This window comes from Manis javanica, chromosome 3 (genome assembly GCF_040802235.1).
Source record: "Manis javanica isolate MJ-LG chromosome 3, MJ_LKY, whole genome shotgun sequence".
Classification (NCBI taxonomy): Eukaryota; Metazoa; Chordata; class Mammalia; order Pholidota; family Manidae; genus Manis; species Manis javanica.
In genome coordinates, this window is record NC_133158.1 from 114378269 (window position 1) to 114507495 (window position 129227).

At 44.8% G+C, this 129227-nt stretch overlaps 2 long non-coding RNA genes across 2 annotated transcripts; both read right to left on the minus strand.

The window, feature by feature from the left end:
• Positions 1-493: 493 nt before the first annotated feature.
• Positions 494-67006, minus strand: LOC108405442 (uncharacterized). Its single transcript, XR_005062911.2, has 4 exons — positions 66903-67006; positions 3594-3745; positions 929-1085; positions 494-658 (listed from the first exon to the last, which is right to left on the minus strand). It is a non-coding gene; the product is annotated as an uncharacterized lncRNA (long non-coding RNA).
• Positions 67007-109948: 42942 nt separating this feature from the next.
• LOC118973502 (uncharacterized) lies at positions 109949-115043 on the minus strand. The gene is made up of 3 exons (XR_005062879.2): positions 114792-115043; positions 110449-110601; positions 109949-110205 (listed from the first exon to the last, which is right to left on the minus strand). It is a non-coding gene; the product is annotated as an uncharacterized lncRNA (long non-coding RNA).
• Between the last annotated feature and the right edge of the window lie 14184 nt (positions 115044-129227).

The window sequence follows — 129227 nt, forward strand, 5'->3', positions numbered from 1 at the left end:
CATCCAAGCTTCTTGTTTCCCCCTCCCTACTGTGTTTAAGGAAATTAAGGCTTTGATATGAAACTCTCTCTCTGGGTTCATATAGCCCATGTATGGCAGAAATTGGACAAAAGCATGCATTATGAAGAAAGGGCGCTGGGACCTCCTGATCATAGAGATCGGCTGTCAACAAAAGGATCGACGAGAAGCTGAGCCATCCAGATTCCAATCTTGACTGCCACTGGCTCAGATGACCTGGGATAATGAACTTCCCTCTCTGGCCTTGGCCTCCCCATTTGTGCAGGCCCAGAGGAGTTAGCTTCCTATATGGGATGGTTAGGGGAGGCCTGGGTCAAGGGCATGGGCGAAGTGCCCACGATCACCTCCACCATGAGGCACCAAGCCAGAGACACCTGGAAAGAGACATAGGGTGGTGGTGCGGTCTGGGAAGAATGAGCTGGACTTTATCAAGATGGTGGGCAGAGGGAGCATCAGCTTTGTGGAGGAAACAGTGTCAACAAAGATACGCGTGAGAAAAACAAAGGCGGTGTTCATGGAGTCAGTGCGTGAGGTGCTTGGGAGCTAGGGCTTCGGGCCGTGCCCGTAGAGGAGTTACTCACCTTGCCGACCTTCAGAGTCCTGAAATGGGGGTGGAATCGTCGTCTTCCTCAGAGAGGCACTGCAGTGAGATGGTGCTTGTGGGTGCTTTGGAGGCACACAGTAGATGGCAGCTCTCATTAACATGAATGCAATTTTATTAAATGCTAGAGAGCTGGATGAGGCCGAGGCATAAGAATGTGATGGGCAGAAACCTAGAAAATCAGTCTGGGAAGGTGGCTGAGGCCTGGCAGTGAAAAGCCTTGAATGCCAGGCTGTGGAGACCCAGCAGAAGCCCCACCACCCCCTTTTGAGGGAGGGCTGCCCAGAACGAGCTGGTCGTAAGACTCACCAAAGACGAGAGAGGTTCCCACGCTCCTCCCTGGGATGGGGTCCAGGCAAGAGGTTTAGCAGGAGTCCCCGGTGATTCTTATGCTGCTCAAGAAACTTTTCTTAACTTAGGGTTGGAATGGGGATGTTGTCAACTGCCAAGGACTTGACTGACTGACCTGTTAAAAGCGACAGTATGCTTTCCTGCTCTCGGTTCTCATGCAAAGTCAGCAAGATGGGGCTGACAGTCATGGCGGGAGGAAGAGTAGGGCCTGGGGTTGAGGGAGAGTTCTGGGTGTTTGAGAAGCAGCTGTTCCCAGGTGAGGCTATGCATGGCGGGGGCCAGAGCCTGCATCCTCATCCTGGTTCCTGGGAAGGTACTGTGTGCATTTGGGTGGTGCTTGCCTCCTCTCAGGGAGGCAGCTCCTTCTCTGTTTAAAAATGAGTCTAAAGGGGCTGAGCTGGGCAAACTCTAAAGTCCCTCCAGATCCAAGTTTATCTGTTTATCAAACAGCCTAATCTTTACAAAAGCTCTTGCAAGGGCTACAGCCTGGAGACAGTCTTTGCAAACTTTGCCGGCAGACTCAAGGCTTTTGGGGTTACACAAAGGGCACTGAATACTCCTGCCATCAAGATAAGAGAAGGAGCAGTCCAGTCCGAAGGGCCGGTCTCCCTGGCTGCCACGTGCAGCTCTGCACGCATCTGAGCACTCAGGGATTTGTCTGATTTAACCCTTAATGCACTGCAACATTTGGTGGGGCAGACAAGGAAGCAGTTCCATCAGTCCTTTGACTTCCTGGCTCTAGGATAGTATTCAGCCCTTTCTCTGCCTGAAACGAACTGGGTTTTAGTGCCATCCGGTTGGATGCCTGCTGATCCTGTGGTGTGAAATGAAAAGGAAATAATAAATAAGTGCCTTTGATTTTGGATAAACCACTTACGCATTCCAGGCCTCACTTTCTTCATCTCATAGATTTTCATTTCCCTGGAGGACACTTCTTTCTTAATAGTGGTCAAAAGGTGTTTTTAGATTGGATAATTCAGCATTTTGGTGGCATAAACTAAGTCCCTTTCTTTCCTCCACCCTATTGTGGGACATTTTAGGGTTATTTCTTAAAATTACAGTTTTATCTGAAGTGAAAAGCTGCTTTGGTGCCCACCTTATCTCTGCTAAATACATCTTGCCATTTTGAGGCAAGTACTGGTAACAGTGACCTCGCTGAGGTCCCCCCACCCGCTGCCCCCACCGTGGTTCACAAGTAGCTCTGCGCACACAGAGCTCCCAGACTTGTCTGAGCTCATCCTGATCAGGCTCATCAAGTTTAAGTGCTTGTATTCATTGTAATTTCCATCTAAAGATTCACAAGAATTTCTTGATATAGTTTCTAATGGTAGAGGGGGAGTTGTTCACTGTGTAATCACTTGCTAATTTATTTTCTCATTTCCTGACCCAAGGGTGTGAAGATACACATTTGTGAGGGGAAAAATTGCAAAATCATGCACCCCTAAGAGTGTCAGGGGGAGGAGGAAGTATGTGGAAAGTAGCTTGTGATGTCATGATTGATAAACCAAGGAAAGTCAAGGCATAACATTTTCATGAAAAAGCCTGAAGGAAGTAAGCATGTGGGAGTTAGTTGTAGGACTCAGATTGCTGCTGTCCGGCTGGTCCCTTCACCCCTGTAGAGTCAGCTCAGGCACCCGATTCCTTACACTGTCCTGTCTTCTCCAAGGCCTCCTTGTGGAAGGAAGGCCTTGAACTACTAGCAGAGCAGCAGGATTTACCTTCTTTCTCCACAGCTTTCTGCCTTCGGGGTTTCTGAGCCTGGGGTCTGGTCTGGGCTTTGGGATCCTGAGCAGGGCCTCCAGGGCGGGAGGGAGAGCCTGCTTCTGGAGCCATGTCCTGAACACACTTCCATTTCCTCCACTTATGACATGCTGTGGGGCGGCTGAGGAGCATCTTGAAGTAATCTCATCCAAGACTCAATGTGCAGTTTCTGTTTGACTGCAGCAACGTTTTCATGGCAAATATTTATTGAGGGCTCCTAGAAGCCCTGTGCTCAAGTATGCTTCACAGCATGAAAAGAAGAAGGAAATGTGGTTCGATCCCAGGGTCCTGAGGGTTGCTGGGGTAGCCCATGGATTCACCTCGCTCCGTGAGAGCCTAGGGCCAACCACCATGCTTCCTTATCTACTGGGACACTCGAGGCCTGCTTGCCAGTGGCCCAGGACACCCATGACAAGACAGTGGGGAGGGAGAAAGGGTGGCAGAGACCATCCTGAGGATATTGTAAAGCAGGTGGCCTCTCCTGCCTTGCCCAGGGCCCAGCTCCTCCAAGGCACAGAAATCACAGGTGGTGTCTGTCTGATGAGCCCCGGCCTTCACTCCCAGCCAGTGCACCCTTGACCTTCAAGTAGCAGCTGGTGAGCACCAGTTCTGCCCTTCTTGCTAGCCTCATTTCTCCTAAACCAAGACCAAAGTCTGGGCCTTTTTACCTATTTCTTCCATTTAGCACATACCCTGCTGATCTGGTTTCTGACCAATATCTCCCATCTTCCCCTAACCCCCTTTTCCCCCCCACCCACCACAGAACTAGCTCATAGGCCCCGAGCCCTACCGCTCAGATACCCTGCCACCCTCTCTAAACAGCTTCCAGCAGCTCAGCAAACTGTCTTCACCAGAAACCCACCTGTGTACTGAGCAGGCTGGCTGGTGCTTCCACTGTGGCCAGCTCCTGCCTGGGGGTGTTCTGGCCATTGCCCCAGGGTTTCAGGATGCCCTCATGGCATCATTTGGTCACGGAAATGTCCTCCTAACTGGCTTGGCGCACTGTCCTCCATCCTATCAGCAGCAGAAAAGATTGTTTAGCCTGGAAAAGGATATCCTTTTGTGGATAGATGAGAGTGACCAGATAGTGGAAGTGATTGAGTTACTGGGGTTAACATAATTCCCTAGAACTCCAGGGAGCAGGGGAGCTAGCACTGAGGTGAGAGGTGGAAGCGCCAGGAGGCTGAGTCTGCCTCCACAGTAGGAAACCATCCTCTTAGAGCTCTCAAAACATGTGGGCACGGGGCTGCCTTGTACTTCGGAAAGAAGTGGACGTACCTATTGGGCTCAGGAGACAACCACCTGACTCAGTTACCTATTGTTGTATAATAACTCACCCCAAACTTAGTGGCTTAAAGCAATGGTTCATTATTTCTCATGAGTCTATTGGTTGGCTGAGCTCAGCCAGGCCATTTTTCTACAGCTCTTGCCGAGTCACTCACGGGACTGCAGTCATTCGACAGCTTGACTGGAACTGGAGGACATAAAATGGCTCGCTCATGTATCTGGGGTCTCAGTGTTGGCAATCAGCTGGGCCTCCTCTCTGTATGGTCCCTCACCTGTCAGTCATCTAGCCCACATTTTCTTACATGGTGTTAGGAGTGTTGCGAGAGAATAGAAGAAGCTGCCAGCACGGGTGATAGTGCACACACGACATTGCTTATGCCACCTTCTATTGGCCAAAGCAAGACAAGCTCACGTTCAAGGGATGGGGAAATTGACTTGCTGTTTGACAGGGGGCACCATAAAATATGTGTGATCAGATTTAATCTACTTCCTTCCTGAATTGCCTCTGATTCTGGGTCTTCTGTGTGATCCCTTTTAAGATTCCATTAGCCCTGGGTAAGGGCCATGTGGTACATTCTATACCCGTGAAGGAGGGCTTTATGTGGACACTGGCTCCCTACCAAATATCTATTCTCCCTCTTTTATTTGGGCTACCTATTCCTTCTCCACACCATTTCATGCTTTAGGGGAAACTGGCCTCATGCTCATGTGTGCACATGAGTGTGTTCTTTGTTAGTCGGTCTGATAAGTCTAATGCATCACAGACTGGCCCAGAAATCCAGGCCTAGACAAATAAACTCACGGCATTATCCTGCCCACAGAGATGGAGGGGAAGAGGCATATAGTCTAGTGCAGGCCAGTGAGACATGAGGAGAAGTTTTCTAGAAACTTCTGAGAAAGAAATATCCTCATTCTTAAGAAAGGACTATTAGGAAGAAGAGTTTCCCTTCTGTATGGAGAAGTGAGGCCTGGAACTGCTGCCATCTTGTTACCAAACTACAGGAGGGGACCACAGAGAAGAGGAGCAGATCCCTGACCTCTTCCTCTGGGCTTGTTTCAGGTCCATGAGCCAATAACTCCTCTTTATTGGCTAAGCCAGTTTGAATGGATTTTCTGTTATTTGCAGTGGGAAGTACCATAAGAAACTCAGGGCTTGAAGTTCTTAGGTGACAAATCCATTCACCCTATTAGTAGGTTACTAATCAGGTATTGTCTTTGAAAGAGAATAGTAATGAATGCATTTTTGTTTTACTTTCCTAGAAAGTGATGAAATATATGATTCATGATGTCAGCATGGAACTAGATTACCCCTGGACATCATCTGTTCACCCACTTCACTCAACAGATAAGGAAACTGAGACCCAGACACTTCAGCGGTGTTAGGTAAATGGAAGTTTTCACCCAGAATTTCCAGAATTTCCTACCTGGCCTTAGGCCATTTATGTACCAGTGCATGTTTACCATGGCAGAACCTCCGGTCTATCCAGGGCAAGGGGTGGAGAGAAAACGGCTATCGTCTCCTCCCCTCTGCTCCTAATACCTGAATTGTTTGGTGCCCAGCAGTCACCAAGGACCTGCCCATGGAGTTCCTCCTGGAAGGGGAGGGCGGTAGAGGAGAGCATGTGCCTTGGCCAGAGGGTACAGGCAGTGCAGGGCCTGGCTAGGGAGCCCATGAGCTGTGAGAAACCCCTTTTACCCAACCTGCCCCCTCCTTGTCCTCCTTCAGTTTCATCGGATTCATAGGGAACTTGCCTGGGTCCAGGGAACCCCCTTACTCCCAGAGCCACAAGCAGAAACTCCCAGAGTAGCTTGCTTCCCCAACACAGCAGCACTGCCCTTCACACACCTTGAAACATGGCAGCACCACGATAGTCAAAACTCTAAATGTGAATTTCCAAACAATCACTTTGGAAATCTTTCTGGCAGCTCCTTAGAAAAATTAAATACGCATCTACCCTACAGCCCATTACTTCCACTCCTAAGTCTTTCCTCTAGGGAAATGAAATAATATGTCCGCACAATGACTTGTACAGGATGGCCCATAGGTAGACATTTTTGTTCATAAATACTAAATGCTGGATACATCCCACATGTCCAACAACAAATTATGGTATTTCTAGCATATCCATACATTGGAATACCACTCAGAAAGAAAAGAAAGGAATGAGATACTGATACACACAACAATAGGCATGAATTTCAAAAACATAATGAAGGAAGTCAGATACAAAATGGAATGTGGTGTGATTCCATTTATATAAAGTTCTAGAATAGCAACACTAATATGCAGAGACAAAAATCAAGTCCATGGTTGCTTCTTACTGTGTGTATATGGAGGGACATTGACTAGGAAGGGGCAGGAAGGAAATTTCCAGGGTGATATGGGGCATATGTGTGTGTTCATTTGTCAAACCTGATCAAGCACTTAAGATCTGAGTATTTCACTGCATATAAGTCATACCTTAAAAAAAATTTTTTTTAAATGACTTTCTAGCCATTGATAGAAATGTACAATATCAATACTCTGGATGGGAAGAGAGTGTGTGAGGTGAGGACTCTGCTAGAGTGAGTTTGCAGTGGTATGTTCTGGAATCCAGAGCTTGGAAGCACTGCTGTTTGTTCCCATTTGTGCAAATGGCTGCATCAGCCAGCTTCCTGTGTCCTCTGCCAGTGCCTAGCTGTCAGGCTGGGTCCAGCCACAGCTGCTGTAATAGCAGGTTGGGAGAGTCGTTTCCTCTCAGCCCTGCAGCCACATCACAGGGACTAGCCACACCCTCTGGCCTGCTTCCCCCACCACTGGCTGCCTCATGGAGTTCACCAGGGGACCTTCCCTCCTCACCCTGAGATACCCTTCCAGAGCCTTCCTGGGCCCAGGCTGCACTTGACATCACTAGAGTTTCACGGGTGGTAAACCCTGCTTCTGACGTTCCAGGACTGCTCTGCTGGGCCATTGCAGCAATCTGTTCTTTAACATTTTTTTTTTAACTGCCATTTGTGTTTTCTTCATATTTCCTGCCAAATTATTCAGTCAGGTTCTCTCCAGATGCCAACATCTGGTATTAAACTGCAAGCCTATATAATCTTCCAAAAATGTTATCTAAGAGCCAGGGCACTTCTTTTACTCACATTGTTCATCTGTTCAAATTGTATTATGTTCTTTCATTGATTTTCCTACTGAAATATACCTTTCAACAAGTCGAGGCTATCCTCTTTAAGACAGCCTTAATGCTGGCATCAGGCCATAAAGGACTTAGAGAATATGTGATCTGTTATTTTGTTGTTCTTTTACTTTTCTATTTAAAAAAAATTAATAAATCACAAGTAAACCCTTCACTGAATAAACATTGAATGAATTCAGCTTTTCCCTTATTATGATACTTATATTTTCAATGTAAAATGAAATCTCTAAGACGCTAGACATATGGCACCCAGCTGAAGTCTGGTTGTCTGAATCTGGGGCTAGAGGTGCTTTTAGAATGTTTCAGCTGCATGCAGAGTGTGTCTGCCAGCTGGGAATATGTGCCAGGGTGGGGAGGACCTGCAGTCCTCGACTGGCTTCCTTTTGCTTCTCCTGTAACTGTACAAACTTCCATTCCTCTTGTGCAGAATTGGGAAATGGAGATACCCAGGCCCACACCTGGCCTGGCTGTTGGTGGGGAAGGTGGAAGAAGTGCCTCAGGCAGTGGCTCCTGGTCATCTCCTACTCCTACTTCAGTCAGAGCCAGTTCACTTTGATCTATTTTATATGTGGGCTTCCGTGCAAACGCAGGGAGAACAACAGTGGCCGCCTCTGTGGGCTATGTCTGGTATAGATGACCCCTCAGGGGCCCTTCCAGGTGACACATGAGGATTTGCTGTTCCTTCTTGAGCCTCGGAGGTTAACTTGCCTCAGATGGGGCTCCTGTCCCCAACACCCAGGAGACCAGACAAGCGTGGGGTAATGGGGTGCTCTGGACTAATTTGGCAGGGGCACTTTCTGCTAAGTGCTCCTTCCTTCCTTGCCTCGCTCCTTCCCTCCTTCCTTCCCATCTTCCTTTCTGAGCACTTCCTGGTGTATAGCCTGCGTGCTACAGACCTTTCAGTGGCAATAAATTTCTTTCACACTTCGAGCTGTTTAAGAGTGAATTTGGAAGGCAAGTGTGCCTAGCCTCCTGTCTAGACACAATTTCAATGTTCAGATGGAGTTGGGCCTGCCTGGGAGTCTCACATAAGCCCACCTGGGCCCATCTGTGGCTTCGTAAATCTACAGAGAGCCAGATTCAACTGCCCACGGGAGGGTTTGCAAGACTCCATGGCTGCCAGCTGTTCACAACGGCCTTCTGCCAGGCACGTGAAGTGCTGAATCAGCAGAAGTGGGTGCCTTTCAGAGACTGGGAGAAATGTGAATTTAAAAACACAGCACCACACCACCACAAAACAAATGTCGAACCAAAGGTTGATTCCACAGATAGACAGTTCTCTGTGGCGCTTGACTGAGCTTCTGGTTCCCATTTCATATGCCATTCTGCCAGATGTTCACCCCTATTAATATATATTCTGCTATAGCTGAGATGAAACACAAAACTAGAAAGCTGCGAGCATTGCTGGCAGCATGATGTGGCAATGCACAGGAACAGAGAAACCTCTAAGTGTCCTACATGGGGCTGCACGTTCCCAGAAAGAGCTGCATGACAGGGGCCCCGTGTGAGCTGTTTGCCTCATGAGATCTTGATCTGAGATGTTTTAACATACATGTGAGAAGGGAGAGGGTCACCTGATTTTCTATCCTTTACATGTATAGGCATAATTTAAGATACGGATGTGAAGATCATTCTCTGAGTTTCCTCCATCTGGGAATTCCAGACTCTGTCTCACAGGGTCTTTGTACAAAGCGCTCTCAGAGATCACTCAATCATTCATCATGTGAATCAGCATCAAGAACCTCCCATCCGTTAGGCATTGACTGTATCCTATTTTGGTTCGTGATACCGTCTCCTGTGTGCCCTTAGGGCAAGGACCAAGACTTATTCATCTTGGTATATTCTGTAAGTTATTAAATATAGTTCATGTGATGAGTCATAGACAGAGCTTTCTAGTTTTAGTCTCCTTCCTCCCTGTCGCAGGGATACAAGCCCTTGTCTAGTCCTATGTGAACATTGGAAGGTAAAGATGTTGGCCTGGATGCTGTCCACTGCGTAGGCAGAAAGAACAAAGGCCGCTTGCTCTAGAGGTGTTCTCCATCATGTTGAAAACTGTGTCCAATCGCATTGTAGGAAGCAGCAGGTAGCTGTGAAAGGCAGCTCCGGCCCCCATTGTGACCGCCTTGGCTGCAGGTGAAAGGTCACTTTGCAGGCAAGACTCTGACCCTTAACTTTTTTGTTCAGAGTGTCACAAGGTAAATTAATCAGATTTATGGCATTAAACTCTGCCAATATCTTTATCCTCTCAGTTCTTTTTCTCCAGCAAAACTCTCTCTCCTAGGAAAAAGAAAAAATCTCCTTTCTAGTGAAGGGGGAAAAGTGTTTTTTGTTTCTCTTGCAGTTACAGTTTTTAGTAAAAAGTGAAAATGGTTGTACACCTTATAGATAAAGCCTGGGGGCCAGGCAGCCCTTCCTTCTTGGAAGCACTGAACGAAGGTTCTTGTAAGTTAAAGTGAGCTTTCCTGGCACTTAATCAAATGCCCCTTAGCATGGGAACAATGAGGAGGGCAGGTTTTGCTGGTAGTGATAGGCATCCTGACTTCTGGGCAGAGCCCTGTGCTTTGACCAGAGCAATCCAGGAAAGCCTGTTAGGGAGACATTACCAGCCTGGACATGGGCTCATGTCTCATCTGGACCTGTCTCAGGGCACTCTTGGCCCCATAGCAGTATTTCAGAGGGCCAGGTAGGTTGGAAGTGAACAAGCAGAGCACCCGGGAGTCCTGGAGCCAGAGGCGCGAAGCTGTCTCCCAGCAGGAGTGGGAGGAAGGCCGCTGAGGCTGCAGGCCTTTTCAGGCAGCCTCGCAGGAGAGCACCAATTTCCTGCTGCTAGAAATTTGTCTGCAAATTTTTCTCATTCAGAAGTGACGGGATCCAGGAGACACTGGGTAGATATGATAACTTGATTAAGGCTTGCCCAGGCGACAGGGATGCCTGGGAATTGCCTGGAAGAGCATGCGCTGACTCTAACCTTTCACCAGAAGGAAACTGACAGGTTGCAACTGGTAAATTTCCTCACTCTAAGCTTGAAGGGGCCAATGTTTTAGACTCAGAGCCCTCTTAACACTGCAGTTGTTTTTATGGCTCCTTTGTACAAAAAGTCAAATAACAGAGGATTGTTTCCCCACGCCAAATTGTAGCATAAAATAAAGATTGGATCACATTGACTTAGCAAGAATTTACTGAGTACCTACTATGTGCTAGCCCTGTTGTAGGAATTGGAGATACAGCCCTGGATGCTTCAAGCAAAGTCCCTGCTTTCATGGAGCTTACAGACTAATTAAGGGAGACTGACAAATAAATAACTATATAAATAATTTTATGTAGTTACTTATATAATTAAACAAAATTATATTTACATATTTTTTATACATTTGTGTCTTTATAATTTATATATAATTATATAAAATATATTTTTGAAGTACAGTTGATTTATTAGTTTCAGGTGTACAACACAGTAATTCAATATTTATTATATATTACAAAATTAGTGTAAATTGCCATCTGTCAGCATATAAAGTTATTATAATATTATTGACTATATTCCCCATGCGGTACCTTTCATCCCTGTACATTTTATTTTATTTATTTTATTTTTATTTTTAATTTTGGTATCATTAATCTACAATTACAGAAAGAACATTATGTTTACTAGGTTCCCCCCTTCACCAAGTCCCCCCCACGTACCCGTTCACAGTCACTGTCCATCTGCGTAGTAAGATGCTGTAAAATCATTACTTGTCTTCTCTGTGTTGCGCAGCCCTCCCCGTGCCCCCCATGCACTATACATGCTGATTCTAATGCCCTCTTTCTTTTTCCCCGCCCTTATCCCTCCCTTCCTGCCCATCGTCCCCAGTCCCTTTCCCTTTGGTAACTATTAGTCCATTCTTGGGTTCTGTGATTCTGCTGCTGTTTTGTTCCTTCAGTTTTCCTTTGTTCTTATACTCCACAGATGAGTGAAATCATTTGGTACTTGTCCTTCTCCGCTTGGCTTATTTCACTGAGCATAATACCCTCTAGCTCTATCCATGCTGTTGCGAATGGTAGGATCTGTTTTTTTCTTATGGCTGTGTAATATTCCATTGTGTATATGTACCACATCTTCTTTATCCATTCATCTACTGATGGACATTTAGGTTGCTTCCATATCTTGGCTATTGTAAACAGTGCAGCAATAAACATAGGGGTGCATCTGTCTTTTTCAAACTGGAGTGCTGCATTCTTAGGGTAAATTCCTAGAAGTGAAATTCCTGGGTCAATGTGACGTTTTATTTTATAACTAAGTTTGTACCTCTTTATTTCGTTTACCTATTTCACTATCTCTCCTTTTCTCCCCTCTTGGATAACCACCAGTTGGTTCTCTGTATTCATGAAGTTTTTATTTCTGGATTTGTGTATTTTTTTCATTAGTTTGTCTTGTATTTTGTTTTAAATTATTTATATAGTTATTCTATAAAATTATTTTTAATTTGTTGACAAGGAAATAATTATACGTATAAATTCCCCCTATGTCAGGGGGTTAAAATGCTATAACGAACACTCAGACAGGGTCAGAGGATAAAGCAGGATGATGGGGTAGGGGTGATACTTTGGATAGATAAGTGGATAGGAACATCCTCTCTGATAAGGACCTGAGGCTAGAGACTTGAATGGAGAGCATAAGCCATGCTGATAAAGGGCAGAGCAGTCCTAAAAGAGGGATTAGCAAGTGTAAGGCCTGGAGGTGAGAATGTGCTTGATATGTTTGAGGAATATTTTTTACAGTTCTGTTTCATTTATGAATGTAAAACAACCCATTTAACACTACAAAAATAGTGGTAAGACTGCTGTGACAGTGCTATTATGAGGATTAAGTAAAACCTAGCACAGTGTCTTTGCATAGTAAGAACTGAATAAATGTTAACCAGTTTTATAATTATAATTATTGTTTACTAAGTGTTTGCCAGTCACAATATTCCTATAAGGTAGGTGGGCTATGCCTAGTAGCACCACTTTGTAAATGAATCTGAAGTCCACAGAAGGGAAGTGATTTGCCTGAAGTCACATAGCAGGTGAGTGACAGATGGAAGCAATCTGAGTCCCTAAGCAGCCTGAGTCACCCAGAAGAGTTGCTGATCTGCACTGGACTTTTCCTGGGCAGGAAATAAACTTTTTTTGTAGTAAGCAACTGTGATTTGAGGGTTATTTATTGTAGCAGCCAGCACTACTTGACCTGACTAATACAATGGGCTATGAGAGGGGCAGAGAGACCAGGACAACGCCCTTCAAACAGCAGAGCTCATGGGTTTTGGAGGAGAAACTGTATTCCCCACCGAGGAGGTAGTAGGAGAAGAGACTATGAAGTCTCACCTTTTGGGGCTCATTTAGGCTTGGTGCTTCACAGGTTTTGTTATTTCATCACTGAATATTGCTCTTCTCAAGCTGCATCATTTATAACAGAGGACCTTAGCATGCTACTGAGTCTTATGGTTTGGAAAACAGAAGGACAAAACCAGAGGTGGATGGGACAGGGAGTAACTGGGACTACAAGGGAAGATGAGGTTAAGGGTAAATAAATATAACATCAGCATGTACAGTATCCTTGATCTCCCATCCCAACATCAGAATTTTCACTGGTTTCCATGGTCTTTCCAGAATCCCAGCCCCTGCACCCCAGTTACACTGGATCCTGAACGTGACAGTATTTTCCAGCACCACTTTGCTATTAGTCCTTCAGCTTGGGGCATGCTCTGTCTGCTTCTCTAGCAAAACTTCATGCAAACTTCAGAGCACTGTTTGCATACCACCTCCTCCAGCAAGCCACCTCCATTCCCTAGTCATAATCCAGTGTTTCTTGCCCTGCACTTCCACAAAATATCCCTGTTGACTGTAGGCCACATTTTGCCCTCTGTTCCACTTGCATATGTATATATCTCACTCCTGCATGAGACTGCATGCTTCCCAAGGCCAGGCCTCTGACCTCGCTGCTCTCAAAACCAGCCAGGGGCAGGATTCCATTGGAAAGACAGGGAATAAAATGCTATCTTCCAATTTTAAATAAAGATAGTTTTAAATGGTGGGGCAAGCAGTCTAAGAAAATCCTCTTTGGAACAGGTTGATATATTACCTCCTACAAATATTTGCATCTTCAAATACACACATTTTGCACCGGGCCCCTCATTTCCATGGGCAGAAGGCGTGTGATGGTGTACTTTGCCATTGCCTTTATGTTGATGCTCACTCCTCTTCTCCCCTCACCCGCATCAATTATTGAATGCCTTCCAAAAAAAAAAACCTTCCCCAGCAGATGTGTGTGAGCTGTTTGATCTTGAGACTGAATAGGAACGAAAGTATCCAAGACTCAGATTATGGTATAGAAGAGGAAAAAAATCTTAACAGGAGCTCTGTGAAGGAGAAAGTTTAGCTTTGATCTTACTATTGAATTTTGCTGGTGGGGTATGGGTATACCTATTTCCACTTATCTTTTTAGCTCCAAAATTCTGTGTGGCTGTGTCCATCTCTGTAACACTACAAAAGGGAGGTCTGTCTGGTTCTGTGCAGTGTGGTTTAAGTCATTTAAGGTAAGAATTTAATTTCTCGGGGAAATAAGGAGAGGACTGTAGCTTAATTTATGGATATCTTTTCCTCTAAAGGATTCTAAAATAATTGGGGCCACTTTATCTCAAACCAAATGGAAAACAGTCCTATTAAAAATCAGAGAGGCCGTGCTTCCAGAAGAGGAGGTCTGACTTGATCGTTTAATTCCTAATTTGCACATCTTCCTCACTAAAGAAAACCCAGACCTTAGAAAGTTGTCTGACCTTTGCAATCTAGAAGGGAGTTGAAGTACATTTGTTTATAGCTAAATTGTATTTCAAAGTTTCCCATGAACAGGAATTCTTCTTTTAAAAATATGGTAATTTTAATTAAGATAACTTGAGAAATTTTAAAAACCACATCATCCCCCTGATATGTTGATAATATAGCACAATGATACTGGAGTGATACATAGAAGGTTTTTAGTTTTTCACACAACTTGTGGAATTCTGAATTTTTAACAAATTTCAGTGGACATGGAGTCTGTCCACGGTCTTACTACTGACTTTTCTTGATTTGAAGACTGCTGAAATGCTTATAATAACCTTCCTTTCTTTGCATGCCTTCTTCAGTTAATTAATTCAGTCAATATTCATTGAAACGACTATGTGCTGGACACTCTGCTTACACACTTCTAATCTGCAGCAGGCATTAAAAAACATGTTTATTTGTCCCCCAAAGCATAAGCCAGGAAGAGTTCCTAAATTAGGTATACAGAATCTTCCTATACAGCTATTCTCATAATTTGTTTTATTTAGCATTTTCCCAGGTATTTATCAAGCACTAACCAAAAATACAGCACAATGCTAAGCACTGGTATGAGCAGGGAGATGAATCATGTACTGACCGCTTTCTAAGGGGATCGGGAAAGGGGGGGACACTCAGAAGCTTCCCTAGGGAGTGAGCATGTCTGGGTGGGCAGAGTGCAGGAAATGCTCAGGGAAAGGGGATCCCCTGGGCATTGGGCTGAAGGGTGAACTTGTCAACTTCCAAATACCAAATCAGAATATCAGCATTCTGATGTGGAAGGAGGTGCTATTAAAACGCTGTCCAAGGGTAGTGGTATTATTAGGGAACCCTTCCGGAGTACCAAGAGAGGAGACCACACTCTGGAGAGCAGCCTCTGCCTAGTACTTAGGCTGCAGGCCTCTGGGTGGTGGGTTACAACATTCTTGAAGATTTCAAAGAGACTATTTCAACTCCCTGCCTCATAATTTGTTCTATTCAGCATTTTCCTGGATATTTATCAAGCACTAGACAAAAATACAGCACAATGCTAATTGTTATTGATATCTCCCCACCCAACACCAAAAGGACTTCTCAAAGTCTTGTGTCAGTTGTTGCTCCATTGCCCCCACCCAATCCCCGGTCACGCCACACACGCTGGATGGCTTCACGACCTCAGTATGGCTTGCCATTGACTTTGTGACGGGGGTATGGTGGCCTCAGGAATAAATGGTCGGCGAACTACAGGCCTTGGTCTCATGATTTAAATCAGTCTGGTGCCATCATCGGTTGACCGGCTCTCACAGACCCCTTCCTCACTTCACTTCATTGGGGCCAATGTGTAACAAACACTAAACCACAGTGCCTGCCTTATTTGGTGTTGAAACGGTTCAAGATTTTCCTTAGAGAAGTTTTAGATTTTCATGTTTAATGCTACAGTTGGCCAAATGTATTTTAGTTACATAACTTCTGGTGCATTCTCTTTAGACTTAGCCAGATAAAAATAAATTAGAATATAAAACGTATTTTGTATCTTTAACCATACACATATCTATGGATGCTTAGGCATTAAACAACTATATTTAAAATGCCTACTATGTAAAAAGCAAACAAATACCACAGAAAAATGCAGTATTTTCCTCCAATATTTATTTGTACAAAAATATATATACTTTGGTGAGCAAAAAAAGCCTTATTTCTAATGCCACCTTGATGAAAGTTTTACAATTCAAATTGCTAGTGAATTAAATAATAATGACTGTGCTAATGTAATATGTATTATAGACTTTGTAGTTAAACACACCTGGTTGAAACTTTGGCTTTGCTACATATTATTTGCATGACCACGAGCAAGTGAAACAGAGATCTCGGGGTTGTTTGGTGAATTAAATGAGATAACATTAAGTATTTAGCATTAAGCCTGTCATGTAGTAGGTACTCATTAAATGCTATGACTTTTTCCACTTTTTACATATTTTTCTAGTACCTTTAATTTGAATTTAATAGCTGTGATCAGCTTTTTCTATCTTATATAGAAATTGGTATTTTCAACATTTCTCTTAAAAAATATCAAGGTCTGTAAGCCCTTACCCACTGGCAGTGTTGGGGACAGTCTCTGGAACATCTGGCAATGTTGCCTCTTGTGGATCCTGGTTGTCACATTGCACCCTCCCACAGCCCAAATGTAGCTGACAGGTCCTTCTGTGGCCCCTGCCACCGCCCCCCAGCACCACCCCACTGTTGTCCTGAGGGAGCGAGGTCCCCTCTTCCTGGGTGCTCAGATTACTGGGCATGAGCTGGAGAGGCCAGGAACCCAGACATGCTCTGTGGTGGTGGCTCTCAGACACTTCTTTGAGCCTGTCTCTCCCTCCCTTCCTGCCAGGAGTGTGCAGTGCATCTGCCCCTGCTGGCTTCCAGGAACTGAGCTTCTTGAAGCCATTACCTCAGGTCACTCTCTTTGGCCTTCACAATGACACCCAATCATGCTGTTGTCTCCACTCTGCTTTTCTGAGCTTTTGAACTCCCCCAGCTGCCCTAAGAAAATTTTCCCATTTCCTTTCATCTCTCTTAAGGCTTACACATCTGGATGGCTCCTGCTGATGTCCAGTCAAACCCAGCCAGCCTGGGGAGGCAGGGCGCATCTGCTGTTTTGCCTGTTGGCTCTGTCCACACATGTCTGGGAGCCACACCCAATTCTGTGTTGAGCAACCATCCAGGACCCACTGCATGCAGTCTTGGAGGAAATCTGGGACCATCAGTCAAGGGGTCCTGCCTTCCACCGGCCAGGATTTGGCACTTGACTCTGCCTTGACCAGTCCGATTCTCTCCTGGGAATCTGTGTCTTGGGCCCAGAAAGCCAGGACGTCACTGATCCCTGCAGCACTTCCCTACCCTGACTGCCTGTTAGGCTCTGCTACCTGCAGCCTGCCTTGGCTCCTGACTGTCTGAGACTGATTCTTCTGATTCTGACTCTGAAAGAGGTCCTGGATCTATTACATCCTCTCTGTGTTTAAGCTAGTGGGATTCCATTTCTCTTGCCTGCTATCAAAGAATTTTAACTGGTTTAGTAGGTCAGGCCAAATATCTATATTTCTAAAGCTTAACTTATATTGTGATTATTCTTGGCTGATCCACAGTGGAACTCTCTAAAAATCTTCTCTATTTTGAAATGAAGGCTTTGGCAACTGTGTCTTTGAGTGAACTTCCTGTTGCCTTGAATAGAAATGGAGTTTTCCTGAATCACATGGTGAAAGGTAGCTCCAGTGCTGTGAGTCAGCTCAAGAGAGGCTGCTGTATTGGCACTGTGCTTTAAAGCAACGCTTCTCAAACTTTGGGTGCCTAAGAATCACTTGGAGAGCTTGTTCGAACACCAGTTCTTGGGAGCCACCCCCAGACACTCTCATTCAGTTGTTCTGGAGTAGGACCCTGGAATCAGCATTTTGAGTAAGTTCCCAGGTGACACTGTTAACCTAAATAAGGACCACATTTGGAATAGCAAGCCCTTAAATATTATCTTTTCCCTAAGCAAGAGAGACTTTGGAACACAAAAAGATTTCCTCCAGCTCGTTAAAATTAAAAGACAAGACACAAGATGAGGATTGCCTTTCCAAGTGAGCTTTGGAGATAATTGCCGCTCACTAACCTCACTAATAAGCTTTGTCCCATTGAGCCCTGAGCAGGATGAGATGATGGCTGGATTGGAGGGTGTGTTCAAGGGCAGGGTATCTCATGAGTTACCCTGGCACACCCGCCAGAGCTTCACAGGCTGCTGGGCAGAAGGCTACTTCAGTGGAAAGTTAAAAAAAAAAAAAAAAAGGCAAGTAATTGCATAAGATCCGGAGGAAATACAAGACTGCCCCCTGGGACTATTCAGCAGTGACCACAGCTAGAACTGGGGCCTGGAGCTGAACCTTCTCCTCACTGTGTCCTCAGGGGCCCTTATTTCCACCTCACACAGCCTCTTCACCTCTCTCTTCCAAACCTTTTTCTTCTCCTTCCCCCAAATCTAGCTCTGAGCTGACCTCTCCCCAGATCTCTTCCCTGCCATCTTTATTCTGCATTATCTCAATATCTACATGTTCAGCTTTGAAATGTTAAAAATCCTGTTCTGATGCTAATAACAACCACTATTTCTCTGCCCCTTACTGCATTCCAAGAAGCTTTATCTCATTTAATTCTTGCAACAGCATTATAAGGTAAGTATTATTACTTCAGTTTATAGATGAGAAAACAATGCCAGAGAAGTAATTTGCCTTAGATAAACCACTTAGGAAGAATTGGAGACAGAATTTGAACCCTGTTGTCAGACTTCAAATCTATGTCCCAAACCACTTTGCCATTCTGAATCAGTTCTGTATGTGTGCACATGTGACTGTGTGTGTGTGTCTCCCTGTATGTTTTAGTATTTGGTTCACCTGAAAATGGGAAGTGCACCTAGACAGGCCTGGGTTCCTGGAAAAATATTTTAGTGGTTCTCTTGCCCAGGCTCACATCCTATAGAGTGCTTAGAGCCATATTTCTTTCCAGAGTAATTGTTCAATAGATATTGTTTACTGCTGATATGTTGTTTTCTGATGGCTGAAATTTCTGAACATGGAGGGGGTAGGCACATTACTGGAAGTGGGAAGCATTTTTTCCTATTTACCAATCAGCTGTGTTTTCCATTCGTATCTATGAGACAGATTTTAAAAATCTGATTTCCAAGAGGAATAAAGAGCTCATTATTCATCATCATCTATTGAGAGTCTGTTTTGTACGACCATGGCTGGGCTCTTGAAGGAGCCACAGAGGACCTTGGTTTGAAAGGCCTTGACCATGGGGGTGTGCTGGGATGCACAGCTGGGGAGACAGTGCCAGCAGGGGAGTGAGGCAGGCTCCAGACTGGAGGAATGTCCTGGTGGTAGCACTGGATGGACTTCACGATGAACCCGAAAGTGTATGGGGTATATTGGAAGGGGTGTACTGGAGAAAGGGTCTTGGGTGGTAGAGGGGCTTGAAGTAGGTTGGGTGTCAGCACTGCTAATATAGTAGCTTGGTTCATTCAGCCTAGAAGCCCAGGTAGTGGCTGAGAAGGTGTGGAAACATACACTCACCCATTCATTCATACATTCACTCATGCATTCAATGTTTATTTGAGTACAGAATATTTATTGAATACAGATTTATTTTTGTAATATTTAAAAATTTTTTGATTTATAACTTTATATATAAAAATCTTATATCTTAAAAAATATTTATTGAGTCAGAACTTGGCACTGAGAATGCAGTTATAAACAAGACAGATAGGGTCACTGCTCTCACAGAACTTGTGGGGAAGGCAGGTGTTAAATATTAATGGCACTGGGATGATTTGATTATAGTCATGATCAATGCTATGACAAGGATAAACACAGTATTACAAAAGTCACTCTGTGGCTAGCATAGTGTAAGTGCTTCAAGCAAAAGGGCAGGAGTTCAGGGCCAGGCTCCAAGTGCCTCTGTGCCTTCAGTTCATTGGAATCAGTTGAAGCCAGTGCTTTCTGGAGGTTCAAACTCCGCCTTGCCCTTGAGGAACAATCCATCTAATTGTAGAGCCAGACCCTGTACCCATGCTAAGAGTGTGGTATGTTGAGTAAGTATTGGACTTAAAACCAGAAGATCTGGAGTCTAGTCCCAGCCATTCCTTGTTCCTGCAGCAGGTCTTAGTCAAACTGACTAAATTTTAAGAGATTAAAATTTAATCTCAGTTTCCTCATTTGTAAATGGGACAGCATTTAGTGTTCTGCCCGCTTTATAGGATTCATGAACAAGAATGTGAAAGGCTTTTATAAACTATGATCACACACACACATATTTATGCACCCACACACACGCACACACTCTGAGCTTACTGAGTCCAGGATATTTAGGACCAGGCTCAGACTTCAGTGCTAATGAAGCATTAAAAGGGTTGGGTTTGGAGAGATTCCCATGGGCAGTCTTCGGAGAGGTGAGTGTGGCATAGGGAAGAAGGAAGTGGCCTGGCATAGACATTCTGCAGGAGTGGCATGTGTGAAGGCAGGTCATCTGGAGGGAGGAACCCTGAGGGATGGTCAAAGGTGTGTTTGACAAGAGTCAAGAGCTTCAGTGTGGTGAAATCAGAGATTGGGTAGTTGCACCGGCTGGAAGGAACTAGTTGGTAATGGATCTTGAAGCACATGATCATCTCCTCATCTTTATTTTATCATCCCAGTTTAGTCAAACCTCACTTAAAACATTTAGATAAATGATAAGTTTAAGTTGTTTAACATAGATTAAACTAGATAATAATTCTACCACAAAGAGGAGGGCCTGACTTTTCTACATATAGAATGGAAAAGGAGCAGGTAGAGTTGGGAATATGGGCTATTCTTTGAAGAAAAATAAGGTTAGAATTATTCCCTTATACTATGTAAAAGGTGAATTTTAGAGTAAAGACCTACATGGAAAGGTAAAATTAAAAGCTATAAAAAAGCTATAAAATTAAAAACTATAAAGGAAGCTATAGAAAAAAAGATGAGAGAATATATTTGTGACTTTGGGTGTAGAAGGGAAGGACTCCTTAAGAAGAATCTAAAAGCATAAACCTTAAGGCAAAATATTGATGGATTTGGTTACAATATTAAATTTTGTGTTCACAAAAGGATACATTAGATGAATATCAAAGAAGGGCAATAGATGAAGAGATGTTTGCAATGTCTTACATTAATGGGAGTAAATAAAATAGACAAGGAACTCCTGAAGACCAACAAGAAAAGTATATGAAATCCAAAAGAAAAATGGTTGAAGACTATGTGTAAGCAAGTCATCACACATGGGAAATTTTGAGGTTAACAAGTACACAAAGAGGTGTCCTACCTTAGTAATAATCAAAGAAGAGTACAAAGTAAAATTACAAAATTGTATTTAAACTCACTAAATTTGCAAAAACTTAGAGGATCAGATCATAGCTATCAGGGAAGATGTGAAGCAATAGGTACCCGCAAGCTTTTCAAGGATAGTCATTCTTGAAAATGACCTTCATGTACAGTGTGTACTTAATTGACAAAAGGCTGCGATATCTGGCCAGATCTCACTCCATGGGTAAATACCATAGGAACACTCACATAAGCCAGAGTTATGTTGTTTGCAGTGGCAGGGAGTTGGTGATGATCTCAGAGATCATTTCTAGGGGAATGGATAAATGAAGTGAGGTGGACACATACCATGGAATATTATGCAGAAATCAGAAACAGTGAACTGGAAGTAAAACACCAACATGAATAGATCTTAGGAAAATGGTTTTGAGTGCAAGAAAACAAATAGGATGAGATATATAGCACAATAGCATTTATATAAATTAAAATCACAATGGAAAAAATATATATATTTTGCAAGGATTCATTCATATCCAAAGATATATACCAAACATACTAGATTAAGTGGCTAAGTAGGAGCAAGAAATGAGGATAATATATATTTATTGTCCAATGAAGAAAACAGAAAGCACTCCAGGTATTTTAAACAGAGGGGATTTAATACAGGGAAATGATTACAAGGGGAATGGAAGGTGAGAAAAGGGTCACTGAAAGAATTAAATATTATTGACTGCAGAGAAAGTCTAACATCTAAGGCTGGTAGAACAAAAGGGAAGAGATGGTGTTATCAGACATCATCAGATAGAGTTCAAAGGAAGGAATGTCAAATTAGTGTGCTGGCATGGTGCTCAGAGCTCTGGGTAGGGGTACCACAGAGGCTGATGGCTGACAGCTGGTGCTGGGAGCACTGAAGGATGCTGGGGACTACAGCTGGAGGAGGCTGAGACTGGAGTTAAGGCTCTCTCTCCTCTGCTGCTGGAGGGATGCTGACAAGAGCCGGAAAACTGAAAGAGAGCTCTTTTTAGCCTCTTGCTTTCCCATCTCCCACCAATGTGTCCCATTGGTAGAAACTGCGAGAAGCCAATTGGCAAAGAAATTGGGAAGTGAATTTAGAGGCTAAGCCCCAGTATTATAGAGCAAAATACAAAAATATGGGCTTGGGCTCAGAGATAATAAGAAATACCCAATGCTATAAAAATAATAAAACATAATTAAAAATAGGAGCTTTGTCTTGTACTGCTAGTGATAGTGCACTTATGAATTAAGGAATATGATAAATTTAATTCTATAACTAAGTCCAAAATATAAATACAAAGTGCTCAGGACAAGGAGTCACGTGATATGGGGCCAGCTTGGGGTCTAATTTACCATGTAACCTTGGCCAAGCCACTCGAACACATGAGTCTCAGGTTTTTCATGTAGGCCAAATTATAGACCTAAATATAAGACATAAACCTATAAAACTTTTAGAAGAAATCATAGGAGAGGATCTTAGGGATCTTGAATTTGGAAAGATTTCCTAAATCTGATACATAAAGCATCAATTATAAAAATTTAAAGACAAACAATAAATCGGACCTCATTAAAAGGAAGCCTTTTTGCTATTCAAAAAAATAGCTACAAAATAAAAAATGCAAGTTGCAAAAGAATATTTTTGCAGAATATATATCTGATAAACGACATGTCTTGAATATAATAAAAAACTCTTACAACACAATGATAAGAAGGCAAGCCCAATGCAGAAATGGTCCAAGATTCGAACAGACATTTCACCACAGAAGATTATGGATGGCAAAGAAGCAAATGGAAAATATGCTCAACATCACTAGTTATTAGGGAAATGCAAGATAAAACCATAGAGAAGTACCCTTAACTGCCCACTAGAATGGCAAAAATTAATAAGATTGGCCAAACCATGGGTTGGCAAGGATATGAAGCAATTAATTAGAATTCTCAAATACTGCTGGTATTTGAATGCAAATGGTACAACTACTTTGGAAAACAGTTGGGCAGTTTATTTTTAAAAAGTAAACACATACCTCTCATACAATCCAGTCATTTTCATCCTAGATATGAGAAATGAAAGTGTATGTTCAGACAAACACTTGTGCAAAATGTTTGCAGCCTAATTTGTAATAGCCAAGAATTGGAAACTGTTCAAGTGTCCATCAACAGGATGACTGACTAAAAAATTGTGGTTTGGTTATACAACAAAATACTATATAGAAATAAAAATGAATGAGCTGTTGATATATATAACAACATGGACGAATCTCAAAACAATTATGCTGATAAGGAAGCCAGACAAAAAGACTACATACTGTATGATTCCACTTACATAAAATTCTAGAATATGCAAGCTAATCTCTGGTGACAGAAAGCAGATCAGCGATTGCCTAAAGACTGTGGGCTGGGTAGACGGGGTGTGGGCAGGGAGGAGAGGGAGGCAATGATTGTAAAAGGGCACAGGGAAACTTGTGGGAGTAATGGATATGCTAATGATCTTTATTTTGGTGAAGGTTTCAATATGTATACCTAAGCCACAGCTCATCAAATTGTATAGTCTATGTGCGATTTATGCAATTTATCATATGTCAATTACACCTCAATAAAGTTGAAAACAAAAAGCACTCAGGGTAAGGAATCATGCCACATGGGTTCTACTTCTAGTTCTGAGCCACTAAAGTTCACTTAGCTTGCATCCAGTTGGAGGAGTGGGTCTCAGCCCTGGCTGCACTTTGAGAGCTTTGAAAAATACTGATGCTTGGGCCCCACCGGGGGAGAACCGAGTTCAGCTGGTTGGTGGTGGCACTCTGCATTTATTAAGTGCAAAACCACTCCACTAAAGTTCAGTTTATTTAATCCAGTGACCTTCTTGAGTAAGTTTTTTTTGGGGGGGGGATTATGGATAAAAATTGAAAAAGAAAATGCTGTACTAGCATAAAATTAGACCCCTCCAACTTCATCGTCTTAAATCTTTCATGAAGCAAAGGGGGAGAATCAATCAATTGGTCAGTCTGTTGCCCTTTCCCTAAAAAACACTTTCTCCAAATCATTTCATGGAATTGGTAGCAATTCAGATCACACAAATCATCAAAACCCACCAGAACAAAATTTTAAAAATCAGGGAATGATAAAGAGGTTCTGGAGGGAACATGAGTCTTTATTCCGTATTCCATGGAAAGAATTATGTGGTGCTAAGAAGTTGATCAAGGCTCCTGGAGTCTCACTGCCAGGGAGCATGTTACTACCTTTGGAGATCTCACTTGCTCATGAGAGGGGAGAACTGAGATTAATAACATCAGTAACACTAGCTAACCTATACCAAGTGCTTAATATATTCCAGACCCTCTTCTATGGACTTCATATCTATCAAGATTTTTAATCCTTACAACAACTCTATGAGGTAGTTCTTATTTCACCATCCGCAATCTAAGCATGAGGAAAGTGAGATGAAGAAAAGTCGGTAATTTATTCAAGGTTACGTGACCACTCAGTGTCTGTGCTGGATTTAGAACTGTTTGGTTCTGAGCCTGAGCTCTTCACATTCCACTTCCATCCTGGAAGAAGGAAACAACAAACAGTGTTTATTAAGCGCCGGCTACTTTACACATTGATTATTTCATTTAACTCCCAAACACATCCTTGTCCCCATGCTATATATCCAAGAAAAGAGGAAACAGACTTAGAGTCTAGTGACTAGCTACTAAGACGCATAGCTAGGATTGAACCTTAATTTGACCATAAACCTGTGCTTTTGTTCACTAAAACATGGCATTTCCGAGTAGGGTCCATGCATGAAAGCACACGTAAGGGAGAAAATCTCTGGCTTAGAGCTTCAACCTTCGTATGGTTTTAACAAGCTGGTTACCTGGTTTCCTTGTTCAAAGCTGGGAAGTGTGTGGAGAGTTGGGGGGAAGGTGGTGGGTAGGTGAATTGCAGAGGAGGAAATGAGTGTCCAAGACAAAGAATTACTAAACAAGCAGTATCCATCTTTGGAAGTTTTGTATTAAAAGCTTTCTTTAAAGGAGTCATAGGAAAAAGGTTGCGTAAGTTCATCAGGTAAATTTTGTAAACTTTCAAAAATTAGTGTAAAGATAATTCTTAAGTTTACAGGCCAAATCAGGTTAGAGCAGTTTTATTTGACTCTAAAAAACTTCTGCCATGTACTCTCAACAGTATAAGAACAATAAAATGATGATCCTGAGATTACTGACGTACAGCAGGAGGTGAGCTGAGCCTGGACTCCAGCTGTGGGGTGAGGGCAGGTGCTGTGCCGGGCGCTCCCTCCCTCCCGGCTTGTCCCTGCGCTCCTCTGCAGGCCCCTGGGCAAGCTCCTCGAGACTCCTGAGGAGCCAGCCCTCTTCCCTCTGCCCCCACCCATCACCACCCTGCAGTTCTCACACTTTTAGAGGGCTTCAGAGCAGAAGAGGGCTTGTTAAAGCACAGATTGCCTGGCTCCACCCCTGGAATTTCTGATTCAACCATCTGGGCAGGGCTGAACATTTCTATTTGCAACAAGTTCCCAGTTGACTCGGAGGCTGCTGGTTCGATGACTACATTTGGAGGACAGGGATCTAGAGAAAATTTCTTTCTTTCTCCATTGCTGCCCTGCTCTGTTCAGTTGCTTTGTTTCTACTTCTACCAAGGAGACAATTTCTGTGTCTTCTCAGGAGTGTTTGAGGTTCCTGAAGGAGGCTGCTGGTTAATACCAGGGTATTAGCGGGTAGCTGACAGGCTCCTGGGTGAATGCCTGCTGAACAGAGGGGTTCTGGATCTGAGCAGTTTATCCAGTAGCTTTAGCCACCTCTGAAAACAGCACCCAGCCTCAGACCCTGTTGGACCTACAGGCTCAGTGGAGAGTCAGGAGCTGTGTTGAACACAATGGGCTAGTTTGAAAGAAAAAGCAATGCAGAAGCAGCTCTCTCTGGGCGCCCCCATAACAGAGCATGATGCAGGGAGAGAGGGATTCTTCTCCACTCCCCCACAAACCACCCTTTTGGGGCCCCAAGGAATTCAGGCTGACATTGGCAACCCCTGAGTAGGGTGATGGGTCGAGGTGAGCAGGGTCTGGTCCAGGGCTAATATGGTAGACATATTGCATGTGGCTATGAAAACGCAAATGTGAAATAATCAGAATTAAAGAAAACTTTAAATCTGTCCTCCTCGTACTAGCAGCATGTGAAGCTGCCTTGGGTCTCTCTTTGCTAGTACTCGTATCTAACACATACGGTACAGACTATGTATAAAATCTAAACCTCCTCCAATGCTAAAATTAATCATCCCCACAACCACACTAATCCCCCTAACATCAGCCACAGTAGCCACATATCAAGTGTTCAGTAGTCACAGATGGCTAGTCACCCTACTGGACAGCACAGCTAGAGAATGTGTCCCTCACTGTAGACAGTTCTGTGGGCTAGCAGTGCTGTGAGGGCTTTGGTAATGACACCCCAAGAGGGCAATGGCACTTGGGGCAGGGCAACGTAATGTGTTCGTGGTCCTGCCTTGTGTGCTACTCCTGCCCAAAAATCTGCAAAGATATTATAGTTCCCCACGGGTGGGTGCCTGAGAATGGATTCTCCCCTCTTCCTCCCCAATTTCCTACACTCCTTGGGCGAGGACTGTAGTGCCTAGTGGTGGTGGCACCCTTGGGGTTGGGGGGTCCCTGGTGGGAGTGAAAGCAGGATTGTCCCTGAGCAGCATGGGTCATTCCCTGGGACTCCTAGCTGGGCCAGAGGGTCCTTGATGTGGGTGGAGGCTGCCTGACATGCTTGGGCTGAACGGGGCCACACTCTTCCCATTGCCATCCATGTCAGCAAGCACCTGGCTCTTTCAGCAGCTGGGGCTTTCCTCTGCTCTCTCATAAACTGGGTCAGCTCCTTCTCCTGTCATCACTCCTTTTAAAAACTGCCCATTCTACCTTAGAATTCAGGCGTCTAAAAAGATGGCAAACAGAAAGCAAGTTGGTTTATCCAGGCCATGACAGCTTCTCAGAGACTTAGTCTGGTCCCCTGTGTGTATTTTAGTATTGAGGTGTGCCAGCCTGGAGACATGGCCATGGTCTGATAAATCTCTCTCCATAGATGGTTACACGATTGTAAGTAGCTTAAATGTTCCTGTATCTAATTCTTCCTTAACTCATCATAAAATAAGAAAACAAATCCTCATTTATTCCAGGTTGGCTAAAGGCCAGATAACTAGGAGGGAAAAGCATTCCAGGGTGTCTTCTAGGTTGTAATGGGACTTGAATTTTGACAGACGGGCTCTTGTCTGTCTCTTCTTGAGCCTTTCCAACTCCTCAGCCCTCAGGATCCTCAGGGACAACACAGGACCGGGTATACGGAGCACACTGAAGGGCGGGGGGACAGCCCAAGAGCAGAATGCTCAGCCAGGTCATAGAAGTGGGTCCAGTTTAAGCCCAAACTGTGCAGGGTGGGAGAAGAGGCATTCTTTCACATTTTTTCTGGCAGAACCACATAGCTTGGGTACCTGAAGAGTTCCACGTCATCAAAAATGGCAGAGAAATGAGCTAGGAGGCGGGAGAGCGCTGGCGGGACCCAGCGAAGACCACACTGAACTGGAGAACTCCGTCATTCCAGGGGATGTGGGGGCGCCTACAGAATGGAGGTGTAGACAAAGGAGAGAGATGGGACACAGTAACAGGCTAAGACAATGAGCTCTCTTCTTCCTTTCTCTTCTAAAAAATTTGACTTAGAAGCCATTAAATGAGGTGGAGAAAGGGAGGCCTCTGTACTGAGTGGGCAGGGGCTGTGGTGACCCAGAGCGGGCAGGTAGCATCACCTGGGGTGAGGCAGAGGCCCACACAAGGTCGGAGGGTGGCTTACTGTGAGGTTGGGGCCGTGTGGAGTGAGGAGGGTGTCCTGACGAGAGCGTGGCCCTGTGTGTGCCAGAGCCCAGGTGTGGCAGGAGGAGTCTCATGGAAGGGAGGCCTAGTGCGGGCTGTCAGGTCTCAGCCAGGTGAGAAGACAGTCCCTGTGTGTGTGCCCCTGGCACAGGTCTCAGACCCTCAGTGCAGTGAGGAGGGTCTGCATAGGAGGGTGGTGCCAGCAGGGTGTCAGAACCCAGGGGGTGAAGAGGGTGGTCCAGGCATCCACTCTGGTGACTTCAGTTAACATTTTTTAGGTGAAGTTTCCCTAAATTTTATCTCCACTCTGATCCTGTCTCCTGAACTGCATATCCAGATACCAAACTGACACCTGCAGGTGGCCATGGGATGAGTCTCAGGCCACAGGGTGTCTTTGCAGGGGGATTCTCCAGGACTTGGTGCCTGAGTCGGGTGGGGAGGGCATCTGTGTGGGAGGGGTGGTCCAGGGGAGGATGCTGGTGTTCTTACTGAGGTGGCCTGGCATGGCGTCTGGCCTGAGGAGGGTGGGGATGTTGTCCGTGGAGTGATTTTGACAGTGGCTGTGAGTTGTACTCTTTTTATCCTGGGCCTAGAAGAGTAAAAGGGGATTGATAGGTGCCCAGGGAAAGTGACTGTTGATTGAATGGATGATGAAATAAATGAGAAAGACCTGGGTTCAAGTCCCACTTTACCACTTCTTAGCTAGGTAGCATTGGACAGGTATCTTTGTCTCTGACAAGGGGACACTGCATAGGACACTCCTGTGAAAAGCTGAAGTGCTTTGCATGTTTGAAGGATCCAGTCTTGTTCTACCTGCCCGGAAAGAGGGCCATGACATCCTGTGACGGGCAGGCCTGCTGTATACTCCCTTGCTTCCCTTAGCAGGCACCCAGGCACCCAGGCAGGTTGCTCCAGCTGGTCAGGCCTTGGATGCCTCCTCTGTAAAGAGCAGAGCATGGAGTGAAACTCCCCAGAGCTGCCACGCTCAGGCCGCAGTGGACGCAGAGAAACTTGCCTTGGGACTGAGGAGAGCAGACCTCCCAGAGGCCCCCCTCGCTAAGCCTGTCTAGCTCGTTTCAAGTAAGCTCTGCTCTACCCTCTCCCCATAAAAACAGCACTTTCCCAGTAAAACAAAGTGCACCAGGACACCTTCCAAGGCTAATGGACTGTGCTGCTCCAGGAGCAGGTGCGAGGGAGGGCACTGGTGGAGGTCAGGAGGCCGTTACCAGTCACACAACCTCAGGCAAATGATGCCTCTGGCCTGGGCAGCTGAAGCCAGCATGTTGGGCAGTTGAAGCCAGCATGTTGGGCTGTGTGCTGAGGTCTCCATCCTCAGAACTTCCCTCCTGACACTGTGGGCTTAGTGTAAGCAGAGGGGACTGACATTGCCAAATGGAGTATGATTTGAAGGGGGTCCAGACGATGTCTTATCAAACCCTGATCCCTCTCCCCATACATACACATACTCTGGCAGGTATGGGTGCCTGCTGGAACACAAATTCACCAAAGAAAATTTCCCTAAATATTTGGAAGTTCTTCTAAAACAAATCATTCTGAGCTTTTGTGAAAGCTTTTTAAAAATTTTGTTTCTAATCAATGTCATTATATTTACAGCCCTGACTCAGACTTTCCTTGACATCACTGAGTGTTCTTATCTACTTCAGTGACTTCAGTTAACATTTTTAAGGTGAAGTTGCCCTAAATTTTATCTCCATTCTGATCTTGTCTCCTGAGGTGCAGTCCAGATATCAAACTGACACCTGCAGGTGACCATGGGGAGTCTCTCAGGCCCCTTGCTTCTGAGCAGTGAATTCTGAAGCCATCAGCTCCCTCCTCCCGACACTACCCCAGGCAGCACTTCCTAGAGCTTCTTCCTGGGCTCCAGAGCAGCAGCTCCACCCAACACCCTCCATCTCTCTCACTTCTGGTACCCAGTCCTGAAATCCTGCTGATTTTATTTCGTAAGGACCTCTCAGATAGGCCCATGACTCTGGAGTCCACTGCCAATAACACGGTGGGAGGCACCATAATCTCTCATCCATAATCCTGCAAACTGCCTCCTTGCTGTAGGGCATCCTCTCTCCCCTTCGCATCAGACACGCTCTACCACACTGAGCCTGAAAAATGTGACTCCAAACATATTACTTCCCTATCGAAAATTCAAATTGTTCACTTTTGCCTTAAAGATGAAGTCCAAAATCCTCAGCTGTTTATAAGCATGCTTGTAATGTGGCCTCAGCCCCCTGGGTGACCAACTCAACCCAATAAGCCAGAGACTTGCTTGACTGTAGCACTGAAAGCCCTGGGTTCCCCTTAGTCCCTGGAAACCCAGCTGGCCCTTCACTCTGCTCTTCTCCTCCTTCCCCTCCACCCCATCCCCACTATTTTCACCCAGTCTGAATTTCTTGCATTAATGCTGTCTGGCGCCTGGGGCTTCACACTTGCAGTCCTACATCTCTTACTGATAATGGTCTGCTCCATCTGCTTTGTCTTTTTAACTTTTAAATTCCCTCCCTTGGGGAAAGCTGCACAGGTCCGCTGACTCGCGCCTGCTGTGTGGCACTTTCTAGGTCCCCTTGTGACACCTAAGCACATTGTTTCCATGCTGGGTTATTTGGATGACCCCCACCTGAATGTGAGTGTTCCAGGCAGGGGCTCTATCACCTGTGTCCCTGTTGTCACCCCACATCTGGCACAATGCCTGTGGCACATGTCAGTGGTGTTTTCAAATAATCGTGATTCATCCAGGCATAGTCTATATTCAGAGCATGTGTATTTACCTTACTTTGTCTCTTCAACAGCAAGTGTCAAAAAAGAGAAAACAACTGGCTTATAAATAAATTATAACATGTCAGCCATCACTCATAACTAAACAGATGCTAATTAAAATAACAAGAAGACCTGAATGTAAGTCATGAAACCATAAAACTCTTAGAAAGAAACATAGGCAAAAATATCATGGACATAAAATAACAAGAAGATTCACTTTTTACCTACTAAATTCATAAAGAGCACAGTGTTGAGAAAGTGGGGACACCAGGAGGCACTGCCCTCTCTGGGGTAGAAGTGTAAATCTGCAAGAATCCTTCAAGAGCCATTTGGCAATCTCTACTAAGAGTTTAACTGCATATTAAAAAAAAAAATTCACTCCTAGAAATCTTTTGAATATTCTTAACACATGAACAGAGAAAGATACATAAGAATATTCAACAGGTCCTTGTAACCCTTGAGAACAAAAAATGAAAAGAAAAAACTACCTGTCCATCAAAAGGATACTATTTTAATTAATTATGAAAGTTATTCTGGTGGAGAATTATGAAGGAACTTTTTAAAAAATTGAGTTAATTACACATGTTGACATGAAGCAATCCTTGAAACAAAAAAATTTTTAAAACAGTCCACAGTATGTGTATTTTAAAAGAAACACACATATATGTTTATATGTATAAAATTTCTGGAAGAATACACAAGAAACCCTTATAGTAATTGCCTCTCAGGGAGAGAGACTGACATCTGGGATAGGAAAGAAAGCTATTCACTGTATATTCTCTTTTAAGTGTTTGAATATTTTATTAGAGGCGGGAATTAGTTTTGCAATTATACAAAAAGAAAACTTATTTTGTAAGAAAGAAACTAGTGAATTTGCATCTGCCTGGGATTTTAGCAAGTTTCCTTTCTTCCTTCTTTTCTCCATTCTCTCCTCCTTTCTAAGAAAATTGTCTTTCCAGAATCTTCTAAAAATATTATCCATAAAATTAGACCTGTTCCCCATCCCTGAGTTGGTAGTCCATGTTTGACTAGGTGAGTCCATCATTACTTGCTGTTAAGTGTTGACTTCTCTAACTTGATCAGTGGGATACCTTTTATGCCTGGTGCATCCTCTCAGTCCACCTTTTTTGTTCCAGTCAGATCTTGGCCTCCAGCTACACCTGCTATTTCTCACTTGTCTTGTTGCAGGGGTCCTCTGTTACCACCATGTGGAGTGCCTGAGAGAGCCTATTTTGCCATTCTGACACTTGCGGAGACCTGGAAGTAGGAGGGGATTAATAGCCCATGGGATGTCTCATGATTAATGAGAGCCAGTGGTGCACAAATGCTCCCTCGTGGCTCATTAGGGGTCTCTGGTTTAGAGCACTGGTTTCCCGCTGGATGGACCGAGTCAGTAACTGACCCTTGGATTGGCCCTTCCTCTTCCCTGTTTACTCTCCCCAGCCTCTCACTCATGTTTCTTGGGATCACATTCCAGAATAAACTACCAGCATGTAGAAATGCTGTTGTATGGGACACCATCCCCACAGTTACTGTGGTGCTCTGACGTCCTTGCACACCTGTGGATTGAGATGAGGTCACTGTCCCTGTGGAGCTTCTCTTAGTCCTAATGTACAACCTCCATCCTCCAGGTCCCTGTGCCTGTCCTTCCTCCCCCATTAACATGAGGGGGGCATTCATTAACCTAGCTCTCCTTTCCTGAAAGTGCCCCCAAATCAGACAGAAAAGCACATTACAGAGTTTCCAGATAGAAGTGCCTGTTCCATAAACTAACTAACTATAATTCATCTTGGGGCCTCCTGCATCCATTTTAGATCCTTGAACTCTGATTTGATGATTCAAGAAATAAGAGAACTTCTGAGTCTAAGTTATCCTGCCCCTGATGCCCTATGAGGTGGAAAGCACGCTTGCTTTGCTCATTCTGAGGCCAAGGCTCCAGGCACAGAAGGTGCTAGACCACCTGGCGAACTCTGGCTCCAGGTCACTGCTGTTTCATCACCTTCTGGTCAGTGTTTCCTCAAAGGGCTGCCAATGCCTTTAAACAGGCCTGGAAAACTTGCCCGGTGGCCTCCTGCTCCCTCCATCTGCCCGTCTCCTGGGTGGCGCTCTCTCCTTTCTCTGTGTCACACTTTCAAACTAAACCATCTACACTGCTTGTGGGAAATTTCAAGTTGGAAATGGTGAAAAGACCTACAGGAGGGACACTATATATAGTCTGTCTTCCATGGTCATAATAACATAGTTGCCTTTTCATTACTGTCTGTATTTAAGCAATAAATAACATTTTTATTTGAAAATCAAGCCAGAACAGGTTGCACAGGCTTCCAAGATCCAGTAAGGTATGTGTAAATGTGCACCATGGCTCCATTATTTATAGACATGACTATGATTTTCTTGAGAGTAGCTTCATTTGGGTGCTCTGTAGACCTGAGTCAACTTAATCTGACAAAATCCAAATTTGTAGTAGGATCCTAGAAATTTAGAGCTAGATGGGTCTTTAGAAATTACAGTTGAGAGCCCATTTTTTCCCAAGGCCATGTGATGACATAAGATGGGAACATGCAAGGAGGAAAAAGAGATGCATCCCAACTGACCACCTAAACGAAGGCCCTGGATTCATTAAAAGGTGCTTTCACACATCTTTTCAGCTATCACAATCTGAGATTTGGAGATTGTAATCTCCCTTGTTCAATGAGGCAATAGGTTCAAAAAATGAAATGACTTGTTCCAAGGTACACAGCTTCCCTGTGACAGAAATTGGATTGGAACTATTCCAGCTCGAGGCCAGTATTTTTCTATCCATCATGACATCTCAGATGTCCCTGGTTTCTCAAGTCTTGGGTAAACTTTGATTGGCATCTCCAGATCAACAATCCCACCCCTGCCCATCTATCCTTAATGCCTCCCTCTGATCTCTCCGTCTCTACCAGCCCAGAGAGACTCACACTGTGGAAGAAGCGAGCTGCTCCAAGCCCCTACCATCACTCCCTCTGGGTACATTTCTTGCTTATTATTCAAAGCCTTTGTCAGTTGGTTTTTTTTTTTTTCACCTTCTCCCATAAATGGGCCTTTCAAAATAGAGCTGTTTACATTTTTGTACTTTCAAAAAAAAAAGTTAAAAATAAAACCATACTTTAGGTTCCCTCCTCTGCCATTATGTACATGCTCATTACATTACTTACAAGTTCAAGCCCTTCGCCTGGCATTCAGGGAGCCCTGTGAACTGGCGCCTGCTGTGGCAATCACCTTGCCATCATTGGCCACTTGTACTTCCATTACAGCTTTGCACAAAATCAGCCCTGCAATATGGTGACCAAGTTGCACAGGACACCAAATTGATTTTTATGTGCTACAGAACATCCACCACAGGGTCTATGTCTAGAAGGCGTGCTGAGTGAAAAGAACTCAGCCCTGCTCTCTGCATCATGGTCCGTAGGGCCGGTCCACACCACGTCACGCCAGGGGGCACAGGTCTGGACTGCCTTGCTGTGCAGTAGACACTAACTCACAAAGGGATGGGATTAGCTCCCTGTGTCTAGTATTCCAAAACTGGCTGGGCTAAATAATACTTCTGAGGCAACTATGCTTTTCTTAAATCATCAGAACAAGAGACCTAGTGTGTTTTCTACAAATTTTCTGAAATATATCAATGTCTGTTACTGATTCCCCAAACTATAACTGTTTAACTTACCCTGAAAACTCCACAGATATGGCAGCACTGTGCTGGGGTCCCCAGATGCCTCACAGAGGACCTGACAGTCTAGTGGGGGTGGGGGTACGGAAATGGTCAGGGAAATGGACCACAGAGAAGTACTGACAATACAGCAAGATGAGAGCATGAATAGGAATATTGTGTAGTAGGTGGGGGTGGCAGAGAAAATGAGGATTCAGTGAGTTTATGAAAAGTGCCTACATAGTACCTGGCACTTAGAGGATGCTCAATAAATGATAACAAGTCATATGCTCACTATCCCACATTCAGGTGGGTGCAGAGAGGAGCATGGCCTCTGCCTGTGTCTGATCGCCATGCCTCCTCCCACCCCTTCCATCTGCTCCAGCCTGATTTCTGATCAATGAGAAACACCCTGAATTCTTTCCCTCCTTGGGAGGGGAAAGCTGTTCTTTAAGCTGGGAACCCTCTGTTCCCAGCTTTTGGCAAAGCTGGCTCTTTCTCATCCTTCCAGCCTCAGGGTAAATGCTCCTCAGAAAGGCCTTTCTAGAACCCCATCACCCCTGCAGTTATTGTCCATCACTGCCTATATCACACTGGCTATTTCCTTCTTTGCAATTACCAGAAGCTGTAGTGATTTGGTTTATTTCTTTGCTTTGTTGACGGTCCTACCAGAATTCAAGCTCCAGAAGGAAAAGAGCCTCTATGTTCTCCACTCTTGCGTCCCAGGGCCTGTAATGGGCTTGTTGCATGATCAGCATGTGGTTGATCTACTAAGCTGGGAAGACCTTCCAAATAAAGGTGCATTTGACCAGGGCCTTGGTGGGGGAACAAGAGTCTACCCAGCAGGTGCTGTGAAGATGAAGTGGCATCAGGTCCACTTTTCAGAGGGAACAAAGTACTGAGAATGGAGACTTTGTTGTTATGAGCAGTTCTGTCCAGCAGAAGACAGGGCTCTGAGTCCAAACCTCCACATGGGGCATTCAAATAGAAACAGCCTGGGGGTAGAAGGGAAGGTTGGTGGGCACTGCATCCCACTCTCAGAGGCCAAGGCCCCAGGCCCCACCCTCTGGGCTCTCCTAGCAGCCTTCTGAGCTAGGATTTGTTCTCTTACAATGTGACTGCCTGCTGGGTAGAGGAACCTTATCAGGTGACCAGGCCCAGTTTTCAAACTGTAATAAAGAAAATCAGAAATATTACCACTTACCGAGTTCCTCCTAAGCATCCACCACTGTACTGGGCATTTTACACAGCGTATCTACTTAAGCCGCAGTCACTACACATGGTTGGCATTATTTCCCCCATTTTCTGAGGCTGCAACTGGGATTCAAAGAGAGTGAGTAATATGTCCAAAGTGCCAGGGCTCAGGAGTGGTGGATGGAGTTTCCAACCCAGCTGCATCTGACTATTGCGGCCAAGGCTCTTAACCACAACCTCCTTCCGGCCGGTATATCTCACAGGTGAATCAATTAAATAGGTCTGGCTCAGACCCTTGGGGGTTGAGTCATCATAAGTCAGACTTCCTGAACCTGTTCCTCTCTGGGAAGCTGATACAAACCCAGTACCTAAGCTCTAACACCACTAAGAGTGAGACTCTGGCGTTTGGTAACTCCACGGTGGGCAGCCGTCCCCCCTCCCCACTCACAGGGGCCCAGTGTTTCTCCCCAAGGCAGGACCCAGAGGTACTGTGGGGGTGAGTTACTGCAGAAATTGTGATTTTCTCTGCTGTGGAGTGGGGTGGCAAAGAGATTGGGCAGAGAGGCAGACAGACTGGTTTGAAATCCAGCTTCTAAACTTAGTAGCTATGTGACCCCAGCTTGGGCAAGTTGCTTTCTGCACTTCAACCTTCTCCTGTAAAACAAAGTTGACATCTGTCTCCTGGTGTTGGCTCTATGAGTGCTGAGCACATATGCTTGGTGCATAGCAAGTCTTCAGCCATTGGCAGCGTTTATTGTTGCCGTCATTGTTAATAGTTTTAAGGGGAGGGGTACATAGTAGGGTGGGTTTCAATCTTGGTGGTATCACTTTTTAGTGATGTGACTTTAGGCAAGAACTAAACTTCTTTTGAGATCCTCATCGTTCAACTGGATAATTTAGGAAGAGTCAGGGATGTGGGAGGCCAGTGCCCTCATCCTTAAGTAAAAATCAGCTTCTGTTAAGGAACTGGGAAATGCCAGAGATAGGGAATAATTCCTGCCATATACAGACAGCATCTGTCCTAAGCCAGGGTATGTCAAGAGGAGGTCAAGGACTCTTGAATGGTCTGAATCTCAACAGGGAATCCAGGGTGTGGCCTCCAGAATGTGGCTGTATCAGCTGGTCTGAAGTTTTTGACTAGCCTGTTGTTTGGTTTGAGCTGAAAGAAGACTGTTTTAAGTAGCATGGAGAGTATGGTTGGTATAGCAATTAGGAAAGAAAAGGTCATGGAGAAACACCCCGTCCACACTGCTGCCCCAGGCATGCTGAGCCTCAGGGGTTCGGGTGTGCAGCCTGTGACAAGCCCCCTGCTGTGGAAACGAGGGCCAGAGCTGCTTGGAGCTCCCTGGCTTGGGCTCTGAATGTCTGGTTCTACTTCTGTGCCCTCCTGCAGCCTGCCTGCCTCACGGGGCTCACCTTCTCACAGGGAGAACAGCTCAGCTCATCAGCACCCCAGTCTCTGGTAACATGTCAGACTCTGAGTGTGAGCTGATGCGAATTAGTCCCAAGATGCTGACTCCCTCCGAGAGTACTGACACTACGAAGTTTCTGGGCCTGCCGGGCTGAGAGTCTGATCCTGTCATGCAGTGGCCCCGCCAAGTTATCACCACTCTGAGGCCCTGACAGGCTGGCAACTGACTGTCTCTGAGGGCACTGGTCCCCCAGTCACCTATATCTGTAATGCTTTCTCCCTCAGGCTTGTATGAAGCATTAAATACCTCTGCCTGGCATATACTAGGTTCCCCCCAAAATGCTGATTCTTTCCCCATTTTATGCCAACCCTATGACCTGCTCAGGCCGAGTTTATGTGCTCACCTTAGGCCAGGAGCCCTGGGTCCTGTAGCTCTGGTCTCACTCCCTCACCTCCCATGAGTCCCTAGGACCTGACCTTGCCTGGTGTGCCAGTCCTATCCGTGCTGTGCATTCTCACCACCTTTCCCTCTGCCCACACATCAGTCTTGCCCTCCAGGTGTTCTCTGAGCCAGACAGCAGTAGCTACGAAATGGAGCAAAGCATGCCAAGCAACATGGCACCCAAATTTTAGAGCTGCCACCTACTGCCTGTGGGACCCGGCTCTAGTCATTCCCACGTCTGGGCGTCTATTTCCCCATTGGTGAAATGAGGGCATTGGGCTCATTCCTCACAGGCTGTGTTTGTGTGAATGAGTTACTCCATCCATTCATCGGTGCTGAGGTGTGCAAGCTGTGGGCGCCTTCTCGCTGCCGCACTGGGGCCTGTGACAATGAGGGACCGCTGAGCAGGTATGCCCAGGCCTCTAGCCCCTCACAGCACGGTGAAGGAGATGGACCTCTGCAGAGCAGCATGCATCCTCACAGGGCACGTTCAGCGTGACGAGATAGGGCCGGGGGCTGGTCCCCTCACCCTCGGCTCTGCAAGGTGGTGGTCGCCTCTGCGTCTGGCAGAGACCATTCCCTCTCCCCAGCATTACTCAGCGCCTTGAAATGTCGGCCTCCTGCAGCCGTCCTCCTTGTCCCCTGGAGCGCAGCACAAAGGTCCTGTTGTGGGCCTGCAGCCCAGGCAGCAGCCGAGCCTCTGCGTGACTCACTATCTTGCCATTTCCTTTGTGTGGCTCCCGGGCTCCTTGCCGGGAGCCCAGTGTGCGTCCGCGGGCTGGGGGTGGGGAGCGCGGCGGCTCTGCAGCGTCGCCCTCCCGGAAGAGGACCACTCCAGGACCCGCGCGCCTTTCATGTGGCAGGGGGGTGCCCCGCACGCGATGCAAACCCACGCCTAGGGCCTCACAAAGGCAGCGGCTGGCTGGCGCGGGGCCGGCAAGATGTTTGCAGCCGCGCCTCGGCGGGAATCAAAGTGCCCGCCGTGGGGGAGGCATGTGTTCCCCATCAGGCAGTTCTCTGCTCCTGGTCCCCTAAATGAACACATCTTTATGAAAAGTGAAAATTAGCCACAGGAGGGAAGGGCCCGGATGGTCTGGGAAGCAACGTGAGCTGCCGGCCTGCCAGAGGGTCTTGGTCTCCGCTCCGATGCCATCAGTAGCAGCAGAACCGTCTGTGCTGGAGGCAGCTTCCCAGCCTGGCTGAGGGCTCGGGCTCGCGGCACTCAGGCCCCTGGCCCAGGCTGGGGGTGGTTGCGGCCTAGGCAGCCGGGCTGCGGCACTTAATGAATAGTGAGGAGCGAATGAAACCCGGACTGGGCGCCGGGACACGGGTTCGCCGGCAGGTTAACTGCGTTACCTACAGCAAGTTTTAACAGTGAAAGTCAGGCCCCTTTCTAAGGAGCTCCCAAGCCATGGCTCCTAAGAAAGACCATTCCTAGTCTGCCGCCTGTATCCTGCTCTGCCTGTGCACCCCTTGTGCATTTCCCTTGTAGTCGCTTTGGACAATTCAATCTTTCTTGAGTGCCCCGTGTTCTCATCATCGCCAGGTCCTGCACAAGCTGTTCCTGCGGCAAGGAAAGCTCTCCTCATGCTCCTCAAGGGCATCTGGGTAGTGGTCCTTTCCTTCAGGAGTCAGCCAAGGAGTCGCCTTGCACAGGAAACATCTCCCTGGAGAAAGGCATAGGGGTGTCCGCTCTGCGTTCCTGTGAGAACCTTTGCAAAGCCCTGTAGGAGCACTTACCACCCCATATTCTGTGGTTCCTGCTTGTTTACATGAGGGAGGGCACTGAGGTAGTGAGTGAATGAATGAAGGAAGGGCTTGGGAAAGGAAATTGCTCCACACACCAGTGCCCCACGGGTGGGTACTAACCCAAACTCTACAGGAAGCCTAAGAAAATGGCTCTAACCCTGTCCTTCCCTTTACAATTTTTAGACATCTTGTGTGAAACTACAGGTGCTGTTGTGAGGTTATTGCCCTGGACTGAGTAGGGACCCACAGGCAAGGGAGGGTGTATCTGGCATTCAGTATGCAGGGCTAGAGCCAACTCACAGTTGAGCCAACTAATCAGACCACTGAAATAAAACACATGTGGCATCATGATGTTACATCTCGGGCCAGGTCAGCAGGCTGTCCCTGAGAACAATATGGTAGGCATAGAGAATAACCCCTACTTATCACTGCAGTTTTTTTTTAGGATTTGCAAAGCTTTCACTATCACTGATCTCACTGGATTGGAGTAGGCGGGGTGAAGATAATTTCCGGCTTGGTTTTAGGGAAGAGCATACCAAGCTTTAGGGAAAGTGAATCTTGCTTAATGTCCCACAAAGAGTAAGTAGGAAAAAAAAAACCCAGGCCTTCCTTCAGCTAACTCTCAGGGGCTAGTGGGTGCCAAGCACCATGAAGATGAAAGAGATGTAGTTCCTGCCACCATGGAACATCCAGGTTTGTCCAGGAGACTCAAGTAGAGCCTGACAAGTGCCACATTCATGCTAGGAACAAGGGGACACTGGAGTTCAGAGGAGGAAGAAGCTTGTTCTCACTGTGAAGTCAGAGAAGGCTTCAGAGAAAAGGAGATTTTAGATGGGGCCTTGAAGGGTGGGTAAGAGTGTCCTGAAGATGGGAGAAGATAGGGAGGAGAGCACAGTGAGAGGGGGTGGTGCCACCACATGGGTCCCTGCTTGGCTAGAAGATAATAGTCTTTCAATGTTTAAAGCAATAAGGACAATAAGAGCAGGTGCAATGGCTTCTAAATTTGAAGGTCTTAGAAATTCCTATAAGGCACCATCCTCTGGGCTTCACCAAATCTTTGTGGCAAAGAGCTGATCCTCATATTCTGTGGGCAGTCTCCCAGAGGGAGTATGAATTTGGAAAGCATCTTCAGGTAAATAGAAAACAGGTAGTAGTTAGAGAGGGATGCGAGGGGTTAGTAGAGGAGTATTTCAAGACGGAAGATTCTATTGCATGTCTTAGGCTGAAAGGGATGATTCAGAAGGAAAGCAAAAACAGTGCCCAAGCATCACCCTAAGGCATCAGCTGAACCTAGTCTGACATTCAGCTCCCTCCTCCAGTGTCCTAGGTGTGGCTTAGTGAATGTGCACCTGGCTCCTAGGACAAGGTTCTTTGCATCCGCATGTCCCCCACCTGACATCACCACTCTCTTCCCTTTTCCCCAGTTCCTCATCCTGTCGACGCCAGCATCACCTCTGCTGGTTACTGGGAAGGCAGACCAGAAATATCCTCTGGTTAGGCCTGCCCACTCCATTCATATGTCTCTTGGGAAGCAAACACAATTACAAGTAAAAAGTTCTAACAGAGATTGAGCCAACCTGCAAGTAGCCTTCAGCTCCCATGGGCTCCATATTCAACATCATCCAAGGGCCTTCTGGAAAACCACTGGGAAACAACTGGCACTTGCACTAGTATGTCCACATGGCAATCCACATTATAGTCTCTGTATCCTTCACTGCTTTTTGTAGGAGTTGTTGTATGAGATTCATTTAGGATGACAACTTAACCAATGGCCCATTATTGGGAAATAATGTAACCTTCCCCTGACCTCCTATCTTGCTGAAAGGATGGGACCCAGGAAGCCATATTGGTATCATGTGTCACTGCTCCTTGTCAGTTGGTTGACCCAGGGATGGATATGTGACATTGGGCTATAGTCTAGACCAAGCAGGTCACCTTCTTTCTTAAGAAAATTTGAGGTAAGAGACAGAAATTCAAGTTAGGATTATGCTTCAACTGAAAAGTCTTGAGATACCAGGACAGTAGTTCTTACTGTGTGTGACAAAGCAGGAGTCACAGGCAAGGCTAAACTTGCAAGACAGAAAAATAAGAATCTTGCAGAGCAATCCAGTCTGCGAAGAGGAGAATGGAGTTGACATGCAGGAAGAGTTAGAGATGAGAGATCCTGCAGCCCTTGAAGGAGACTTTGCTGATGAGAGAGGAAACTTTGCTGCTCCCTTCCTGCAATCCAATACTACTCCCATCCTGTCCTTGGAGGTCAATGCCAGTCCCCTGTATTTTTTCAGAAACCCCCCATCATCTGAGACTGTTTGACAGGGTACCTGATCCTTGTTGCTAACCTGCCCTAAGTAAGAAAAATACTGAGACCAGACTCAGGGTATGTGAGTAACACTTGGAATTCCCTGGCTCAGTTCAATAAACTTTCCATGAACAACTGCCGTGTGTCCCATGCTGGGTCATTCTGAGAAAAACTCAGACCCATTATCTGTCCTCAGAGAGTCCTCAGTCTGGAAGAATGTGCATATACCTAGAACACAAAGTAGTTTAATATTAGTGTCTTGGAGAAGTGCAGATGGAAGGCAGAAGGGGTGGAGTGAGGCAGGGGAAGCAGGGGCAACTTGGTGGAAGAGGACCTTCAAGAATGGGCGGAATTTCATCCTGGCAAGAGGAAGGAAGGAAGAATCAGAGGTCTGGTGGCAGGCATGACATACATGGGACATAATAAACTGTGTGTCTTGGAAGAATTACGGGGTTTAAAGGAATAATGTTAGATGAGTCTGTGAGACAGGATGACTGTGATTATGAGGGGCCTTCAGTGCTAAGTGAAATTTAGTATCACAGGACCGTAATAATGGGAAGAACCTTGGATGTTATCTAGTCTAGCTCAGGCAATTTGGTCCCTCTCTCTTAAGGTGACCCTATGACTGACGGCATCACAAGTGTTTGTTGGAGATACTGTCATTACAAAGGTAATGATTCAAGAACTACTCTTCTCTCCCCAACAACTCACAGTTCTTCCCAGCAGGGCCATCTCACTATTAGAATACAAGGAACTAGGCCTAGAAATTTTGCAGCACATCGATCCCAAATTGCGTTTTCTGAAGTTAGGGAACAGGAGTGGGATGTGCACTATGTGTCAGCATTAGGCAGGTGCTTTTAGGCCTTATAGCACTTATTCTTCAAAGGAGATATGAGAGTCCCTTTTCAGATGAGAACACTGAAGCTCTAGAAAGGAGTAGGAAAACACTCCAGGTCCAACAGCTCCAAGAGGTGAAGCAGGAATGTGACCCAGACTTATCATAGCCATGTGTTTCCTCCTTCTGTGCTTCCTTTAAGGCTAGGCAGGCCTGCCTTCAATTAAATATCACTCATTTGCAAAGGCATTTTGAAATGACCTTCTCTTAAATTAACAGCTGATGGCTGGAAGAGGGTGGGTGGAGGGAACAGATTATAACAAAATTGCATGAATTAAGCAGAGCTCTAAGCCATACACATCAGATGGCTACAGACATTTGGCAAAATGGTCATTTCTTTTCGAATAGTCGAAAGACTCAATTTATAATAAGCCTTGAGCAAGTCCCTAAATTCAAAACCCTATATCACCTTACAGGGTTGAGACCTTCTCTTGAGACCACCAGTGCTTCCGGCTTCTGAAAATAGCAGGTGCTATTGCTTCCATGAGTAATGGCGTCACTTACTTCCCCGGGGAAAACAGAGGGAGGAACATGCACAGTGGGGAGCAGGGGAGGAGGAGGTAGCATTAGACCCTTTCTGGGGTCCTGTCCACTGGAACACTCCTGGGCTTAGATGGGGGCAAGGCTGGCAGTTTGAGATGCCAGCAGCCTTAAATGGGGCAGGGATAGAGGGCAGGGGAGAGCCCTCAGGGAAAAGAAGTGGTCTGGGGGTAAGGAAGCCTAGGATGGACTAGTAATAGATGGAAGGCAAACAGCCAGAAGCCAGAGCAGCTGAGGCCTGTGGGAAGGCCGGCCACAGCCTTATGTCTAAGCCCAAAGGCCAGAGCATTTAGCATGGTTGCCCAAACCCAGGGTGCATTGGAATCACATGGGCAGGTGGTTAAAGCCCTGCTTCCTGGGGCGACCTAGAGAGCCTGCATCTGAGATGGACCAGAAACGGCATTTGCGCCCAGTCCCTTGGGTGATTTTGTTCGGTGGTCCTTGGGAAACACTGGTGACAGTATCTTCCTCTGGGAACATCTGTGACCTACTCTATGAGCTGAGAGGTTTGTTAAAGACAATTCCTACTGTTCCTGTCAAATCCGATGCTGAGCTTCTTGGAGGCTTCCACGTCATCAGTTTGCTTAAGCTTGCAGACCTCATTGTTTTTCTCCACATAGTTGTTTCCTGTGCCTTTTTGATTTACAAGGCAAGCAGATTGACAGGGCCCGCTCAGCTCTTGAAAAGGCCTGCAGATAACAGACTCTAGCAATTCCTTCTAGTCTGCCCATTTGGTTAAGAACAAGACAGTGTCATGTCTGTTCACGTGAGTGTCCAAATGGAACAGAGTCCCTCTCTCTGCAGGCCACGGCTAAGGGCCAGGACAAAACCACTTCCAGGTCTCGGGTCACAAGATCACGTAGGATGATTTATTTAAGGAAAAAAGCTTCAAGGGCTTAAAGGAAATTAAACATGTATATTTCTCCAGCAATTATGCATGTGCTTTCCCTTGAAAAATAGACTGCATGCCCTGCCTGGAAGAAAAGCCAGATTTTCAATGAATTTATGTTCTGAAGGCATCCAGAGGGGACGGTGTTTTTCTAGCAGTGAGAACCACATGAAAGTCTTTGTGGCAGCTTTGCATCGTTCCTGCTACAGCTCCTTTCAGGGCAGACCAGAGAATCAGGGAGTCTTGTCTGGGTAAACAAGACAGACTTGGGGCCTGAAACATTGATTTCCGGTTCAAATTTCTCAGAGAAATGTGAATGAGGAATTTTCCATTTCTCCCTGTCCTGCTTCACTGTGGTGGCATCTTTGGAGTCCCAGACAAGGGCGAGGAAAGTCTGTTGCAGGTGGGCATCCAGCCAGAGTCACGCCCCACATGAGCAGTCCTCTGTGCTGTTCCAGGGTCATTTGTCTGCTTTTGGCCAGGAGGACTCCATCCACCTGATTTCTGCTTTAGCCATTTCACTCTGGGAGGAACTGGGCCAGAACGTCGGGACAAGAGAATGTCACAGGGCCATGGGAGTCCTCCCCACTGGATACAAACTTAAGTAGGTGATACAGGTCCATTTATATTAACCAAATGGTTAGTATATGTCAGGCTCTGTGCCACACTTTGGGGATCAGAAGGTAAACAAGATACAATCTCTGTTCTCAAGAGTGTACAGTCTAGTCAGGTGACAGCTGTATAAATGTCAGCCAGGGCAGACATGATAAAGATGACAAGAGACATGCAGAGAAGTGGGGGTGATAGGTTCTGTCTGGATGGCACCAGGGAATGCTTCCCAGAGAAGCTGGCATTTGTACTGGATCTCAAAGTGTTAATGGGACTATAGACATGGTGAAGGTGACAGGGGACAGGGCTGTCAGAGAAAAGCACTGTGGCTGGGACATCCCAGGTGCATGAGGGTATAGTAGACAGTCTGAGGTCACTAGCAGGCAGATATGTAAAAATATGGGTAAGAGATGACACTTGGAAAGTCAGGAACAAAGCCTGGAGGAGCATTCTAAGTCATGGTAAGGGTCTGCATCTGGCAAGGCTGGCAATGGGCTTAGAGCTGGAGAGAGAGGAATCAGATGTAGAGAAAACAAGTAGGAAGTTTTTCCAATAAACCAGGTGAGGAATTGGGTTGGTTAAGTTAGGCTGAGGAAATGAAAAGCCAAGGACAGAATCAAAAGATATTTTGGAAAAGGGAAAAAAACAAAACGATTGTTTGACCATGGGTTGAGGGAGAATCTAAAGATACCCAAATTGGTGCTGATCCCCAATTCAGACAATGGTTAGGGGACAGTAGGACTGTTGGTGGTCACACACAGGCTCTGTGTGAGTCAGAGGGCCTCTGTCTCATGCCTGGGTTTTCAGTTTTTCCTAGATGGAAATTGACCAACTTCTCTGTGCCTCAATTTCCTCCTCTGTATGAGGAAGAATGAGCAAACTGCACAATAAATCTGTTGTCTATCACAATATTGCAGGCCCAGTGCTTTTGGTATCAGTTATCTCCAAGGGCCCTGGAGGGTGTGTGACTTGGCTGTAAGTGGGCTGCGCCGTGAAGTGGGTGTGCAGTAAGTACATTCATTTGACTAGTGAAGGTGGGGCTCACTCTGTCCATTTCTACTCTCCATCTGGTAACATGTACGACAATTCTGTTAGTGATAAAATCTTTGCAAAATGAAATGAGACGTAAGTGAAGAGGTCTAAGAGTATTGTTTCTTGGGCAGAAAATGGAAGCTTTATGAGGGAATTGACTACCAAAATGGCATTTAAGAATTTGAGGTTTCTCAGAAGAAGCCTACAAACCACCCTTTGCATTCTCACTCTAAAAGTACAAGAGTGCTGGGGTATACGGGGTTCTATAAACCATAAAGAACATGCATACTGAAAAAGTTCAGCAGAGCAAGCCATTATAAGATGAATACTTGCATAACCACCACTCAGGTCAGCTAAAAGAACATTGCCAGCACTCCAGGCCCCTGCCCGTCACACGTCTTCCCACGAAAAATAAACTTTTGTCTTGAATTTTATGGTAACTCCCTCCCTGCTTTTCTGTCTTCCCACCACCAAATATGCACCCCCTGTCCTGGAACACCAGGATTGTCTTTGACCTCCATGTGCTGGAATCATGTGGTGCACTCTTTTGGGTCTGGCTTCCCTTCCTCAACATTAGGAACACCACCACCCATTCTGGTGTGAGCCTGCAGTGGCATATTTTCATCACTGCCCTAAAAAAACATACTACAGTTTACTTACTCATTTAACTTCTGATGAGCATTTGTGCTGCTCTTTTGGGGGACTATTCTGAATGATACTACTGGGAACAGTCTCTTCCATGTGCACACATTTCTATTGGAATATTCCTGGGAGTAGAATTGCTGGGTCATAACGTGTAGGCATAGCTTCATCTTCAGTGAATCCTGGTAAACAGACTTCTACAGTGCTTCTACCAGTCTGCGCTTCCACCAGCACAGCCCAAGAATCCCCACCTCTCTCCATACTCACCCAAACCTAGTATCACCACTCTTCTGTATGTTTTATGACTAAAGGAGGTTTGAAGGGCATCCCAGATGAATAACCCAAAGTTTAAATATTCCCAGATCGATTTCAGGTCTAAAGGGAAATATTATTTCTAAAAAAATACAATGAGTTATTTTTCAGGGGAAGGCCCATAATTATGCTTTAACATGCAAAAGATTATTGTATATCTCTTGTGGAAGCAGGCTGATTGTGGGTAGACTACCAGTGCCAACAGGTGGAGTTACCAGGAGATGAAACAGTATTTCAGAAAAGTCTTTGTGGTGGAAATGGAGGCAGAGATGGAGAGAATCAAGGATGCACTGAGGCAGGGTGGAAGCCCTGAGGGAAAAGTTCCAGAAACAAGTTTCAGATTTTGGAATCATGTACTGGTAATGGTCCTTTGGTTTTAAAAATATACTTAAATACTATTATATTGTTCTTTTTTTCACTTGAAATTTGCCTTTTCCCCTCAAAATATTGATCTAGTTTATCAATTTTAGTTACTGTATGGTATTAGTTTGCATTTGAACATCACATTGATTTATCCCATTCCTGAATGGGTGGATATTTGTAAACAATGCTAAAAAAATTTATTTTAAATATTTTTAAGATATGAAATAAAGTTAAGCTGAAGCAAATATGGCAATTTTTAACACTGAGTATAAGAATGTCCCCTATGTTATTTTCTGGACTTTTTGTGTATTTGAAACATTTTGTAGTTTAAACATTAACTACAGAGAGAGGAAAACACTTGAATGGGCAGATCCCAGAGTTTTATTGATTGGGTTGATCAAGGAGCCTGTGGCACCTGTGTGAATCTTGGCAAAGACCTTGTGCTCTCCATGCACACCCCAAAGGTGGTACAGTTCTGGAATCAGATGGACATGGGGGGGATCTGATTCCAGTGCTCACAGAATGAGACCCTTGGCAAACTGTTTAGTTCTCAGCCTCTTCATTGGTAAACTCCGATAGACTTAAGTCTATCAGACAGGGCTATTATGAAAGTAAATGCATTCACGTACATAACAGGCAGTTACACCAGTGTGGGTTTGATGAGGAAAGCAGACCACTATGAGTGATAGAGAATGAAGGATCTCTTATAGGAACTTAACCATCACAACCATGGTAGAGGCTGGAGAAGTGAAGATCTGAAAGGGGACAGTTGGAGGTTCAGAGAAAGGTCACCCACCAGGGACCACAAAGCAGCACCGGTAAAAAACTCTATGCAAGGCTCAGCATTTGATGGTGGCCTGAAGTTACCAGAGGTCAGCAGGAAGGGCAGTTGGGAATAAACTCTGGACATGAAAGAGAAGAGAGCAAGGATGAACTTGAGTTCACAAGGATGAAACTCAGTTCATAATGATCAGCTTAGTTCTCAGGGTGACTGGGTGGCACATGGAAGGCCCTCGGTCTCTGTTAGGCCCAATAGTAAGGTAGAAGTATTCTTAAAAGGGGAATAATTATCTGCAAAGCATGGCATACTTTTGCTCTTAAACCCTAAAGGTCTGTGTTGTGGCTTTCCTATCAGGATGTGCTAAAGATTCCTCGCAGCTTCCTTATCTGCCACAGATACTTCTAGCACAAATGCACCTGCTGACTCATATATTTCATTCAGGTGACAGAGCAGCTTGCTGGACAGGCTAGATCTGTTGCAGTTTCCTCATTTTCTGGAAGTGGCAGCCTGTCAGGTTATACAATACATGAGTTTGAAGTAGCCTGTCCCAATGAAGTAGTTGCCTCCAGAATCCAGAGGTTCACTAGTCATTCTGCCATCTCCTCAGCAGGAAAAGAGGCCAGATGCTACAGCTTCTTCACTTTGAACAGAGTATCTCAACATACCCTGATTACTAAACTCAGAAATTTCACCAAAATATCTAGCTTCCGATTTTTTGTGAGATTCATTTTCCTCCACCTGCTTCCATTGTTCTTACCTGGGTGCTCACAGTAGCAGCTATTTCTTTTTCCTGGACCAATTAACCTGATATCGTTAGCATAGTAGGCCTATATGACATCCGGTGTAATGGAGAGGCTACCAAGGTCCCTGAGATTTTATAGCAGTAGACTGGTCAGTAATATAGCCCTTAGCAGGATAATGACGTATATTTCTAGCCTTGCTAGACCACCAGGAACAGTTGGTCTTAAAGAGGTAGAGAGGAAAAAAGTATTTGTCAGATCAATAGTTACCAGAGGTTGTATTGATTTTTCTTAGCAGAAAACCACATCTGGGAAAGAACTTGCCACAATTGGAGTTGCCACCAGTTGAATATGATAATTCACTGTTATTCTCCAAGATACATTTATCAGGCCAAATGCACAAGTTGCATGGGGATGTGGTATGATTCACTATCTGTGCATCTTTTAAGTGTACATGGGGGTACTAATTTCTGCAATACCTCCACTAATGTGATATTTCTTTAGTTTAATCTTTTGTAGCTAGAGGTGATTCTAGTGGCTTCTACTTGATTTTTCCTAGCATAATAGCCCTTATTCCATGGATTAGAAAACAATGTGGAGAGTTTACTGGTCGCTGAGTATGTCTTTTCCTAAAATGATCAATTCTAGAGCTGGGGAACTAACTACGGGATATTCAGAGACACACTGAGCCCACTGTGAAATGGACCCAAGCCAAAACTCCATTTATCACTTGGGGGTAATTCCCTATTCTAACTGTGGACCACAGAGGCATTTTCATTCTCTTAAAATTAGTGTCAGTTCAGAGCCAATGCCCAGCAATTTCTGAAAGGTGTGGTAATTTTCCTTTTCCCAATACAAAGTCACACTGGTGAATGTCTTCATGAACCTTTGGAGAAAGCCAGAAGAAAGATTTACTGTGTGTATTTTGGGCTGAGTAGTAGTTCCTTCCTTACAGGGTCTATTCTCTTTCATTCAAATGGCTGTAGGACTGAGAACTGACTCAAGTTTGGGAATTGATTGAAGGACCATGATTTTCCACTGTGATCAAGTCACCTCTGTTCACCAAACCTAGAGTTTTTCAATTTATATAAATCAAATAAGACTTGAGTAGGCCACTCATCAATTTCAGTCTTCAGAATACTGTGCTTAATTAGCCAATGCCAAAGAGCTTTCTGCAGGTCAAACCCTTCTGATTAATGCTTTGGCTCTGCTGTCCATTATAGTAACTGCCTCATCTCTGGTGATTAAGTGTCTTACACTTGGCTTCTGCCACCTGGGTATCCCATTATCTCCATGAATTCATGGAGCCCACTTCAACAGCAGTGTCAGTGTAATTCCTGGTCTATACTGATTAGCTACCACAGGATCTGTGAAGATATTGGAGCCCCTCTTGTGGTATTCATATGATATCACAAGGCCTTGGTGGAGGAAGTGTCCTCTGGACACCCCTGGGGACATAGATAGAAGGTGGATAAGAAGGCCTCACATAATAAATCTCCCCCAGAGTTCTGATTTTCTTAAGCCTTTGGCTACCTTATATCAAGAAAGTTCTAGTATTTCAATTGTAGTAGGTGTAAGCAACTATGAGGTCTAGGTTTTAGTTCCATGAACCAACCAAATTATTAGAGCCACCCTAAGCTACTCAGAGTAACACACTGAATTCAGAATCTCTGCTCAGGGTACCTATAATGATGTATTTGGCCTGATCCAGTATCATATTCCTTCTACTCTGATTCAACATCTTTAAGACTCACTTCTAAACATGTTCCTCAGGTTTCTGTGAAATAAATTGACGAGACTTCATTATTATTTTGTTGTATATGACATTTTCACATGGCTCATAAGCTATAACCCCTGGGGTCTGATGAAACTTGAATCTAGTTGCGGAGGGGTGGGGACAGGTCCTGAGGAGGACTAGCAGTTTCCTGCAAGGCACCTTAGGTCCTTGATCCTGGTCCAAGTTCAAAGAAAGTTTCTTCAGAAAAGGGGAGACTGAGCTCTTCAGTTAGGGGGGAATTGCTACTATTACTGGCAAAAGAGGCTCAGCAAAATTAGGAGTTCAAGCTCCCCAGCTTCATCTGAATCTGCCATATGTCTCTTTCCTGATCTTCATTCTTCACAATCTATGTCCTGACTTTAGCATAACAGACCCTGTGAGACTGTGACTTCAATTTGCATTATCCAGCCCAAGACTAGACTTTGGGTTTGATTTTGAAAATGCAGTGATGGGTTTTCCTTAGCAATACCTTAAGATGGAGACTTAAAGCCCTAAGATACTTTACATATGTTTACATACAAATGATATCTCTTGTATATTTCACTATATCTCTCTGACGAATATATTGTTCCTGTTTTACATGTAAAGAAATTATAGCTATAACTTCAGGGGATACAGAGATGGAGAAGACCTTGTCCTTGCTCTCCAGAACAAGATTCGGCAAATTTTTTTTCTGTAAAGGGACAGAGAGTAAATATTTTAGGCCTTGTGGTCCATACTATCTCTTAATTGCTCTCAACTGCTCAATCTACAGTTTTACAAAAAACAGTCACAGATACTACAAAAATGAATGCATATGACTGTGTTCCAATGAAACTTTATTTACAAAATCAGGTGGTGGGACAGATTTTGTCTCTGAGCCATAGTTTGCTAACCCCTGCACTACAAGGTCATGGCCTGGAGGAGAGATTAATGCACACAGCTCATGATGAGATAATGTGGCAATGAGTTATATACAAAGAGCTGGGCAGAAGGAGTATATAAGTGGCTGGGGAACTTGGCAAGGCCTTCACTCAGCCTTTTTAGAACCATGACCTCTGTGGCCTGTATTTTCAGGTCATTGCCATCCAAGAACCAGAAAATGGTTTGCAGATATGTAAATGCAAGGTAGAATCTTGAGTTTATATCTAATCAAATCATGTGTCTCCCTTCCGGGTTGACTGTCTTCTGATGAATGAGCCTGTGGTGTGGTGGTTGTGGACCACTCTCTGCTTCCCCCTCCTGTATTAACGACCCCCCAATATTTATTGAAACTTGGAGTTCCTTATCCTTGTCAGTGTGGAAGCTATGGGCTTGGTGCAACACCACCCTAGGATAATATTTCCTTGTATGCCACTGTCAACTTCTTCTGAACTGGAGCTTGGAAAGAATACTTCCTAGTAAGTGGTCACCAACTTATACCTCCTAGAATGCTTTCTGGGTAATATCTTCAATGATAGCTCTGGTTCCGGCTAGAGGTATGTCATCACATGGTTGGATGTTACAAGAAGAGAGGCTTCAGCTCAGTACAGGGAAGAACTCTCTAAAACAGAAATGGCCTCAAACTGGAATGGGCTGTTGAAGGAGGTCAATTTCTGACCAGTGCAGGGTGTAAGCTATGGTGGAGGACCGTTTGCAGGATCGCTCTGCTCTGCTGTCCTATTAACTAGCTCTGCTATCTGGGACACATTTCTTGACCTCTCTTAACTTGGCTTCATCATTTGAAAATGGAGATCACACATCTTTCATATGGCTGTTGTGATAATTAAATGAGAATGCCACCCAAATTCTTAGCACGCACCAGCCTGGCACATAGTTTAGGCAAGACAGCGTTAGACGACCTCTGACATCAGATGGGGTGGAGCAAAATAACTTCTGAGGTCTGAGGTTTATGATTCTCTGATACCTATACCTAATGAGAATTCCTTTCCTTATATTTTAAAGGGATTTCAAGGAATCCCTTTAGGGGATTGACCTCAGAGGATCTCTCTGTGAACTCCCTAAAACTGGATCCACATTTATTAACACAAAACCATCTAATTTGGAGGAAAAAACAATTGTAGGATGTTCATGATTGCTGTCTTTTCTTATGTATAAACCATTTTGGTCAAAAGATATTCCAAAGTAAAGTGTTTCCATTTCACCCTGAAGAAAGTTTTGCTTTTAAATGTCTGTATTAACAAATTGAAATGGTGGGAGGATATTCCTCTTTAAAAATTTCACTTACTACCTGTTTAAAATATTACTTAGCAAGTTGGTATCAAGAAATAGGCATCCATTTTTACAAGTTCTCCACAAAAAAAAAAATGTGACTTTTTGGGCAGAGGAAGTGCAACGTTTTTCTTAATCAGACGGAAAGAATCCCAAAAAGCTAGTGAAGCAAGAAATAATCAAAGCTGTGGTATTTGCTAAGTAACCTCGTGCCAGTGGCTAGCAAGCTGCCACCGCGGCTGCCAAGCCCCATCGCCTGGCTGACTGCTGCCGAAGAGGCTCACTGCCCTGGGACAGAGGAAGCAGGAAGTTTGCTGAACCCAGGCAGAAGAAAAAGAACTCATTCTGGAGAGTCCCAGCAGGTGGGAGAGCCCCTTTACACAGCCAGGCTCTTTTGACCCAGAGCGCACACAATGGAGCTCTCTCAGGAGAGAGTTTTTTTTTTTCCACGTGTTTCTTCTTGGCCCTTGGAATTTGTTCTAAGCTGGCTTTCTCCATGTGTGAGCTGTCTTGGCCTTTCTGACTCTCTTTCTCTTTGGAACTCTCAGATCTTTCTATTGTGTGCCATGGCCCTGTTAAAAGGCTGGGTCACTTTGTCTTGCACTCTGCAGCCTCGACATCCCCTCTTTGAATTGAAGTAAGCTGGCAGATGTCTGCCTGCTTGATAGGGAAAAGGGAACCTTTATCACCCTGTCCTGGCCCCAGGCACCTCCTCAGGAGCATTGAGGACGGACACAGCTTTCAGATGAGGAGGTGTCTGTAAGGCTGCTTAGGCCGAATGAACTTTACAGATCTTTTCCAGTTCTGAAATTCTAAGATTCTAATATGGTGTGTGGCACCCCCAGCACTGCTATTTGGGAAAGAGCAGATGGATTTGAAGATGTGTATAACTAAGAGGAGATATTAGAGCTGTTTTTAAGATCCTTGGAATAGAAACATGAAGAAAAGAGGTCAGTCTCAGTATATGTGGCTGAGAAGCAGAAACTTTGGCTGGGATTTTATCACAGGATGGGCATGTACAGTTCATACAGAAAAGGAGCTCTGGTTTAGCAGCCAGGGGCCCAGCTGTAAAGCCTGAAGACCTGGTTTCAAATCCTGACCACTACTTGCCCTCTTGTGAGACCCTGTGCTGGCAGCCATACCTTGCTGACACTTGGTTTTCTCAAGTCAAATGGTGGTGAGATTGGGCTTGCTTCTACCATTGGGGTTTTGTAAGCATGGAATAAGATAAGGGAAAGTGCTTGTAAGTTCTGATGTTCTACAGGTTTCATCTCACTGTCCGACCCCCTAATTTTATAGAGTAGATAGCCAAAGTCTGCAGAAGTTAAGAAACGTATATAAAACCGTACAATATTGCTCTAAGGCAGTGGCTGATAAAGCTTCAGGGATAATTATATTGATATAATTAGCAGGGATAATTACACCTGCTCACTGGAAATCTGGGGGTAACAGGTATTTGAGGAACCTAGGGGCCATGATCTCTGTTTACTATGTTTACTCCTGAAATTTTGATACAGACCTGTTTTTTTTCTATGCCTATGTATATTTGAATGTAATTAGAATAATATTTTATGCAGGGTTTTACATGTTGATTTTTTTCATCAGCTGACAGTTTGTAGTGCATTCTGCTCACCCTCAGGGAGCGCTGCTCTCCTGTGAGGACACATGAGACTGTGGCCTGATGGGATCTGATACACAGGAATAATGTGCCTCGTGGTGGCCTGGTGGCTTTGCCAGGGGACCAAGTGGTTCTCCTCTAGAGTAGGGAAGGATTTTCTGAAAGGATCATATTGAATTGCATGTTGAAAAATGCCTGGGAGCTCACCAGGAGACATGGTGGAGGAGGGGCACCTGAAGGAGACCCATGTGCAGAGAGACATACCCTGGTTGGGGAAGAGCAGGTAATAAAATCAGTGGGAAAGGCAGGACCTGATCAAGACAGCCTCATATGCCAAGTCATGAAACAGAATTTTGGTCCAATGGAAAATGGGGAACCAATAAGGAGTTTTAGCAGGTGAGTCGCATGATGAGATTTGCTCTTAGAAAGATCAGTTTGGCTACCTTCTTTCATCAACAAATGTTTGCTGAGGATCTACCTGTTCATTGAGTCAGTAATGGCCTAGAGCAGTGATGTCTAATAGAAATGCAATGTGAGCCATGTTCATATTTTTAAATGTTCTAGTAGCCATATTCAAAACAGGAAATGGTAGCAGGGGAATTAATTTTATAACAATATATTTTATTTAACCCAATGCTTTTGAAGTATTATCATTTCAATAGGTAATTAATATAAGAAATTATTGAGATTTTTATATTATTTTATTCTAAGACTTCAAAATTGGTGTCTATTTTACTCTATTAGCACATCTCAGCTTGGACTAGCTACATTTCAAAAGCTCAACACACACACGTGGCTTGTGGCTCTAGATGCAGGGGCTGTGGTGGGGTACAAGGCAGGTGAGGTCTCTGCTGTCATGGAACTTACACCTAGAGTGGAAGGGTACAGAGAATAAACCAGTAAAAAACTAAAACAGCAAGATTGTTTCAGATAGCGCTAATCAGTGTGAAAAAGAGGAAGTTAGTAGGATGGAAACATTAAACTCTGGTGTTGTGTGCCTGGCAGGCAGCTGGAGATGGTCAGGCAAGGCCTTGCCATGGAAGGGACCCTTAGGCTGACACCTGAATGACAAGGTGGTGCCCGGTGTGTAGGGCTCTCAGGATTGGGCATCTGCAGATCTGGAGGGCGCGGTGGAGGGAGGACAGCAAGAGAGGAGGCTACCACCATGATCCGGGGGGGACAGCCACGCTCAGAGCAGAGGCTGCGACAGTGAGGCAGAGAGGAGAGGAGGAACCAGAGATGTCGGTAGGCAGTAGAAGGGACAGACTTTGTGACCCACAAGAGGGCTGGTGGAAGGGACTTGGAAGATGGTCAGGACTTGGGCTGGGGTGATCCGTGCATAGCGGCGCTGCTAGTTTCTTTTTTATTTTTCTCGAGGGTGTGAGGAAAGAAGTCAGATATGCATGTGCACTAGGCCATGATGAGTTGGAGTTGCTTGTGGGATATCTGAACAGAGATGGTCAGTGTTAATAATAAAGGTGCCCAGAACTGTCATAAAATTGTTCGTCATCCTCATTTAATCAGTTAGGAAAAATCCCCGCTTTCCTTCCTACTCTTAATGGCATCTTAGACAGACTTCATCATTTTCCGTTAATTAGATCTCAGTCAAGTGAATGTACTGAAAGCCATTTAATTGTATACTTTAGAATGATTAAAATGGTTAATTTTATGTTACCTGAATTTTATCTAAAACAAATTATTTCCAGTTACACTTCCTTTAACTCATCCATCTCACGCGCAGTTCAGAGCTTTCCCTTCCCCACCGGCCCTGTGCCGGCTCTCCCCCTGCCTTGAAGGGTTTGTGGGAGGAAGGCGCAAGACCAGTTCTGTCCACCCTCCTTTTGCTGTCTGGGCCTCTCTGTGGACTGGAGCCAGGGGGCGGGTGAAGGGAAGCGCAGGTCACTGTGTTTCTGGCCTCATGTATGGTAAGAAGGTGGCCCTGGCCTCACACTGGGTCTTTGAGCAGCTGCTGGCCTCCACCAATATGGCCATCTTTCTAGGAAGAGTGTGTTTATTATTTCCAGCCTGAAATAGTTAGAGATTGCTTAGAGAGAGGGATGCCAGGGGCCTGGAATGGATATAAAAATATATGAACCAGGAAAGAGCTATGGACTTAGAGGAAATGGGGGCCCCGAGGACCTGGATATCTGAACGAGGTTTTCTAACAGGTGCAATAGCAGGTGAAATAGTGAGGTGTTGGGAAAGTAGGAAGGAGGTCATGGTAAAAGAATGGACTGGACGTTCAAAAACTCAGAGTAGAGCAAAACAGGAATGTCACTCCTGGCTTTCCTCTCAGGGTGGCCTGTTCTCAAAGCTGCCCAGGTGAGATACCCGGCCCCTCAGGTAGCTGTGTGTGGTTTGTAGTGTTCTACCAGCCAACCTTTGACCCTTTTCCTAACTGCCTCACTGACTTATCAAGGCAGTGATTCAGGCCTAATGTGAGTTCCAGGGTTGCCACCAGTCAGGCGATCATGCTAGGTAAATAGCTCACCCTATGGGGCTGTGGGTTGAAAATTCATGGGTTCTGGTCAGATTAAAATAACTTCCCACCATGCTCTGTGAAGACCCCAGGAGTGCATCTATAAGCAAGGCAGGATGGGGAGAAGGGAAAAGAGAGCTATTGTCCTCTGCTACTCTGGATTTAACCCGGAATTTGATTTTTAATTGTTTCACACACTGGATTCTGCAGTTAATAGGAGCTCGAAAACCATGGATTTAGTTATTTTTAAGGTTCCTTTACGTGCTAAGAATCTGAACTTCCTCTGTCTCCTCAGTTGGGAACAAGTGAATTAAGACTCCTGGTCCCCCTGGGAACACAGCTGGCTGGCCAGCGTTTTAAGCCTTCAGAAGCTGCCCCTTGTCCTCCTCCCCACAGCAACTCAACTTCAGAAGGAATCATGTTCGCAGCAGCCTGTGAGGCTCCTGAGCCTGGTGCTCTCAGAATACCCGAGTCAGTGTATGGCCCTGCCCAGCTCCCCAGGGATATCTGCTTATTCTTATAACTGCACAGAACAAATGGAAATGAAGATGGGACCCTTGTAAAGACCCTCAGCCAGGGTAGCAAGGCTGGTGCTGGGAACTCAGCTGGAAAAGGACTCACTTTGGAAAAGGAAGCAGGGCCAGGACTCAGCAGGACAGTCCAACATATCCCCAAACTGAATGGCTAGGTCCCTAATAAAGGGTGTTGTTATTTCAACTTCCCAAAGCAAAATTATGTTGCGGCCCACTAAGGAATAAAGTCACCTGTTCACAGACCCACATGTGGAAAACAATTCCAAATAATATTACACAGTTCCCTGGGTTTGAGAATACAGGTACAGAAAGAAGTAAATTGCCCGAGGTCACAGAGCTAGTTAGAGGCAGAACATGTGGTTGGTGAAAAGAACACTTTCTTTGGGGCTGGACAAGCCTAGGTCTGATCCAACTCTTCTGTGTGACCTTGGATAAATTCACTAATCGTTCATTTTCTTATCTGTAAAGTGGGGGTAATAATACCTACAGAGGGAGGTTATTGTGAAGACTATATGAGAAAACACAAGTAAAATGCCTGACACAAAATAGGTGCTAACTAACTAGTAGCTGTTTTTAAAATGCAGTGTAACTGCCTATAGATATAGAGTCTGCTTAAATGAGAGAGGCAGAATCTCCCCAAAGGGCTTATGTTGGCCACATTCGGGGTGTCACTAGGTGCTTGGTGGAAATATTACCCTTGGGAGGGCTGTTTCTCTGAAACTTGTCTCACTGGTTCAGGAGAGGGCCCCTCATCTTGTCCTGCATGAAGTTTGCCTTAGGGGCTCTGTCTCAGCTGGGGAGCAGTTTCTGAATGAACCACTGTGGGGCCTCCATCACCCCCTGAAAGACGGGTGATCAGGCCACTAATATTGCATGCATGCATTCATTCATTCATTCAAGAAATATTTGCGCACCTGCTCCATGTCAGACACAACTCTAGGGGCTGGGAACACAGTAATGAAATCCCTGACTTCGTGGAGCTTGCCTTCTAGAGGATTCTAACAGTTCAAAGGAAAGTGGTAATTAATGGTGCTGATGCCAGGTTCAGAAGGCTCTTCCCTAAAATTGGCATAGACCCTCTCTCTGCTTCCATTCCACAGTAGCTGTCTCTATTCCTTCTCCATTTCCCTAAACCAGTGCCCTTTAAGTGAGGGGAATTAAAGCAAAATAGCAATTGTGTTTAGAAGCAGGAAATATAATACTTTGTTCAGTTATTGAGAAAGCAGATAAATTAACTATATTAATCTCTTCTCTGTCACCACATTAATTACATTAAGTTACTTGTGCCTTGTATATATTGCAACTGATGTATTTCTGAGCATGGCAGGTCTGCATGGGAAAGGCCCCCTCCACTCCTTGGGCACAGGTTTTGGGGCATGTCTTTTATAGTAAACATGGCACCCCTGACCCCACCTCCTTTATCACTCGATCCTGACTGTGAAAGGAAAGAGAAGAAAAGTAGGTTTGTTTAATGGGAGCTCTTTTCTGAAGCCAACAGGGAGAACAGGACTTGAAACAAGAGGAGGGTGCATTTGGGGTCAATGTTTAACCAGTCAGATTAATAAATGCTGGAAGGAGGAAGTAGCCAGTGAGTAAAGAGGCAAGGAAAAAATGTCTCCCTGTGGTTCAAAAGCCAACTGAAGTTTACCAAGATCTGTGACCTGTGGTTAAAATGTCCTCAGAGGCCAGCTGTCATCTGATTCTCTCCTGAAATTCTGCTACCTTTCAAGGGTAGCAGAATTTCTTAGGTTCAGCAGCACCGAGTTGCAGCCTCCCCATGCTGAGCTGCTGCATTCCGTGCCACCCAGAGCTCACCAGGCTGTGTTTGCCACTGAAGTCTCTAAGCTGTGCCCCAGCTCCACAGACTTCTTTCCTAGGACCACTTCCTCTGTCGCCACAGGCTTTCTTCCCCAACACAGATTCCACCAGTATCAGATAGGGAGCTTTGGTAGGTGAATGGGAAAGCTGGGCTGTCCTAGCCTCTGCCCTGACTTGTACTCTGAATTCTGGCAACTTACTTGCCCTGTGTGTGCCTCAGTTTCCTTGCTGTTAACATTCCAGTGTAGGTTTAGAGCAGTGGTCGGCAAATTTTCCTCTAGAAAGGGACAAATAGTAAATATTTTAGGCCTGTGGGCCACACAGTTGGTGTCTGTCTCCACTACCCACCTCTGTCACATAGTGTGAAAACAGCCATTAAACAAGAGGTAAATGAATGGGTGTTCTAATAAAATTTTATTTGCAAAAATAGGCTGTGAACAGGATAGGCCAGTAAGCTGTAGCTTGTAGACCCTGGACTAGATCTCGAAGTGTTTTGCAATGTGCAAATATCATTTAACCCTGGGTTATTTTATATAGAGAAAATTGAGGCCCAGAGATGCTACATGACATTCTGCAAGCCACCAACTACGTTAGGGCCCGAGCTGGAGCTAGAGGTCAAACCTGGCTCTGGTCCTGTGGCTCTAGTTCTTCCAGGGGTAGTGCACAGGAGCAGTCTCCCTGGGGAACTGCTCTCCTGCTGTTCCTGGGTGCGGGGGGTGGGAGGCAGTGCTCTCACTGCCTGGTTTAGGAGGGCGTTCTAACTCTGCCAGGGCCCCAGACCAATTTAGATGAGGTAAAGGAGACTACCAAAAGCAGGTAGGGTGCAGAGGATATTATGACATTCATTTTGAATCTGGGAAAACAGTGGCTTAGGAGAGGGAAGTCCCTGAACACTCCGTGTTGTCACCTCTCGCTTCCCAATCTGCACATGTTGACCTCCTTTTCACCCAGATGGTGCTGCGGGGAGGAAGGCCCCATCAGTGTGTGCCCTCCCTTTGTGTCTAAGTGTTCTCAGGGGGGCTCCTCCCAGGAGATAGGCTCTTGGGCCTTTTCTTCCGTGGCAGAAATGGCACGGCTGGCTCAACACGGTTGTTTATTGTTATGCTGCTGTGACATGCTTCCCTTCAAACAATCTCTTGTAAATTTGTTTGGGACTTGCTGTTCCTTGGCTGAAGACCCAGAAACTTTTACAATACTAATCTGTTTTCCTCTTTACCCTGAGACTCTTTGCTCTCCAGCGGGAGAGGCCATGAATTAGGTCCAGTGGGGTGACACATTCTTCACTCAGAATCTCAAGGGCCCCCATGGCCTAGCCAGTGTGATCCTCTGCCACATCCCAGTCTTTATGGGGACCCTTAGCCAGGACACTGGCCACCAGATTTTGGAGCAACAATACTGCCCCATCAGAACCACTGGCACTAGGACTTCCAGAAGTGAGACACTGCACCCTGTCCACCTTCATTGAGCTCCAAGGAGCAGCCCAGTTCTGTTTGTTTTGCCATTAATCTATAGATTCAATGTACATCATCAAAATCCCAGCTGAATTCTTTGCAGAAATCAATGATCTGATCCTGAAATTCACATGGAAATTTGAGGGACTCAAAATAGTCAAGAAAATCTTGAAAAGAACAATATTTGAGGACTCACATTTCAAAGCTTACTATGAAATTACAGTAATTAAGACAGTGTTGTACTGGTATAAAGATAGACATACAGTTCAGTGGAACAGAAGAGAGAGTCCCAGAATAAATCCTCTCATTTATGATCAATTGATTTTTGACACAGGTGCCAAAACAATTCAGTGAGAAATGAATAATATTTTCAACAAATGGTGCTGGGACAACCGTATATCCATATGCAAATGAATGAAGTTGAACCCTTTCCTCATACCACACACAAAAATTAACTCAGGATACATCAAAATATTGAATGTAAAGCTAAAACTCAAAAATTCTGAGAAGGAAACATAGGGGTAAATCTTCATGAACTTGGATTTGGCAATGGTTTCTTAGGTCTGACACCAAAAGCACACACAACAAAAGGAAATATAGGTTAATCGGACTATATTTTGTACGTCAAGGGACACCATCAAGAAAATGAAAAGACAATCAAGATATTGGGGGAAAATTTTGGTGAATCATATATCTGATAAAAGATTTGTATCTATCATATATATAAAGAACTCTTAAAACTTACTAATAAAAAGGACAAATAACACAATTAAAAAGCAGACAAAGGATGTGCATATTTCTTCAAAGACTATTTACAGTAGTCAATAAGCACATGAAAAGATGAGTAATTAGTCATCAGGGAAGCAAATAAAAACCACAATGAGATGCCACTTCCTACTCTCTAGAATGGCTATAATAAAAAAGACAGATAATAATAACAAATGTTGATGAAGATGTAGAGAAATATGAATTTTCATGCACTGCTGGTGAAATAAAATATTGCAGCTATGTTGGAAAAAAGTCTGGTAATTCCACAAAAGATTTAAACCTGTAGTTACCATAAGACCTGAGACATCTACTTCTAGGTATGCACTCAAGAGAAATGAAAACCTGTGTCTATACAAAAATTGTACACAAATATTCATAACAGCATTATTCATAGTAAGTAAAAAATAGAAACAATCCAAATATCCATCAACTGAAGTGTGGATAAAAATAAATGTGACGTATCTATACACTGGGATATTTCTCAGCAATAAAAATGAAGTACTGACATATATCACAACATGGATGAACCATGAAAATATTATGCTAAGTGAAAGAACCTGGTCATAAAAGACCACACATTACATTTATATACTATACAATTTATATAAAATTTCAGAATATACAAATTTAGAGAGGTAGAAAGTAGATTAATGGTTTTCCAGAGGTGGTGGGGGGCAGGGAAGGGGAATCTAAGGGGTGACTGCTAAAGAGTATGGTGTTTCCTTTTGGGGTTAGGAAAATGTTCTAAGTTTGATAGTGGTGACAATTGCACAGTTCTGGTAATATACTAAAAACCATCAAATTGTACATTCTAAATGGATGGATTTTATAGCAGTGAATTATATTTTGGTAAAGAAATTTTACGTATATACTCATATAAGAAGATTAGAAATAAATACCCCAAAATATGTGTGAGTTATAGTGATTTGTATTTTCTGCTTCATACTCTTCAGTAGTAGCTGTATTTGCTTCATTGCCTGTGGTTTACCTTTTCTTCTTATCATCATGATAATTAAGATTACAAAAAATTAACAAGCAAGAGACTAGCTGGTTCTCTTCTTCACTTTCCCTTTCCTTTTCTTTTCTCTTATGGAAGATTAAGTACTAAAATGGCATCTGAATTGTACTGAAATGCAATTAAAAATGGAGATATATCTTAAAAGCAGTCACCTTATCTAGTGAATAGATCCTATCTGCACAGTGTCCTTGACAAAAGGGTCCAGCCTCCACTAACCCCAACAGGGACCAGGAGCAAGCTCACTTCGTCCTGAGGCATCATGCTCCTGAGGATTAGGTCAGAAAGTCCTGCCTTGTGTTGAGTCGAAATATTTCTCCCCAAAGCTTTCCACATTGGTCTAGTTTTGTCTTCTGATGCCACACAGAAGCAGTCTGTTTCTCTTCCATATAACAGCCCCTCATATGTCTTTAGATAAACAGAGACTCCCTGAGACCTCCCTGCTTCAGACCAAATAAATACTCACAGCTCTTTCAGTCATTCCTTACATGCTATATGTGTCAGTCAAAGTTCTGAGTTACAAGCAGTAGAAACCCATGGTAGCTGGCTTAGATAGAAATGACACTGCCATTAAGAGGAAATGGAGGTGTTCACAGGAATGGCAGAGAAGCTGGAAATTCTGTATCAAGAAATGGGCAGGACAAGGGGTATTTGGACAGCCAGAACCACGCTGAACCTTGTGCAGAAGCATCCTAGGAGGGCACGCTGGCTGCCCGATGGAACTCACACCACCATGAGGGGCTTCCTAAATTTTAAGTGCTGAAGAACCTGTGTAACAGTGAGCAGTGGCTACTTCTCAAGGACTTATTGGGAAAAATAGGTAATGGGATTTATCTAGACACCAATTTGCATTGTTAGATCGGCTCTGCTTTCTCTAAAGCATCAGGCATAGATTGGTATTATGGAAAAAATGTTTATGTCTCTTACCCTCTCAGGCCCCAGTGCATATGTTAAAGCCCCTGCCCCCACTGTGACTGTATTTGTAGACAGGGCCTGTGAGGAGGCGGGGAAGGTTAAACGAGGTCACAAGCAAAGGCTTCCACTCTGATAGGGCCTGTGTCACCATGATAGGAGGAGACACTGGAGTTCTCTCTATCCCGTCAGAACACAGCAAGAAGAGCCCATTCGCAGGCCAGAGGACGGCCCTCACCAGGCCCTCCAGAACCGTGAGAAATGATGTCTGTTGTGTAAGTCTGCCATTCTGCGGTACTTTGTTATGGTGACCATAGCAGACAAAGACAGATGGGTTGGTGATAGTTATGTGTTTTCTGTTACCTGAAATTGCTGCACCCAGTAGCCCCTTGAGAGACAAAAGCAGTCATAATCCAGGGGTTTCCCATTCAAACACTGACTTGTTCTCATGGTGGTGGTTTTGATGTGGTTTATTCCAGGGAACATCAAATTAAGAAAAAAAGAGGATCATTCAAGAAAACACAACGTTGTAGCATTTTAGGAGATGTCTAGGGTAGTGGTTCCAAAGCTAGTCCTGAGACAGGCACCAGAAGGGCTGTGTGCAAGTTACCTGGGGAGCTTTCTAAAAATATAGACTCTAGGCCACACCTTCTAAGAGTCTAATTTCATTAGTCTGGGGAGAGAACCCAGCAATCTGCATTTTAGACAAGTGCCCCAGGAGATGGGGCTAGATTTGGGACTGGGGACCCACTCGAGGCAGGCTCCTCATTCGCAAGTAACAGGCTGCAGAGAAGACCCAAGGCCAACCCACCTTTTCCACTCAACCTGGACAAGGACCTGGGGATCCAGGCCTTTGGGTGTTTGTCTGATTGGCCAGAGATACCAGGTGGTGCTTTAAGAGGGGCACAGAAACCTGTGATGGCAGCCAGGAGAGGAGGGGTAGGCACTCTGACTGGGGAACACAGTTCCAGGTTGCTGGTGACTGCTAACCTAGAGCCAGGCCTTCAGCCTAGAGAAGAATCAGCGAGTGGCTCTGGAAGGGGATTCCAGCTGGAGGGAACTTGAATAAAAACCTGGCTGGTGGTGGAAATGTACAGGCAGAGAGGGAAGATAGGGCAACCCTCCTGTGGGGGTGGTTGCCCATCCAGAGCACTGGCATTTTGGATGTACTTGGAGTTGAGGCTTGCATCAATGATGGTTGGAGCCATAATTTTTTTGCAAACCCTAAAACACCACTGGGCACATGGAGTTGGGCAATACATACTTTATAAAGTCATTTGATAACTTGCCGTCATTTCAAGAAATAAAGAGGAGTTAAGGTGTTTATAAACCAGCAGAGCGATATGGTTTTCCGTGGCTCATGTCACTAGTTGGGAGGGAGATTTGGACCAGAGGGAAAGAAGCGTGTCCGCCAAAACCTTACAGAGAGAGCTTACCTCATTCCCTCAGAGTTCTCCCAGCTCCCTGGCGGCTATATATTTTGGCTCCTGCTGCTTTCAACACACGTGGGAGAGGTCAAAAAACCACCAGGCAGAAGGGGTGCCTCCCTGAGTGACTCAGAGCTGAGATTGCCGGTTTGACTGCCTGAGGAGTCAGGTGAGTGGAGCCCTCACTGGAGGCCTTATCAGCACTCAGCCATCAAATCACAGGCATATCTTTAGGGCAGAGGAGGCAGCTGCCAAGTAGGCACAGAAACAGAAAAGTACAGCCCCAGGTAATGTCAGAGGCTCTCCCAGGCCCCACCCAGGACTGCACCCACCCTCCATCCCCACCCCCAACCCCCGTACACAGCTCTTGGGCCCCAGAAGGGGCCAAGCCTCTTTTTAAAGCTACTATATCAGCAGCACACACTTCTTACATTTAGGTAGTATATGATGGTTGCTGTTTTAGGGTCTTGAAGGGTGTCAAGAGGGAAGAGGCGCTGGGAGATGCATGAGGGATTTTCCCTCTGAAGGGCAAGAAAAGCCAGTCCATGGAAAATGATCTGTATGCTGGGGGTGTTCAGGGGTGCAGGGGAGGCAAGGGACAGCCCTGAGAAAGCTCCCAAGTTTCAAAGAAGCAGAGCCTATTTCGGATCCTGATAAGTCACAGGGCAAGGTAGCATTTGAGTTGGGTCCTGAGGGTGGGGGTTTGGAAGTGATGGAGGTAAAGAACCACAGATGGTAGGAATGGCCAGTGCAAAAGCAGAGAGGATGGACATGTCAGGGCCCAGCCACCACTTCCTGGCCCAAGTCCTTCCTCCTCTTGCTGGGCTCAGGAGGCAGAGCCCGTGAGATTCTCCTAGCATCTCTGAGCATTTGTGCTGTGCAGATCACTGTTTCTGGGTGCTGACACCGTTTAAAGGTGGAAATGGAGCAGTGGCTAGACCCTGCCTTCTGGGAGCTCACAAGCTTAGATGCAGGAGGAAAGCTCTGCATGCAGCCACAGTGGTGTGGTTCCCTCCGGGACGCTGTCCTGTCCCCTCAGGCTCACCTCTCAGAAGACCATGCCAGCTCATGCTCCCTGGTCGCCTGCATTCTGGATATTGCTCTGCTGTTCCCTGCATCTGGAATGTCCTTCCTCCTACTGGTGAGCGCCCAGATCTGCCCAAGAGGCCTGACTCAAATGTAATCCCAAATATGACTCCACTGTGTTGATCTTCATCCCTTCCCCAGGCGGAAGGGGTCACTCCCATCCTTGAACTCCTACCACACTTGTATCCTCCTCTTTGTGTTGTAACAGTTATCTGCTGACCCAGTTTATGCTCCCCTCGACACTAGACTATGAGCACCTTGAAGGCAGGGCTATGTGCCTTCCCATTGTCTACCAGGACCTCTGACACTTAGTAGGTGTTCAAGAAATTTCTGTGTTAGCATTGGATGGTTGGTTATAGAGATCTCTGAAAACATGGGTGTGAGTTCATCAAAATGGGCTAAAAGCACTTCAAAAGGTTAATTGGAAAGGAAGTTTGGAAATTTGTGGAAGGAGTGAAGTGCCGTCCGAGAGTGGAGAGTAGGTGAGGGGCTGTGCATAGGAGTGAAAGGAGCTGGAGATGGGTGCTCAAACTGTGGATTCTCCCAGGTGCAATGGTCTTACAGACTTCTGAGCCCTCCTGTCCATCCAAGAAGCCCCAACTTTCCTCCCAACTCAGACACATGCCCCAGCTGGATCCTGACAGAAGCCTGGAATGTGAGGCAGAGAAACTTTGGCTCATAGGAAGGTACTAATGGTTCTTGCAAAGATTTCTGGTAGGATAAAAATTGTATTTCAAAAAGATAGCCTGGATCATGTCACTCCTGACTTATCCTTCAGCAACTTCTCATTTCTCTCAGCATACAGAAAAAACCTCCTTTGTGTGGCCCTCAAAGCCCAGAGTGTCCAGGCCCCATCAGCATACAGAGCTCAGCTTGCCCTGAGGCAGCCACTGTGCTATTTCCTCTCTCGGTCCTTCCTTCATGCTCCCTCCTGCCACAGGACATTTGCACATGTGACTTCCTCTAACTAGAACACTACTAAAAGTGGAAGTAACGGGAGTTGGAAGGAATGTCAGGAGCCATAGGTATCTCTGTGAGATAAGAAGGATAATTGTGAAAACATGAAGTATAGGTAGATGTTGCTTTTGGACACCAAATTGAAGAGGGAAGGAAAAAGAAAAGAAACTGACATTTATGCGGATGAAAGGATGGACATGCCAGGGCCCGGTCACCACTTTCTGGCCCAAGTCCTTCCTGCTTCTGCAGGGCTTAGGAGGCAGAGCCTGTGAGATTCTCCAAGCATCTCTGAGCATCTGTGCTGCTCCGATCACAGTTCTGAGGCTCCACTTGGAGCTGGCTTCAAATCCCAGACATAGTACCTGATGGCTGTGTGACCTTGGGAAAGATGGAACCCCTCTCAATCTGGTGTCTGTAGAGGCTCTCTACAGAGGTGGAAACTGAGTTTAGAAGGAGCCTGCCTGTGGTCACATAGCCAAGCCAGGATCTGGACATGGACATTCCTGATTTTTAAGCCCACACATGCTATTCTGCCTGCACTGTGCTGGCAGAGACCTGAAAGACTGGTGCAGTCCAATCTTCTCATGATAAAGAGGGGGAAACGGAGCCTTTGAGAGATAAAATGACTTGATCCAGACTCTTGCCCTAAAGCTGTAAGTATCAAGGGATCATCCAAGATGAGCCGTCCCTTAGCTAGTTGGGAATGCTGGACCAAGACTGGGCAAGAGGTACAAGTGACTCCCCAGTATCGGTTGAATCCCCACGGTTAGTTTTCAGGGCCTTGAACCATCTGCCCTGGCAGAAGTTCACTCACCTCTGTGCTCTCCCGGATGCCTGGGCAGATGGGAGCTCTGGCTGCTGAGGAGCCTTGGCTGGCAGTTAGTTCAGACCGGGGCTGCGTCAGTAGTCCTGCCTGGCGGCTTCCCACATCCTTGAGTAACTGCTGCACAGAGGTGCTGGGCATGGCACCAAGGGTGTGGTGCGGACCAAATTAGTAATGCACACTTGGTGACCCCCTCACTGAGCCAGGTTTCACTGCACACTTAGGATGAACACAATCCCTTACCTAGCATTTGTGGGGTCACTAAGGTCTCAAGTAGAAAGGTAAAACCTCTGAAGAGAATTGGGAGGAGGCAAACTGACCTGGAGTAAAGGGCCTCTATGTGTCTGACTACTTACAGGCATGATGTATGGAGAGAATCTGTCAAAACTTGAAAGCAGATGATAGCAGGACAGCCCATGAGCAGAGGGAGGCAAAAAGGTGTAAATAATCTGAGGTGAATGTGGGTCGTGCTGGCGTAGTAGATTTATGCCCTGTCCTCATAATGTACTCTTTCATCTGGGGAGCTGGGATTCCAAAACTCTAGTCTAGACAGGAATGGATGGCGCTGCCTCTCAGCTTACACCGTTCAAGGTTTCTCAGCCCCAGGACTCCTAAATGTAGATGTGAACAGCCCATTCGGCCAGGGGACACTGCTCAGACCCCAGGAAGCAAAAGCCTCATTCTTACAGACCATTTCATGAGTGGAAGCATGGCCCACAGGAGCTCCCCAGAGGCACTGTCACTCATTCTGGGGCTGACGCCCTCTTTGTCTCCAACTCCCCAAGTGGGAAACAAGCCCAATCACGCCTGCGACCCGGCAGTCAGCCTGAGCCTCTTCTTTCCTCCTTTTATGTACGCTTGGTGCTGGTTTCGGTGGCTTTCATCAACAGCAGCTGAAACCACCCCCACCCGTCGCTTCCCAGGGACTCGGGCAGGCCTGGGCCGACACGGCCAGGCCCGGGAGTCTGGGCAACGGTAAACAAGGCTGCCAGAGGCCCTCTCCAAGCTGCTGCTGTGCCCAGGCAGGCCCTGTCTCCTGGGTGGCCAGAGCTAGGCCCCAGGAGCCCCCTGCTGCAAGAACCGAGGGTCACTGGCTTCACTCCCGAGAGAGGCACCCTCCTTTCCTTCCCTTTCCCTGTGGATCCTGCAAACTCAGCCTGGGACTTGGGAGGCTACGCAGGAAAGGAGGGTGGAGCAGACCAGGAGCTGAGCATTATAGTGGAGCATGTGAGGCTGAGTAGTGACAGAGCTGTGGTTCTGAGACTGGGAAACAGATTAGAAAAGACTACAATTAAGTAATCTATGGTAAATGGACACACAAAAATTACACACACTCAAAACAAACAAATAAACAAAAAACCCACAAGGGCTCCGAGGGCAGTTGGTCATTCTTTTCGAACAGCTGGGGATCTCTGATTCATGCACTGGCTGGCCCCTGTTCTCCATGCCACAAGGGCCAGCCAGGGAAGGGCCAGATTCTGTAGGTGACAGAACAGAGTGCTAAAACAATGCTGCCACTTACCGACTGTGTGACCCTGGGCAAGTTAGTGGGCGTCTCTGAGCCTCAGCTTCCTCCTTTGCAAAACTGAAACATACCTGCCTCCCAGGGTTGTTGTGAAGTTTAAATGACATGGTATATCATATTTCTGGCCCATAGTAGGCATTAAATAGTCACAATTATTATCCCTGATCAACATAGTTCACTCACTCCCTTTTAAAAACCTACCCTCAGAAACCAACTTTCCATATGGAAATGAGTCCTCTTTCTGAATGATTTCACCTTATCCGTAATCATAGACAACATATGTGTGTGTGTAAGAGACCAGAAGAGACAAAGAAAAAGTGGACACATAGTGACCATATTTTCCCTATCCTATAAGATGTGTATACATATGTACATACACACACAGCCCTATGAGTAGATGGGGCACTGTTACATTTTACTACTTTTAAAGGTGATGAAGCTCACGTCAGGAAGATTACATGACCTGAACAAAGGCACACAGCCAATGTGTTTCTCCAAAAGAAATGACTGGGAGTCAGTGTTTCTTTAAGGCATTTCTCCATAAGCACACACAGAGAAAAACATCATTAAGAGACACTGAAATCATACTTTTACTGCTATTTAAGTTCCTCTTGAAAGTATCATCTAGGTATCTTGAAAAGGCAGGTTTTAGTTCTTTACCCATTGAAGAAATGTGTTCCTACCCACCCTATGATAACTTTAGTGATTCCATATGCAGAGTCCATGAATGGATTGCTAGGAAAGTCAAATCACAGGAAAGAACAGCTGTCACCCTGAGAAAAAATTTATCTCCTAGAGAGCACCGGGGCTCAACAATTCCTTCTGTGATGCTCTGCCTAATACATGTGCAGCTTCAAATCACATTCAAAACATTAACAGATCCAGTGGCCATGACAGCCCTCACCCATGTGGACAGCAGTTTTCAATTCACAGAGCATCTCCCACTCATCAGCAACCTGTTCTTTCCAAAGACCTGTGAAGTGGGCTGCAGGCAGGCTCACCACTCCCATTTCACAGGAGAGAAAGTCAAGGCACAGAGCAGTTCAGCATACCACCTTAGGTCAGGCATCAGCCTGGCACCCAAGCAGGGCTCTTTTCTCTGGACCATTGCACCTTTGAAAAGCACTGTGCTGAGAAATGTGGACCAACTTCACCTGTTGTTATTTGATATCACTGAAATTGTCCTCCCTAAACAGACTTAATAACTTAAAGTTTTGCTTTCTGCTCCACTGAGAAGAGGGGACCCACTCTGAGGAAGGAACTCAAACACGAACAGTCATGTTTTGTAGACATTAGTGTTTATTTCCCTGTGATACTGTAGCTTCCTCTGGAAAAATCCAAGCACACATCCGTTTCAAGCCCTGAGAAACTCTCAAATGTTGACCATGTGTCTGACTCCTGTGTGGTCAAAGGAGTGATGTTTCGGAATGTCCACAACTTATTTCCATGTTAAAATAATTCCACGCTCGCCTAAATTCCACTTATACACAAGTGTGCACCTGTTAAAATAGGTCATTTTTCACTGTTAAATCTTCCAAAATCCATGGGTATGTGTGGGAACCCCAGACAAATGCAACCTGAATGTCACAAAGGGCATTTTTCTCTGCTGAGTGATCCTGGTTGGCCCAGAGCCCTCAGGTCCCTCACTCCCACAGATCTGTGAAAGTAAGGAAGAACAATTTCTGCTGAGAGAAGGGACTGGAATCAAATCTCAGCACTGAAGGCCTTGTGTGAAATTGCATGGGATTTTTGTTTTACAACCATTACATTTTAATTAGGTTTCTGTAGACCTTTTCCGTAATCTAGTACACTACAGTTCGCAAACTCAGTAACTTTCCCCAATGCCCCCCAAAAAGCTAAAAGAAAAGATAAAAGAAAAAAAGTATTTTTAGAGCAAGGAGCTCTACCATCTGAGGTTTTGTTACTCTTATGGAGTAAGAAGGTTACTTTTGCCACAACTTTTATGACTGAAAAGTAAATGCACAAGAGTATTTTTGATACTGAAAGTTTCATCTTGGCAATGAGATTCCCCCCGACCCTTCTTCATATCTGGTCTTCCAGAAGCTCAAGTGCCCTTAACCAGTACCAGGGGACTACTCCCAACTCCTAGAAGTCTTTGGGCCCATTGCAAATGCAGGCCCTTCCAGAGAGACAGGCCTAAGGTCTCCAGGGAATTTGATGGTACCCACAGGAAACCCAGGCCCTACGGCTGACCGCAGACTCAGAACCTGCCGGGATAGCCCTCCTCCCCGCATGACCTGGGAGGGCCTGCCATGGATTGCTAATCTTGGAAATTTATTTGGCAGAGAAAATCAAGGTCCGGAGCCCAGGGGAGGGAGGCCCTGGGCCCAGTGACCTTGTAGGCTAATCAGTTGGGCCATAGATCTCTTGGCAAATCATCCGTCTCCTTGGGGAGGCAGATGCCAACCCCTTGCCTTTCCAAACAGGGCTGTTAATACACGTGTGAGTCCCAATCCAAGAATGGGCTTTCGGAGCTGATTTATTTAAATACTTTTTCTGAGACATGTGTTTCAAAAAGGAGATAAAGAAGGCAAAGATGTAGGTCCTGAGCTGCCCTTGAAGAAGGAAAGGTGAAAGCCTATGTCTCTAAGGTAGAATCTGGCATAGAAACCGGCTCTCAGCAGGCGCTCTGCAGACCTGCCTTAGCTCAAAGGACCTTCACTGCCTTCCTGTCACCGCCTAGGGAGTGACATTTTGGTGATGAGAGCTGGGGCCTTAAAAAAAAAAAAATCCATCTGGTCAGTTATATAATTTATAATCCATGTGATTGTAATCTTTCCAAGTTTCCAACCAGCTCTCTAAATTCATTCACTTTGACAAACATTTCTTCAGCATCCACCATTCCCAGGGACTCTAGTGGGTGTCATGGGAGACAGAGGTGAAGGGGACACAGTCCTTTCCACTGTTGCTGCAGCTGAGTAAGCGTATAGCTGGTGTCTATTTGCCAAGAGTGTGGCCAACTAAAGGAAAACAAAACCGAACCAGAAAAAAGCTGATTTCGTGAGATGACTGGCCTTGGGAGGGTGAGGAGAATGTCCAAGCTCGGAACCCCCTGGAAGCCAAGGAGAGCTTGCAGGTGGCATGGTAACAGCAGAGCGGTCGCTGAGGGACCCTGCAGCCATGTCACAGGGAGAAGATTTGTAGGAATGGAAGACCTTTGGCCTGGAGAATAAAAGACTGGGCAAACTGGAGAGCTGTTCTCACATACCGGAGAGAGTGCCATGGGGAGGGCCCGAGGGGCGAGGCAGGCTCGGGGTGGGGGCGGGGCGGGGGTGACTGTAGTTTAGGACGGAGGGTCCTCCCTAGCTGGAGCTGCCCCAAGGCAGATCCGGATGTGCTCCGAAGGGGCTGAGTTCCCATCGTTGGAGGATTTGAGTGGGTGATGGAAAGCCCACCAGATAGAGATGCTGTAGAGAACCAAGCATGGGTGGGGAGGGAAGCCTAGTCCTTAAGGGAGGGGAGGGAAGCTTGATTCTTTAAGCTTCACTCTCTGTCTTAACGCCTTGGGTTCCCGCCTCTCCCACTACTGCTTAATGAGCTGCTAAGGCCGACACCTGAGTTTTATTCATGCGTGCCTAGGTGTGACAGGGAGGCCAACACCGACACCGACACCGCAGGTGCGGTCGTTAATAGCAAACTCCCACGGGCAGTCTCTGGAACGAGGGAAAAGGTAGGAAAGCAGTCGTTCTGCAGGCCTGGAGGTTGCCGAGTAAGTCTCCACCTTGCCCCATGCCCATGTCCCTGGGGCTGACAAACCACTCCAGCAAGAGGGGGAGTCTCTTTGCTGTGTCTTTCACAAGGTGACAAGCAAGAGGGAAGGCAACAGATCACCTTCAGGTCCAAGAGTCCCTTATCATCGACTCAGCGTGAGGCTGACGAAGCCAGGGCAGTACGAACGCCAAGGGAGCCCCTCCACAGGGCAGGTGCAGCACACGCGTGCACGGACTCTTCTCCGCCTCTAGCTTCCCCCACAACACCGTGCCTGCCTCGCAGATTGAGGGAGTTTTACCTGCCCCCTCATTCATCCCGCCTAACCCTCCCCACACAACTCTTTGGTTAGTTAAAAGTGTGAGTAGCTTTTTCCTGATATCACCATCCAAGAAATGAATGAATTGACATTGATTCCCTTAGTCAGGAGGCATTTCTGAACTCCTATCACAGGTTGGGGTTGCAAGTTCAAAAATAAAAAAGAACCCACCTGACCCCTGAGGAGCAGATAAGAGGAGCGGCAGAAACAGAAGATATCAGCACACATAGGGTCTGCTTAGACAGATGGGCACCCCACGGCTATGGGAGCACAGAGGCAGGAGGCTTAAAAAGGCTTCCCGTGAGAGATGCCATTTGACCTGATTCTTAAAGAAAAAGAGAGGGTCAGAGAAAGAGAAGTGGGGAGGACATTCTAGTAAACGGGACAGACAGCACAAGCCAAGACCCAACAGTGAGAAACTGCATGGCAGCCATCACATGTAATTAATGCTTCTAGTCTGCAAATTAGGAGACTGGGAGTGGAGGAAGATGAGGCTGAGAAGTTATCTGGACACATACAATGAGCTTCATGATCATTCTAAGATGCTTGATGTTTTCCTGTAGGTTGCAGGGAACAGAGGCATGATGTGGATTGATTTATAGAGATTTTTCTGCCTTCATCAAAGATATAACATAAGGAGATAGAACTAATGTTGGAAACACTAATCAGAATTCTACTGCAGTGGTTTCATTGAGATTTGCAAAGAGCCTGAGTTAGTGCAGTCCTAGTGGGTGGAACGGGAAGGACCAAACAGAGAACTTTTAGAATTTAAAATTCAACAATACTGCCCAACAAATGAAATCTTCAAAGACAAAAGATCAGTGAAACAATGGACAAAAGACTTGAGTAGACACTTCACGGAAGAAGGTATATGAATGCCCAATAAGCAGATGAAAGACTTCTCAACACCATTAGTGATAAGGGAAATGCAAATTAAAACAACAATGAGGTATGACTTCACATCCTCTAGAATGGCTGTAATCAGAATGGCTGACCATACCAAGTGCTGGTGGGGATGTGGAGAAACCAACTCTCACACACAGCTGGTGGGAGACATAAGTGGCACAAACATGTTGGAGAACTCTGGCATTTTCTTACAGGGTTAAAGATACATCTATCTTAGGACCAAGTAATCCCACTTTCAGATATTTGCTCAACAAAAATATGTTCCCAAAAACTTGTACAAGAAAAATGTGTTCCAAATAAAATTGTAAAGAAAGTTTAGAGGAGCCTTATTCATAATGTTGTAGAACTGAAAGAAACCCAAAGGTCTATCAACAAGGGCATGGATAAATACACGACAGTATATCCATATGGTGGAATATTACTCAACAACAAAAAGGAACAACTATTAATATATGCATGACATGGATGAAGAGCAAAAACATTATGTTAAGTGAAAGAAACAGGCACAAAACAAACTGCAGGATCTTGTTTATGTGAAATCCAAATACAGACAAAAATTGAACTATCATATTTGGAACCAGATAGTTGGTATAAATGTGCTGGGGCTGGGAAGATTGATTAGTAAGAGGTTGGGGGAATTTTATCAAAAGAAATAGTCTATATCTTTTGCTGACATTTTGCTGATGATTACACAGCTGTCAGAATCCATCAAAGTAAAACCTGAGCATTTTTTGGTATGTAAACTTTCCTTAGAAAAAAATAGATCTGATGATAGGTTTATATTTGACCTCACAGTTATGGCTTGAACATTTGTGTGGATGGTGGTGATGCTCAGGCAGATGTGCGAGGTGGGCAGGTGAAGGGAGCAGAAGATGAGTTGAATTTTTCATACGTTAAGTACATGGTATTGGTTCTCATAGGTGCTAGCAGGTGGTACCCTACAGAAACCCCACAGTCAATGACTCTGAAGCTTGGGGAAAGGGACAGGATGGGGTGTACCTCTGGAATCACTTGCTCACAGTGGGTAATTAATGCAACAGCATGAATGAGACCTCTCAGAGGGGGACTTCGGCGTGGAGAACAGGGGCCAACGATCAGCCCCAGGGGCTGTGGCTGCTGCTGGGTGAATAGTGTGCAGCAGGCTGGAACCCATGGCAGAGGTAGGAGGAAATCCAGAAAAGTGCAGAACCACAGTTGTCCAGGGCAGAGAGTTGTTGGTGGGGGGAAGTGGGGGCTGGGGGGCGTTGTTATGTGGCACTATTTTGTTTTTGTTTTGGCTTGTTTGTTTTTTAAGTAGATAGGTTTTACATATAAAAGAGTTCTTTTCTACAACTTTATTGTGGTATAAAATTACATATCATAGAATTCACTCTTAAAGTGTGTGGTTCAATGAGTCTCAGTGAATTTATATGGTTATGCAAGCACTATCACACTCAAGGTTTAGAACATTTTCATCACTGCAAAAATTTCCCTTGCGCTATTTACAATCAATCCCCTATCGCAGGCTCAGGCCCTAACAACAAATACGCTTTTGTCATAATTTTGCCATTTCTAGAAATTTTATACAAATAGAATTATATTGTCTTTTATGCCTCACTTCTTTCTCTTACCCTGTTTTTGAGATTCTTCCATGTTGTCGCATTGTTCTGCTATTCATTCCTTTCTATGCATATAGTATACCACCATATGAACATACCATCAAATGTCCATTCACCAGTTTCTGGACATTTGCACTATTTTCAGTTTGGGGTTATTATGAATAGTGCTCCAATGGATATGCACTTGCAACTCTTTAGGAGGACATATATTTTCATTTTTCTTAGAGAAATAATACCTAGAAGGATGATTGCTGGATTTCATGGCAAGCACCTATTTTTAAAAGAAATTGTTGCATAGTTTTACAAAGAGGCTGTACCACTTTACGTTTCCACTCGCAATTTATGACGGCTCTAGTTTCTCTACATCCCTATCAACACTTGGCATTATTGTGCTTTTAAAAACTATTTTGGTGATTATAGAATAGTATCCCACTATGGTTTAATTTGTATGTTCGTAATGAGCAGTGATGTTGAAGATTTTTCATGTGCTTACAGACCATTCATATATCTTGGGGAAATACTGGTTCGAACCTTTTGCAAATGTTTTACATGGATTGTTTGTGTTCTTATAATTGAGTATTAAGAGTTCTTTATACATTCTGAACACAAATCAGACAGTTTGCAAATATTTTCTCCCAATCTGTGGTCTACTTTTTCATTTTCTTTTGCCAAGCAAATTTAAAAATTTTGATAAAGTTCAATGAAACAGTGCTTTCTTTTGTCATTTTTACTTTTTGTGTTCTATGTAGGAAATTTTTGCTTACCCCACAGCCACAAAGATTTCTTCTATGTTTTCTTCTAGCAGTTTTATAGCTTTAACATTTCCATTCAGTTCTGTGATCTACTTTGAATTAATTTTTGTGAATAGTGTGAGGAATGGTTAAAATAAATACCTTTTTTTCATGACTGCCCAATTACTTGAAAACTATTTATAGAGACTAATCTTTTCTCTAGTGAATTATCCTGGTACCTTTATCAAACTCAATTGACATGTAAGTTAGGGTCCATGTCTGGACTCTCAATTCTGTTCTAAATAAAACTATATATGTCAATTGTTATTCAGTATCATTCTGTGCTAATTACTATGGTTGTACAGTAAGTCATAATTATGTAGTATAAGTCTACTACCTTTGTTCTTTTTAAATCTGTGGCAAAGGACTTGAGCAGGCATTTCTCCAAAGGAGATGTACAAATGATCAATTAGCATGTGAGAAGATGCTCAACATCAGATCAAAATAAAAACCACAAGGAGATATAATGTCACACTCATTCGGATGGTTACTATCAAGGCAAAACAAAACAGAACAAAACAAAACAAAAAATAATCTGTGGTAGCAGGGATGTGGAGAAACTGGAACTCTAGGACAATGTTGGTGGGAATGTAAAACAGTATAGCTGTTAAAACAGTATGGTGTTTCCTCCATAATTAAAAATAGAATTACTACATGATTACATTACTTTTCTCAGTATATACCCAAAAGAATTGAAAACAGAATCTTGAAGAGATATTTGTACACCCACATTCATAGCACCATTATTCACAATAGCTAAAAGATTAGCAAACCAAGTGTCTATTGATGGATGAATGGATAAACAATGTGGTGTATGCATGTAATTGAATATTACTCAACCTTAGAAAGGAAAGAATTCTGACACATGCTTGAAGATATTGTGTTAAGTGAAATATGCTAGTCACAAAAAGATAAACACTGTATGTTTCTTATATGAGGCTCCTAGAACATACAAATTAATTGACAGAAAGTAAAATGGACTTGCCAGGAGCTGCCAGGAGCTCGCAGAGGGCAGGAATGGGAGTTGTTTGATAAGTATAGGGTTTTAATCTTGCAAAATGAAGAGTTATGGAGATTGATTATAAAACAGAGTGAATGTATTTAACACGACTGACTTGTACACTTAAAAAAGGTTAAGATGGGGGGGGCGGAGCCAGGATGGCGGCGTGAGTAGAGCAGTGGAAATCTCCTCCCAAAAACACATAGAGCTATGAAAATATAACAAAGAAAAATATTCCTAAAATGGAGACCACAGGACACAGGACAACATCCAGACCACATCCACACCTGCAAGAACCCAGCGCCTTGCGAAGGGGGTAAGATACAAGCCCCGGCCCGGCGGGACCCGAGCGCCCCTCCCCCCGGCTCCCAGCAGGTGGAAAGAAACCGGAGCGGTTTTTTTTTGGCGAGTGCTTTTTGGAAGCCTTAAAGGGACAGGCCCCCATTGCTAGGGAGGCAGGGTGGCGGGACCGGTGAGCAGGTGCCTGGGACCGGCACCTGAGGACAAAGAATATCCCGCATTTTTCCCTGTGGGACCGGTGGGCGGGTGCCTGAGACCGGCACCTGAGGACGGAGGAAATCGTGCGTTTTTCCCCTTTTTTTCTCTCTTTTTGGTGAGTGCTTTTTGGAAGCCTTAAAGGGACAGGGACCCCGGTGCTAGGGAGGCAGGGTGGCGGGACTGGTGAGCGGGTGCCTGGGACCAGCGCCTGAGGACAAAGAATATCGAGCGTTCTTTCCCTGCGGGACCGGTGGGTGGGTGCTTTTTGGAAGCCTTGAAAGGACAGGGACCCTGGTGCTAGGGAGACAGGGCAGCAGGACCAGTGAGCGGGTGCCTGGGACCGGCACCTGAGGACAAAAAAAAAAAATCACGTGTTTTTTCCTTTTTTTTCTTTCTGGTCCCTCTCTCATTGTTGCTGTTGTTGTTTTGGTTTGGAGAGTGCTTTTTGGAAGTCTTAAAGTGGCAGGACAGGTCACTTAGACCAGAGGCAGGGAATCTGGGGATCTCTGGGCACTCTAACCCCCTGGGCAGCAGGGAGCACAGAGGCCCCTTATGGAGATAAATAGCCTCCCGGCCGCTCGCCCTCCAACGGGACTCCACCATTTTGGAGGAACAGCCCCAGCCAGGCCAAGCCCACAGGAACAGCAGAGATAAACCCCATAGCAACTGGGCAGGAAGCAGAAGCCCTGTCTGCGCACAGCTGCCCAGCACAAGCCACTAGAGGTCGCTATTCTCCCAGGAGAAAGCCACAAACCAACAAGAAGGGAAGCTCTTCCAGCGGTCACTTGTACCAGCTCTGCAAACTATCTCTATCACCATGAAAAGGCAAAACTACAGGCAGACAAAGATCACAGAGACAACACCTGAGAAGGAGACACACCTAACTAGTCCTTCTGAAAAAGAATTCAAAATAAAAATCATGAACATGCTGACAGAGATGCAGAGAAAAATGCAAGAGCAATGGGATGAGATGCAGAGAAAAATGCAAGAGCAGTGGGATGAAGTCCGGAAGGAGATCACAGAAGTGAAACAATCCCTGGAAGGATTTATAAGCAGAATGGATAGATGCAAGAGGCCATTGAAGGAATAGAAGCCAGAGAACAGGAACGTATAGAAGCTGACATAGAGACAGATAAAAGGATCTCCAGGAATGAAACAACACTAAGAGAAATATGTGACCAATACAAAAGGAATAATATTCGTATTATAGGGATATCAGAAGAAGAAGAAAGAGGAAAAGGGATAGAAAGTCTCTTTGAAGAAATCATTGCTGAAAACTTCCCCAAACTAGGGAAGGAAATAATCGAACAGACGATGGAATTACACAGAACTCCCAACAGAAAGGATCCAAGGAGGACAACACCAAGACACATAGTAATTAAAATGGCAAGGATCAAGGACAAGGAAAGAGTTTTAAAGGCAGCTAGAGAGAAAAAGGTCACCTATAAAGGAAAACCCATCAGGCTAACATCAGACTTCTCGACAGAAACCCTACAGGCCAGAAGAGAATGGCATGATATACTTAATGCAATGAAAGAGAAGGGCCTTGAACCAAGGATACTGTATCCAGCACAACTATCATTTAAATATGATGGCGGGATTAAACAATTCCCAGACAAGCAAAAGCTGAGGGAATTTGCTTCCCACAAACCACCTCTACAGGGCATCCTACAGGGACTGCTCTAGATGGGAGCACCCCTAAAAAGAGCACAGAACAAAACACACAACATATGAAGAATGGAGGAGGAGGAATAAGAAGGGAGAGAAGAAAAGAATCTCCAGACAGTGTATATAACAGCTCAATAAGCAAGCTAAGTTAGGCAGTAAGATACTAAAGAAGCTAACCTTGAACCTTTCGTAACCACGAATCTAAAGCCTGCAATGGCAATAAGTACATATCTCTCAATAGTCACCCTAAATGTAAATGGACTTAATGCACCAAACAAAAGACATAGAGTAATAGAATGGATAAAAAAGCAAGACACGTCTATGTGCTGCTTACAAGAAACTCACCTTAAACCCAAAGATAAGCATAGACTAAAAGTCAAGGGATGGAAAAACATATTTCAGGCAAACAACAGTGAGAAGAAAGCAGGGGTTGCAGTACTATTATCAGACAAAATAGACTTCAAAACAAAGAAAGTAACAAGAGATAAAGAAGGATACTACATAATGATAAAGGGCTCAGTCCAACAAGAGGATATAACCATTCTAAATATATATGCACCCAATACAGGAGCACCAGCATATGTGAAGCAAATACTAACAGAACTAAAGAGGGAAATAGACTGCAATGCATTCATTGTAGGAGACTTCAACACACCACTCACCCCAAAGGATAGATCCACCGGGCAGAAAATAAGTAAAGACACAGAGGCACTGAACAACACACTAGAACAGATGGACCTAATAGACATCTATAGAACTCTACATCCAAAAGCAACAGGATATACATTCTTCTCAAGTGCACATGGAACATTCTCCAGAATAGACCACATACTAGCTCACAAAAAGAGCCTCAGTAAATTCCAAAATATTGAAATTCTACCAACCAATTTTTCAGACCACAAAGGTAGGAAAGTAGAAATAAATTCTACAAAGAAAACAAAAAGGCTCACAAACACATGGAGGCTTAACAACATGCTACTAAATAATCAATGGATCAATGAACAAATCAAAATAGAGATCAAGGAATATATAGAAACAAATGACAACAACAACACTAAGCCCCAACTTCTGTGGGATGCAGCGAAAGCAGTCTTAAGAGGAAAGTATATAGCAATCCAGGCACACTTGAAGAAGGAAGAACAATCCCAAATGAATATTCTAACATCACAATTATTAAAACTGGAAAAAGAAGAACAAATGAGGCCTAAAGTCAGCAGAAGGAGGGACATAATAAAGATCAGAGAAGAAATAAACAAAATTGAGAAGAATAAAACAATAGCAAAAATCAACGAAACCAAGAGCTGGTTCTTCGAGAAAATAAACAAAATAGATAAGCCTCTAGCCCAACTTATTAAGAGAGAAAGAGAGTCAACACAAATCAACATAATCAGAAATGAGAATGGAAAAATCACGACAGACTCCACAGAAATACAAAGAATTATTAAAGACTACTATGAAAACCTATATGCCAACAAGCTGGAAAACCTAGAAGAAATGGACAACTTCCTAGAAAAATACAACCTCCCAAGACTGACCAAGGAAGAAACACAAAAGTTAAACAAACCAATTACGAGCAAAGAAATTGAAACAGTAATCAAAAAACTACCCAAGAACAAAACCCCGGGGCAGGACGGATTTACCTCGGAATTTTATCAGACACACAGAGAAGACATAATACCCATTCTCCTTAAAGTGTTCCATAAAATAGAAGAAGAGGGAATACTCCCAAACTCATTCTATGAGGCCAACATCACCCTAATACCAAAACCAGGCAAAAACCCCACCAGAAAAGAAAATTACAGACCAATATCCCTGATGAATGTAGATGCAAAAATACTCAATAAAATATTAGCAAACAGAATTCAACAGTATATCAAAAGGATCATACACCATGACCAAGTGGGGTTCATCCCAGGGATGCAAGGATGGTACAACATTCGAAAATCCATCAACATCATCCACCACATCAACAAAAAGAAAGACAAAAACCACATGATCATCTCCATAGATGCTGAAAAAGCATTTGACAAAATTCAACATCCATTCATGATAAAAACTCTCAGCAAAATGGGAATAGAGGGCAAGTACCTCAACATAATAAAGGCCATATATGATAAACCCACAGCCAGCATTATACTGAACAGCGAGAAGCTGAAAGCATTTCCTCTGAGATCGGGAACCAGACAGGGATGCCCACTCTCCCCACTGTTATTTAACATAGTACTGGAGGTCCTAGCCACGGCAATCAGACAAAACAAAGAAATACAAGGAATCCAGATTGGTAAAGAAGAAGTTAAACTCTCACTATTTGCAGATGATATGATACTGTACATAAAAAAACCTAAAGACTCCACTCCAAAACTACTAGAACTGATATCGGAATACAGCAAAGTTGCAGGATACAAAATTAACACACAGAAATCTGTAGCTTTCCTATACACTAACAACGAATCAATAGAAAGAGAAATCAGGAAAACAATTCCATTCACCATTGCATCAAAAAGAATAAAATACCTAGGAATAAACCTAACCAAAGAAGTGAAAGACTTATATTCTGAAAACTACAAGTCACTCTTAAGAGAAATTAAAGGGCACGCTAATAAATGGAAACTCATCCCATGCTCATGGCTAGGAAGAATTAATATCGTCAAAATGGCCATCCTGCCCAAAGCAATATACAGATTTGATGCAATCCCTCTCAAATTACCAGCAACATTCTTCAATGAATTGGAACAAATAATTCAAAAATTCATATGGAAACACCAAAGACCCCGAATAGCCAAAGCAATCCTGAAAAAGAAGAATAAAGTAGGGGGGATCTCACTCCCCAACTTCAAGCTCTACTACAAAGCCATAGTAATCAAGACAATTTGGTACTGGCACAAGAACAGAGCCACAGACCAGTGGAACAGATTAGAGACCCCAGAAATTAACCCAAACATATATGGTCAATTAATATTTGATAAAGGAGCCATGGACATACAATGGCAAAACGACAGTCTCTTCAACAGATGGTGCTGGCAAAACTGGACAGCTACATGTAGGAGAATGAAACTGGACCATTGTCTAACCCCATATACAAAGGTGAACTCAAAATGGATCAAAGACCTGAATGTAAGTCATGAAACCATTAAACTCTTGGAAAAAAACATAGGCAAAAACCTCTTAGACATAAGCATGGGTGACCTCTTCTTGAACATATCTCCCCGGGCAAGGAAAACAACAGCAAAAATGAGCAAGTGGGACTACATTAAGCTGAAAAGCTTCTGTACAGCGAAAGACACCATCAATAGAACAAAAAGGAACCCTACAGTATGGGAGAATATATTTGAAAATGACACATCCGATAAAGGCTTGACGTCCAGAATATATAAAGAGCTCACACACCTCAACAAACAAAAAACAAATAACCCAATTAAAAAATGGGCAGAGGAACTGAACAGACAGTTCTCCAAAAAAGAAATACAGATGGCCAAGAGACACATGAAAAGATGCTCCACATCGCTAATTATCAGAGAAATGCAAATTAAAACTACAATGAGGTATCACCTCACACCAGTAAGGATAGCTCAAATGTTGGCGAGGCTGTGGAGAAAGGGGAACCCTCCTACACTGCTGGTGGGAATGTAAATTAGTTCAACCATTGTGGAAAGCAGTATGGAGGTTCATCAAAATGCTCAAAACAGACCTACCATTTGACCCAGGAATTCCACTCCTAGGAATTTACCCTAAGAACGCAGCAATCAAGTTTGAGAAAAACAGATGCACCCCTATGTTTATCGCAGCACTATTTACAATAGCCAAGAATTGGAAGCAACCTAAATGTCCATCGGTAGATGAATGGATAAAGAAGATGTGGTACATATACACAATGGAATACTACTCAGCCATAAGAAGTGGAAAAATCCAACCATTTGGAGCAACATGGATGGAGCTGGAGAGTATTATGCTCAGTGAAATAAGCCAAGCGGAGAAAGAGAAATACCAAATGATTTCACTCATCTGAGGAGTATAGGAACAAAGGAAAAACTGAAGGAACAAAACAGCAGCGGAATTACAGAACCCAAAAATGGACTAACAGGTACCAAAGGGAAAGGAACTGGGGAGGATGGGTGGGCAGGGAGGGAGGTGGGGGGAAGAAGAAGGGGGGTATTAAGATTAGCATGCATGGGGGGAGGGAGAAAGGGGAGGGTGGGCTGCACAACACAGAGAGGACAAGTAGTGACTCTACAACATTTTGCTAAGCTGATGGACAGTAACCGTAATGTGGTTGTTAGGGGGGACCTGATATAGGGGAGAGCATAGTAAACATAGTATTCTTCATGTAAGTGTAGATTAAAAATTAAAAAAAAAAAAAAAAAGAAAGAAAGAAAGAAAAAGGGGATTACTCCTTGACAGGATAAAACTATTGGTAAATCAAAGATCAACGCATGCTTTAAATATCCTTAATGTTGATCACTTAAAGGGTGTCAGATGATCAGCTATGGAGGTACTCTTTTCTGATAATATTCCTTTCTCTTAATTAAAAAAAAAAAAAGCAGTTACTGTGTGCTGACCTCCAATGAGTTCTGCACAGTGGTATAGAGGGCATGTCAAAGTGTGGGCAAAGGGTCTGTTTGTTTCTATGCAGAAGATCAAGGCCTAGCTTGGATACCCAGAAAATGAACTAAGATACGATATGAGGAGCAGCTTCTGGCATCAGCACTCTCTGGAGGACTTGTGCCGGGGGATGATCATCAAAAAGCCTCCACAGGCATCTGGACGCTGCTGCGGTTGTGGCTGCATCCAGCCCACCGTCTCCTGGACTTGCCATAGGAATGAGGAGGGAGATGTCTAGGCTGGCATGTGCATACAGTGAGACAACGAATTTGACCGGATCTGTACTGTTGGAACTCAACCAGGAGTTGGGAGGGGTGCAAGTTGTAGCACTCCAAAATCTTATGATTATAGACTATCTATGGTTAAAAGAACATATGGGATGTGAACAGATCCCAGAAATGGGCTGCTTTAATTTGTCTGATGGTTCAAGTACAGTTGGACAATATCCATCATATCATAGATAAATTTTCACAAATGCCTAGGGTGCCTAAACAGTTTTCTTGGCTTCACTGGAGATGGATGGTAACTATAGATTTGCTTTGTTTATGTCACCGTATTCCTATTATGTTAATATGTGTGTGCAAATTAGTTAGTAGTTTAAAACCTATACATACTTAAGGTACTCTACAAGAAGATATGTCAAAGAAATAATCAATCCTCCCATGTTTCCTTCATATGCTACATCTATAGCTTTTCTTCTTCCTTCCTAATTACAACCCTTAAATAGAATTCATGCCTCATATTGAATTTACCGAGTATCATAATTCCTCCAGGTGGTAAAGATACCTCGAGACAAGTGCTGGGCATAGAAGCCACAGGGCATAAATCTGCAAAGAAGTAAAAAGCTAACCTTTGCAAACAATATGGCTTCTCTCTCACTTACCAACTTTACATTTCCCTGTATGGCCCCGGAAGATGACTGGTTAGCCAGAGACGGGTAAGATTCCTCAAGGGAGGAACAACCTAAGACAGGCACAGTCGCAGGGGGGGGCATCAGGTGAGAATCTGGGGATCAACAGAGGTGAGGCTCAGAACCTCACCCCCCCCTGCTTTGAGAGAAATCTTATGCATCCGTGGATGTCTTGCTGCCCTTGTCTAGCCTGGATTAATACTTAGTCCATAGGCACACACCTGATCATCATCTGATCATCTACATTTGCCCTCTTACAGCACTAAACTATGTTTTGTACCTTTATCTTGCATCTACCTACCACTTCAGCATTTTATTAAAAATAAAAATAATAATAATAATAGGAGAAATGTGGGATCAACATATAAATCAAGTACAAAAATCAAATGAATATTCATATTTGACCTGATTGTTTATAGGTCATAATGCATGATCAAAACCGAAAGTTTCTGTGATGAGTGCCCTTGTACTGTTCACCATGTAAGAATTTATTGACTATGTAAGAATTCGTTCACCATGTAAGAACTTGTTCGTTATGCTTCAGAAGATTGGAGACTGACGAGAATTAGGCTTGAGATGGATTAATGATTGTACATTGAGCGTTGACCCCCTTATACTGAATTTTATTGTTGTTAACAACCATTTGATCAATAAATATGAGAGAGGCCCTCTCAAAAAAAATAATAAAATTAAATAAAAAAATTAAAATTAAAAATTAAAAAAAAAAGGTTAAGATGATAAACTTTGTTATGTGTATTTTATAATTAAAAAAGAATTTTTTTTACCGATGTATAAAATTTATTTATTTATTCATTTTTTATTAAGATGTCATTGATACACAATCTTATGAAGGTTTCACATGAGCAACACTGTGGTTACTACATTTGCCCATATTATCAAATCCCCCCACCCCATTGCAGTCACTGTCCATCAGCGTAGTAAGATGCTATAGAGTCATTACTTGTCTTCTCTGTGCTATACTGCCTTCCCTGTAATCCCACACACACACACCATGTGTGCCAACCATAATGCCCTTCAATCCCCTTCTCCCTCCCTCCCCACCCACCTTTGCCACCCCCTTCCCTTTGGTAACCGTTAGTCCCTTCTTGGGTTCTGTGAGTCTGCTGCTGTTTTGTTCCTTCAGTTTTGCTTTGCTGTTATACTCTACAAATGACTGAAATTACTTGGTACTTGTCTTTCTCCACCTGGCTTATTTCACTGAGCATAATACCCTCTATTTCCATCCATGTTGTTGCAAATGGTAGGATTTATTTTCTTCTTATGGCTGAATAATAATCCATTGTGAATATATACCTCATCTTCTTTATCCATTCATCTACTGATGGACACTTAGATTGCTTCCATATTTTGGCTATTGTAAATAGTGCTGCAATAAACATACGGGGTACATATGTCTTTTTGAACCTGGGATCTTGTTTCCTTTGGGTAAATTCCTAGGAGTGGAATTCTTGGGTCAAATGTATTTCTATTTTTAGGTTTTTGAAGAACCTCCATATTGCTTTCTGCAATGGTTGAACTAGCTTACATTCGCTCCAGCAGTGTAGAAGGGTTCCCCTTTCTTCACAACCTCACCAGCATTTGTTGTGCCTTGTCTTTTCGATGTTGGCCATCCTAACTAGCTTGAGGTGATATCTCATTGTGGATTAAATTGCATTTCCCTGATAATTAGCAACATGGAGCATCTTTTCATGGGCCTGCTGGCCATCTGAATTTCTTCTTTGGAGAAGACCACAATTAAAATTTTAAAAAAATGTTTTCTTTAATCTAGGTAACTTGTATTCCAAAACATTTAAGAATCAGTTTGCCAATATCTACAAAAGAGCCTGCTGAAATTTTCACTGGCATTTCACCAAATCTGTAGATTAATATAGGGAAAATTGCCTTCTCTAATTAACAATACTGAGATTTCTAAACCATGAACATGGCATATCTCTCTGTTTATTCAGGTCTTCTTTAATTTCTCAGCACTGTTTTATAGTTTTCAGTGTACAAGCCTTAAATATATTTAATTAATTTATACCCAAGTACATGTTACTATGAATGAACTTTCAGAAGTTTTATTTTTTTGGATTGTTCTTTGCTAGTATATAGAAATACAATGATTTCTGTTTATCTCATATTCTGTTACCTTGCTAAATTCATTTATTGGTCCTAATAGCTTCTGAAGATTCCATAGGATTTTCTACATACACAATACCTCATTCACAAAAGACAGTTTTACTCCTTTCTTTCCAGCATGTATGCCTTTTTTTTTCTTTTCATACCTTATTGAAATGCCTAGGACCTCCAGTACAATGTTGAATGGGAGAGGGGAGAGAGAGTTTAAAAATGGAATATTTTACTATATAAAGGTCACCTCTGGGAGATCAGTTGCAATAGAACAGCAGGGGTGTCACCTTTCATGAAGTTTGAATGAAAACAGGAGAGAGAATGGTTATGACACAGTCTCTATTCTAAAGGGGGTTCCAGCGTATCAACAGGGCAGTTCTGTATATACATTTCTCCACCTCTGACGCTACCAACCCAGATCCTGGCACCCTCACTCATCTGGATACTTCAGCAGCCTCTTTCCTCTCCCCCTTTCTTTCACTCTCCTTCCCTCACACCCCAGTCTATTCTCCTCTTAGGGGAAAATCAGCTTCTACTACTCCTCTGCACAAATCTCCCATGGCGGCCGCGGGCAAGCGCGCTGCAACTCCATCCAGAGGCCCTGGAGCTCTGCTCTGCATGGCCTCGTCTCCCTCTCTGGCCCCACCTCTCGCCGGCCTCCCCTTCACCGCTCTGTTCTTCTGATCCTGAGATTTTGTTTTGCTACCACTCAAAATGCGGATATGAACCCTGGGAGCTTCTTAGAAATGCAACATCTCAGGCTTCACCCCAGACCCGCTCAGTCAGAATCTGCATTTTAACAAGATCCTGTGCACACTGAAGGGTGGAGGGGCACAGTCCTGGAACCTACCAAACTCCATCTTTGAGAGTTGCCACGGCTTCTGCCTGCATGGTTCTTGCCCAGATCATTTTACAGCTCAGTCCCTCACTTCTCTCAGGCTCCAGCTCCAAGATCACTTCCTCAGAGAGCCCTTTTTTAAAAAAACACCAGTATCTAAAGCCCTACTCCCTTCATTCTCTATCTTTCTATCCTATTTTGTCTTTTCAGCACTTGACCTGTCTTGTCCTCCATTGGATACTTGACACCAAGAACAGTGCCTGAACATGGCAGGATGATAAATATTTTTTGAATGAATCAATAAATGAATGAAATATTGAACATAAAGTTTTTATAATAAGGTGGGATGTGTTATGTCATAAGAGAGCTTCAAAGCATTATGGAAACAAAGAGGGGGGAGCAATCACTTTGGATAGAGATGAAGGGAATCAGAGAAGTTTTCATGCAGGACTTGGACTATAAGTCAAACCCTGAAAAATGGACATGATTTCATCAAGAGGAGATGGCAGGGACTGATCCTTGGGAAGAGAGAGAAGGTGAGCAAAAATGTGGAGGACACACCAGCTTACTGAGGAGAGGAGCCATTCCTAGCAGCTAGAGCCAGTGCACAGAGACTGAGAATGTTGGAAAGGACAAGCTGCCAGTTAAGGAAAGGCTTCAATGCCAGCCAACGGGTTTAGACTTCATTTTACAGGCCACGGAGGCCGTTGGAGGCTAGTACCTCAATCAAATATCCCTCAGACCTACCAAACTTATTCTGGTAACCATTTGGCAATATACACACATATCAAATCACATGTTATACACCTAAAACTAATATAATGTTCAATTACATTCCAATTTTAAAAAAGAAAGAAAATATAAAGGAAAGTAAGGGATATGCAAATAGATATAAAAGGATCATTTCAGACTCTATGAGTCCCAGATGGAGAAAAAGATTAAAAAATGAAAAAGCAAACCTCTCTCCACACAGTTGTACACTTTCCTGTTCTTTAAAAAAAAAAAAAAATGCAGGCTATCAGTGGAAGAAATGGTAAAATTCCAATAAGGTCTGTAGTTTAATTAATGATATTGTACCAAGGTTAATGTCCTGTTTTTAATCTTTGCACTATTACTTTGTAATATGTTCACATTAGGGGAAGCAGAGTGAGAGATATGAGGGAGCTTTGTACTATTTTTATGACTTTCCTCTGTCTAAATTAGTTCAAAATAAAGTTGTTTTTTTAAAAAAAATAACCCTCAGTCCAATGATACCTGTGTCTAGATCCAGAGGTCTCACCTGTCATTAGAGCAAATCAGCAAGTGGCTTACAAGTCTACACATGCACGCACCCCCCCACCACACACACACACATTAATGAGACCGTAACAGAGCTGGGCTAACCTCTGCTCTGACTTCTGGTTGGCTTCAGGTCTGCATGTTCTTCACCTTGGTTCCGTGGACAGTGGCCTTCTGCCCCAATATACTCTGAGATAGACGTCAGTTTGGGCTGTACTGTTAGGTCCAATCATATGAAAGGGTCCATATTCAAATGGTTTTTACCTTCAAAAAGGGAAATTTCACGGGGTCTGCACTGATTAATGGGGAAATCAGATTCACTTCAGGGACATTAATGGAAGGTCTTAGTCCTCAGTAAGCAGGACCACTTCCTAACTAAGCATTTCCTTTCGTTGGCACCCAGGTCCTCCTCTGGAATTCAGACCCTGTGTTCTGGAAGCCCAGCTGTCTAGTCACCTGGGAGAGTCAGCACTCTCTTCAAAGCCATGGCACCCTAACCTGGGTGAGTTAGAGCCCACGGCAGTTGGGGTGTGTGCAAGCTGTGTGAATCACGGCCCATGCCAGGGTTTCCTCCAAACAAGGCCAAGCTGGGAGGAGGGTGGGGTCAGAGACTAGATGGGGGTTCTTTAGCTAACTAGCATTTGTAGAGAACATGGCTTCAGGGATTGATGACAAAGTGCTCCTGAGCAGAGCTGTGGGTGCAGACATGTGGATTTGGGTGGGGGTAGGGAGCAGTCTGATCGGGGATGGGCACATGTGAAAGAGAGGGGGCTAGAAGCTGAAAAGACTCCCTCTGAGGAGGTAGTTGCATTACTTACCTGCCCATGGGGCTGCTTAGAGTGTAGGCACATTGCTTGAATGACTATTTGGTCTCCCAGTGCTCTGCACCATGGGTAACTGGGTGTGTTTCATGTGCTCTCTAGAGCTTTGCATCTCAAAGTGTGGTCTGGGTATGACCTAGCAACCCCATTTCTGGGTATGTATCTGAAGGAAGTGAAATCACTGTCAAAGAGATATCTTCACCCCCATGTTCATTACAGTATTATTTACAGTATCCAAGACATGGAGACCCTTGAACTGCCCCTTAACAGATAAATGGAATAAAGAAAATGTGATATATACATACATATATGTGTGTGTGATATATACATATATATGGAAAATTATTCAGCCACAGAAAAAGAGGAAATCCTGAGCTTTTTGACAACATGGATGAATCTTGAGGGTATTATGCTAAATGAAATAAATCAGTAACAGAAAGACAAATAACTTTATGATCTCACTTATATGTGGAATCAAAAAAGAAAAACCCAAACTCAGAGGTACAGAGAGGAGATTGATGATTGCCAGGGGCAGTGTAGATGAGGAACGGGTGAGGGTGGTCACAGGGCACAAACCTCCAGCTATAAGACGAATAAGTTCGGGGTATCTCATGTACAGCATGGTGACTATAGTTATCGTGTACTTGAAAGTTGTTATCACAGTAGATCTTAAAGCTTCTTGCCACACACACACACAAAAACCTGTGTCTATGTGAGGTAATAAATGTGTTCACTAATCTTATTGTGCTATTCATTCCACAATATATATACATATATCAAATCATCACATTATACACCTTAGCACTGGCATCACCTGGAAGCTTGTTAAAAACGGAGAAGCCCAGACCCCATCCCAGATCTTTGGATCCAGAAACTGTGTTATTTAGCAAGACATCCAGGCTATTCTTTTGTACATTAAAGTTTGAGAAGTGGTGCCTTGCACTATAAAAGACACTTTTCCTAAAGCAGGATTTCACTTTCTCTGGTAAAGAACTTAAATTATTTGTGCATGTTGATGAATGAAAATTTTAAACTTAGGGAAAATGCAAGGACTTGTCCATTCAACTAGTAATTAACCAAATGGCAGGGAAAAGCCTGGTTAAAGAAAGAGGAGAAAGGGTGTTGGTTCATAAAAAGCAATTTGGGAGCTCAATGAGATTGTTAGGGAGGCACCAGTTGAACGATGCAGTGAATGGTCACCTTTCTCATCGGACTGATAACTGCCTACTTTAGAACGTGGACTGGCAGGTGAAGGTCGTGACTGTTCTGTCGCTTCCCTCTCAGTGGCTTGCCCATCCCACCGCCATGCATATGCTACACAAGTAAGCTCAGCAAAAACCACACCAAAAACAAAAGGCTTTGCGGGCACCCTGTCCCAGGCTACATTTCAGACCCTGGCCAGCCATCTTGGAAATACATACCATGAGTCATCACTGAGAACAACAGCATGTGGGTTTCAACACAACCTAACCCCTCCTGCTGGGAAAACAACCCAGTCAGTGCACACAGGATACTAGTGAGCAGAAGTCTTTGCAAGTGGATGAGTCCGGGCCTGAACCTTCTGCACCATTATCAGAGGAGGTCTTTGTAGTGGTTTTTCAACAGTGTTTGGGTCCCTTGAGCCCAGTGTGGACAGTGCTACCCTGGGCCACTGTCCTCTCACAGTGCTTCTCCTACAGTCCTACTATAAGCAGAGACCCTCATGGGTGATAGCAGGTGCTTGTTGCCTGTGTGTCTTAGTTCAGCCAAAGTTGCTGAAGAAGAACCCCAATCCAAACCAAAAAATCAAAATATAAAATGTATGCCACTGTGAGCAATGCCACTGTTAGAACTGAACGAGACTTCATTTATTCCAACAGATCTTCATCCATAATCAATTACTGACAGGAAGCAGAATAGCCACGTGGTCAAGAGCTCAATTTTGACTCCCTGACTTTGAGTCTCTGCAGCTGTGTGACTGTGGAGTGAATATTAACTTCTCTGTTCCTTAGTTTGCTCATCTGTATAGTAGGAATAACAGTGTTTGCTTTATAAGGTTGTTCTGAGAGTTAAATAGAAGCACTGACACACTGACCTAAAACACTCAGGAGAATGCTGGCACACAGTACATGCTCAGTAAATGATAGCTATTGAAATGATGGAAGCTGCTTCTGGCATGGTATCTCAAAGAGGGGCAGCACTAGGTGCTTACAGGAACAATGGGGAGGGGACATCAACAGACTGGAGGTGGGTGGGCATCATGCAAGGCTGAAGGGATGTCTTGAAATCTAGTAAGAATAGTAACTTCATGTTCTCTATATTCTGCCTCTTCATCTTATTTTTTCTGCTAGAGGGTGCACACTCACACGTGGACACACACACACACACACACACACACACACACACACACACACACACACACACACACACACACACACACACACACACACACACACACACACACACACACACACACACACACAGCCAACACATCAGGAGGTATGCAGCTGTTCCGGGAGGTAACGTGGGAACACCCGCCTGCAGCTGGGATCCGGGCCCCAGCGCCCACTCTGGCTGCTGCAGCTTCAGCTGTGAGGGAGGAGAAAGACTGGATCCAAAAGTCGGCCTCCCCCACCCCATGAGAAAATCTCCCCAGATTAGGCAGCTGCTTGCTCCATCTCTTGCTCCCCCTCCGTTCTCAGCTGCAGGATGGGAAGATGGACAGGAGGTGAGGAGCAGGAAGGCCAGGAAATCGGCTCTATTTATCCACATCTTCCTGGGGAGTAACCAGAGCCCCCGACCCCCTGCCCAGCCCCAGGATCCCAGTGTCAGCCTTGCTAACAGCTGATTTGCCCCCGCCTCCGGCGAAAGTGCTGCTGCACTTCCCTCGCGTGTGCGGGTGGTGGGCGGGGAAGCTCCTCCAGCTCTAACAGTGACTCTCAACCTGGGCGGTGCATCTTCGGGGCAGCTTTTGCCTCTGCCCCACCCCAGAACAACTGATTCCGAGACTTTGGGGGTAGGGCATGAGCAGTGGTATTGTTTTAAAGCTTCCTGGATGATTTTAATGAGTATGCACTGTGAGGACTGACAGATAAGGAAAACTCAGCTCTCAGGAGTCATAAACCTTAGACCTTCAGATCTGAATGGGACTTTGGAAATTCTTCAGCTCAACACCCTTATTTTATAGAGGGGCAAGTGTAAGGCCCGGGGAGGGCACCTGATAAGTCCAGCCTAGGGAGTGAGCTGTGGCAGAGCTGGGAGAGAAGCCGTGTCCTGATTCCAAGTCCAGATTGTTTTCACTGCACATACAAAAGCAAATTTTAAAGGTACCCCTTGAATACTTGGGCCTTGAAAGACAGTGTCAGGTGTTACCAAGAGTGTAAGAATGACATGACACAGTGGCTGTCATCAAAGAGCTAGGTGGAGGAGCAGACTTGTTACCTGAATGGGTCCTACACTTTACATGGCCGCCCCCATCTCTGAGAAGCAGGAGTCCAAGAGGTCAAGGGCACATGGCCATCAGGAGCCTGTGCTACCTATTCTAGGCCTTACTCTGAATTCTCTGCAAATGTCACTTTCACTTCTAGGGCCTGTCATAGGCCTCTCCCAGGTCTGTCCTCCTGAGTGTGGGTCATGCCACAGGTATGTGCACCTCTCAGCCCAGGAATCACCAAGAAGTACATTCCCAGTGTGTGCACCCTAATCATGCATTCCCGGTATGTGTACCCTGGAGAACGTGTTGCCACTGTGTGTAGCCTTAGGCCCAGGCATAGCCAAGGGACAGTTGCAGTCAAACATGAACATCTGGACCAGGGTTCCAGATTAGGGGATAGATTCCCTGGTGGACAGGGATATTAGTGGGAGAAGGATGGAGAGTGGTCTGATTTTATCCCTTACTTGGCCCCTTGGCCTGTGCAAACCCCACACAGCCTTACTTAGCTGTTGGGTAGGAAATCACCCTTAGTATAAGGAGCAAGCATGGGGACAAGCACACAGGAGGCCACAGTGGAGCATTCTTAGTTCTTTGGTGTCTCTCACAGTCTTAGCTTGCAGCTTCTCTACACAGAGCGCACGCTCTTGAATTAACCCCACCTTGTCTTCATCTCGATAATATGCCTGGAAACCAAAGTACTCAGGGCCCCTTTCCCCACAGTAAGTCAGCTGGTCCACATAGATGCTGGGAGCCAACTGGCTGCCTGACCCTTCTGGCTGCCAGACACTGTCTCAGTGCAGGCTGGTTGGCCCCATTCCACGTCAAAGGCTGTCATTCACAGAGGTACAATCATCAGGCTGCATTAACACAGTGGAGAGAGATTATTCTCAAGTGGAGGGATTGGGGAGAACTTCATGGGTGAGGACCTTTGTAGGTGGCTAGAGGTTGAACAGGCAGAGATAACGGAAGGTCATCGGTGAGACAAGTCAAGGAGGTGGGGAAATGCAGAAGAGAGTGATAAGATCGGGGAGAATGTATGGGAAGAGCAGATTAGCAGTGAAGGTGAGAGGAGTGGTTCCGAGGAGGAAGCAGGAAAGGGCAGGCGGGAGGCAGGCGGTGGGTGGTCTTGAATGCCACCATAGGCAGTTGAGATGGCCGCCCTGGTCTTCACACTTCTCAGCCAGACTTCTGATGAAACCTCTGATATTAGGGCTGTTGGTAATTCTTGCCACCAGATAGGTGCAAGCTCAAGAATCTAAGCTCCATTCTCACCTATGCAGAAGGCTGGACTTCTCCATCACGGGACTTGCTCTGAGTGAAGCCAGTACAGTGCTCAGAAGCATGAGCACCCATCTGACTCTGTTTCAGCAGCTGAGTGTGTGACTGACCACTCTGAATTTTACCCCCTAGAGTTCTTCTGCAGCAGGGCCATGATAGGTTCATCTTTGTTCATTTATTCATTCACTTGTTCATCCTTCATCTGTCAGCCTCCAGCAGAGGTCCCCTCCATAGCAGGTTACCACAGAAGCCAAGGACAAATCAAAGCAGCAGGAGACGAGGTCCAGGTCTGCAGGAGTCCCATAAATTGCTGCTGAGAGAATGAATAAAGGCATGAATATGTTCTGCTTACCTCTCTGGCAGGTGCTGGTTTGGTGTTCCCTTCCAGACTAAGGTGCATTACAAATCTTTCAGGAAAGCTGTTAGAATGTCTTGAAAAGCCTGAGTCTGGAAGTGGGAGGGCCAGTGGCCTGGAATGCTGGCTGACATTGCCAGGACAGAAGCCCTTTTCCAAACTTCTCTTTGGGTGCCTGTATTTAACTTTGCAGTGTAGCTATGCAGAGCCCCTCTCTTCCTTGGTAGACTCTGTGTCTTGAAGCAAAAACCCACAGGCCCCATTGCCTCTCCCTGGGCTCCACCTATGTCTAGCACCCAAAGTAGGTGTCAAGTCAATGAATGTTGACCTGAATAGCTCAGATGGAGCTCATCCTTTCATGCCTCTGGAGCAATACAAAACCCCACTGCCCTCACACCTCCACCCCACAAAGACACATTCTGACACCTCCCCCCAGCCTGTGGGTAGCCCTGGAAGAGATCTGAGGTAGTGCTGGGGCCTTGATTTAAACAGACGCCTTCCTGCTATATTCTACATCAGAAAACAAAATCCTGGATTTCGTTCAAACTCCAAGTCATCCGAATTAGTGCCCTATCCCTGGGAGGTTAAGAAGGAACAGGCAGACAGGATTAATCCTTGTCCACAAGATTGATCTGAGATTAAGAAGTATCCATGTCAGAGCCCTGAAGTCTCACCAGCTAACAAGAGCCCCCACAAAAGTGTCACTCAGCAAGCCCAGACAGCCATGCTATTTTGCAAAATGTGGCTTGCATTTGCCTAATCCACTAGTCTGGGCAGATGTGCATATGAAAGGACTCCCCAAGACTGCAGGAAGCAAGGCTACTCTTTTGTGTATACAAGGAAAGGGGGGTCGCCTCTCCCCTGCCACAGCCAGAGGACCCCAAGCCTGTTATGCGCCCTACCCACACACTGGCAGCCTGCACTTGGTTTGGAAAAATAGAAGGGGTCTCGAGAATAATATTTCTAAAGCTCTAGATGCCTCTAAACATCACTGGCCTCGTCTTCTGTGCCAGCTTCTACATTCTCTCATTTCATCCTTACAATCACTTCCCAGGGTTGGTGTCTTATTCTCATTCTGTGGATGAGGAGACAGAGGTTAAGACAGGTTGAGTAACTATCTCAGGTACTATTGCAAGTAGATAGCAGAGCCAGGATTCAAACCAAATCATGCCTGGTGTTCAATCCCATAGTCTCTCGCCTGCAACACATGTACTCCCCATGGGCACAATCCAGGAGTCAACTTGGTGTTCCCACCAGAGCTGCCCCGTCTGAAGCTTCAGTCACTCCATATCCTTATCCCCTTCCTCTAGCACCAGCAATTACAAAATCTCTGTGTTCTGTGCACAAAGTGAATTGTTAATTCCAGGAAATGTGGATATGGTTCATCATCATTGCTGGTACAGACATTCCCAATGTGAAGAGGTCCCTTAACCTTCTGTTAGTGGAGGGAAGAAAACACAAACCACGGTTCTACTAGGGAGGAGCCTACCTCAGTGAGTAATTCTCCCAAAGCTTGGCTGTCTTAAGCAAGGGACATCTGATAGTCATTCTGCCATCTGTTTCCTCATTTAGTGAGCTTCGAGGTGTGTTGGGTGTGATTATGATTCTTGAAGCAGTGTTTTCTCATGGTATCTCTGGGATGTAGCATTACACTTGGAGGTGGTATTCCAGATCCTGCAATCCAATCTTCCTTAGTTTACAAAGGGGAAAACTAAGATCTGGTAAAGGAAAGTGACTTGTCCAAATGCATGGCAGAAGTGCAATCATATATTCCCGAGTCTGACCCCAGGGCTTCCTCCGCAAACCTGTGGGGCTGGCTGATGAGAATACTCAACACCATGACCTCATGACCTCATAGTCCTCCTGTGGTCTAGGTAGCAGCATTTCCTGTGTAGGTGAAGGAACCAGGGCAGAGATGTTGTGAGGGGCAAATCAGACCAATTACACTCCTGTTGGGTTCTCTGCCCCATAAATGTGGCTACCTTCCCTCCACTTACATCACTGATTTGCAAATGAGTATCTACTGTCCTCAAGAGAGGGAGAAAGGAAACAGGAGAAATTCTCAGTCCCTGCTCATCACCTCCAGGGCTAATGGGGAGACTGTGTCCATAAGAATCCACAGCCTGCTGGGACCTCAGCTGCACATCCATAGGTGTCACTACCCATCTCTGTCTTCTCTCCCCAGTTCTTAACCACAACATGTGCAGGAATGAGCACCTCAATCCTCTCCTCAGACCTGTTCCTGCTCCCACAGCCCCTATACCAGTGGGCTGACATCACCCTCCACACAAGAGCCCCCAGCCAGAAAGCTTGGGGTCCTAGGGGAACAGAGTCTCTGCCGGCAACAACTACTTCCTGCCCATTCCAGCCCACATTCCTCCTCCCCTGTGCTCCTTCTGTTACTCCCTTGAGGAGTGCCTTAATATTTTGCTGGAATTACTGCAATAACCTCCTAATTAGCCCTTTAACCTTCACTTTGGCACCATTATTACCCTCCCGCCCACACTCCCACCCTCACCAAATCTGTCCTCCACATAGCTCCAAGAACAGTCCTGAATACACAGATCTGTTTCTATCACCACTTCCCATTGCCTTCAGAATACACTTTAAATCTTGGGCCAGTGGCTATTCTGCTATAACCATCTGTCTTCTGACTTCCACTCTGGGAGGTGAGCTACTTGGGACAGGCACTGTGGCTGGCACATAGAAGGCATGTGGTAAGTGGTTGCTAAATAATAAATAGATGGACTCACAAATGGATGGAGAGTCAGTCAAGAGGCAGGAGGTATGTTCCATAGAAGATGCAAATCAGGTGCCTTTGACAGTCAATGAAGGAAACAGACTGGAGAGGTGCAGGACTGCTTTAGGGTCTTGAGCATGGATTTAGGGTTTAGACAGGTAGAGACAGACGCACTGGGTGGGGGTGGGGGCAGGGATTTGGAGAGGGAGGAAGAAGAGGCAATTCTAATCAAATAAAAAACAGGCAGTAGAGATGCAATGTGCACTAATGGAATGTGTGTCAGCAAGGTAAGGTGTGAAAACAGAAGGAGAAGCCACTAAGAGCTGGTGGCTGGCAGACCTGGGGCAGGCTGGGCGGGGGGCCTTGAAGCCAGACCAAGAAATGTAAACTGAACTTCTGTTTATCACAGCGTCTGTGCTTGCACTGGGGATATAGCTCAAGCAAAGTGGTGACAATCAACACCCATAAATTGAGAGTTGGTTTTTAATTTGGCTCTTGTTGACTTAAGTTCCACAAGAATCCAAGTATCCTTATTTTCTCTCACTTATTTTTAAGACACTAATTGAAGTGAACACTTGGGCCTTATAACTAAATGGTGAAGAATGAACCAATTTTTGTTTTAATGAGAGGTTTAAATTGGTTCATTCTGGATTTGTAGTCAACACCCAAATCCATTTTTATCTCTATAGTGCTCCAAGAGATGTGGTCTCCAGGAACTGTGAAGTTGATGCCATCACCGTGGACAGCAAATACTGTTCTGGGCAGAAGGCCCTAGAATGGGGACAGTGCCTCTTTGAATAGTTAGTGTTCTTTTAAATGGAAAGAGACAGAGTGGAGGTTCAAAAGAAATCTTTTCAGTTTGTTCCACTATTAAATAGCTATTAAATCTTAATTCTTCCTGGAGGAGACAGGCAGACAAGTGTGGTTAGCAGGAAAGATCCTTGGTCTGGGGTCAAAGAATTAGGCTCTATACTTTCTCTTGACAGTTTTCTGCAATGAGTATAGACAAGTCTCTCTCCCATCCCAGGCCTCCGTTTCCCCATCTATGGTAAGAGGGTTTGGACTTGCCTTCTAGAGAACTTCTGGGATCTGAAATGCCCTTAATACCTACACAGTTTCTCTCCTGACCTCTGCTTTTCTGTGCTTGTCAATAAGAGCATTAGAGATTAGGAGCCCCAGATGGAGAAAAGGAAGGGCCTATTCTCAGGACACAAATGACTAAGAAGAAAACCACTAGCAAGGACAGAAAAGCCCAAAGAGCTCTGGCCTTCACACATGCCTGACATTTTTATGGGACTTTGCTGGCCTTGTACCATGAGCTGCCCACACACACACAGAGGCACCCACAGCAGTCCCTGAGTGCTGCATTGTGGCACTGGGATCCACAGGCCAGCACCCATTTGCAGTCTCCTTCAGGGAAGACTGAGGGAGCGACCAGCCCAGTTGGTCAGCTCTCACTGAGCTTGGCCTGCCGAGGTCCAGCATGAGACCTCCCAGGGACACTAGAAGAGAGAAATCAGGTTAGAAATTCCCTGGCAAATTTATACTTGAGCCCATGGAAAGTGCTGATTTGCACCAGAAGAAATGATACACATTAGCCAGGCTGTCCTGTTTAATCAGACCCATAGAAAACCACAGAGCAATGAGTTAAGCCTCCTATCCAGGACTGGACCCTGGATATCCACTGTGTAGCTGGCATGGGACTTACAAAGATAAAACGATATGGCCCCAATCAACCTTGCTAAATGTCACACCTGAGGAGTACAGAGGGATTTGGGGGAGCACTGAAAATCTAGTAACTGATTCTGACAGATGGTGGGAGGGAGGAAAAACTTCACAGAAAAGGAATATCATCCCTTTTGAGTTTTGAAAGATGATTGGGAATTGCCCTGGTGGAAGAGAAGGGACGGAGAGGAGCATTCCTGGCTGGAGGCTCCGCATGTGTGTTGGCCTAGAGAATGAGAACATGGAGAGCTTGAAGAACTACACAGAGATCACAGAAGGTAGGGGAAGAGTATACAGGGGTGGAAGGGCAGCCAGAGGGCCTAGAAGTTTTACAGAGTGAATTGTGTTCCCCAAAAGATCTGTTGAAGTCCCCATTCCTAGTACTTGTGAATGTGGTCTTATTTGCAAGTAAGGTCTTTGCAGATGAGGTCATTAGAGGGAAACCCTAATCCAATAACCAGTGTCTTTATAAGAAAATGAAAACTTGGGCAGAGACACCCAGCTGAAAATGACATATAAAGACAGAGGTAGAGATTGGTGTCATGCATCTAAAAGCTAAAGAAAGCCAAGGGCTGTCAGCAGCTATCAGAAGTTAGAAGAAAGGTATGGAACAGATACTTTCCTGAGTCCCCAAGAGGGAATCAATCCTGATGACACCTTGATATCAGACTTCTGGCCTCCAGAGCTATTTGACAATAAGTTACTGTTGTGTTAAGACACCCAGATTGTGGTTATTTGTTATGGCGGCCCTAAGAAACTAATACAGTGGGCATATGAGCTACTCTAGACTCTCACTTGGTAGCTTAGGATGCCCCTGACTTCAGAGATGCTTCTCATGGAACTATTCAAATGGCTTAATAATCCCATGCCCAGGTATCCAAGCTACTGCTCTTCCAGCTCCCTTTTTATACATGCCTGCAGTCTGTAATCAGACTATGGATCCTGATTTTCATCTCTTTTTCCTTTTCTTTTTCTCTTCTCTCTCTCTTTGATTCAGAAAGATTTACTCTCTGTCACTTATAGAGTCATAGTATATGAATCTGGATGAATCGGCCAACTTGTTAGTGCCAAGCATCCTCATCAGTTTTCCTGATTTACCATTCTTTGCTTGAGATGTCCAGCATTAGGTTGCTCGCAAAGTTTGGAAAATGACCTGTGGCTCCCTGCAGACCCTGTGAGCATGGAACTATCTTGTTTTCAAAACTGCACTTCAAATGCCATCTCAGTAAGGCAAATATTCCCATGACTTCTCTAGCACCCACCTCCCATGCTTTCTTCTGGCCCTGCAGAATGAAGGTCCATCCAGGATGTGTGCACTGTGTTGGCTGATGGGGAAACTAAGTTGAATAAGGCAGCCGTAAAAAGCAGCAGTCTCATGGAGGCTGGGCTGAAGAGAGTCATGAAGGCCAAGTTGTTTCAAGATGTTGCAGTTAGTGACCCAGTAGATAGATGCACAGGGTACAATAGAGCCCCAGATAAGAGCACAGGGCCCATAATAATGGCTGCCATTCATTGCACACCTACAGTGCTCCAGACACTGTGATAAGGGCCTTACATGCTACATGCATTACCTCCAGTCCTCAAAGGACAGGATGCATATTAACATCCTCATTTTACAGAAGAAGAAATTGGCTTTTAAGAGGTTAATTAATTGCTCAAGGCCCAGCAAGGGACAGAGCCACTTGAATTTAGATCTGTGTGACACCCAGGATCATACCTGGCTTCTCCACTGTACTAGACTGGCTGATGCTTAGGGCTCAGGGCTTGTTTCATTGAAATGGGCACTTAAAAACAGTCACTTATTTTTGCACACTGTTTTTGCACTTTTCAGGCCATCAGCTGGAAAGGTAAAGGTTTAATTCAGCGAGGCTGCCAACAGCACAGTCATTGCTGTTCTTATCTTGCCCAACCTTTCTAAGGGTTGATACTGTTCTTGAAAATTCTTCCTCCTTTGCCTTCCACGACGTCATGGCTGGCTGGCTGTTGTTCTTTCTTCTTCTTTAGATGTGTTTTTCCATTTCTTCTCTCTGTCTAACTCCCTCTTTAATGTTCTGCCTTCCATCTATTTTTTATTTATCATGCTACATACCATCTCTAAGAAAATTCCACCTACTTTCAATTAGTTTCTTGGTTATGTTTTCCTCATTTGTTTCTTGTTGATCCCAAATCTCAATATTTGTCTTGACCTGTCTTCTGAACCCCAGACCTAGATACCTATTTCTCAGAGACCATTTCCACCTGGGGCTCCCACACACCTCCCAGTTACCATGTACATATCTTCCCTCCATATCTTTCCTCCCAAACTCTGCCGCTCCTATTCTCTGTCCCCGGGAAGGGGGCCTGTGTCCCTTTGTTGGCCAAAGCATCCCTCTTCTTCATCCTCCCACAGTTGGTCAATCCCTAAATTCTCTTTACTGCACCTCTTTAATGTCTCTCAAATGCACCTACATCAGCCAGCCCTACAGTCACATCTTGGGACTTTCCCTTTCTTCTGAATGCTTGTTTTTTTTAAAAAAAAAAACTTCTATTTTGAAATAATTTTAAAGATGGAAGTGTTGCAGTAATAGTACAGAGAGCTCCTGGATACCTTCCACTCACCTTCCCTCATGTTAGTGGCTTGCATAAAAATGGGCTAGTTATCAAAACTAAGAAATTAACATTGTGTACTGAATGACTTCCATGGTTTCTGTTACAGATACTCCTGGTTGCCTAGTTATCTCCCCCAAGTCCTTTTTACCCCCCTTTTTAGTTTGAGATAAATATGTGCCCATCCCCAGAGAATGGATCAAGTTAGGTTTCTCCTTCTCACCTTGACTAATTTCCATTCATCCATCAGCAGAAGCTGATGCCCCCAAATCTGGGTGAGGTGCTTCTCCCAGATGCTGCCCTAGCACCCTGCTCTTTCTCTGAAATCACTGGGCTGTACTCTCTGTCATCTTCATTGGACTCATGAGGAGCCTGTGCTTTTTGACTGCTGCATTCTCAGGGGGTGCTCAGTAATTGTGTGTGATATGAACGAATGAAACAAGATTGGTGTGGCTGCAGCTATAGGTTTGCAGTTAGCACCCAGAAGGGTGTCACCTATAAACTGAAGGGTTTGGACAACTATTGGGGACCCCAAGTCTTTTATAACACAGAGGCCCATCCCAGTGGACTCTAATGTCATTTCCATCCTCATTCTGACCATCCCGGTGGCGAGGGGCAGGGCTAAGCCTGGTTTCACTGGCTCCTTGAATGTCATGTATCCGGGAGAGTGCCTTTAATCCAGTGGTTCCCAGGCCTGGTTGGCTGACTCAGAACCTTCAGGGACAGGCCCTGGCACTCTGCCTGTTTAATAAGCTTGCACGGTGATGCAATGCGCTGCAGGAGCCTGGCTCTCATCCAGGAGCTGGCGTTCAGAAACTCCGGCTGTAGGCCAGCCTGCTTATTTTACAGAGAGCGTTGAATAATCTGATCATGATGGTCCCTTGCAGATCTGACTTTTCTAATAGGTAATTCTTTTTCTTTAATTTCAAAGCTGATGGATCCAAATGTTGTAACATGCATCAAGGATATATGTATATTATTCTCTAAAAATATGTCTTTTAGAAAGCTCATATATGGTAGGAAGTATTTCCAGTTTCTTAATCTTAAAAATGTTTATTCTAAACCTCATTTTTTATAATATAACATCAGAGATTTTGATTTTACGAATCCTGCAGTAGTATTACATTAGGATCTAGTGTAAATTACATGTATTTGAATCTTGATTTAGCTCTGCAATCATAGATAATTCCCACCCTGGCTTTGGGCACTGGCTAGCCTTTATTTCTAATTATAACACTTGCTGGTTTTTATTGCTAGAATATAGTATAGGTTTTTAGAGCAAAATAGGTTAGTTCTAATGTTCACACCTCTGCAGAATTATATCTCTCTGTCTAATGAAGCCAAATTGCAGTTGATTTTCCAATCTTTATAATACGTAGCATTCTGTAATGGTTTGGCTGGTTACTGTATGGAAATAGAAATACTATATGTCACCCTCACCTAACCCCTGCTCTCCTTCTTATTTAACAAAGTGAATAACAGTAAGTTCAGGAGTAACACGGGCAGCCCCTACCATGGATCTGCATAGCCATGGTGGGTGCATGTGGGTTGGAGGGACAGTTGGGCCATAGAGGCTGACTGAGCACCTTGATATTTACGTGTCTCAGATGAAAACAAAGTAGCTTCCAAGTCTGTGTCTTTTCAACTCAAGGCCCACTTGCTGAGAGCAACCTGGGGCCACGCATGTGGCCAGGCACAGGAAGATGAATGAGCTGGTCAGGAGAAGTTCTGGGAGTTCCAGTGAACTCACTACTATACAGAATGATGATACATATTTTAAGTTCTTAGGTTCATTTAAATCCTTCAAAGGAAGAGAAGCCTGGATGTTGCACAGTTTGGGAGAAATGATGTCATGGTCTGTGCTGCACGTTTCTCGTTTCTTCTTCTTCACTAGTATGCATTCATTTCCAAGAAACATGTAAGAAACAGTCTTCATGGCTAATCAGATGTGCATGAAAATGCTTTGGTCACCATTTTTCTGAGCCACTAATATGACATCTGTTCCACACTACAGGGCTGTTGGGAAAGAATGATGACTTTCTAAATTCATTTCCACATCCCCTGCTCCCCGTGTCTCTGATTGGAATTGAAGTGGGCCATCCACTGAAAATCTGAAGTTCTTCTGATTTCTCTGGGTAACAGAGGGCAAGGAGGCCCTTCCTCACATTTTGGCTGTGGGGCCCCAGATTTGAACCTTGCAGCCAGGGCGTTCATCAAAGCTGTGACAAGCTCCTTCCTGACTTCCTTTCTTCTTTCTTTCCTTTCTTCTTTCTTCCTTTCTTCTTTCTTTCCTTTCTTTCTTTCCTTTCTTTCTTTCTTTCTTTCTTTCTTTCTTTCTTTCTTTCTTTCTTTCTTTCTTTCTTTCTTTCTTTCTTTCTCTCTCTCTCTCTCTCTCTCTCTTTCTCTTTCTTTCTCTCTTTCTTTCTCTCTTTCTTTCTTTCTTTTTCTTTCTTTCTTTTTTTCTTTCTTTCTTTCTTTCTTTCTTTCTTTCTTTCTTTCTTTCTTTCTTTCTCTCTCTCTCTCTTTCTTTCTCTCTCTCTCTCTTTCTTTCTCTCTCTCTCTCTCTCTCTCTCTCTCTCTCTCTCTCTCTCTCTTTCTTTCTTTCTTTCTTTTCTTTCTACTAATATGTATTAAGCATATCTTATGTACAAGACCCTGTGCCAAACTGGTTTAGCTGATTCAGAAAAGCGATGCAGTAAAGTGACTGCTGACAGAGGTGTATTAATAAAGAGACATGTTTAAAATCAGTTAATTCAAGTGTCTTCCTTAAAAAGCTAGAAAAACAACACAATAAATCTGATAAAGAAGAAAAGAAATAATAAACAAGGATAGGAAGCAATGAAATAAAACACATATCTCATAAACAGAAAATGGTTCTTTGAAAAGATTAGTAAAATTTACAAATCCTTATTAAAATTAATCAAGAAAAAAGAGAACAAATATAAATGAACAGTTTCAAGGATGAAAGAGGAAATATCTTTTAGCTCCTGCAGACACTAAAAGCATAAGAGAATATTGTGAATTCTTTATTAATAAAGCTAACAATTTAGCAAAGTAGACAAATTCTTTGAAAAATATAGCTTCCCAAAGCTGACTCAAGATGAAACAGATAATCTAAATAGCCCAGTTTCTATTTAAAAATATTCAATTCATAATCTTAGTCAAAAACATTTCTATAAAGGTAACTCCAGGACAGGATGCATTCACTAGTTAGTTCTATCAAACTTTTATAGAACTAATAGTACCAAATTTATACAAACTTTTTCAGAAAACCGGACATGAAAGCTCCATTTCTGAACTCATTTTACAAGGCTAATATAACCTTCATAGAAAAACATGACAAAAACATTTTAAAAAAGGAGCATATTATCCCTGCTCCATGGATGAAGCCCTGAGGCTCTTCACCACTTCAGGGTGGTGACGTTGCCCCAAATCTCAGGATTTGGAAGTGTCACTGTAGCACTCAAGCCCGCATTTCCAGCCACTGGCTCTTTCTACCATGCTGCCTCCTGGAAAACAACTCCTTCACAATCTGCAAATCCCATTGTGCAGGCAACAGTTTAAGGCTACCAGAGCCAAAAGCTGAAATCTGATGAATCCCCCATCACCATTTCCTAATTTCAAATGAAATAATGGGTGATTTTGTACCTCGTATTGCCTAATCAGGAGTCTCTGGTGTGAATCTCCCTATTTACAATCAACAGCTGTGTGAGGCCAAAGATTTATGTGTGGTTATAGAAAAAAAAAGTCTCTTCCATATGTGGATAAAATGAGAGTTCCTGTGGCCAGGATTCTCACCTGGCCCTGGTTGACTAGCTCACTGCACACCTGTGGGCAATGCATGGCTGTTTACTCTATAAAAAGAGCTCCGCCCAGTGCTCTGGGCACTACATGGTGGCAGGGCTGCAAGGCTGCAGGAGAGCAGAGCAGAGACTGGAGTGGTGGCAGCACCGAGAACAGATGCCCAGAGGATGGCTGTGTGGGATGACTGTGCAGAGAGGCCCAGAGGACGGCTGTGCAGACAGAGGGGCCCAGAGGCAGACACCGGCTTGCTGCATGCAGACTTGCTCTGAGTGAATGAATGGGATTTTAGTGACTGACCTGACACCTGGAAATAAAGTTGGGTATAACCCTTTCACCCCAAGAACGTTTTGCTGTCAATTTCTTGGTCACATTGAATCCATAGCGAACTTGCCTGGGGCTAAAACCCATTGGTAAGACATCATATTACATCTGTTTTTGTCATTTGGGACAATAATCCTGTCTATTTCATTATTTATTGCTTTAGGTAACAGATATAGCACAGAAGGAATGCTTAAAAATTGTAACAGGAAAGCAAATCACAGCCCAAAAAGGATAATAGCAGAATAGTAGTCATAGTAATGGCAAACCTATGTTCAGTTTTTACTTCTGCAAAGGATCAAGTGTTGAATTGAAGCTTAAGTGCTCTTAATTAATATTCAAATGAGTGACATGTCTTGTATTTTCCTTAGTACCAAAACTTGAAATAACCGCCTCAGTTCCTGTGTGACCTTGCAGTTTTGATGTCCTGGGAATGATTTTAGAAGTGGGCATTTGACTGGTATGTGGGGGCTTATTTTGCAATGTCAGTTGTGATACGGTGCGCATCAGCATGACCTAGGCCTGCCGGGGAACGTGGCTCAGGCTGGCCTTCATATCTCAGCTTTGACATCTAATCGTACCACCTTGTTTAGCTGAGCCCACCTCCCACATATCTCTCAACTCCGCTTCCTCTCCTTATTCATGTCTGTCTTTGTTCAGGGCCTCCTAGCAGGTCCTCTGCTTTAGTCTCCTTGCTTCAGGTCTATCTTTCACAGGATCATTAGAAGCTATATCTCTATGTTGTCTTCAGGTTAAACCAAAAATTATTAGTATGTCTTTCTAATTTCTAGCCTCCAATGTGTAATAAATTTCTCAAATTTAAACTCTCCAAACTGAATTCCCAATGGTCCCACCTCTCCTCCACAGTCTTTCCCATCTCATTAAAGATAATTCCCTTCATCTAGTTGTACAGGTTAAGCACGTGGAGTCCTAGTGGACTCTACCTTTTCTCTCTGCCCTACATCCAATCTAATCAGCAAATCCTATTGTCTGTATCTTCAAATGAGACCCAGAATCCTTTCTGTTCAGCATTTCTACTTCATCACCCTGAATCAGATCTCCCTGATCTCTTACCGGGAGTATTGCAAGAGCCCCCTTACTGACTCTCTGCTTCATTCCTTTCACTACTACTATTTTTTTCAAATAACAGCCAGAATATTCTTGTTAAGACCCAGAAACCAGACCAAACAGCTTGTGTGTGCAAAATCTGTGATTGCCACCCTGCTGAGAGTAAAAGCAAAATTCATTACAGTGGCCTAAAAGGTCTTGCTCTATCTGGCCCTTCACAAGCTCCCCCAACCGAGCTTCACTGCTCTGTTCTGTGCAGTGCTTCCTCCCTTCCAGCCACACTGGCCTCTGCCACTCTCTAGGCAAAATCCTGTTTCAGAACCTTTATGCCTGCATTCCTTTTACCTGAAAAGCCCTTGCCACACATGTCTACACGACCCACTCCCTAGTTTCTTGTCAGTTCCTTGTCTCTAGGCCTTCTCTAATTATCAATAGTAGTATCCTCTTCTCTGACCCTTCGTACCCTTTTTTTCTGCTTCATTTTCTTAAAAGAGTGCATATAACCTTCTGATGTACTATATATGTATATAATAATTTATTATTATTTACAGTCTATATTCCCAAGTGGAATATGAGCTCTATGAAAGCTGAACTTTATTCACTGCTGTATCCCCAGTGTCTGCAACAATAAATACTTATTAAATGATTGAATAAGTGAATATGCTTCTCTAACCTCATCTTTCAGAACCGTCCCACTGAACACTAGCTGTTCAGTAAAAATGGTGATGGTAATGTGGTAATGATAAATTATTCCTTGAAAAACTTTGGCATTTATAAAAGAGTATTAAAAAAAACAAGGATAACTGTTTATCAACAAACATATGTATAACATACCGATTAAAATAATCACACACAAAAAGAATATAGCCAAAGCATGTGCAAAATACATCAGTACAGAGTGAAGAAAGAGTTCGTCAGATTCCAAGTCCCGTGGATTTACAGCAATGGCTCCCTGGTCTCAACAGCATCCCAGTGGTGATGTCAAGTGGTGATACAAGAAACCAGATGTTGAATTTATTGCTCAAAACTTTGTGGTGATATGGGTGGGGCTCTGTTTAGACATCCCCTCAAGGTTCTAGCTATTAAACGTTCTGATTATTTGGCAAGAATAGAAAGCATTCTTGTGAACCGTACAGAGCCCTATTTGGACTCCTCATTAGGAGAGAGATCACTGAGGCACCAATGGACTGCTCAGGCCCAAGATGTTTCCGGGGAAAGGAAACAGCTAAGTCTCTTCAGTGCTGTTTGTTTCTCCCTGTGGCTGTGACTGCCAGATGCTTCAGGACACAGGTGCACAGGATGGTCCCATTTCCCGAGGCCTTGCCCTGCTTCAAGCTGTGTTAGAACATCTCATGAAAGCAAGATGTGAGCTTCTTCCTGATTATAACTTCCTCAATGTCCCTCATTTAAGCGCATTTTCTATCTGTAGATGACCTGCATTAAGTGCAACCGGTCCACCCTGTATGCCTCACAGACAGTGCTGCAAGATGTGGAGTCACTGTATTTGCCTTTCAGCACCTCCTTTGCCATCAGAGTTTCCCTCTCCTTCTCCCACAGCCTCTGATCTAGTGGTTGTCAAACAGAGGCGTGATGCATCAGAATCTCCTGGAGGGCTTCTGAAAGCACAGCTCCCTGGGCCCACCTCTGTCGTTTCTGGCTCTGTAGGTCTGGGATGGGGCTGGAGACTTACAGGTCTATCAAATTCCCCAGTGATGCTGATGCTGCTGGTCCTGGGGCCACACTGAGATCCTACTGGTCGATTTCATCATTGTCCAAAGTACCTCTTTTACCCATCCCCTCTCCAGTCCTACTGCCACTGGCTTAGTTTGGGCCCTTACAGATTTCTAAACTTTTAGAACTCGGAGAGACATTAATCATATTAGTAATATGTCAGAGAAGTGAAGTTACAGGCTTGAAATCGTACAGCCAGCAGGCAGTGGAGCCAGGACTCACGCTCAGGTCCTTCAGACCTCAGGCAGCACAGCACAGAGATTCAGCTCCATCCCAGGGAGGAGGTGCTGACATCCACAGCAGGGCTCAGGCCTTGCCCAACAAAGAGGCATTGGGCAAGTCAGTGGAGGGTCAGGGACTAAGACCCAACTTTCTTGACTCCTAATCCCACTTTCATTCAGCAATTCTAATGAGCACCTACTATGGGCCAAACATGAGATCTCCCTGTCATTCTGCCAAACAATCTGAGTGTCTACTGGGTAGCAGGTGCTTTCCCAATCACTGGGGACATGGTAGTGAGTAACAACAGTCATCTGTCACAAGGTCACAGTGTGATGGAGGAATTAGACATTAATCAAATAACAGCACACAAAATTTAAATTGAACTCTTTTCAGTGCTACAAAGGAAGTGTTTGTGGTGCTCTGAGCACATTTAAATGGGGACTTAAATGTAGAAAGGAGTGTGGAGGATGTTTTTCCTGGGAAGTGACAAGTAGGTTGATCTCTAAAAGATAAGCAGGCATTAAGCAGGTGGAGAGGGGAAAGAAAGGCATTTGGTAGAAGAAGCAGCATGTATAAAGGCCCTGTGGTAGAGGGCCCCTGGTGATGACAAGGGAATAAAAGAGAAGCATGGTTAGAGCAAGAGAGTCAGGGTCCAGAGAGGCATGGAGACACCAGGTCTTATAGGATCCAATAGGGCACTTCAAGAGGTTTTAACTTTTAAGAATAATAGAAATCCAACATGGGGTTTAAATGAGGAGAGATGGCATAATCAGATTTACTTTCTTGAGGGACCCAGGTGGTTGTCACGTGAAGAAACCTAAAGTGAATTCAAAGTCTGCGTGACTATTAAGCATTTCCAGCTGGAATCAGAGTAAGTTAACTTCATTAGAAGAAAGCAGGGCCAGGATGGAATTTCAAATCTGTGGACACTAGAAAGACCAACAGTTTGAAGGAATCCAAACAGAATATTTTATTGAATTACAAAAGCCCTGAAAGAGAAAAACAAACTGCATGTTCCAAATGTAACTGCTAGATGTTACCAAATGAGGCAGCTCTGGCCTTCCCAAATGAAAATACATCACCACCTGACCATTGTGAACCTAACTTCATCTTACCGTTTTTCACAGAATTCTTGTACTCTGATGAAAAGTTCAACATGTTCTGCTGTTTATTGATAACCTTGGGGAACACATTTCAATGAACACCTTTCTTCATCAGCTCACACTCTTGAGTCTTTACATATAATTCCGTTTGGAAATATGCTCTTTTTTCAGAGAGGAGATGTTTCCTACCTCACTCTCTTATTTACAGATAAGCAATTTCCTCAGCGACCCCTGGCGACCGTCTCTCCCTCTCATGGATGAGGTGCCCGTCTGATCTGTCATCTGTGTTTTGCTTCAGCTTGAATTCTGGGAAGTGTTGCCATTTCCCTTCCTGAACATTTGCTTTGAAGATAAAGAGAGGATGTTCATCTCCCCCAAGAACCTCCCAGGGCGTTCCTGCCTGTCAGTCTTCCCCTGCCTTGGGAAATTCCATCAGACAAACATGAGTTGGACTAACGACCCATCAGGGGACTGGATGTGGGGGAGCAGCTGCCCATGGAAAGGCCTTTTGTAGCATCCTTTTCCCCTGTGACACCCAGGCAGTGATTTTAGTGAGTTGACTTGTTTTTACTAATGCTCACATACCTGTTTAAGTAGCTTTGCTAACCCTGTTCCAGAACATGGAGAGGCTGTAAAAAGCCCCTGGCCTGACGTCTGGATTCCGGGTCTAGTTTTGCCATTGAGCAGCTCTGTGATCTTGGACAACTTTCTTTGCTTCTCTGGCCTCTGGGTCTTCAACTGGAAAATGGGAGAGTTGAATCAAAGTCGTGGTTACCAATGTTTTCAATTACATTTTCAATCTTTTTTTATTATATCCTTACTGCTCTAGGCCCCCATGTTTGAAAGATTTTTAACTTCTAAACACACTGAACTTATTAAGCAGCCTTTATTTTATTTCTCCTTTTTATTCATCAAAGCACACACCAGAGGCTCTGATCAACATGGCTGGTTGATATTATTCTAGCCAAATAAAACCGCATTGTAAGGGCATGTGGTTTTTTTACAGGATGTTTGAAATTTTGAAAATAGGTTGCAAATCCCTACTGCAATACTCATAGGCCCCTAAAAATCTAAGGATCCCAAATGGAGGAACAAACAGGGTAAAACATCTTTAGAGAAACCATCTGTGTCCAGTGTTCTGAAGCTAACGCTTGAGGAGATAGAATCCCCAAGTCTCTACAGTAGGGAGAAAAGTGTTACAGAGCCCATTTAAATTGCCAAAGCTCAGACTGTGAAATCCTAGGCCTTTGTCTGTTTTCTCAGTAGAGGGGGAAACATGACGTTCCATCAACTACACCCAAAACAATGAATACCAACTCATTTACCTTTCTGATGGTTCCATACACCAACTTTCCTAATGCTTGCGATTATTCTAGACTTCAAAGGCAGAAAATCTGAATTCATTTTCTATCCCACTTTACTTTTTTAATACACCAATTGAGTGCTTACTATTTTCCAGGTACATAGTAGGTACATAACACATGCTTGCTGAATGTGCGAATAAGTTATCCAACTCCTGTGTGAATAAACTCTGTTAAACATTTCCACATATTCCATGCTGTTTAACTCCTTCAACGACCCTGTAAAGGTAGGGAGTGTTCTTCCCATTTAACCACTGAGGAAACCAAATCGCAGGTGCTGTGACTTGTACAGCTAGAAAGTGGTAAGGCAGAACTTGAACCCAGGTCTTGGCCCATACCCTAGGCTGGTGCCCAACAGGGCAGCCCCCCTATGGGTTCCTACTGGTCCCTGCTCCAGCATTTCTGAGTGAGCTGAACTCCTCTCCATCACCAGCTCCACCCACTTCATAAAGCCGTCCTTAGCCATCTTCTGTCTTGCTTGTAGCACTTTTCTTTGCCCTGTCTTGCTGCCCCCATATCATCCTGCCACTTATCTGAGCCTGTGAAGGCCTGTGCTCCCCGCAGCTTTCACCCTGGAGCAGTTCTCCCAAAGACTCCAGAGAAGTCCTCTGCAATGTTCTGGTGGGACCACAGAGCATCCCGGCTGGAGGGAATTTGTCATGTCCCAGTCCATCCCCTCACTGTGCAGACAAGCCCTCCGGCTCTGCAAGAGGACACTTACTGCTCGCCATCCCCCAGGGCACACATGACCTCACCCAGCTCTCTCTGCTCCTCTCCTCACCTCCATCTTAACACCTCCTTTGTAGGGTTAGATTTGCTTTCTTGAGGGAACCAGGTGGTTGTCACGTGAAGAAGCCAAAAGTGAATTCAAAGTCTGCGTGACTATTGAGCATTTCCAGCTGGAATCAGAGTAAGTTAACTTCATTAGAAGTTCACCCCTAGAAGTCAGCCTTATCGCCAATCACCTAGGTGATGTTGAGAAGGCACATCCCCAGTTGGGGTTCCCATCAGTTCAGTGGGAGGATTTAACTTGGTGGCTCTAGCAGCTTTGACTCGCAGTCCGCGGTGAAAGCCCCTCCTTTCCTCCCCTCCTACTCTCAAGGCTGTCCAGGCCTGGCTGAGCCCCCCACCTCAGCCGAGGGCCAGGGCACTCCTCTTTCTAGATGACCTCTGGAATCTCAGATCTTCAGAGTCTTCCTGAACCAAGTGGCCCAATGGGGCCATTCTCAGCCGCTTCACTCTGGCCCAGAGCTTAAATATCTTTTAACATTTTGCAAATATCACAAACTCCCAGAGAAACACATAGTATCAGAGTTAATGAGCACTGGCTGCCCCAGGCAAACTGGATGTGGATGAATCCATCCCTCCATCACCACACCTGAGTCACTCCCATCAATTTTGGAACCACAAGTGACATTACGGTTTAGACCTGGGAAGGTCCTTTTAGACCAGGTGGTTCAATGTTACTCCCAACACCTATGCCCACTTTACAAATGAAGAAGCCAAGGCCCCTTAACCCTTGGATAAAAAGTTATGACCAAGAATATGAATGACAGTAAATGACAGATACTTTTTCTTAGTGACCGATGGTTGAGGTGTTTGATTGAATGCATTCCTTTCTCTCTTAGAGGCTAGACTGGCAAAGGACCCACTGGGACAGTGGCCTTTCATTATTCATTCTAACTATTAGTGACAAAGCTTGTGCTTTCCTACACCTATTGTCACAATAGTTCAATTGCTCAAAAACCTGGTGTGGATAAGAGCACTATGGCTTCACCACTTTGAGGATTGACTTCCCTGAGATAAGGGTCATGGCTATACTTCTGGAAGAGAAGCAGGAGGAGAAAAACTGTTAGTCAAATACTTCAGCTTAATATAAAGCACCCCATTGGCACAGGCATGCACATGTACACATACACAAACATGCACCCTACCCTGTCCCTTTGATTAATTTTAGGGGGTTTCACACACCCTGGTTTCAAGCTATACTACAAAGCTACAGTGATTAAAACTGTATGGTACTGGCACAAGACTAGATGCATAGATCAGTGGAACAGAATAGAGAATCCAGAAATAAACCCACACATATATGGTTAATTAATATATGACAAAGGAGGCAAGAATATAAAATGGGGAAAACACAGTCTCTTCTCTAAGTAGTGTTGAGAATACTGGACAGCTACATGCAAGAGAATGAAGCTGTATCACTCTCATACACTATATACGAAAGCAAACTCTAAATGGATTAAAGACATAATTATAAGGCATGAAACCATAAAACTCTTAGAAGAAAACATAGGCAAGAATCTTGTGAACATCAGCATGAGAAATTTTTTTCTGGATATGTCTCCTCAGGCAAGGGAAAGAAAAGCAAAAATAAACAAGAGGGAGTACATCAAACTAGAAAGCTTCTGCACAGCAAAGGACACTATCAACAAAACAAAAAGACAACCTACTATTTGGACAGTATATTTGCAAGTGATATATGCAATAAAGGGCTCATATCCAAAATATATAAAGAATTCATACAACTCAACAACAAGAAAACAAAAGCAAAAAGCAATAAAAAAACGGGTAGAATAGACAGTTTTCCAAAGAAGACACACAGATGGCCAACACACACAAGCAAAGATATTCCACATCACCAATCATCAGGGAAATGCAAATGAAACCCACAATGAGATATCTCCTCATGTTGGACAGAAAGCTTCTATCCAAAAGACAAGAAGTAACAATTGTTGACAAGGATGTGGAGAAAAAGAAACCCTCTTACACTGTTGGTGGGAATGTAAATTGGTCCAGCCACTGTGGAAAACAATACGGAGGCTCCTCAAAAAATTAAAAATAGAAATATTATATGACTCAGCAATTGTATTTCTGGGAACTTACCAAGAAAACAAAATCACTAATTTGAAAAGATACATGCACAGCTATGCTCGTCACAACATTATTTGCAACAGCCAAGATATGGAAGCAACCCAAGTGTCCATAGATAGATGAATGGATAAAGAAGATGTACATATACCCAATGGAGTATTACTTGGCTATAAAAAAGAAGGAACTCTTGCCATTTGCAACAACGTGTGTGGAAGAGGGTATCATGTTAAGCAAAATAAGTCAAATAGAGAAAGACATTGATTTCAATTATATGTGGCATCTAAACAAAACAAAAAAGAAACAGACCTATAAATACAACAGAGTATTAGTTTCCATAGGGAGGTGGCTGAAATAGGTGAAGGGGATAAAGAAGTAGAAACTTCAAATTATGAAATAAGCTAGTCATAGGAATGGAAGTACAGCATAGAGAATACAACCAATAATAGTGTAATATCTTGGTATGGTAACAAGGGGTAATTGCATTTACCATGGTGAACGTTTAGTAATGTATACAGTTATTGGGGCACTTTGCTGTATATCTGAAACCAAACTACTATATAGCAACTATTTTCCAATAAAAAAAGAGTGAACCAGAAAATAATGATTTCATACCCATGACACATTTTTTTTTAATGAAGGGAAACCATATCCTAGTGATTGTGTTTGGGATAAGACCCTCCTCCTTCTTACCTGGTTTGCCAGGGCGGTGCTGAGTAAAGTCCAGGATTTGGAGTCAGAAGAAACAGGACCAGGATCCTGGCCTTAACCTTGATTCATTGTTCAACCTGGGGGTGAGTCCTCTGTTTCTTGATATAGAAAATGCAAATGCCACAAAATTGTTCACAGCAGTGTTGTGGGCGTGAGAAGAGTGAAGGTTGTGAAAGCTCTTTGCACACTGTAAAGTGCTGCTCAAATAGGAGTTGTTAATACCAGGTTTTTTCTCCAGGGATCTGGGAAAGTCACGTGGGTAAGCCTGGTCACATGTAGGCACACACTGCCACCAGCTCACCTTTCTCAAAGGTAGCTATGCCCTTGTTGCTTGACCACTCAGAAAGCTATGACAACTTCCTTGTGCCTGCTGCCCAACCTCCTTCATCAATGTTTGGGACCTTTTAAGGACTGACCCCTACTGACCAGCCTAACGTGCCAAACTGAGCCTGTCGTAGTTCGCCAAAGAGCCATCGCTTTGCTTCCTGTTTACCTTCCCCCACCTAGAATGTTTTACCCCATCTCCACAGTCTCTGCATATCAGAAGCTTACACATCTTTCTAGACAAATTGTTAAGGCTGCCACTTACAGGAACTTTTCCTGATTATACCCCTACTTACTCTCAACAACAGTGGTTTCCCCTCTTATGAACTCACTTCATCATTCTCTTTGTGTCCATTTTCTATATTAGAACTAATTATGGACATGTTTCATCTCCTTTTACAGAAAGTTTGAATTCCTCAAGACCAAGTTCTCTGTCCCACTATTCTTCCACCTCCACCCTAGCACCTTGCCAATTCCCAGCACCAGCAAGGGTTTGGTGTTCAGTGAACAAACAAATGAATGCACTCCTACTCCCAAACACGAAAAATCACCAGCAAAATGGACTGGTGAATTCACTCTTTTCTCCCTGGGTGTCAGTTTGATAAAGAATGTTGCATCTGTAAACAGACAGAACATCTAAGGGTAAGGGATGTCAGCCAATGGAGATCACTAGAAAATGGGTAACACAGACAGAAAGTTAATTTATAACACAAAATCATGTAATACATGGATTGGCAATTAATCACCAATTAACCACAAAGTCCAGGACACATTTTTAAAAGGTAATCAGAGTTATTGGGTATGTCTAATAAAAATCAGAGTAATCATTAACTGGTTTAAATTTTTTTTTATTGTTTGACAGATATTCTTCTGGGATATTCAGGCAAATATCCAAATGCAAAGGGAGGAGCTAGGAGTGGCAATGTAGGGACCTTGAAAACATTCTCAGCTAGGAAACAGAAGTTCTAGCCCAAGCTGTGCAAACAACTGAGTAGGTTGCTGTGTCAGAAGAATGCCCCTTTGGTCCCCTCGGTCCTCCTGTAAATCACATTAGACCAGGTGCCCTACACGACTCTTGAATTAAAGAACGTATACAGTTCCCACCTGCCCTCCCAATGCCTTCGGCCACTTCCCACTGACTTCTAACAAAGGGCTCTCTAGGTGAACTCGGACCTGGTCAGCTTGCCAGTAGCACACTGTTAGCCAAAACAGTTTCCTGATGACAGTTGCGAGACAGGAGCCCTGCAAAGCAGCGAAGGCTGCTACCAACTAGTGAGCCAGGGTCTGCCCGTCAGCTTTTGATGTTATGGTCCCTGGATATCAGAGCAGGTAAGCCAAAGTCAGTGTCCTGGGCTGGAGTCTGGTCCTGCTGTTTTGCCTTTTGGAGCCTCAGCTTTCCCACAGAGAAACTGGGGTAACACCTTTCAGCCAGGGTCCTGTAATTGTGTATTAGCTGAACTGGCCACCAGCGTCCCTTGGCCATCCTGCAGAGCACAGAGGGAGCAGCCATCTGCAGGGGGTGGGGGAAAAAACACGAATGCCCCCACCTCTCTGCCACCCACTGCCCAGGGCAAACATGGTGCTCCTCCCTCAGTAGCAGGTAATCAGGTGTTCCCAGGGAGGCCTGTAAATTTCTGACTTCTCTCTTTGGGAGGGAGGAAGGAAGCAGAGTGCCACTGAATATTTTCCTGTCTGTGGGTGAGTGTGTATTGAGAGAGAGAGGGAGAGAGAGAGAGAGAGAGAGAGAGAGAGAGAGAGAGTGTGTGTGTGTGTGTGTAGGCACCCCTGCGGCCCCCTGTGACTTACACAACCGGGTATTTGCACACCAGATGATCCCTGCAGGGAAAGGCAAGTCCCCAGCTGCTGTGGAATTTTAAGAGATCTCCCTGGAATGCCCTTATGGGATGTCTGGTTCTAATTGCCTCCGTCAGCCGAGCTGGCGAGCTGGCAGGAGCAATGAGAGGTGAAACTGAACAGATTCCGGTTCACATCAGACCCCCAGCCCTGTGAGAGTTCCCCAAGGCCAGGAAAGAAAACAGTGTGGCTGTGGTGGTGGGTGTGCTGGAAAGAACTCGAGGCTGGAAATGGGAAGGCCCGGCTCCTCATCCCTGTGCCTCCACTAATGCCCCGCGTGGCTTCGACCCGTTGCTTCCCTTCTCTGGCCTCCAGTTTCTTCATTTGCTAAATGAGTGGTGAGGGCTGGCTGGCCTCCAAGTCCCCTTCCCAGCCTCAGATTCAGGGACAGAAATGTCAAACTCTCATTGCGGAGCTTAGCGGGGCATTTTCTTCTGAACTTTAGAACCAGATGCTCTGCATTTTTAGATCTTTAAGAATGGGGGAAGGGAGAGGGTTTTATTCCCACCTATTAGAACCTAGCCTCAACCCCATTCTTTCCTCTCCCTCGGGCCAAGGGTGACTGGAGATGGAAGCACTGACCCCAGCCTAAGAGGAGACAGACATCCCATGGTTCCTTAGTGCCCCCTAGAGGCCCAAAAGGCAGCTGCCTGGACACCCTAAGGATTCTTCTGCAGAGCCTTAGGTGTCAGAAGCAGATGGGTCCAATCGGCCTCTAATGTGCAGAGGAATTTCTCTACCTTTTCAGGCTGTTGTTTAAAGACTCAGAATAAACCACTGAACTAATGGCCACAACAGGATGGAGCTGAACACCTGGTGGGCACCCATGATTCCTGCACAGCACTGCATGAGGTTATCAAGTATCAAGTACCAGGGGTTCGTAGCTCAACACCATGCTCTTACCCGCCCACCTCTCCCTGGCCTCCTCACCCCACTAACCCCACAGCTAATGCCTGCCTATGTCTAGTGACTAAGAGCTCACTACTTTCTGAGGCAGCCTGAATCAGGAATTTTGTTTGGCTGGTAACAGAGTCCAAGTCACAGTGACTTTGTCAAACTGGGGAGTTATTCGCTCATCCTGAAGATGTCTGCAGATAAGCTGCAGTCCACAAAATCATTGAGAACTAGAGTTCCTCCTTCTAGATTTTTCCTCCATCATCCTGAGCAGATTTCCTCATGGACCTCATGGGTCAAGATGACCACTGAAGTTTTAGGCATCACCTCTGCACTCCAGAGAGGAGGAAGGGGAAAGTCAAAGGTCAAACATCATCCCCTCACACTACATCAGTCCCCTCGAAGTCCCACCTAATGACTTTTGCTTGCATCTCGTTGGCCACTCCAGCTGCAGGGATGGCTGGGAACATAGTTTCCATTGCACTTCAAATATATTTAGAGTTTGTTACTAAAGAAGAAAGGAGAAACGGATATTGGCTCAACAAGGAATAGATGCCATACAGCCCATGAGTGTTGAGAGAAGCCGTGAGTGGGTGTGTAGCTCTGTATTTGTCTTGGACACTGGTTTCCCTCTCTCTTCCAAGAAGACACAGAGCCCTGTATGCTGGCTCACCAGATCCCAGAGAACTCCTTACCTCCCCAAACAGGACCACACCCCTGGTGGGGAGAGACTGTATCTACTAGATCAACTGAAACCTCCAAAATTCTCTGAGCCAGGCCTCTCTGGCACTTTCCTGGGGAGAATCTTGCCAGCTCACCGGAAAGGACCCAAGCTCAACCCCAGACGTGCCGTCCCACAGTGCTCTCTGCCGGGTCTGGGACCACTGAACTTCTCCTTCCCAGCAGGCTCTAGTGCCTTTGTTCCAGTCCTCCCGCCCCGCCATGTTGGGGAAACCCCAGTCCACATTTGGACGTACCCTCCATTCCAGGGGGTGAGTTCATTGCTGTCTCCCCAGTTTTGTTCATCTGGATGCTAATGCCACCCATTAGCTCAAAGGGCAAATACTACTTTGTTTAAATTTAATATTTAAAATGATAGACAAAGAATATGGAGCAAATGTCAACTGACTTGGTCCTGTAGCTAGCATTTTAATCAACGGCTTTTGCGTTTTCTGGTGCCAGATGCCCCGGTCCTTCAGGCTTGGAGAGGAGGCTCGTCCTTCCTTGGCCTCCTGGCCCCAGACCATTGGGTGGAAGTGATTTATTCCTTCTCAGAGACTCACAGGCCTTTTCTGGTGTTTTATGCCTCTTCCTTAGACTACTGTATTGGACTATTAATTCTCTGTGCAGGAAACTAAGGCACAGAAAGGTTGTTGCTCACACAGCACCTACATGTATCTATAGAGGCAGGGCCAGGTGATGGGAGGAGGACCTGAGCAGTAGGCTCCCTCTGAAGAACCACTTTCTAAATCTAGGGGTGCTTCAGCTGTCCACAGTGTGTCTAAATTGGTATTTCTTTTTTATTTCAATGGCCATCTATATAAAGCAATAGCTGCACCAATTATTGCTTAGAATAAGCTGCATTCTCTTTGGACAGTGTCATCTGAAGCAGGCTTAGGGTTTTGCTGCCCTCGTGAGACACGGTCTAAAGTCCGTCATCCTTCCCATCACTTTCATCCATTCGGTTCTCTCATGAAGCTGAATGCATTTGAAGAGAGGCCCTTAACGGTACAATTAAAACAGGATTTCCCTTTAAGATGGAGTTTCCAGGAATGACCTGTGTTTAAAAGCAGGGGCCACCCCTTTGGATTGCTAGGAGAGAAATAATCAGCTTCAATTTGTTAAGAACCATTTATCATGAATGTTCTAAGACTATGTCTGTTTTAGATCTTTTTTCCAGTATAACTAAGTTATTGCACATATATCATGGAAAGTTCCTAGACTCCCAGGCTCTGCCGACAGCCCCCCAGAGGCCAGCTTTTCCATTTCTTATAATACACTCAGGCAAAGACAGAGTGTCCTTCTTAGCACTTTGCTAGTTGGTATTTTTTTTTTAATATATTTTTTGTGCTGTTTAATGTGAGGTACTTAATACCTTGGCACACTTAAAATCCTAATTGCAGGTTGAATTATCACTGCTTTGTAGCCAGGGAAGCTGAAAAGAAAGGTTAAAAAAAATGGTCAGGTGGTGTTCTGTCTTCAGCTCAAGATGGAAGCAGGAAGTCCAGTCCCATGACTGCACCACATAGTCAGTGATTCCTTCCTTGAATGTCTGTGTATATCTAAGTTATTACTGAGGAAGCTCAGCCAACACTCCCCTCTCTCAGAAGCTCTAATGCCTTCAGATGCCACAAAACCAGAGTAGCTGAGCTAGAGCAACAACTTCGTTTGAATAAATAATTTCAATCCCTGGAGGCTTATTTTCCTGATAAAGTAGAAGGTACATCCTCCAAAGATTGGTACAAAGTCTCTCAAATTCCTGAAAAATATATGTGGGAAATGTAAACAAGATTGTATTGGTCATTCTATCTTAATATCTACATGGGGATTATTTGTTTAGGACACATGGATGGTAGGTTTCGTCTGCATTCCTTTCTGGGTACACAGAACAGGGTTCAGGTTTACTCCTGGTGTTATCGAGTAGAAGGGGGTAAATTTAAATCCCTGTTCATAAACTGGAAGGTATGAACTCTCAGTAAAAAGAAAACAAGAACAACATGTGGATATAGTACATTGACATTTGTATTTAAAAAAAGGAGAAAAGAATATGGATACACACATCCCTACGGATATATCTGGTAACACTGGTTACCAGGAGAGGGGTGATCAGTGGTGGCAGTAAGGGGAGGAGGGAGAATTTCTCTTTTATACCTTTTGGAACTTCTGAGTTTTAAACCAAGAGGCTCTATTACCTATTTACAAAAGAATAAAAATCTAATTAAAAACCCAATGGGACCTGTTCCAAGTGTCAGGGTCAGTGGTACAGAGGCCTGGGAATAGGAGAGTAGGATGAGGAGGACCGGTTGTGAAGTCCCCTGACCTCCAACTGGGCTCCTCCTGCTACCCAGAGGACCCCCCCCAATGCCAGTGCCAGTGTGTGTCCAGGTGTCACAGCTCATGCTGTTTCTTCAAGCAAAAAAGAAAGTACATTGGTTGCTAGCTGCCATATAATGCTTCTCAAACAAAGTGACAAGAATGCTTATGTCCCAGCTGGCAGCCCTGCCACACAGGGAGGCAGAGCGGCCTAAAGCAGGCCAGGCGTAGGTGGGCCAAGACTGGGGCACATGTGCTGGGAGGGACAGTTGCAGACATTAGCTTGTGGCCTGGGGTCAGGAGGGTTTGCAGGGGAGCCAGGACCCCTGTCTCCAGCTGTTTGAAGGGAAGCCAGAAGACAAGCTGGAAGAGAGAGCCCAAGTGGATGTGTGTCTTGGGCACAGAACTACACACATTTCTGAACTCCCTTTTCTCATCTACAACAAGGGCACAATAACACCTACAATAATACCTCTAGGGTTTTCTTGTTCATGATATAACATACACAAGATATCTAGCACTTAGTAGGCACTCTGCAGAGCAATCTGAATCCCCTCTACAGCATATATTTTCCTGTACAAGCAACTACATTTCTCCTGGGTGGCTTTGGAGGTAAAAGCTTCAGGCAAATGGACTTGGGGTCTCATTAGGGAAGACTTTCCTATACACAGAACTCTTCTCTTGATGGTACCACTGACATAATGGTGCTTTACTGGCAGACACTGAAGGCTCTGCTTTTGCTGAGTTTACCACAGAGGAGGCAGGACTGGAGCAGCCTGGCTCCTTCCTCCCCACACTCCTGTCTGTTCCTGTCCCTCCTCCAGCCAGAAAGGCTCAATTAAGAAGGCATTCTCAGGCCTCTCTGCGGCTGACACCACCACATTTTTTGCATTCCCTTTCTGCTACTGCTCCTGGAGCTGTGAGGTGTGTGTGTCTCTTACCTGCCTCAGGAGAATGGGATGTGAGTCCTGTGACCCAGCCTCAGGGATTTTCTCCTTTGAGCTCACACTCACAGCTGTTAGAATTTTCTCCAGGTTCTAGTGATGACTCCAAGGTAAGTGAAGGTTTTCTTAGCATGTCCTTAATTACACTTTGACTCTCCAGGGCTTCAGAGCAGGCACTGTTCTGGGCTCACTGGGGGTGAATGGGGTCTGTCTTCTGGCCTGGACTGACCACAGTCACTGCAGGTGACAGGTGCTTGTGCTGGAACCTCTGTGATGGGTGCCTCGGGGCACTAAGCGCCAAGGTGGCCCAAGGAGGCAGCTGGGGATTGATTCTCACACGAAGTTTGTGGGTCAGGGAAGGCTTCACACCACAGGTAGGTGAGGTTGAAGCTGGGGTTCAGAGATGAGTCAGAGATCGGGAGTGGGAGGAATGGACATGATTTCCAAGCTCTTGTAAGCTTCAATTGTGCTCTTTGAGTCCTTTTGTTCTACTGGGTTTTCACACCAGTGAAAGCATTTCCCTTTCCAGGGTGTGACCTGCCCTTGCTTCAGACCCCCCCTGGGGTGGGGCCTTGCTGGAAGGCCTTCTCTGGCCACCGCAGCGGGAGCTGTCCTGGCCCTGACCAGACCCGACCCCACCCCCTTCTTTTCCTCTTTCCCCTCCAGTGCCCCGTCTGGGGAAACTTATGCTAGTTTCAAGTAGTAAATTTAAGGCCTTGGCAGCCCTCCCACAGATTACTCCCAAATTATCCCATTTCGAGGGTGGGGGCGGGGGGAGGCCAGGAGCCGGGGGCCCGAGGGTTTGGCCCGGTCGGCCCAGAGCTCCGCGCGCCACCTGCTGGCGAAAACTAACCCGCTCGGCACGGGAGGCGGGGACAGCTGGAGTTTACTGAGGAGGGACGAACCTTGTCTCTGACAGCGAAGGGGAATTCACTGCTTAAGGACATCAGACAGGAAAAGGGGAGGAAGGACGTGCACACGTGCGTGCCCGAGTCTGTGTGTGTGTGTGGATTACACGCGGGGCCTGACTGCACGCCGGGCTGTGGGTAATTTGGCGGGTGTGTTGGGGTGGTGTGCATGCTTCTGTTATTGTTCCATAGGGTGAGTAAGTATATGGGACTGTCTCCAGAGTAAAAAGACAGTAAATAAAAAGGTAATCAGGCCCAGATGTATCCCTTTAAGGGAAGTTTCCAGATGTCCTCTCATATACCTCAGCCCAAACACGGGTGATGTGTGAGACCCAGTCGGTGGCGTTTTCAGTTGGGGCGAGTGAGACAGAGGTCTGGGCCCAGAGTGAGAGCACTGGTTTTACTGCGAGCATCAGACAGCCAGGGGATGAAGACCCTCAGGGTCATTTAGTTCATCCTCATCGTTTTGTGGAATAAGAACCATGAATTCAGTGAGAGCAGAGCAAAAGAGAGAGCCCATCAGAGAACCTTTAAAGTCCTTTTCATGAATTCAGAAGGACAAACCCCCAGCTCCGCCAAACCCAGTATTCGTGCCAGGAGGAACAAGGGCAGCTGCTCCCTGCCCTGCCCCACCTCTGCCTCACCTCTTCTCTATTTACTCGTCCGAAGGAATTTCCTGACCCGTAAATCTTGAGAGATTTATTATTTCCTGTGGCATCCCTTACTTGGAAAATGTGGCTTTCCAGTTCCAGACCCAGAACCACACCAGGGTCACAGCTCTCAAGGGGGAGAATTTCTCCTGGATGGTGGTGGAGAGGACGCCCGCCTTCCATCGCCCCCACAGGGGCCACCAAGGAACTGCTTATTTTCCTGGCTCGCAACTAATGCTGCTGAAATTACCAGATCAGAAGTTTCTCTCTGCAAGTTGTAAGAGCAGTCAAAAATCTAAGGAGAACTGAAGGGCTTGGTTCCTATCCTCATACCACCTGGAAGGAGAGGGGGCCTGGGTCTGTTTTCTCTCTAAGATCACTCACTGCCTCTGACTCCAGTCTTTTTCCCTACACTGTGAGGAAATCTTCCAGAAATACAGCTTAGCTCAAAATCCTGCAGGCAAGCCCTCCTTTTTCTCCTGTAGAGTAAGTCCAAATACCTTTACAGGGTCTTCAAGCCCCTCAAGACATGACCCCCACCTCCCTCAGACATGTGGCTCTCTTGCAGTGTTTTCACACATGCGCTCAGCTCCAGCCACAGGGTCCCTTCCCCACCACAGGCTGTTCTGCATCTACACTCACCCTGCTGTCATACCCTGCATCCTTCAACCTTATGCGCCCTTTCCTCCACCTCCAAGTGTTGAAATCCTTTTTGTTTTCCAAAGGCCTAACTCAAAGGTCACCTCCTCCTGGAAGCCTTCAGGGATCTTATCCCTGCAAACGAAATAGAATCTCCTTTGAGTCTCCCAGTACACATTCAGCCTGTACCTCTTCAGGTTCTTAAAGGCTGCTTTATTTACAGCCACTTGCTCACACTGGTTACTCCTCCTCTTCATTCTGAGCATCTTGAGGGCAGGGGAAGCATCTTGTCCTGCTCCTCCAGCCCCCTCCTTACCCCCTCCCTGCACCCAGCATGTGCCCTGCAGTGAGGAGGTTGTCAGGAGCTTGTCAGTGGTATTCAGATAATCCAATATTTTGACTTTTCCAATCTCTGCTACCCTTCCTTAGGACAGATTAACCCAGAAGAGCAATGTACTTAAGAGAGAACAAAGTTGTCAAGGCAAACTTTTCACTGCCGTCATCCTTCTCAGGAGAGCACATGGCCCAAAGCTTTGGGGTTCAGGAAGCGGCTGTGCTGAGGATGCTACTGGCACAGCCGGGAGTAGACTCAGGATCAGCAGGGGGCCTCATTCCAGGCTGAGGACCTCCGAGGAGCAGAAAGGAACCTGAACCCTCTGAGTTCACACCTGGAGAGGCCCAAGATTTCTCAATTCCTGCGTCCTTGGCAGGCACATGAAGAGGGAAGCTGTCTTTACCACATTGGTCTAGTGATGGGAGTCAGGAGGCAAGTTCTAGTCGTGGCTTTGCGGCAGTCAGCTCTCTCAGACTTGGAGCAAGTTCATTCTCCGCCGGCATCATGGGGGCGCTGGCCTGGATCATCTTTAAGGCCTCTGCGGGACTGACACTCCAGAACTGTAATAAAGACGTGCTGTAGGCAAAGGGCTCTTCATTTGAAGATCTTCACACATTTTGTCTCTATGGTTATAAAATGAAGTCATCCAGAGTTGCACAGGTGTTAGTTTGGGCTACCCAAAGTTTTCATTAAGAACCCCCAGCCAATAAGTCATTTACTGGCCCTTTGAAATTATTGCTAGTTGCCATTTTACAGTGCAAAAACTGAGATGTGAAAAGAATCATATATTCAGAGCCAAGACTTTATTTCCCTTAAATAATTTCTGCTATTTTTCTGATTCTAAGAGGGATACACATTCCTTGTAAGTAAATATTGGAAATACACAAAAGTATAAAGAAGAAAGCAAAGCTCCCCTAGAACCCTACCCATGCCCAGGGATCTCTGTGAACATTTTGGGGTAGGTCTTTCCAGACTTTTGTCTAGACACATTTATGGGTATATTATTGCAAGACTGGTATCAAGTGAGAGGTCTTGTTTAGAAACCCTGGATTTTCATACAACAAAATACTGTGAGCATCTTTCCATGCTGACAACACTGTATGGTGTTATTTGGAATAATTTCATAATATCCCATCATATAGATACAGTATATTTTTTTGAGCCAATCCTTTACCTATCATTATCCCTCTTAAATATCCTTATTGTCAAGCATTTATCTAATTATCTTCCTCAAAATAGAATTGCTGGGCCAAGAGACACAGACTTTCTGAAAATTTCTATTATTTCAAAACTTCTTAATTGACCCCCTTTGCTGTGACTAAGTCACCCACCTGCGTGTGGTATTCCCAGCTTGCTGGATGAAGAGATGTCCAGACTGGAAAGAACCCTAAGCATGAAGATTTACAGATCATTTAGCAGATGGGCAAACAGACGTCTAGAAAGGGCAAGAGCCTTTCTGCAGTTCCCAAAGGAAGTTGGCGATGGAGCAGGGTCCCAGCTCCCAGCTCAAAGAGCTTCTCCGCATTTCCCTGCCTCCCTTATATGCTGGATCCTGAATTACATTGACTTGGAGGACACTTCCCAGGGTTTTAAATGGAAGTGTAGCAAATCTGCCCTGGGCAAATGTCTAGGCTAAATGCCTGTATTAAATATAAACATCATCAACTGGGATCCACCTGTCCATTATCTCAACAAACAGAAATCCTCTCCTGGGGTAAGATTTTGGTTTTTTGTTTGCAGGGTGGGTTGAGATGGTGAAAAATAGCTGCACAAGCTGAGCCTCCAATAAAACTGGGTTTCTCCGGGACACCGTTGTAAAGAGGTTTGAAGACTCGAGGGTTTTAAATACTCTCATTAAAATGAAATATCTAGTGTTTGAAGCCCCACGGTGGGTGGGGCAAGCCCCCACAGTGGTGAGGGCCCCTCAGGCACCCTGAGCACAAGTAATCCTTGCCTGTCATAAGTAAATTCCCCATGGCTCTGGAGAAACACTCTGGTGGGGACCTGAGTGGGCTAGGGAGGCCTGCTTATGCTAACAAGGCACTAAATTAGTGCATTACATGCCTCATTTAGCACAACTGTGCAAAATCTAAAAGTACTAATAAATTTTCCTTCTGGGGTCAAGAATCATAAAAGGATAGATGATCAACCATTAATTAAAAGAGAAATTAAAGCTTGACAGCTTCTGTTCTATCCCTGCTTTCCCTCAAATGGCACAATTTGTTCAAATGCTTTTTGCAAAGCAGTCTTTCTTAGAAAAAAGTGTGGCACCAGCCAGGGGAGTGGCTTCCCATCCTCTGTGACTCTCAGGGTGACAGGACTTGCATAGCAGTGACTTCTGGAATATTAGCCTTGGGCATTTTGTCAAGAGAGAAGGATCTTGCCTTCTTTATTACTTATTTTTCCTGTTTAGTATAAAACATATGTTTTGCACTGGGAGCAACTCTTAGAAAAAGGCATACTTCTTCATTATTTTCCCTAAAAAACATAATCACTCTGAAGGATCTCGATGGCACCTGAATTTTGCCTGATGCTGCAAACAGATATTTGTGGGTTGAAGGGAAGCCAATCTTTTGTTTGGGTTTGCCAATGACTCTACAAGACAAATCCCTAACAATTAATTTCTCCTTCCTCTTCTTCCTTTTTTAGGATATGTATTTATGTTATTACAGAAAGTTGGACGTGAGTCTTCATACAATTATCACCTGAAAGCCTAGAACCTTCTGGACATTCTTCTGCGAGTTACTGTAACCCCAGATCCAGTGGCCTCATGTGCCCATCAGTACCAGTTATGAAACAAAAATGGTGGGGTACTGGTTATGAAACAGAAGGTTTCCTGACCAACATTACAAAGGTAACTTTTTCAGACTGTCTCCCCTTCTCCTCCCCAGGTGGGCAGGCGAGCGTCCCCAGAAAGTGAGGGGGCTGATTCTGAGGCTTCCCACCAGTGCTAGAGCCTCCTGGGTGTCTGCAAATAACATTTAAACAAAAGTCAAGAGGAAGTTTCAGCTTGTTCGAATCCTCATGTGCTTCGGGCATGGCTTTGGAGATATAAATACACCCAGATGTTTTCAGCTTTTCCCCTGTTGTACCTAATCACCAGAACAACTGGGACTTCTGCACCTCCCCGACCCACCCCTGCAGGGACACACAGAGAGCCTAATGAAAAGGGTTCTCCTTTGTTCCCCTAATAGCTCTCAGCCCTGGAAGCTCAGTGCATTTGTTCAAAAAGGGAGATTCTAATGTTTAAGGCCCCACATGTGGGTATGCCTGCACAGGGACCTTCAAATGCAGTTAGGCTGTCTTAGCAGATGGGGGAGCTAGGAGGGGCCATGCAGCAGAACCAGGTTCCTGGGAGCACTGCCGGAGATGACTGTGGAGGGGACAGTGAGCCGGAGGGAGAGGGTGGAGCCTTCCTAGGACAAGGTCCATTTTCTAATGGCAGTTCCAGGAGCTGTTGCTGCCCCTCACTGCTTGTGAAGGATCCCTTCCTCCTCTCCAGGGGCTTGGCTTGAGCATCCTTCTCGGGCCCCTTCTCTCCAACCACCAAGCACCACCCAGTTTCAGCCCTGGCACAGCTTCCACGGGGCCTCCCTCTGGTTCCTCCTGCTCCCTGGACTCACTGCCAGCCCAGTGCATCCCCCACCCCACTGCTTGAATGATCTTCCCAAGATGCAGCCTCCTCACTCCCTGATTTGATATCCTTTCCTGCTTCCCCCTTCCCTGTAGCCCACAGTGCACAGCTTCAATCTTCTGGCCCCAGCCCCACCTTCCCCAGCTCCCCCTCTGGCTATTCCACTGATCTCTTGCCCTTCCTGAGCACTAGCTGCCTTTCTTACTGTGCCTTCTAGTTGAAAAGCACTTCCCGCATTGGGTCTGGAAAAATCCAACTTGCCCTTCAAAATCAAATTAAGTGACCCCTCCATCAGGCAGCCTCCCCAAGCCTCTGCAGACAGAGTATGCCACCCCATCCACCCCATTCCCCATGTCCTGCTCCATTGAAATAATCTCTGTGAGTGTGTTCTCTCCAGTCCATGAGCTTCATGAAAGGAGGGGGTATGTCTCACTAACCCTTGAGCTTGCTCCCCTGGACACAGTGTCATTACCTCTGTACGTGTTGTATGTAGAATTGGGGGTATCATATTGGGCTATTTCTCAGGAATTTCCTGGGTCACTGAAGCAAGCTTTAACTTCCATCAGAAGGCCTGCTTCCCAGATCACTGCTAGTTAGATGTGAACTTCTAGGGCCCACCCAGCTGTCCGTGAGGGTCACAACGCTACAGCATGGAGCCCAGCCGAGCATGAGGTCCCTTAAGTCCAACCACCGCTGGAGCATATACCTCCCTTCCCCTCAACACTACTTGTCTGGGACACCTTTAGAACAGGCCAAAACTGAGCTCTTTGAGTAGGGCCAAGGAACACCCTAGCTGAGAATGCACATGGATAAGAACACAATATTTGGCCCCGTCTCAGACTAATTAATCACTGTCTCTGGATGGCTCCCAGGCCCAAGTGATTCTAAGCTCTTGCTATGTAATCAAAATTGAAAAACCACTACTTCAGTCCAAAATAGTAAAACCCTTGAAACCCACTTTTGAATTCTCAAGAACACAGCCAAAACAGTCTTTTCTGGAGAGTTTTGTCCAGAAATATTGTCATTCCCCAGCTATTTGAGGAGTCAAATAGAGCTGGTGCAAGTAGCTTCTCATTATCCAAAACCAGCTGACTCTTTGGTCATAAAAAGGCAGGCAGAGAAATTAAGAAGAGCAATTCCAGACAGGAACCATTTAAAACCAGGGTCAAAGGACTGGGATAAGCTCATACTCCACCATTTACTG